We start from the raw sequence: 144179 nt of genomic DNA on the forward strand, positions 1-144179 counted from the left end.
TGTCTAAAATGGTGCAAGGTGTTCGAAATGCTGGGAAAAATAGGGGTAAGCTAATGGGAGAGACGGGTAATACACAACTTGTACAAGAGCCAAGAGGGACTAATAACAGTGGGCGACCAAGGATGAAGTGATCGGATTAAGAAGGCTGTAAGGCAGGGACGTAGTCTTTCCCCCCTGCTCTTCAATCTCTACATCGAGGAAGCAATGATGGAAGTAAAAGAAAGGTTCAGGAGTGAAATAAAAATTCAAATTTAAAGGATACCAACGATACGACTCGCTGACGACGTTGGTACCCTGAGTGAAACTGAAGAAGAATTACAGGATCTGCTGAATAGAATGAACAGTCTAATGAGTACAGAATATGGATTGAGAGTAAATCGAAGCAGAAGTGGCAGAAATGAGAAAAGTGGGAAACATGACATCAGGATTGATGGCCACGAAATAGATGGAGTTAAGGAATTACGCTAGCTAGTCAGCAAAATAACGGAGCAAGAACATCGAAAGCAGACTAGCACTGACAAACAGGGCATTCCTGGCCAAAAGAAGTTTACTAGTATCAAACATAGGCCTTAATTTGAGAAAGAAATTTCTGAGACTGTGCGTTTGGAGCCCAGCGTTGTGCAGTAGTGAAACATGGACTGTGGGAAAACCGGAACAGAAGAGATTCGTAGCATTTGAGATGTGGTGCTACAGACGAATGTAGAAAATTAGGTGGACTGATAACGTAAGGAATGAGGAGGTTCTGCGCAAAATGGGAAAGGAATTTATGGAAACACTGACAAGAAGGAATTTATGGAAACACTGACAAGAAGAAGGGACAGGACAATAGGACATCTGTTAAGACATCAGGAATGACTTCCACTGTAGTAGAGGGAGCTGTAGAGGACAAAAACAGTAGACAGAGATTGAAGTAAATCCTGAAAATAATTGCGGACGTAGGTTCCAAGTGCTGCTCTTTTTATTTCCAACACAATTTTCTTTACTAGTTACAATTGATATAATCGGAAAAATACATGTAATCGGATGAACTTTTATTAAATTTACAGTGTTATTTGGCAGTATACAAATTTTTATTATCACAAATAATATAATATTCATAACTATCGGCTAGTAAAAGACCAAACGCATAAAGTGATACTGAAAATATGTGCTTGTCCGTGTCTTCAAAACTGTATTTAATCGAAAATTGCCTCTTGAAGACGCTATTAAAATACACTGGATACTGCATGATCAATTATCAGCGCCGATATTTGAGGAAATGCTACGTTATGCATGGTTTTCTTCCAAATTCTTGGCTGAAAGAGAGGTTTTTGAAAATTTTAACGAGGTTTGTTTTTCCACGTAAAATCTCAAAAGACCTTGCGTACGCGGAAACAGCATTTATTCAATGCAGCTGGTGCCGTTTAACTTTATGTTTTCCATGTTTTTACGAAAAATACCATTCTGCCATTGTACTCGTAATGTCGAAAGCGACGATTAATTGTACATCTTTCGAAAGCCGTCTGTGCTGGTCAAATCTTGGAGGTAACAAGTAGTTTCGGGCTCCTTCCAGATATAAGTGATTTCTCAAATCACGGACAAGCAGACATTTTCAGTATCACTTTATGCGTTTGGTCGTTTACTAGTCGATAGTTATGAATATTATATTATTTGTCACAATAAAAATTTGTAGACTGCCAAATAACATTGCAAATTTAATAAATGTTCATCCGATTACAAGCATTTTTCCCATTATATCAATTGTAATGTAAATAGTAAAGAAAACGACTGTGTTAGAAATAAAGTGACGAACGGGACTCGATCCAGCGATCAGGGGCTTGAACGCTACCCACTCGGCTGCCGCCGCTTCATGGTAAAAACGGCCACGCACAGATATATACTTAACGACCGAAATTATCTTGCTATTTTCTCAATAACGCTTGAGAAGTATGCGCTACTGCTTACACATTTTGTTGCCCTAATGGAGTACTACGAGTGTGAGAAGTTTGAAGTAAATCCGCGTTCCAAACGTCGTGGCCTCCCCTTGTGAGATGAAGAGGTTGGCACAAGAGATGAGTTCGTGGTGGGTCGCATCAAATGAGTGAGAAGACTGATGACAAAAAAACAAACAAAAAATCAGTGATATATGTAAATACTGCAATCAAAATGTGCCGCGAACACAGATAGTAGTGAAGAAGTAATAAAATAAAGTATTATGGTTTAGGCTCCAGTTTTCCTGAATGAACAACGAAAATTAAGTAAGCGACGAACATCTTTCATCTTTTTGTGGGGGATGTCAGCGAGGAAAAGTTTCGTAAAGGTTTGAAATCACGTGTAAAGTCTGCAAAAAGTCACTAGTGCTCTCATTCACAGATGCTGGATGAATGAAGTATGGCTACTTCCGCTTCATGAGGTACACTTCTTTTCTCCCGCACCCAAAACCCTTTGGTTTTTAGAAATATATAAGACAGCCTGTTTTAATTCAAGGTACAAGCAACCCTCATTGCAAATTTTATCTATACACTTGCAGCCGTTTCAGCGTGAAGGGGTAACAGACATACTACAACGCACAAAAACTTTCATTTTTATAATATATGTAAGATATAGAGTGACAATTATTGAACTATGTGAAAAAAAACCTAAATTAGTTACTAACTACGGCGTACATACACTTTATTCAACATGTAAACGTCACTACCCCTTTTCGGATGTAGGCTGTGACATGTTGGATATGCGTGCCATCATTGGCGATTATGTGACGCAGACGAATAGCGAAATTCTACACTAGCCGGTGAAGTGTCGGAACATGGACGCTGTCGATGACCTCCTGAATGCCTGTTTTCAGCTCAGCATTGGTTTTGGGGTTATTGCTGTACGCATTGTCTTTAATATAGCCTCACAAAGATTAGTCGCATTTCTTCAGATCCAGATATGGCGGCCAATCGAGACCCATTCCAGTGGCCTCTGGGTGCCCCAGAACACGAATGCGGTCCTCAAACTGCTCCTCCAGGGCATCAAACACTCTCCTGCTTCTATGGCGGTCGAGTTCCGCCTTTCATCAAGCACATATTGTCAAAATCAGGATGACTTTGGAAAATGGGGATGAAACCATTTTCCACAACCTTCATGTACCGTTCGGTAGTTACCGTGCCATCAAGGTAAATATCGCACCGATTATTCCGTGATTGGATAATGCAAACCAGACAGTCACCCGTTGAGCGTGAAGAGACTTCTCGGTCGCGAAATGCGGATTTTCAGTCCCCCAAATGCGCCAGTTTTGCTTGTTGACGAGCCCTCCAAATGAAGGTGGGCTTCGTCGCTAAACCAAACTATGCCAGCGCATACTATTTCCCAGAGTGCAGCGTGGCCAGCAGTTTCAACATCCTAACACAAACCGTAATGACGATTTTATTGCACGTATTTTAATAATATTGTCTCCCTGTATAAGATAACAGGTTAGCGTCAATCACAGGGATGAACAAATTTATTGTTACAATTAGCGGAGTTACCTACAACCTCTCTCAGTTGGGGAATCAGTGTTAAAGAAGGTCAAGCCTCGCAATTCTTATGTCGGAAATTAAACCTTCACTTCTGGGTATCACCCGTTTATCCCTTAGTGGCTTTCTCTGTCGTCCTAAAAACGTGTGGCTGATGTACGCGTAAAACGAAGGAATATCTTTCTGAAACGACTGTGTGCTTGCAGGTTGTTACTGTGACAGGAAAAAAGAATAAGCACGGAAGTCGTCGTTCTTCCTGTGGTTTTCCCACCCTGCGGAAAGACTTCCGCTACGAGAATCCTTATAGTGGGCCCGCGGTGCCTGCGATGCCCACTGCGTGTGATTCCCTCTCGGTTTCAACAACAACTAACAATGCATCCATTGGGGGTAGCTGCTCCGTTGCTGGTTTTGCTGGCGGCGAACGGCACTACGGTGCTCGACTGTGTCTGCTTTAAGATCTACACCTCCAACTTCCAGGGCTACGGTGCAGACTGGATATATAACGCCTACTGTGCAGGATCCAGTGAGTACTTTCTCGTATAGCACTGATTCACACTACTTTAATCACCGTCCAGTTTTGAAGTACTGAGACTAGGCTTTGCTCGCATATATCGTTATCAAACAAGATAAAACATTCACAGTCTGACAGCAAATGACTGTGACACTCACCACACATCAATCGACTTTGTCCAGCCTTTCGCGTGTGACCAGATGGTTCGAAGTGCAGTTTGGAAGGCTGAAAATAATCATAGCTGTTGATATACTTTCCGGGATGTGAGGTCGTGGTCCAAGAACTTTTCTGCTCCTTACGTTTCGTCCAGGACTGCGCTGGACTTCCTCAAAGGCGCTGCTCCGCTGACTGAGTCGGCAAGACTCATGGAAAGACATGAGGAAAGTTTCCAACCGATTTCTCATACACAAACAGCAGTTGATCGGCGTTGCCTGGTGAAACGTTGTTGTGATGCCTCGTGTAAGGAGGAGAAATGTGTACCATCACGTTACCGACTTTGATAAAGGTCGGATTGTAGCCTATCGCGATTGCGGCTTATTATACCGCGCCATTGCTGCTCGCGTTGGTCGAGATCTAATGACTGTTACCAAAATATGGAATCGGTGGGTTCAGGAGGGTAACACGGAACGCCGTACTGGATCCCAACGGCCTCGTATCACTAGCAGCCGAGATGACACGCATCCGCATTGCTGTAACGGATCGTGCAGCCACGTCTCGATCCCTGAGTCAACAGACGGGGACGTTTGCAAGACAACAACCATCTGCACGAACAGTTCGACGACGTTTGAAGCAGCATGGACTATCAGCTCGGAGACCATGGCTGCGGTTACCCTTGACGCTGCATCACAGGCAGGAGCGCCTGCGATGGTGTACTCAACGACGAACCTGGGTGCACGAATGACAAAACGTCATTTATTCGGATGAATCCAGGTTCTGTTTACAGCATCATGATAGTCGCACCCGTGTTTGGCGACATCGCGGTGAACGCACATTGGAAGCGTGTATTCGTCATCGCCATACTGGCGTATTATCCGGCGTGATGGTATGGGGTGCCATTGGTTACACGTCTCGGTCACCTCTTGTACGCATTGACGACACTTTGGACAGTGGACGTTACATTTCAGATGTGTTACGACCCGTGGCTCTACCCTTCATTCGATCCCTGCGAAATCCTACATTTCAGCAGGACAATGCACGACCGCATGTTGCAGGTCCTGTACGGGCCTTTCTGGATACAGAAAACGTTTGACTGCTGCCCTGGCCAGCACATTCTCCAGATCTCTCACCAATTGAAAACGGTTGGTCAATGGTGGCCGTGCCGTGCCATTGGTTACACGTCTCGGTCACCTCTTGTACGCATTGACGACACTTTGGACAGTGGACGTTACATTTCAGATGTGTTACGACCCGTGGCTCTACCTTTCATTCGATCCCTGCGAAATCCTACATTTCAGCAGGACAATGCACGACCGCATGTTGCAGGTCCTGTACGGGCCTTTCTGGATACAGAAAACGTTTGACTGCTGCCCTGGCCAGCACATTCTCCAGATCTCTCACCAATTGAAAACGGTTGGTCAATGGTGGCCGTGCAACTGGCTCGTCACAATACGCCAGTCACTACTCTTGATGAACTGTGGTATCGTGTTGAAGCTGCATGGGTAGCTGTACCTGTGCACGGCATCCAATCTCTGCTTGACTCAATGCCTAGTCGTATCAAGGCCGTTATTACGGCCAGAGGTGGTTGTTCTGGGTACTGATTTCTCAGGATCTATGCACCCAAATTTCGTGAAAATATAATGACATGTCAGTTCTAGTATAATATATTTGTCCAATGAATACCCGTTTATCAACTGCATTTCTTCTTGGTGTAGCAATTTTAATGGCCAGTAGTGTACTGTCATACTTAGTCCTGTTACATACAAGTTAAGTTTCCAAATCACTGTATGCAACTTCAATATAGATGACTTTTGCAATACAGATGGTCAACGTTATCCCATTCAGTGAATGATTAGTTTAAGAGTAGCAGTTAAGAAAGGCACGTAGCTAAAGTGTCACACTAACTTTCGTGCCTTGTCACTGCATATCCATTCCTGATACTTCGACGCTTAAGACTTAGAAATTCACCACGACATTTAGTGACGTTCAATACTATGGTTTAATTAATATTCCTTACGGTATATATAGTTCTCGTTCCAACATAACTGACAATATGGTAGACAAATATACCAACGGTGCTGGCACACATTGCCTTTTCTTTCTACCCATATGCATTAAAACTTATGCCCGCCTTTAATTCAAGCTGGCCGATCCTATTTCATGAGATCTTGACGCCAATTTAAGCTAACTTTAATATTTATGAACTACAGTTTAAAGTATTCTTCCCTAGGCAGATAACTTTGACCTTGTTGCTCTAAAGAATCTTTTTTATGAGAACTACAGCGTTGCCCGCTTAGTCACGCTTACCCTTTGAGATATTATTCCTATCAAAGGTTAGTTTGCAGACAATATCCTGTAAGTGCTTGACCTATGTCGGTCAACAGCACGTAAGCGTGATGATGGGGCCGTTGTGGGCCCAGTCACACCCTACTTTAAATACTAGGTTCTGATTTATGCTATTAACATACGTGAGACATTTACACTTTGCTCGCTATTAGACCATATCCGTAATTTACGTTCCCGTTCAATAGGGAAGAATACAGCTTATGTTCATATTATTAGCTTGACCTTTATCGGTCAATAGTACATAAGTGTGTTGGCAGTTGCGTTGTACGTTCTGACACACCCTATGAAACTTCCTGGCAGATTAAAACTGTGTGCCGGACCGAGACTCGAACTCGGGACCTTTGCCTTTCGCGGGCAAGTGGTCTCCTGCGCAGGAGAGCTTCTGTAAAGTTTGGAAGGTAGGAGACGAGGTACTGGCAGAAGTGAAGCTGTGAAGCGGGTGCGTGAGGCGAGCTTGGGTAGCTCAGTTGGTAGAGCACTTCCGCGAAAGCCAAAGGTCCCGGGTTCGAGTCTCGGTCCGGCACACAGTTTTAATCTGCCAGGAAGTTTCATACCAGCGCACACTGCGCTGCAGAGTGAAAAGCTCATTCTGACACACCCTACTTTAAATATTAGGTCCTTATTTCTTGGTAGTCTATGTGAGAATTCCAGGACGCTCACAATAATCTTCATCCTAAATAGTTAATAGCCTTGTAGGCAACATCCTAAATAGGTAATATCTGATACACTAGAGTGTGTATTTCGACAATTAGCGTGGCATAACCTATTTGAATACATAGGGTCTTGAACCCACTGCTAACTAATAATCAATCTTTTCCCTTAAGAGTTTTGTTCCACGTCACCCTTGTGACTACATACAGTGGACGGTCGTACATATTATATTTATAGTTAGTGTATGTTTGGTTAAGTTATTACAGATTTCCTAAACACAACGTTGACCACTTGTGTATAAAGCCATAAATGATGCCCTAAGCTTTACACACCCAGTCAGCCATAAATGCGTAGTAATGTAGTGCCATAATATAACAAGCTTAGTCAAATTTCGCGTTAACAAAGTGACGTATTACTCCATGTATAATGGAAATTATTTTATTTGCACCTTCTCCTAACCCCGAGAAGTTCTCGCGTTACTGACATATAACCTTGTTCATCCCCCGCTTGAGATCGTGCGGAACCATACCAACGTAGAGGTGATCATATGTGGTTTTTAATCTAACAAGCTGAACATAACGTCTAAGTAAATTTCGTATCAGTTAATAAGGTCTCGGTTTACAGTTAACGCTCATCAGGATTCTATCTACTTAGTGCCTTGTTCCCTCACAAATTTCAACGTATACATCTACTTCTACGTGATTACTGTGCTATTGACAATAAAGTGCCTGCCAGAGGGTTCAGTGAACCACCTTCAAGCTGTCTCTCTACCGTTCCACTCTCCTACGGCACGCGGGAAAAACGAGCACTAAAATGTTTCTGTGCGAGCCCTTATTTCTCGTATTTTATCGTGTTGATCATTTCTCCCTATGCAGGTGGGTGGCAACGGAATGTTTTCGCAATCGGAGGAGAAAACTGGTGATTCAAATTTCATGAGAAGATCCCGTCGCAACGAAAAACACCCTAGTTTTAATGATTGCCACTCCAAATCACGTATTATGTCTATGGCACTATCTCCCCTATTTCACGATAATACAAAACGAGCTGCCCTTCTTTGTACTTTTTCGATGTCATCAGTCAGTCCCACCTGATGCAGATCCCACACCGCACAGCAGTACTCCAGAATAGGGCGGACAAGCGTGGTGTAAGCAGTCTCTTTAGTAGACCTGTTGCACCTTCTAAGTGTTCTGCCAATGAATCGCAGTCTTTGGTTTGCTCTACCCATAATATTATCTATGTGATCGTTCCAATTTAGGTATTTGTAATTGTAATCCCAAAGTATTTAGCTGAATTTACAGCGTTCAGATTTGTGTGACTTATCCCGTAATCGAAATTTAGCTGATTTGTTCTAGTACTCATGTGAATAACTTCACACTTTTCTTTATTCAGGGTCGATTGCCACTTTTCGCCCCATACAAATATTTTATCTAAATCATTTTGCAAGTTATTTTGATCATCTCATGACTTTACAAGACGGTAAATGACAGCATCATCGGGAAACAATCTGAGACGGCTACTCAGATTGTCTCCTATGTCGTTAATAGAGATCAGGAACAATAGATCGCCTGTAACACTTCCCTTGGGGAACGCCGGATATCACTTCTGTTTTACTCGATGACTTTCCTTCTATGACTACGAACTGTGAGCTTTCTGACAGGAAATCACGAATCCAGTCGCACAACTGGGGCGATATTCCATAGATAGTTACGTTACAAGACGCTTGTGAGGAACAGTGTCGAAAACCTTCTGGAAATCTAACAATGTGGAATCAATTTGATAGCCCGTGTCGATAGCACGCATCAGTTCATGATTATAAAGAGCTAGTTGTGTTTCGCAAGAATGGTATTTTCTGAATCAGTGCCGACTATGTGTCCATAAATCGTTTTCTTCGATGTACTTTATGATGTTCAAATACAGTATACATTCCAAAACGCTACTGCAAATCGACATTACTGATATGGGCCTGTAATTCAGTTTATTACTCCTCCTTCCCTTTTTGGGTATTGGTGTGACTTGAGCAACTTTTCAGTCTTTAGGTACGGACCTGTCTGTGAGCGAGCGGCTGTATATAATTGCTAAATACGGAGCTATTATATGAGCATACTCTGAGAGGAACCTGACTGGTATACAATCTGGACCGAAGGCCTTTTCTTTATTAAGTGATTTAAGCTGCTTTGTTACACCGAGGATATCTACTTCTATGCTTCTCATCTTGGAAGTTGTTCTTGATTGGAATTAAGGAATATTTAGTTCGTCTTCTTCGGTGAAGTAGTTTCTGGAAACCGTTTTTAATAACTCTGCTTTAGTGGCACTGTTATCAGTGACTTCGCCGTTGTTATCGCGCAGTGAAGGTATTGATTGCGTCTTGCCACCGGTGTGGTTTATGGTTTAAGGTTATAGGTAATTTCTCAGTACATAACATAAAGACAGCCAATGGCAGGCACCTTTGACTTTCCGTGATCCGCCATCTTGCTCGGCACATATCCGCGTGCCACAGTCAGTTCCAACGTAGCGTCCACGGCTAATCGACTGCTTTCCACGAAGGGGCTGTTCCTCAGCTAAGTAACGTAGGTTGACATGGTATCACGGTACTTAAGCTTTTTATGTTTGACCGTGTCTTATTCTGGCATGTATTAGTTTATTTTATGCTTCTGAAGAAGGCTAGGTTAACTGAAACCTGGGTAAAGACCAGTAACATTTCGCAACTGAGGCGGATTTTTGAAATATTAATTTATCACAGTTGCTGACTGGGCTGAAACATGTTAAAAATTCCTAGGTGTCTGTCACCATCGCAAAGATGTCGTGCAAATCTGTCTGATCCCGCGTGTGCGGCCCGCCCGCAATACTGAAACGTGCGAACACTTTCATTCGACGCGTCACACGCACCTCGCTGCTCAACTGTCCGTTTCTTTTGTTAGTGCTGGCACACTCATCTACCTGTAGGGGTACACAGATGTGTGTGCCCACTGGGACCATAAAGATCAACGAAGGACCATCTGTGCGGAACTGTTTGCTTGCTACAGGGCTGATAGTACCATTTCTTATCGAACATCGTCACGGGCGATAAAATGTAGGTTCATCACTTCGCACCGGAAACGGAACTGCAAGCCATGGTGTGGCGTCATATCACATCTCCTCCGTACAAAAAGCTTAAAACCGCAGCCACAGACGATAGAATCATGGTCTTCTGGGCCTCTGAAGGAGTTATTCTCTTTGATACTCTCCCTCATGGTTGCGGGCTTTCAAAGAAATTAATGGTGGCCTTCAGCATAGAGTTGAAATATTAAAATTATAATGAAATGAACACCCTGAGCGTTGACAACCGTCAACAGGGACAGATGAAAATGTGTGATCCGACCGGGACTCGCACCCGGGATCTCCTGCTTACATGGCAGATGCTCTATCCATCTTTTTTTGTCTTTAACCACTTTTCTTTAACCACTTTTTTCCATTTTTTGTTTTTTTCTCTATCCACTTTTTTTATATCCATCCTTTTTTCCAACAATCCAATTTTTATTAACCACTTTTATTTTCTTTTTATTTTATATTTATTTTTATATATTTTTTTGTATTTTTAGGGTGGTCAGGGCGTGGTACACGCCGCACCAGCAGTGGGGTCTCTTCACGGCACTGCCAGTGCGTCGAGGTCCAAACCCCTTCCACACCATTTTCATGTTCCCTGTTGGGACATAGCACTGTGCAGAAATCTTAACACAATATTCCCATTCTCCGATGTAAGAAAGACGAAGGAACCTCTTCTCTGAGTAGAAACTGAACACTGATAAAAACTTAACAATTCTTCTCGAATCACACAAATACGTTGGAAGTCGAACACGAGTAATTTTGAAAAAATGTTTTGAAAAAAGAAAAAAAAAAATGTTCCGGAAGCAAGGTAACAGGAAATAAAAATAAGAAACCAAGTGACTTTTAATTTTCTTCTGTTCGTTCTCGTTCAAGGTGTTGTAGTGGTTCCACATATTTAACCAACACCCATTCTTTCAAAAACGATCTTCAGCATGTTGCCGTAGTGCTTCTTGTGGTTGCGATACGTGCTGATTTTTGCATATTCACACTTCATGTAAACGCGGAATTCTATCTCGTTGTCCGACCCAAGTTTGTGGATGACATAACTAACATATTTTCCCAGTAACCTGGTCTCAGGAGGAGCGATGGCGTTTTATATTCCGTAGAGGATCTGGTGAGAAAGGCAATTTTTTGCCTGATCCAATTCCAGTTATGCACATTGCCACCACAGGTGAATCTGTGGCTGAGTGTATCCACCTGATTGCATTTTCCACAAAGGGGTGTCTGTTTTAAACCGATCCCATATAGTCTCTCGTTGGTGCTGATGACATTATTAACTGTTTTGTACCATGCGGAAATAGCGTCTGTACGTAGCCTGGCATAGTTGATGTTCCGCCATACAGCTTTCCAGTCACAATTTGGGAATTTCGTTTCAGTTTTGTTTCTACCTTCATTTAACTTCCTTTCAAGTATGATGTCACGCGCTGTGATACGTGTGTTGCTTCTGATTTCGTCACTAAGATAACTTGCTTCGAGGAAAAAGTTCCTCACATACTGCAGACGGGCATTAATCCTTAGCACATCAATCGGTGCTTGCAGGCTATGGGGTGTCACAGCCTCAAAGAGCTTTGCGGTTATACGTTGTGGAAGTTCTCTGAGTATATGTAAAGTCCGTTTGAGGAACAGAGCAGACGCTTTATTGCGAATATCCACCAAACCGAGGCCCCCGTTTCTGACATCCAGTATAACGGTAGTCGCACCAACCCTGAATATGTCTCCTCGCCATAAATAATTGGTAACAGTGGACATGATCCCTTTCACTACTAGTTTAGGGATTGGAAATACCTGTGCAGTGAAATACGCTTTAGACAAAACGCAGGAGTTGATGAATCTGACTTTTTGCACCAGGTCCATAGTTCGATGGATGTTCTCCATTACAGCACCATGAACTTTCCTCCTAGTTTCCGTCCAGTTAAAAGCAGCCATCCTCATCGGACATGCCATTAGGGCTATTCCCAAAGCTTCATGTTTGTTGTCTTGTTTTGCCCATGCCAGTCGAAGGTGATCTAGGCCCCGTAGATTCATTTGCTGTCGCTCCCGACGCTAGACAATATCTTTGGATTTCTCTTTCCAGTGTAACTGTCTCCTCCTTATTCCTTATTACAACGCCCACGTCATCAGCATAAGCTCGTATGACAGTTTTCTCACCACTCAATGTTATACCCGTTAATCTTCCGTGGACAGTGCGGAGGAAGGGCCTTAAAGATACGGAAAATAAAAACATAGATAAGGGACTGCCCTGTGGAACCCCTCGCCTTATCTGTATGGGTTTAAATGTTTGGCCATTGATTGCTACCGAGCGAGGTGGCGCAGTGGTTAGACACTGGACTCGCATTCGGGAGGACGACGGTCCAATCCCGCGTCCGGCCATCCTGATTTAGGTTTTCCGTGATTTCCCTAAATCACTCCAGGCAAATGCCGGGATGGTTCCTCTGAAAGGGCACGGCCGACTTCCTTCCCCATCCTTCCCTAATCCGATGAGACCGATGACCACGCTGTCTGGTCTCCTTCCCCAAAACCAACCAACCAACCAACCAACCAACCATTGATTGCTATTTTCGCATTTATACCTGTTGCAATATTCCATAGCATGTTCACAATCTGGGGGTGGAAAGCCATTCTTAACAGCGTCGCAAAGAGGTATCTATGACTAACGCGGTCAAAAGCTTTGCTGAAATCTATAAAGATTAAAGCACATTTTATACTTGTCACTGAGGTAATTGCAATGACGTCTCTGTATGCAGATACACTTTCGAATATCGTTCTGGTCGGAGAACAAGATTGATGACGACTCAATATTTTGTTGGAAAAGGCAGAGAGTCTTTTGTTGATAATACGCGAAATTATTTTGTAATCAGAATTTAGTAGCGAAAGAGGCCGAAAATTGTTTAAGCTGGTTTTGCCTTTACTCTTAGGAATCAGTACTATTTTACTTTCCTTAAACTCTGCAGGGACCGGTTTTCCGGTCAGGACCTCATTCGCCATGGAAGTGATCTTGTCCCCAATTATAGACCAGTAGCGGGCATGAAACTCCACAGGGAGGCCATCAAGTTGTTGGGATGTTTAAGGGGGACTAAACAGCTAAGGTCATCAGTCCCGCCATCAAGTCCCGGAGATTTTTTGAGAGGTGAGTTACGCACTGCCTCATGCACTTCATCTTTAGTAATAGGTGACAGGATGTCAGCGTTGTCTGTTCCCGACAATTGTGGACCTGCTGCATCTTCCACTGTGGTAGGGGCATATAAGGTTTCATAGTACCTGTGGACTTCGTCCAGTATTTCTTTCTGGCATGTGAGCCTCGTACCAGTATGCGTCTGGACTTCATCAATTAAAGTTAGACGTCTGTTTTTAGCATGCCGCACCAAGTGATACAGAGAAGCTGTTTCATCTGCTACGACTGATGTGGCTTTCGATTTAATTTTGAGTCCCTCCATCTGTTGCCGTTTAATGCTTAATAGCTTGGCTTTTATTTTTTGATATCATTCAGACGAATTACGTCATCATGGGCCTGTTGATATAAGTCTCTTAAAACTTTATAATAAAAACTCCATTTTGTATTCCTCAACTCCCTGGCCTCGCTGCACTATACTGCATGACAACTTTCCGCAGCCTTGGTTTAGCCCTCCTAGTCCACCAGTCAATGACTATTGGGTGCTTGTCTACTGTGCGGAGGCACATAGTCCACGCTACTCTTATTTCCTGTTCCAGTTCTTCGTCAGCTAAAACAGAGATATTTAAATTCCATTGGACTCTGAATCGACGGGTTGGCTGTACACTTAAATTAAAGCAAGTTAAAAGTGTACTGTGATCGCTAAAATACACGGGAATAGTTTCAACGTTTAATAAATAATTTTGCAAATTTGGTGACACGTAAATTCTATCTAGTCTGCTGCGGGAGTGGCTGATTATATACGTGAACCCGACTGACGTCGGGTGCTGAAGTTCCCGCACATCCTTAAGGTGTAGATCACTTACTAACTTTTTTTAACTGTGGCGAGTAGTTGAAGTTGGGTTGTTGATCTTTCTGGTTTAAAACTCAGTTAAAATCTCCACCTAGTATAAGAGAACACGGATTTTTCCTCAATAAATAAATCAGTTCATCTTGAAAAAAACTTCGTACGATCCAATTTGTGGGAATTTCCTGATGGGGCGTAAAGCACTGTCACACCAAAAATTTTTATGCTTATGGCTCTTCCTGATTCTGATCGTTAGATTTCAGTCACCGGAATGCCTTCCCTTATAAGAATGGCTGTACCGATATTGGCTTCCGTAGAAACATTAACAATTTCAAAAAAGCCTGGGATCCGAAATTCCGTTACCACAACTTCTTGTAGCAACGCGATATCTGTCCCGGACTGGTACAAGAATTCTTTTAGTGCTGCCAATTTCAAGGGTGACTGTATTTTATTAATGTTAATAGTAGTAATGCTATAAGCTTGCATCACAGACATACCAGAAGAAGCTATTTGGGATGAGGATCGGTAATTACATGTACTAACTTCCTAGAAAAATTTGCACTGCTTTTAAACAAAGAGCTTGCGAAGAAAAGTAGCCTGAAATCCTGACAATGCATTGCTATAAGTCACTGTGGCCCTTCTCTTTCTCCTCTTCAGTGTAGGCCCTGATGACTTCATATTTAATGTTCTTTTTCTTGATGTCTTTCTTCTCTGGTGTGGCTTTCGCTTGATGACGCGTGACAGCAAGACCAGGTGTCGGTCGCAGCCGCCGGCGGTGGCCGTCTGGCTCAACGGCCGAGGCTTGCGAATCGTCGATATTTGGTTCCGGCGTGCTGTCTGTTGTGTTGTCTTGCTGGCGAGGCGGTGATGCTTGTTTATTTCCTCCTTCGGTGCGGCGTTGCGCTTCGGAGTCAGCAGGTTGTTTACTTGGTACTTCCTCGTACTGTTCGCACTGTATGGGCTGTGCACTTGATGCGGTTATTGCAGCTGTGACCTCAGGCTCAGGGTCACATTTCCGTGAAAGGTCACTACCAGCTGCGTCACTATCTGTTCGTGGCGGTATAAGTCCTTGTGCGGAAGTGGGAGCCACATCAACCCGCATTCCATCTCCTTTTTCCACTTGCAACAGATCTTCAGGACTGGGCTTCGGCTTCCTGGCAACGGGTGTTTCACAGGAAGAGTCCTCATCAACATTTTTTTCAGTGTCCTCTAGAGGACGCTTTTTAGCGGGAATCTCGCTGTCACGGGACGGAATTTCAGCAGTCAATGCAGGTTTTAAAGACGGAAAGTCATTAACATTAAGTGCAACATTTTCAGAGGCAGTAACAGGATCCACGACAGCCGCCGGCTCTGTTGTATTACTGGCTGGCAACAAATCGTTGAGTGTTAATTTCCGGCGTTGCGTAAGGTTATTTGTAAGCACAAAAACACGGCGAGGGCAGTCCTGACGGAGGTGACCAGACTCGTTACATACATGACATGTAGGGGTTTGCCCTGAGTACATAACATGCGCCTTGTGCCCGTCAACAAAGATGTGGGAGGGAATGTTTGCCTTCACTTCCATCTCCACGGAGCGAATGCCGTTATAGCACTGCAGCTTGAAATGCGAAGCCCACCTTTCGTTGACTATTTTCCTGACAACCCCATACTTTGAAAGGACATCTTTAATTTTCGAGTTGTCTACCTCTATGGGAATATTCAAAACCTTAACATTCCAAATTACAGACTCGGAATTCCGGAGTTTGACAGTACTTTTAGTACCATCACGGTGTATAAATTCCGTTTCCTAACCAAATTTTGCCAGAAAGCGGTCTACACCATCGCAATCGTTAAACTTTACAAAAATGCAGTATTCATCAGAGTCTAGCTGCATGGTATGAACGGATTCAGAATGAAGGCCAATTACCTCGGTAATCCAGTCGTGTATCTCAAGTGCAGAGGGCTGTACTCGACGGGTGTACTTGTCGAAGGTGAAAATCACGGGGTTTTTTCTCACGGAGTTTGCCATATTGTTCTCGTAAACACTGAACGTTCACGGAGCAAACTTGAGGAGCGTGCGACCGCTGCGACAGCTAAAGCCAGACTGCTGAGCCACCGAGGACACAGAGGATAGCGCGACTGCAGGGATTTATCTCTGGCACGCCTGCCGCGAAACCCACATTCTCAACGTATTCTCCCGCGCTACATTCGTAGTGCCCCCGCCCATTATACTCATTACTCGCGGCGCGTTGCCGATTCCCGTAAGAGTTCGGGCACTGTTTGTGCAGAAGAAGAATATGGTCATGTAGCCGGTGAGCCTCAATCATATATATACTAAGATGGTATCTGTTCTTTCGTACATGTTCCGAAAGAACAGACAACATCTTAGTATATACAGGGTGTTTCAAAAATGACCGGTATATTTGAACGGCAATAAAAACTAAACGAGCAGCGATAGAAATACACCGTTTGTTGCAATATGCTTGGGACAACAGCACATTTTCAGGCGGACAAACTTTCGAAATTACAGTAGTTACAATTTTCAACAACAGATGGCGCTGCAAGTGATGTGAAAGATATAGAAGACAACGCAGTCTGTGGGTGCGCCATTCTGTACGTCGTCTTTCTGCTGTAAGCGTGTGCTGTTCACAACATGCAAGTGTGCTGTAGACAACATGGTTTTTCCTTAGAACAGAGGATTTTTCTGGTGTTGGAATTCCACCGCCTAGAACACAGTGTTGTTGCAACAAGACGAAGTTTTCAACGGAGGTTTAATGTAACCAAAGGACCGAAAAGCGATACAATAAAGGATCTGTTTGAAAAATTTCAACGGACTGGGAACGTGACGGATGAACGTGCTGGAAAGGTAGGGCGACCGCGTACGGCAACCACAGAGGGCAACGCGCAGCTAGTGCAGCAGGTGATCCAACAGCGGCCTCGGGTTTCCGTTCGCCGTGTTGCAGCTGCGGTCCAAATGACGCCAACGTCCACGTATCGTCTCATGCGCCAGAGTTTACACCTCTATCCATACAAAATTCAAACGCGGCAACCCCTCAGCGCCGCTACCATTGCTGCACGAGAGACATTCGCTAACGATATAGTGCACAGGATTGATGACGGCGATATGCATGTGGGCAGCATTTGGTTTACGGACGAAGCTTATTTTTACCTGGACGGCTTCGTCAATAAACAGAACTGGCGCATATGGGGAACCGAAAAGCCCCATGTTGCAGTCCCATCGTCCCTGCATCCTCAAAAAGTACTGGTCTGGGCCGCCATTTCTTCCAAAGGAATCATTGGCCCATTTTTCAGATCCGAAACGATTACTGCATCACGCTATCTGGACATTCTTCGTGAATTTGTGGCGGTACAAACTGCCTTAGACGACACTGCGAACACCTCGTGGTTTATGCAAGATGGTGCCCGGCCACATCGCACGGCCGACGTCTTTAATTTCCTGAATGAATATTTCGATGATCGTGTGATTGATTGCTTTGGGCTATCCGAAACATACAGGAGGCGGCGTGGATTGGCCTCCCTATTCGCCAGACATGAACCCCTGTGACTTCTTTCTGTGGGGACACTTGAAAGACCAGGTGTACCGCCAGAATCCAGAAACAATTGAACAGCTGAAGCAGTACATCTCATCTGCATGTGAAGCCATTCCGCCAGACACGTTGTCAAAGGTTTCGGGTAATTTCATTCAGAAACTACGCCATATTATTGCTACGCATGGTGGATATGTGGAAAATATCGTACTATAGAGTTTCCCAGACCGCAGCGCTATCTGTTGTTGAAAATTGTAACTACTGTAATTTCGAAAGTTTGTCTGCCTGAAAATGTACTGTTGTCCCAAGCATATTGCAACAAACGGTGTATTTCTATCGCTGCTCGTTTAGTTTTTATTGCCGTTTCAAATATACCGGTCATTTTTGAAACACCCTGTATATAGAAATATTAAAAGTTTTGGCTGGTTTCTTTGTCTAGGGGCTGGGATACGTAGTTGCCGCATTACAAGCCAAATACTGCTGAGTCTACAGTATACAATATCAATATACACACGAATCGAATGGTCGAAGGTTCCTATCACTCGGCAATTGTGAATTTTGAATGTAACATAGAAATTTATAAATGAAAGATTGCAGTTAAATAAAATCTGCAGATACTATTTTTAACGACTTTAAGTGATGAGTACGAAAGCAGAAGTACCTTTAAGAATGCCGCTCATTACTGCAAAACACTTATTGGTTATCGATGGTTCAGCAATTAAATAAAATATAATTTGAATAACAGGGAGACAATAGATTCCTACTTCACGTAATTAGTTATGAACAACAGCATAACCTCGTGAGATATTCACTTCTAGATGCATACTACGTCTTCACTGCAGAAGCCATGGAAGTCGCACAAGTGCAGAAGCCGGCACTACGAAATATTTCTATCTCCCGCGACCACGCACAAACTGCTCAATACTCCCCAATCATTTCCTGCGACTGCCCGTCGCGCCTTCCCGTCCAGCACTCCCCTGTGTCCCGTGCGACCCGAAGCTCCTCCCCCACTTCCATCCAATCTCTCCATTGGCTTCGGTAGTCGCCTACTGTAGTAACGAGCGCTGTGATTGGCTAGAGCGCTCCCGCCTTGTCTCCAAGCCAACGCACACTCACAAACATGTTGAAACACATACGAAATACTGGATTTACATTTAAATGACTTGAAATTAAATAAATATTCCTACGGCTGGACCATAAACGCGCTCTAACACACATATTTAATACATAAACAAATTAAATAAACATATATCAAAGGAATAGAAACAAAAGTAGGCCAGTAGCCTAATGACTCAGAGATTCCTAAAACACAGTAAATATTTGACCAATTTCTTCATGAATAGCACATACTGGATATAGACCAAGACGTACATGAATAACTACATTTATAAGCATGGTGCTTTTTTCGTGTAATTGTGGAGTACTTATCGCCTGATACCATCAATAATGACCTCCAATAACTCATCTACTATTAAAGATACATGCCTGTAATTCATACCAATTTAGGTTTACACTAATAGCTTTCTAAAGACACGTCGATCGTCAAAATCGGATGACCCGTTTAGGTTTTGGAAATTCGCTGCTGGGTGTTACTTATATAATTTACAATGAGATACTAAACTTTAACCTAATAAAGATATTGAAAATCTAATTAAACCACCAGAATCGTCGCGCAAATAATGGTAATGCATATGTATCTTTTTGAGGTATCATGATTCCTCCAGCTATTATTCATTTCCACATGAACTGTGAAATGTCTGCCATTATGGTTTCACGAAGTCCGCCATGTTTGGCATTCCCGGCCTACAAATCTCCTTCATCGACACAGCGTCAACATGGAATTCCCAGCCACACGGTTGGCCTGGATCTCGCACTGGGGCTGCCCCTCTTGCTCCGGCTGACGTCCGGCACCACGCAGTTGCTGAGGAGCTCCGGCTTGCCGACCGGCGGTCCGTGCAGCCACGCCAACTCGGAACTTACAATATTTTCATGGCGCCACATCTTGCCCGTTACCTCATATAGTGTAACGATCAACTACCGCGCTACCCTCTGTAAATTGAAATGCAAACGAACTTCTCTATCTCCACAACAGTGCAAGGTCTCACACAAGGCTGCACACCCGAGAGGAGCTTATAAAAACTCACTGGACTCTTCTCCCTTATCCACCCCACAGCCCGGATCTCGCTACTACCGACTTCCATCTGTCTGGCCCAATGAAGGATGCAGTGAGCAGGAAGGAGTACACGGATGATGGGGAGGATACTGATACGACAAGACGTTGGCTGCAACGTCGACCAGTAGATTGGAACCGTATGAACTTAGGGGTGCATGCCACAGCTGAACTCGATGTCTCTCTGGTAGTGCTGGCCAGTTGCGTTTCTCAAAAGGTGTGCACTCGCTGTGTTCCTCGGCGCGTCTGCACATTCCAAGTTCCATCTGTTTGGTTGAATGAAGGATGCACTTCGCGGCATACAGTACGTTTATAATTGGGAGGTTACAGATGCAGCAAGACTTTGGTTACGACCATTAGAGTGGTACCAAGCGATCACACAGGCCTTCCCATTACAGTGGCATATGGTCGTCGCATTGAACTGAGATTACGTTGAAAAATAGGGTTTTGTAGCTAAAAGTGTGGTGAATAATATAGTGTATTGGAATCCTGAATAAATTCGACCTACTTTTAACCCTTTCGGGACGCAAGGCCCGTAAACATGGCCCGACGTGACAGTCGCTATGGGACGCGAGGCCCGTATACGTGGACCGATTGTCACGTCACACACCCAGTGCTGTATCTAGGGACTGACTTTGAGTATCGACACGGGACGGGGCAATCCTGACAAAAGGGTAACCGTTCTGGCTAATATCAGTTGGCGAACGTCAGCGCTTACTTACTGCATGTCATCGTAGCAAAGAAAAGAGGAGAGACACCAGAGAGTCATGTGCAGTTTCGGAAGAGTCTCGTCAAGGAGCTTGTGGGCGAGGTCAGGGCTCGAGGAAGAGGCCACGCTCTGAGCATGGTGACCTACACAGGATGGACGGCCTGTACCAAGCTATCGCAAGAATAGACACCGGAAAACTGTGTGACTGTGTCGTTTGTAGTGATCGCTCCAAGCCAGGAGGGTGAAAACGGTTCCCTTTTTTTTTTTTCTGCGAAACTTGTCTGTCCAACCCTTCTCTTCATCTGCCTGAGTGCTTCAACAGGCATCACAAAGTAGCAAAGTACCGAGAGGACTTGTAAAGTATGGTTGCCTATCGAAAACTCGATATGCAAAAGTTGTAAAGTTTGTTTTAAGCAAATTTTATGAAATTTTGTTGTTTATTGACGTAAATTAAATTTTTCTTCGCTCAAAATGGACTTTTTATTTTTCTTCCCACGCACGTATGTCGTTTTAAAGCTAAAACTTTAAAGACTAAGATACAACTAATTTCAATAGGTATAATTCAATGCTTCACCTCACAACTAAAAAAAAGTAACAAAAAATCAAAATTTTCATTTTTTCTGTTTTAACACCACCGCCAAGTCAAAAATTGCGTTATATGGAATAATGAAAACAGTATGCCGGTAGACAGCGTGTTTTAAGCTACATTTACAAAAAAAAAAAGAAATAAATTACACCCGTAAGTCAAACATAAGCGATGAAAGAAACCAAGGGATATGGAACCCGTACAGCGCCGCCGAATCGCTCCGCTTTGAACAAACGCGCTCCGTCCCGAAAGGGTTAAAAGAAAAAAAATGTGTCGCATTATTTATTGAACGCCCCTCGTAGCAGTTCCGATTATGTGTTGTGTACCAACTGACACAACGCAGTCAGTAACCCCAGGTAATGGGCATGTACGAGGAGAGCGACGAATGTAACATAGTCACGTTCATACTCTTCGGAGTCTCCACACATGAGCATCACGATGCTCTTATCAGAACAAGGACTCGTCTGAGAAATCGATCTGCTGAAACTCCTGTGTAGAGTGTTGTCGTCATGCACGACCACTGTCGCCGCATCTCTCTCTGCTTCCGGACCAATGGAAGCCGCCACTAAGGTCCTCGTACTGACCGTCGCCTGATACGCTACTTACTTCTGTGGCGAAGGACGCAGGACACCTCAAGCCATGACGTGCACTAACTGCCGTCTCAGTGACTACTGCTGACGTAGACACACTGAGGTGATAAAAGCCATATGATACCACCTAGTATGGTGTCGGAATTACTGAGCCATGGTGCTTCCGTAGCCATCCACAATTGCGAAGGTGTTGCCGGTGCAAGGATTTTGTGCACGAGCTGACCTCTGGCGCCTGTCTGATAAATGTTCAATGGGATCGACGTCGGGCGATCTGGCTGGCCAAATCATTCTGTTGATCTGTCCGGGATGTTCTGCAAACCAGTCGCAATCAGCTGTGGCCCCCTGGCATGACTCCGTTGTTTCTAAACATGGAGTTCATGAATGGCTGGCAGTGGTCTCCAAATACACTAACGTAACCATTTCCAGTCAATGACAGGTTCAGTTGGCTCAAAGGAGCCAATCACTCCATACAACACACAGCTCACACCATTATGGAGCGACCCACTAGCTTGCACAGTACCTTGTTGACAACTGCGGTGCTTGAATAATATTGATAACAAAACTGGGGGCTGTATTTAGATCCAAAAGTCATCTTCAGGCCCCAAACGTAAACTGCCATGCACAACCGTTTTCATGAACAATGAACAAAAATGGTTCAAATGGCTTTAAGCACTATGGGACTTAACATCTGAGGTCATCAGGTCCCCTACAACATAGAACTACACTACTGGACAATAAAATTGCAATACCAAGAAGAATGCAGATGATAACCGTGTATTCATTGGACAAATGTATTATACTAGAATTGACATGTGCTTACATTTCCACGCCGTTTGGGTGCATAGATCCTGAGATATCAGTACCCAGAACAACCACCTCTGGCCGTAATAACGGCCTTGGTACGCCTGGGCATTGAGCCAAACAGAGCTTGGATGGCGTGTACAGGTACAGCTGCCCATCCAGCTTCACGCGATACATCAGTTCATCAAGAGTAGTGACTGTCGTATTGTGACGAGCCAGTTGCTCGGCCACCATTGACCAGACTTTTCAATTGGTGAGAGATCTGGAGAATGTGCTGGCCAGGGCAGCAGTTGAACATTTTCTGTACCCAGAAAGGCCCGTACAGGACATGCAACATGCGGTCGTGCATTATCCTGTTGAAATGTAGGGTTTCGCAGGGATCGAATGAAGGGTAGAGCCACGGGTCGTAACACATCTGAAATGTAACGTTCTCTGTGGTGAAAGGTAGTGATTGATATCTGGCATTCTCAGCACACGGTCACTGTTGATCTCTAAATACTGAATTCCCCAGCGATATCCGAAACGGGATGTCCCATACTTGAAGCCCAAACTAACATTCTACGTTCAAAGTCTGTTAATCCCCATCATGTGGGCATAATCACGTCGGAAAGCTTCTCACGTGAGTACAAATGACAGCTCCATCAACGCACTCGCCTTTTATACCTTGTGCAAGGGGATACTCATTTAATCTGTATACAGGGTGGTCCACTGATAGTGACCAGGCCTAATATCTCACGAAATAAGCATCAAACGAAAAAGCTACAAAGAACGAAACTCGTTTCAGTGCGGACGGTATTTGCTTCGTGATACATTACCCATGTTAAAATGGACAGTTTACCAATTGCGGAAAAGGTCGATATCGTGTTGATGTATGGCTACTGTGATCAAGATGCCCGACAGGCGTGTGCTATGTTTGCTGCTCGGTATCCTGGACGACATCATCCAAGTATCCGGACCGTTCGCCGGATAGTAACGTTATTTAAGGAAACAGGAAGTGTGCAGCCACATGTGAAGCGTCAATCACTATGTGCAACAAATGACGATCCCCAAGTAGGTGTTTTAGCTGCTTTCGCGGCTAACCCGCGCGTCAGTAGCAGACAAATTGCGCGAGAATCGGGAATCTCAGAAACGTCGGTGTTGAGAATGCTACATCAACATCGATTGCACCCGTACCATATTTCTATGCACCAGGAATTGCTTGACGACGACTTTGAACGTCGTGTACAGTTCCGCCACTGGGCACAAGAGAAATTACGGGACGATGACAGATTTTTTGCATGCGTTCTATTTAGCGACGAAGCGTCATTCACCAACAACGGTAACGTAAACCGGCATAATTTGCACTATTGGGCAACCGGAAAATTCACGATGGCTGCGATAAGTGGAACATCACCGACCTTGGCGGGTTAATGTATGGTGCGGCATTATGGGAGCAAGGATTATTTCCCTCATTTTATCGATGGCAAACTAAATGGTGCAATGTATGCTGATTTCCTACGTACTGTTCTACTGATGTTAATACAAGAAGTTTCACTGCATGACAGAATGGCGATGTACTTCCAACATGATGGATGTCCGGCATACAGGTCGCGTGCGGTTGAAGCGGTATTGAATACCAAATTTCATGACAGGTGGATTGGTCGTCAAAGCACCATACCGGATCTGACGTCCCCGGATTTCTTTCTGTGGAGAAAGTTGATATTTGCTATCGTGATCCACCGACAACGCTTGACAACATGCGTCAGCGCATTGTCAATGCATGTGCGAACATTACGGAAGGCGAACTACTCGCTGTTGAGAGGAATGTCGTTACATATACTGCCAAATGCATTGAGGTTGACGGACATCATTATGAGCATTTATTGCATTAACGTGGTATTTACAAGTAATCACGCTGTAATAGCTTGCGTTCTCAGAAATGATAAGTTCAAAAAGGTACATGTGTCACATTGGAGGAAGTGAAATAAAATGTTCAAACGTACCTACGTTCTGTATTGTAATTTAAGAAACCTACCTGTTACCAACTGTTCGTCTAAAATTGTGAGTCACGTGTTTGTGAGTATTACAGCGCCATCTATCACAAAGCGGAAAAAGTGGTCCAACTAAAACATTCATATTTGTTTACATACTACACGAATATGTAATAAAAATGGCGGTTCCTATTTTAAAAAAACGCAGTTGATATCCGTTTGAGCTATGGCAGCGCCATCTAGCGGGCCAAAAATAGCGCCATCTGGTTTCCCCCTTCAAGCTAGAGAAGTTTCGTTCTTTGTAGTTTTTTCGTTTGACGCTTATTTCGTGAGATATTTGGCCCGGTCACTGTCAATGGACCACCCTGTATATGCATATCGCCATCACCTCTGTGTAGTACTAGCTAATAAAATCTTGCCTAAATTGTGTACATGCATGAAGATGAGTGAAAACATTGAAACATCTCTGTGAAGTCGTTTCATAAGTCGCCTGTCGAATTCTGTGCAACCTATTCATTTTACTACCTGATTTTAGCTCAATTCATGAACTCTTCCAGAAAGACTGAGCACTCAAACAAGGCCTATTGATTATTATATGTGTGTTTTAATGTGGGTTTCGGTTTTGTTTTGTGGGAATCGCTGAGTTGGTCATCGTCTGCTGGGAGCAGACGATGTTGTTTCTCGTTCAAAGTAGAGCACAGGATGACCAACTTAGGTCTCCAATTCATGAACAGAGAGGTTTCCCCTTCTTAGTCGACGGCTGTGTCGAAAGCTGTATTTGTGTGTGAGGTTGGAGGGCTACCCTTCTGCTAGCTTCCGCTGCACGAGGAGCTAGGTAAGAGGAAGGGGCACTCTTCGGTGGACGCTTGGTGAGCACGGATCGTAGCTGTTAAGGGGGGTTTCAAGTGATAGGAATCAGGTTGAGTTAGGACTTCGTTATGTTTAACTGGGGAAATACTTAAGAACTTTAGCTAAACTGAAGCGTGTGAAGCGAGTTATTTTTTAAAATGATTTTTAGTCTTATATATTGTGGAAATTGCTTTTGTCTGCGTGTGCCGATTTTGTGCCACGTGTTTGGCAATCAATGACCCTTCTGGTTCACCACGACACCACAATAGGCTTTGTTTGAACAGTTTGCTTGTTTAATGAGCTACAATTTCTGCAAGAATATCTGTTCTTTCGTGCGCTTTCTACAAAGCAGCACAACAGTTTGAGTCAGAATGCACCACGTGCTCTAGTTCGGCCGTTTGCAAGCAGCAGACGCAGTTAATATGTTAAATAATGATCGCACAGCCTTGTGCATTGGTTAAATCTCTGTCCAGAATAGAGCATGCGTATAATCGTAATGCAGATCTCACTTAGATATTGTTACGGTATTAACGCAAAGGAGATGATAGTATAATTGTCTCCCGCACCCGTCTGCTGTGTTTCTTCTTGCTCTAGTTAAATTGTGCTGTGTTTCATTCTCACGTAATTCTTACTTAAATATTTCGAGTCACGCATCAGTTATGTGTACTTAGGATGTGCAAGCCAATATTTAGTTACAATAAATAATCTACGTTAAAGATAAATTCTTTGGCGTCGATCTTACCCCCTTACTCTGATTTCCAATCCTGTATTAATCAAGTTGCTTCATGAAACTTCCTGGCAGATTAAAACTGTGTGCCCGACCGAGACTCGAACTCGGGACCTTTGCCTTTCGCGGGCAAGCGCTCTACCATCTTTTTTGTTTTTTATTGAACAAACGGAGAGTACATATATACATACACCAAGCAACAGTTCTTCAAGGTACCAGTTAAACATATACAAATGAGTGTTAGGTGAACAAATTATTAGAATAACATTAAATACAACAAAATATAACACATCCTGTTTTCTTTGTTTTTTTTAATAATTTGTATTGAACAAACTAAAAGTACATATATATTCACTATGCAAGAGTTCTTCAAGGTACCATTTAAAAAATACAAACGACTGTTAGTTAAACAAAAAAAATATTAAAAAGAAAAACATTAAATACAACAAAATATAACATATTCTGTCTCCTTCCTTTTTTTTTTTTTTTGGTCGATGCATGAGAACGAGGATAAGGGTGTTGTATCATGTGACAGGTAGGCATGGTACACCCCAACTTTGAGGGCGGTCAAGGAAGACGCTGCGGAGATAACCGGCAAAAGTTTGTCGGTAAGATGGTTTTCGGGTGAGGGTGCTATGCGCGGTCACAACTTTATACCAGAAGTCAAGGACTGTATGTGGACCACTCTGAAAGAGGTATTCTAAAGCCTGTCCCCGAAACCAGATGAGGGCATGGTGCTTAGCAAGAGGGTAGTGAAATGTCTGGGGCAACAACAGGAAATCCGGGGTTACCGTCGTTGGCGGGGCACGGAGGTAAAAGCCCACGATTCGTTGGATGAGGAGCCATACGTTTCGTTTCAGGGGGCACGTAAGACGATGCTCGTCGGTGTCTTCGAGCTGACAGTCAGGGCAGAGTGGGGAGGTGGCCAGTCCTATGCGATAAAGTTGACTATTAGTCGGGAATTTTCCATAGACTAAAATATACCAGAGTGCAGACACAGACGACGGTAAAAAGGGTGCATGCACACACCCCCAAACCGTGCGCCAGTTAATGTCAGGATGCTGTAGCACCATGGGGTCGCAAGGGTTGGACAGCATAAACAAACGATAATAATCTTTTGTACGGGGACGACGGGTGACTGGAAGATCGGCCCGAACGTAGCTGAGTTCTATGAAACAATTGGCGACGTGGTACAATAATGGAGAAATAGGTGCCACATTGATCGGTGGATCGAGAGAAGCTGGTCGGAGGATATCTAAGAGACTGCGTGTTAAGGACGGGACCGGCCCCTGTCAGTGCCGCAACAGAGTGTGGACAAAGAGTGCAGAAGATCGTGCCCGCACGTTGACGAGTCCGAGGCCACCTTTTGCGGGAGGCAGTGTTAGAGTGTTGTAGCGGACTTTGAAAAGTGCCCCTGCTGACACGAAATATCCAAAGGCTGATTGGATGCGGCGGCCAAGGAGTGACGGCATTGGGAGGATCTGGGCGACGTGTACCAGTTTAGGGGCGACATACATGTTGACATAGGACACACGTTGGAGTTGGTTTAAGTTACGGTGCACCTGACCGCGGACATGGTGCCGAATCGACTGCAAAAGCCGCCGGTAAGCCAGGGCCACTGTGCGGTGTGTGGAGCTCGTAAATTCGATACCCAAGTAACGAAGGGTGGCACTGACTGGGAGTGGGGTCGGCACCATAGCCGGGAGGCCGCGCCCAATGTGCATCATAGTCGATTTACGGACGTTAAGAATGCTACCAGAAAGACGTCCATACTGGTGGATCCATTGGATGGCGTCATTGAGTTCCGTGGAGGAGCGAGTGAGAAAGAGGAGATCGTCCGCATAAGCCCTACGGTGAAAGGTGTAGTCACGCAAAGTGAGCCCCTGCAGTCTAGAGGTAAGTCCAGTGATGAGGGGCTCAAGTGCAATGGCATATAATAAAGTAGACATAGGGCATCCTTGAGGCACAGAGCGGCGTATAGGAATCGGTCCTACAAGCCTCCCATTGACTTGTACCATCGAGACCGCGGGAAGTAGTAACCGGCGAATGGCATCGACAAAAGGCAATGGGAACCCCATACGTGTCGCCACCATGAGGAGGAATGGGTGCCGAACGCGATCAAAGGCACTCGTGAAATCGACGGATACCAGTGCTGCACGAAGGCGACAAACCGACGCCAGTGCAATGAGGTCACGGCATTCTCCTAGGGCTGTTTGTAGGGTGGCCCCACAACCACGTGCAGTCTGGTCAGGTGAAAGGACCGTAGGTAAGACGGTACGTAAGCGCGCTGCTAAGAGCCGTGCATAGATTTTATAGTCTGCATTCAGTAGTGTAAGGGGGCGATATGCAGAGACATGAGACCCTCCCTTCGGTTTAGGCACAGGTAGAAGAATGCCAGTGACGAATTCAGGTAGAATTGAGAAGGACGGAGTAAAGAGTTCCTGAATCATTTCCGTCCAGCGAGGAAGCATTAACGTGGTGAACGCCCGGTAAAACTCCACTGGGAGACCATCTGGTCCGGGTGATTTGTTCTTGGCCCCTTTGTTGATCGCATCTACCACCTCTTCTGCGGTGATTGCAGACATCACGGACGTTGACTCCGCTACGGTGAGGGTCCGATCAGGGGAAGGACGGAGATCATCAGGAATGGGCGTCGCCATCGGTTCATCATCATAAAATTGGCGATAATGTTCAGCAAAGGCAAACACCACTGCCGCCTGTGTTGTGTGGTGAACACCATCGGAGGTCGTGATGTTGGGGACGAAAAGTCGACGTCGACGACTATGGTCGGATGCGGCATGGATTGTGGATGGGGTTTCGTCGTGGAGGAGGTCTTGTCGTCGGGAACGCACCACGACATCATGCAGTCGTGCACGTTGAAGAGAGAGGAGACGAGCTTTAGTACGCTGTCGTTCCCTATGGGTGTCAGGTGATGGAGGGAGCGCATCGAGCTCACGGAGGACGGCGTAGTGAAAATTTGTGGTGTCTCGATGCCATGCTGCTGCTTCCTTGCTACATTGTATGAAGGCCTTTCTGATTGCAGGTTTGGCACATTTGAGCCACCAATGGAACGTGGATGTGTACTGCGGAAGGCGTCTTTCGCAAGACGCCCATGTAGTGGCAATACATTGTCGGCAGTGTGGATCATTAAGGAGGGAGGTATTAAGCTTCCAGTAACCTCTGCTGCGCCACACTGACTGAGGTGGCAGAGCCAGGGAACAAATGACGGAGCAGTGGTCCGAAAATGCAAGGGGCCATCGTTCAGCTTGGGCGACTTCATTGCCAAGGTGGGCAGAGACATAAAACCGGTCCAGTCTGCTGCTCGCAGAATGTGCTGTATAATGGGTAAAACCGGGGGTATTGCCATGAATTTTCTCCCAAACGTCCACTAGATGAAAATCTTCGATTAAGGTGAGCAGCGCCGGGCATGGCGAATAACCAGGCATTTGGTCCTGCGGATGGAGGACACAGTTGAAATCGCCTCCCATGATAAGGTGATCATAGCGTCCAGAAAACAGGGGCGCCACGTCATGTCCGAAGAAAGTGGACCGCTGCCGACGGTTCGTGGAGCCAGACGGAGCGCAGATATTGATGAAGCGCGTGTCGAAGATGGTAACAGCCATGCCTCTTCCACAGGGAAGGATTGTCGTGTCCTTGAGTGGGATTCCTTCGCGTATGTAGAAAGCCACTCCACGCCCTGATTGATCACATGTGGACGTGTATGAGTCGTAGACGTAGACTGGTGGTAGTGTGGCAACGCGTACTTCCTGAAGAAGGGCGACGTCGTCGTCAGAGGCCCGAAGCATGTCACATAGGAGTTGCAGCTTGGGTGCAGTGCCGATCATGTTGATGTTCAGTGTGGCAAACCGGTACGTTTGTTTCAGTGGTGGTGGACGCGCATCTACCATCACCAAGGGAAGTATGAGGAGGGCACCGACAGGAAGTCCCGTCCCATCAGCTGCAATGCCTCGCTTTTGATGTTAACAGGCAGCCTTGTCCGGCGGAGGCAACTCATCCGGAGGAGGGGGCGTATCTTCGTCAATGTCGTCGGCCCATTCTCCTGTGCCGTGGGTCTGTCCAATGTCCATGGGAATTGCGTCGTGGTGAGAGAGATCTGGAGTTGTCGGCGGGGAGACAGGCGTCTCAACCGGCGCACCGATCGTTACATTGTGCGTGGCGACCTCCATGGTGGTCCCGTCCTGCGAAACGTCTTGTTCATCTTGAAAGTTGTCCGCCGACCTCTGTGTGGAAATGTCGGCTGGTTGGGTGTCGTCTTCGTCGTCGCGGGTGGCGACGCTTTGAGAGCCCGTGGGTGAATGGCGACGTGTTTGCGCCTACGTGGCGAGCGTTGTTTGCGCACGTGTTCCTCAGTGTCGGACGACGGCAAGGAGGAGCGTCGACCTGGTTCGAAGGCGTCGGTGGGTACAATGAAATGGTCAAACAGGTGTGAAAAAGTACTGTTCTCCTCAGCGTTCGGTGCGGGAGCCTGTTCGGCGGCAAGGTTGTCAGGTGGGACGTCCGCACTGGGACGGTGGGACGTGCCGATTGGAAGGACCGGGCGACGGACTGGACGAAACTGTAGACGTGGCGAGAGCCGCTGCGTAAGTGACCGGCAGGGTGGTCATCGTGGGTGTGACGGACGCTTCCGACAACGGGAGCTGCGCGACACGTCGTTGAATGCATTCAGACCGTAGGTGACCTTCTTTCCCGCAACCGGAACAGGTCCAAGGTTGGCCGTCGTACATTATAATGGCACGGCAGCCTCCGATACGTAGATAGGAAGGCACGTGTTTCTGCAACTCGATGCGGACCTGTCTAACACCGTTTAAAACTGGATAGCTTTGAAATTGTACCCATCGTTCTGCAACATGTTCCAGAACGTTGCCATAGGGACGGAGCGCCTCGATGACGACGTCTGGAGGTAGTTCGAACGGCAGTTCGAAGATCCTTATCGTCCGTGTGCCGAGACCTGCGTGATCGACGGTAACGGATCCGACGTTGCCGTCGGAATGACAGAAGCGCAGTCCACGTTTTGCCTCTTGAAGCACCTTGTCGCACGCCGCATCGTTGATCATTTTGACGTAGACGGTACTGCTAACTATGGACGAGTGGATACCAATTAGATCCGTTGGTGATATTTTAACTTCATCGCGAATAAATCGTTCTACCTCCAGGGCCTTGGGTCGGGCGAAGTCGGAACAAAAGTTGAAACGTAATGTCTTCTTCCGATAGTTGTGCGCCATGGTGGTCTAGAAGGGAAAACGGCACTGACAGCGGCCGAAGTAAACACAAACACACCGTGCGCGCCTCGCCCGCAGCGCTCTGGCGCGTGACCGCCTCGCAGCATTGCCGGCGGCAGACTATCCATCTGAGCTACCGAAGCACGACTCACGCCTTGTCCTCACAGCTTTACTTCTGCCAGTACCTCGTCTCCTACCTTCCAAACTTTACAGCAGCTCTCCTGCGAATCTTGCAGAACCAGCACTCCTGAAAGAAAGGATACTGCGGAGACATGGCTTAGCCACAGCCTGGGGGATGTTTCCAGAATGAGATTTTCACTCTGCAGCGGAGTGTGCGCCGATATGAAATTTCCTGGCACGTTAAAACTGTGAGTTCGAGTCTCGGTCGGGCACACAGTTTTAAGCTGCCAGGAAGTTTCATATCAGCGCACACTCCGCTGCAGAGCGAAAATCTCATTTTGGAAGTTGCTTCTTGCACGACACGGAGTGCTATTTATCTGGCTGCTTGAAGAAATTTGCGTACTTGTAATTAAATTATTAAAGTAATTACACTAATATTTTCCAGCTCCGTTTTATTTTGTAAATGGTTAGGAAGGGCTTGGGCTGGTGGCGACCCTGAATTTCTCAATTTTTATCATTATTTGTGTGAGAAAAGCAGCTAGAAATGCAAGTAACGCATATGGCTCGACGAGAAACGTCGTAAAGATAGTAATACGTTACAACGTTTTGCAGGCCGCACTGACGTGTTGATAGCCTACAAGACCCTCCAGTATCGGTCCATCGGGGCGCGTGCCATGCTTCGCCTGATAACGACCTGGATGCTGGGAGGCCGGAGCCTCGGGTACGAGGGATGCGACGACGGCCTGGCTGCTCTCGCCGGCCTCACTGACACCACGGCCAACAACCAGCTCGCTATGGACCTCCCGTGCTTCATCGCTGCCGACTGCATAGACTCCTGCTCTGCGTCGGGGTACGTACGCCACTGAAAGCCCCAACCACCAATCTTACATCTGCTACTCTTGTACTCTTCTTACATTTGTTCTTACACTGCCATTCACTTTTCCTATACCTCGAGACAACATTCCATTAGAACTACTGACGGCCTTGGGAGAGCCAGTCATGACAAAACTCTACCATCTGGTGAGCAAGATGTATGAGACAGGCGAAGTACCCTCAAACATCCAGAAGAATATAATAATATCAATCCCAAAGAAAGCAGGTGTTGACAGATGTGAAAATTACCGAACTATCAGTTTAATAAGTCACAGCTGCAAAATGCTAACGTGAATTCTTTACAGACGAATGGAAAAACTGGTAGAAGTGGACCTCGGGGAAGATCAGTTTGGATTCCGTAGAAATGTTGGAACACGTGAAGCAATACTGACCTCACGACTTATCTTAGAAGAAAGATTAAGGAAAGGCAAACATACGTTTCTAGCATTTGTAGTCTTAGAGAAAGCTTTTGACAATGTTGACTGGAATACTCTCATTCTTTTTTTTATTTTTTTATTTTTTTTTAATTTCATTTTGTTCGTTTTCTTTCGTTGTATATGATCGGGGCGGACGACGTAAGACACCCTTTTAAGTTCGTTGTTGATCTATTAACTCAGTTTTTTTATTACAGAGGGCGGCTAACCCTGTGACCGATTCAAATTCTAAAGGTGGCAGGGGTAAAATACGGGGAGCGAAAAGGCTATTTACAATTTGTACAGAAACCAGATGGCAATTGTAAGAGTCTAGGGACACGAAAGGGAAATAGTGGTTGGGAAGGGAGTGAGACAGGGTTGTAGCCTCTCCCCAATGTTGTTCAATCTGTATATTGAGCAAACAGTAAAGGAAACAAAAGAAAAGTTCGGAGTAGGCATTAAAATCCACGGAGAAGAAATAAAAACTTTGAGGTTAGCCGATGACATTGTAATTCTGTCAGAGACAGCAAAGGACTTGGAAGAGCAGTTGAACGGAATGGACAGTGTCTTGAAAGGGGGATATAAAATGAACATCAACAAAAGCAAAACGAGGATAATGGAATGTAGTCGAATTAAGTCGGGTGATGCTGAGGGAATTAGATTAGGAAATGAGACACTTAAAGTAGTAAAGGAGTTTTGCTATTTGGGGAGCAAAATAACTGATACTGGTGGAAGTAGAGAGGATATAAAACGTAGACTGGCAATGGCAAGAAAAGCGTTTCTGAAGAAGAGAAGTTTGTTAACATCGAGTATAGATTTAAGTGTCAGGAAGTCATTTATGAAAGTATTTGTATGGAGTGTAGCCATGTATGGAAGTGAAACATGGACGATAAATACTTTGGACAAGAAGAGAATAGAAGCTTTCGAAATGTGGTGCTACAGAAGAATGCTGAAGATTAGATGGGTAGATCACATAACTAATGAGGAAGTATTGAACAGGATTGGGGAGAAGAGAAGTTTGTGGCACTACTTGACTAGAAGAAGGGATCGGTTGGTAGGACATGTTCTGAGGCATCAGGGAATCACCAATTTAGTATTGGAGGGCAGTGTAGAGGGTAAAAATCGTAGAGGGAGACCAAGAGATGAATGCACTAAACAGATACAGAAGGATGTAGGTTGCAGTAGGTACTGGGAGATGAAGAAGCTTGCACAGGATATAGCATTGAGAGCTGCATCAAACCAGTCTCAGGACTGAAGACCACAACAACAACAACAACAACATTGTTTGTTCTCTATCAATATCTTTCATTTGCCAACTATGCCTATCAGTAGTTAGTGACTTCAGTAGTTAGAATCTTTTATTTAGTTGGCAGTATTGGAGCTCGCTGTATTGCAGTAGTTCGAGTAACGAAGATTTTTGTGAGGTAAGTGATTCATGAAAGGTATAGGTTATTGTTAGTAAGGGCAATTCTTTTGTAGGTATTATTGAAAGTCAGATTGCGTTGCGCTAAAAATATTGTGTGTCATATTAGTGTTGATCAGAATAAGTAAAGAGTAAAATGTCTGAGTACATTTACTTCTGCTCAGCTGTTTGAAAATCAGATAACGTATGGGGGTTTATCAGCACAATCATTCATAAATTTTTCTAAGGGGAGGTTTCATGTGAAAGATGATTTGGGGCTTAGGAAACCTGGTGTGTACAAAATTCCGTGTCAATGTGGGAAGGCTTACATTGGCCGTTCGACTCACGCAGTGCATGACAGGTGTGTGGAACATCGCCGTCATACGAGGCAGTAAAATCGGTAGTAGCAGAACACTGCCTAAATGAGGGACACAGTGTGAAATTTGATGAAACTGTCGTAGTTGCCAACATTTCCGGTTTTTGGAACAGTGACTATAAAGAGGCGATTGAAATTAGGTTGGCGGATAATTTAAGGGGGGTAGGACGTCAAACGGGCCGACTTGGAGCAGGAGAGGCACCACAGAACATTTTAATTTACACTGTCTATACTTTTACAAATAAATTCATAAAACTTTGTTAGCATGACCAGGAAGGATACAGGTTTCACACTCACAGCAGAGGAAGTTCCAAAACATAACAAAACAATTTTTTTTTACATGTGAAATTTCATCATTTTTTTCAATTGGTATTGGCTGCATTTGTTGCTGTAGGTACACTTTCCTTTGTAAGTAAGAGAGATTCTTCGATGAATTTTGCACATAATACAAACCATACTTACAGGTGTATGAAACTCTAGAATTTCCCAAATCTGTTAAAAACTGTGGTAAAAATTGAGATAATTAAGTATGAAATTCGATTTTTCTCTAAACACAAAGTTTAAAATGTAACAGCCCATTCATTTTTCCATAAATTCAAGAGTTTCATACACCTGTCAGTACGGTTTGCAAGCTGTGCAAAATTCATCGAAGAATCTCCCTTACTTATGAAGAAAAGTGTACCTATAGCAACAAATGAAGCCAACAGTAAGTGAAAAAAAGTATGAAATTTCACATTTAAAAAACATTATTTTTTCGTGTTTTTGAACTTTCACTGCTATGAGTGTGAATTCTGAATCCTTCCTGGTCATGCTGACATAGTTTTATGAATTTATTTGTAAAAGTATAGACAGTGCAAATTAAAATGTCCTGTGTTGCCTCTCCTTCTCGAAGTCGGTCCGTTTGACGTCCTCCCCCCTTAATCAAAAGAGACAATGGGCTCCCTCTTAGCAAGACGTGGAATCCTATTGTCTCGCATCGAAATTGAACGTTGTTCGGTGCGACCCTGAGTGCGATATATCGCTGCCAGCAGTGTTCAACCAAGGGCGGCGCCACCTCCCTGTCTTGGAGGGCAGCAACCGTGATGGGTGGCGCATGCGCCGTCTACTGAACGGTGGCCTATATAGGACGTCGATTTGCAGCCTGGCGTCAGTTCTCAGCGGGGCTCATCAGCAGAAGCAACATTCTCCTGAAGATGGCGACCAGTTGAACCGCCGAAATAATGAGTCAAGTTGATTTTGGGATCCGGCAGCAAACACGAAGAGACATTCTAGAGACAGTTCTACAAGATTTTGGCATGCTCTCGCCTAGGGTGCTTGTTTGATGTCAGATATTAGTCTCGAGGTATGTTGTTGTTGTTGTGGTCTTCAGTCCTGAGACTGGTTTGATGCAGCTCTCCATTCTACTCTATTCTGTGCAAGCTTCTTCATCTCCCAGTACCTACTGCAACCTACATCCTTCTGAATCTGCTTAATGTATTCATCTCTTGGTCTTCCTATACGATTTTTACCCTCCACACTGCCCTCCAATGCTAAATTTGTGATCTCTTGATGCCTCAGAAGATGCCCTACCAACCGGTCCCTTCTTCTTGTCAAGTTGTGCCACAAACTCCTCTTCTCCCCTATTGTATTCAATACCTCCTCATTAGTAACGTGATCTACCCATCTAATCTTCAGCATTCTTCTGTAGCACCACATTTCGAAAGCTTCTATTCTCTCCCTGTCCAAACTATTTATCGTCCATGTTTCTCTACTTCGATCATCATCAGTTATTTTGCTCCCCAAATAGCAAAACTCCTTTACTACTTTAAGTGTCTCATTTCCTAATCTAATTCCCTCAGCATCACTCGACTTAATTCGACTACATTCCATTATCCTCGTTTTGCTTTTGTTAATGTTCATCTTATATCCTCCTTTCAAGACACTGTCCATTCCATTCAACTGCTCTTCCAAGTCCTTTGCTGTCTCTGACAGAATTACAATGTCATCGGCGAACCTCAAAGTTTTTATTTCTTCTCCATGGATTTTAATACCTACTCCGAATTTTTCTTTTGTTTCCTTTACTGCTTGCTCAATATACAGATTGAATAACATCTGGGAGAGGCTAAAACCCTGTCTTACTCCCTTCTCAACCACTGCTTCCCTTTCATGTCCCTCGACTCTTATAACTGCCATCTGGTTTCTGTACAAATTGTAAATAGCCTTTCGCTCCCCGTATTTTACCCCTGCCACCTTTAGAATTTGAAAGAGAGTATTCCAGTCAACACTGTCAAAAGCTTTCTCTATGTCTACAAATGCTAGAAACGTAGGTTGGCCTGTCCTTAATCTTTCTTCTAAGATAAGTCGTAAGGTCAGTATTGCCTCCCGTGTTCCAGTGCTTCTACGGAATCCAAACTGATCTTCCCTGAGGTCGGCTTCTACTAATTTTTGCATTCGTCTGTAAATAATTCGTGTTAGTATTTTGCAGCTGTGGCTTATTAAACTGATAGTTCGGTAATTTTCACATCTGTCAACACCTCCTTTCGTTGGGATTGGAATTATTATATTCTTCTTGAAGTCTGAGGGTATTTCGCCTGTTTCATACATATTGCTCACCGGATGGTAGAGTTTTGTCAGTACTGGCTCTCCCAAGGCCTTCAGTAGTTCCAAAGGAATATTGTCTACTCCGGGGGCCTTGTTTCGACTCAGGTCTTTCAGTGCTCTGTCAAACTCTTCACGCAGTATCGCATCTCCCATTTCATCTTCATCTACATCCTTTCCCATTTCCATAATATTGTCCTCAAGTACATCGCCCTTGTATAGACCCTCTATATACTCATTCCACCTTTCTGCTTCCCTTCTTTGCTTAGAACTGGGTTTCCATCTGAGCTCTTGATGTTCATACAAGTGGTTCTTTTATCTCCAAAGGTCTCTTTAATTTTCCTGTAGGCAGTATCTATCTTACCCCTAGTGAGATAAGCCTCTACATCCTTACATTTGTCCTCTAGCCATCCCTGCTCAGCCATTTTGCACTTCCTGTCGATCTCATTTTTGAGACGTTTGTATTCCTTTTTGCCTGCTTCATTTACCGCATTTTTATATTTTCTCCTTTCATCAATTAAATTCAATATTTCTTCTGTTACCCAAGGATTTCTACTAGCCCTCGTCTTTTTACCTACTTGATCCTCTGCTGCCTTCACTACTGCATCTCTCAAAGCTACCCATTCTTCTTCTACTGTATTTCTTTCCCCCATTCCTGTAATTGTTCCCTAATGCTCTCCCTGAAACTCTGTACAACCTCTGGTTCTTTCGGTTTATCCAGGTCCCATCTCCTTAAATTCCCACCTTTTTGCAGTTCCTTCAGTTTTAATCTACAGGTCATAACCAATAGATTGTGGTCAGAGTCCACATCTGCCCCTGGAAATGTCTTACAATAAAACTTGGTTCCTAAATCTCTGTCTTACCATTATATAATCTATCTGATACCTTTTAGTATCTCCAGGGTTCTTCCATGTATTCAACCTTCTTTTGTGATTCTCAAACCAAGTGTTAGCTATGATTATGTTGTGCTCTGTGCAAAATTCTACCAGGCGGCTTCCTCTTTCATTTCTTAGCCCCAATCCATATTCACCTACATGTATTTACCTTGTATTCACCTTAATAGTGTCATAATATATATATATCAGTTCATGACATCCAGTCTTGCAAATTTACTGTCTCTGATGGACACACGTCCATATTGTCTGCTCTCAAAATACCAGCCACAGACTGCACACAGCACAGCCAGTGATTTTCATACAGAGCGCTACGTGGCGTTGCCAATATAATAACTTAAACAGCCTACTGACACCTAAACAGCCTACTTACACACAGAGCCGAGTAGTGCCCTAATCTTAGAAGCTGGACGGAACACACTCTAATGTGTGTGCTTAAATGAGGGACACAGTATGAAATTTGATGAAACTGTCGTAGTTGTCAACATTTCCAGGTTTTGGAACAGTGTCTATAAAGAGGCGATTAAAAATAAGGTTGGCGGATAATTTAATCAAATGGTTCAAATGGCTCTGAGCACTATGGGACTTAACATCTATGGTCATCAGTCCCCTAGAACTTAGAACTACTTAAACCTAACTAACCTAAGGACAGCACACAACACCCAGCCATCACGAGGCAGAGAAAATCCCTGACCCCGCCGGGAATCGAACCCGGGAACCCGGGCGTGGGAAGCGAGAACGCTACCGCACGACCACGAGACGCGGGCGATAATTTAATCAACAGTGACAATGGGTTCCCTCTTAGCAAGACGTGGAATCCTGTATTGTCTCGCATCAACAGTGAACGTTCTTCGGTGCAGCCCTGAGTGCGATATATTGCTGCCAGCAGTGTTCCACTAAGGGAGGCGCCACCTCCCTGTCTTGGAGGGTAACAACCGTGATGGGCGGCGCATGCGCCGTCTACTGAACGGTGGCCTATATAGGACGTCGATTTGCAGCCTGGCGTCAGTTCTCAGCGGGACTCATCAGCAGAAGCAGCATTCTCCTGAAGATGGCGATCAGTTAGATGGCCGAAACATCGAGTCAAGTTGGTTTTAGGATCCGGCAGCAAACCCGAAGAGACTTTCAAGACTTATTGCGCCGGGAAAGCCTACATAATCAGAACTGACTCTAGCCGTAATGATATCATCAATTCGCGCGAGGAAGAGCATCCAACAGGTTTCAGATACGCTACAGCCAGCTGAGGCCGTTCCTTGATGTTTTGAACCCTTAGAGGCACCGAACTGCAGGGGCGTTGAGTGGTAGGTTTCAGCCGCTTTTCCAATTAGTCCCAGAGATCGTCGATGGCATTAGATCAGGTGATATTGTATGTCAGTCGAGGTGAGATAGTGTACTTGAGTGTTTGTCAAACCAGCAACGTAGTCCGCTTTTCTCATCTTGCAAAATGGGACGCCATATCTCCCACGGGAATGTGCTTGAGAAGCAACAATTGTGACCTGGTAGTCGAGGGAGGGCAGGATTCGGTTACGATTGTGGACGGGGCCATATTCAGTCATTATTGGTTGCCCTTTACAGTAACACAAAATCAGTTTTAAATCAGCAATTCCGGAGTCAACAATAAATTAAAAAAAAACACGCGTTATTAATGAAAGAATAAGCAACAGTGTAAATAATAGTGTTTTCAGTGAGTTACAATTTATCAAATCACCATTAAATACAGATACAACAGATAATGATTTAAAAGCAAGCCCCTGTGATCTGTACAGAAGGCCTTACTCGCCAGGAATGGTAATAAATGAAGAATTGTTTAAAACTCGCTGCAACTTGCAAATTAGAGGTATTGAAATATTAAAGGCAAGTGTCCACAAAAACAGCAGACGGCATCAGACGCCAAGAATGGCAGTAAATAAGTTTTTAAAGGCTTACTGCGTAAATACAAATACCAAATTAGAATTTTAAAGCAAATCACCGCAATCACGGCTGAATGCTTTACACGCTAGGAACGGCAATAATACAAAAAAATTGAAACCTGCTGTAAAACAGCAAATAGCAAAAGTTAATTAAAAAAAACAAGCAACTGATCCAGACGGTGCTCCAGGAATCAACCTCTGAGGAGGTCCGGCAACAAACACTTTCGCGAGCGATAAGATAGCCAGACAAGAGTTGCATGCACTTTACAAGATGGTAACTCACACTAGTGGCAGTCTAACGAATGACTAATGATTATCTTGCTGAAGCTACCTGACGTCCGATAAATCAAATGCAACGATGGAACAATACGCAAAAGCCGGAACCGGCGGTCTGCACTACCACAGGAGTAGAAGAATCACCAACCGGCCTACAATAAAGAAAGCTGTCAAAACTACACGCCTTACCGGACAGCAGCTGCAAGGCGAGGAAATGTACGCTGCCGTTACATACACTAACCCCCAGGGCAGGTAACTAGGGCGTTAGCGGCCACCACGCAAGAAATATTGCCGTTGGTTGAACGTAACAAATTGTAAGAGGTTGAACGCAGTAAATAGTAATAAGAAGTCGAGGAAAGTTAATCATATCCGCCTTCCCCAAGCACTCCACTCGCTGCTCTTCGTCTCGCCGACGCTAAGAGCAGCAACACGAATCCAAGTCACTGGAGAATCGCGAGATGTCACAATGGTGGAGGTTTCTCTACTTGGAATGAAATGCACTCATCTTAAAGGTTGCTGGATCCGGTTTACGACGAAGTCGAGCACTCTGGTGACCACAACCCTTCCATCCGGCAGTCTACATCTACATCTGCATTTATACTCCGCAAGCCACCCAACGGTGCGTGGCGGAGGGCACTCCACGTGCCACTGTCATTACCTCCCTTTCCTGTTCCAGTCGCGTATGGTTCGCGGGAAGAACGACTGCTCGAATCTAATTTTACATTCGTGGTCTCCTCGGCAGGTATAAGTAGGGGGAAGCAATATATTCGATACCTCATCCAGAAACGCACTCTCTCGAAACCTGGACAGAAAGCTACACCGCGATGCAGAGCGCCTCTCTTGCAGAGTCTGCCACTTGAGTTTGCTAAACATCTCCGTAACGCTATCACGCTCATCAAATAACCCTGTGACGAAACGCGCCGCTCTTCTTTGGATCTTGTCTATCTCCTCTGTCAACCCGACCGGGTACGGATCCCACACTGATGAGCAATACTCAAGTATAGGTCGAACGAGTGTTTTGTAAGCCACCACCTTTGTTGATGGGCTACATTTTCTAAGGACTCTCCCAATGAATCTAAACCTGGCACCCGCCTTACCAACATATAATTTTATATGATCATTCCACTTCAAATCGTTCCGCACGCATACTCCCAGATGTTTTACAGAAGTAACGGCTACCAGTGTTTGTTCCGCTATCATATAATCATAAAATAAAGGATCCTTCTTTCTATGTATTCGCAATACATTACATTTGTCTATGTTAAGGGTCAGTTGCCACTCCCTGCACCAAGTACCTATCCGCTGCAGATCTTCCTGCATTTCGCTGCAATTTTCTAATGCTGCAACTTGTCTGTATACTACAGCATCATCCGCGAAAAGCCGCATGGAACTTCCGACACTATCTACTAGGTCATTTATATATATATTGTGAAATGTCCATGCGTGCCGCCAGCGGCCACAGCGTGTTCTGGCACTGCACGGACCTGGCTCCTCCTGAGTACCAAACTCGCTCACTCACACGACCCGGGAAAACAACGACGTCGCCCCAAAGATAGGGCTCAATAATAAAACGGAGGTATTCAAGAACAGGTGTTTATTCGGACCACAGTAGAGAAATTTAATAACCAAGGAAAAATTCTCTTCAACAAAAAACTGTTACAACTTCTGATACAGGCCTGGAACATTGCATAAACGTAGAGAGACATGAAGACTGTGTCACTGATAGTCGCTAAAGACAGAGCTGAGCGTTCGGCATTGTTGGCCGACAGGTACGTCTTGCGGTGTCGATGGAAAGTCGTTGGTCCCACTGTGACGGCTTCCGACCGGGCTCTGACTGATGGGCTGCTAAGAACCGGCGCAGTAACTGGCCCAGAGCTCCGGTGCAGCCGACTGCCGACTTGTTGGCTTGCGCCGGGCTATATACCTGGGACACAGAAGATCCAGTTCCGCACACGTGACATGCCCGAGGAAATAGGTCCCTGGCTCGGAGGACCTCTGGCGACGATTTTCTTGCCGCCTGTCGTCCTTGTTCGACGCTGGCCGGGGAGGCTACGCCTTGCACGTATGCAACCCCGTAATGCTTCAGTGTCTAAGGGGTTGTCGATCTCTTTAGGCGACCGTAGGGTACATGGCAGCATATCCGTCATTAACATGTAGGAGGTAGAACGCCTTCCGTAGAATGTGTAAGTAGCGTGAAGCGCACTTTGAATGTATCCCGATGGCTGAAAGAGCCACGCGCACTTTTAATAAGAAAATGCTATCAGACATTGAAATCAGTGTAAAAGATTTGGTCGCCACCAACGCTAGCCACACAACATATAAGAGGTTGCGCTGAGTTGGATAATTACTTAATTTATTTATAAGAAAACTCACAAAAGTACATTCATTGTGAAGTAAGTGATAAAAATGGAATGTAATTGTTAATATGATCCACGCAGTGTTCTGGTCAATCAAATATTGAATAATGTAAAGAGAGCACGAACACTGTGCATATGTGCAGCTTGCAGCAACATTGCTGAAAACAAGATCTATTCCAGAGCATTTGTTTTAAATAAGAAAAGGACACTAATTATTGGACCTGTGCACATGGCAACACTATGGATGGGCTAACAAGGAAAACAACACGGTAAATGGCGTAGTTAACTGAGACGTAGCATCGGTACACTGGATAAGATTGGAGGCAAAATTATTTATTCCTTAAAACATTGATGTAATGCTTCTATACACTGCTGTTGCCTGGTAACTAAGTACAATTGCTTGTGAAACGCTATACGTTTCACAACAGACTCGTGTGCCCACGTGGTTCGTGGAGACACAATTTCTACGTACAGTCGCCATCTTTTAGTAACATCAAACCATGCAGTCGCGAACAATTAACATCTTACACAGGACACATTTGAACAGACAAAGAATAATGGCAGAGGGCCAACAAACTCCAATAGTAACCCATGTGGATGGTTTCCACCGGGCATAAAGTAATTAGACAAAGAAAATTCACAAAGAAGCAAAAATTTCCAAGATTCGGAAAAGATTAGAATGCATACACACGCAGTTGCAGGCACACAAACATTCACACTGAACCGCGGGGGCTTCAACGTATGCAACACCTTTGTGCTATGTTCTTCTTACGCATCAAAGTCAAGTCTAGGAATCAAACTGAAAGTCTGCAAAAGACTTGCATTCCTTGCTGGGACCCAGCAAATCAATCTTTATAAGATGAAACGCGAGACCAAAATCTAAAGTCTCCCCTCTTGCTATGAGACAAAGGGCCACGCGGTTAAGTCAGCTCACCCTTCTTCGAAGAGACTTCGGCTGCAGACCCTCGGCGAGCTGGAAGCAGACTGACTGTCCACACACTCCAACGTCTCCCACGCGACCCCGTGGCCAGGAAAACCCAGAGATGAGGCTTCCGCCACCAACCTAACACCGGTAACATTCACACAATGGGGGCAAACCTCTTTGCCTACCTGAAAACTACACTACTGGGCATTAAAATTGCTACACCAAGAAGAAACGCAGATGATAAACAGGTATTCTTTGGACAAATATACTAGAACTGACATGTGATTACATTTTCACGCAATTTGCGTGTATAGATCCTGAGAAATCAGTATCCAGAACAACCACCTCTGGCCGTAATAACGGCCTTGATACGCCTGGGCATTGAGACAGACAGAGCTTGGATAGGGTGTACAGGTACAGCTGTCCAGGTTCGTCGTTAAGTACACCATCGCAAGCGCTCCTGTCGGTGATGCAGCGTCAAGGGTAACCGCAGCCACGGTCTCCGAGCTGATAGTCCATGCTGCTACATACGCCGTCGAACTGTTCGTGCAGATGGTTGTTGTCTTGCAAACGTCCCCATCACTCAGGGATCGAGACGTGGCTGCACGATCCGTTACAGCCATGCCGATAAAATGGCTGTCATCTCGACTGCTAGTGATGCGAGGCCGTTGGGATCCAGCACGGCGTTCCGTATTACCCTCCTGAACCCACCGATTCTATATTCCGCTAACAGTCATTGGATCTCGACCAACGCGAGCAGCAATGTCTCGATACGATAAACCGCAATCGCGATAGGCTACAATCCGACCTTTAATAAAGTCGGAAACGTGATGGTACGCATTTCTCCTCCTTACACGAGGCATCACAACAACGTTTCACCAGGCACCGCCGGTCAACTGCCGTTTGTGTATGAGAAATCGGTTGTAAACTTCACTCATGTCAGCACGATGTAGGTGTCGCCACCGGCGCCAACTTTGTGTGAATGCTCTGAAAAGATAAGCATTTGCATAGCACAGCATCTTCATCCAGTTGGTTAAATTTCGCGTCTGTAGCACGTCATCTTCGTGGTGTAGCAATTTTTAATGGCCAATAGTGTACAAGGGTTACCATTCTGTACGACTACCTTTGATTCTCTGCAGCAGACTAAATTACCGTATAGCAAAATGAAACACACCCACATTCATTCACTCGCGCGCATGCCGGAGAGTTCTGTATCACTGGAAAGCAAATAAAATGATAATGAAAGGGGACCACAGGACCCTTTCACATCCATTGCTCTTCAATCCGAATCCCCGAATCGTTTGATGTGGAGGTGTTACTCTAATAGAGTTCGAGAGCCTCTGCAATGCTGTTTCAGTTTAGAGTGAATACCAAGTTGGCTGAGGCGTGAATGGGAAGGAGGCAGATGCGCTAAGGTAAGTCTGAGCAGTTTTCCAAAGTCGTTATGCCAGGGTGGCGTAGTGGCCAGCGCATCTGCCTAGTCAGCAGGAGACCCCGGTTTGAATCCCTGACAAGTTTCCATTGGTCGCTTCAGACTGCATCAGTATACAGGGTGGTCCATTGATCATGACGGCGCCAAATATCTCACGAAATAAGTGACAACCGAAAAAGCTACAAAGAACGAAACTCGTCTAGCTGGAAGGAGGAAACCAGATGGCGTTATGGTTGGCCCGCTAGATGGCGCTGCCATAGGTCAAACGGAACCCCTATTTTTTATTATATATTTGTGTACTACGTAAAGAAATATGAATGTTTTAGTTGGACCACTTTTCTCGCATTGTGATAGATGGCTTGTAATAGACACAAATATATCGCTCACAATTTTAGACGAACAGTTGCTAACAGGTAGGTTTTTAAAGTAAAATAGAGAACGTAGGTACGTTTGAACATTTTATTTCTGTTATTTCCATGTGATACATGTACCTTTGTGAACTTATCATTTCTGAGAACGCATGCTGTTACAGCGTGATTACCTGTAAATACCACATTAATGCAATATATGCTCAAAATGATGTCCGTCAACCTCAATGCTTTTGGCAATACGTGTAACGACATGCATTGACAATGCGCTGACGCATGTTGTCAGGCGTTGTCGGTGGATCACGATAGCAAATATCCTTCAACTTATCCCACGGACAGAAATCCGGGGACGTCAGATCCGTTGAACGTGCAGGCCATGGTATGGTGCTTCGACGTCCAGTCCACCTGTCATGAAATATGCTATTCAATACCGCTTCAACCGCACGCGAGCTATGTTCCGGACATCCATCATGTTGGAAGTACATCGCCATTCTGTCATGCGGTGAAACATCTTGTAGTAACATCGGTAGAACATTACGTAGAAATAAGCATACATTGCACCATTTAGACTGCCATCGATAAAATGGGGGTCAATTATCCTTCCTCCATAATGCCGCACCATACATTAACCCACCAAGGTCGGTGATGTTCCACTTATCGCAGCCATCGTGAACTTTCCGGTTGCCCAATAGTGCAAATTATGCCAGTTTACGTTACCGCTGTTGCTGAATGACGCTTCGTCGCTAAATAGAACACGTGCAAAAAATCTGTCATCGTCCTGTAATTTTTCTTGTGCCCAGTGGCAGAACTGTACACGACGTTAAAAGTCGTCGCCATGCAATTCCTGGTGAATAGAAATATGTTACGGGTGCAATCGATGTTGATGTAGCATTCTCAACACCGACGTTTTTGAGATTCCCGATTTTCGCGCAATTTCTCTTCTACTGATGTGTGGATTGGCCGCGACACCAGCTAAAACACCTGCTTGGGCATCATCATTTGTTGCAGGTCGTGGCTGACGTTTCACATGATGCTGAACACTTCCTGTTTCTTTAAATAACTTAACTATCCGGCGAACGGTCCGGACACTTGGATGATGTCGTCCAGGATACCGAGCAGCATACATTGCACACGCCCGTTAGGCATTTTGATGACAATAGCCATACATGAACACGATATCGACCTTTTCCGCAATAGGTAAACGGTTGATTTTAACACGGGTAATGTATCACGAAGCAAATACCGTCCGCTGTGTTGGAATGTTACGTGATACCACATACTTATGGATTTGTGACTATTACAGCGCCGTCTATCACAAAGCGAAGAAAGTGGTCCAACTAAAACATTCATATTTCTTTACGTACTACAAAAATATGTAATTAAAACTGGGGGTTCCTATTTTTAAAAGAAACACAGTTGATATCCGTTTGACCTATGGCAGCGCCATCTATCGGGCCAGCCATAGCGCCATCCAGTTTCCCCCTTCAAGCTAGACGAGTTTCGTTCTTTGTAGTTTTTTGTTTGACGCTTACTTCGTGAGATATTTGGCCCGGTCACTATCAATGGACCACCCTGTGTAAGCATGAAGAACAAAAATGTTTCATTGTACATACCTTTGTTATACCGTAACAGAGTCTCTTTCGACCACACCACATTCAACAGTCGAGTGGTAGAGACGAAGAGAGAAGAACGCTGATTGTTGTGATGACGTGGGTGACACTACCCACGGTTCGGTCACTATGCTCTTCGTATCGTGTGAACCACAGAAAGGCTGTGATTAATACTGAGTAAACTACGAACTGCTCGGTCTGATAGATTGTCGTGTGTGCAATGGACGACAATCGGTGCGTCATTGGTGAAAGAATGCATGTGCGCGATATGAGGTTTGAATATTTTCAGGACTGTGCTTAGATGGGAGTAAATCCTGAAAAGTATCGCATCACTCATTGACCTTAAACTATTGGCGATGAAGATGCTGACAGTATAATAGGACCCCTAGATAAGGCTCTCGTAACAATAGCAGAGGCGAGGTTAGACTAGTGACAGCTCGCATAGACGAGAATGAAACATGAGGACAACCCAGTACGTGGTAGTGGTTCAAATGGCTCTGAGCACTATGGGACTCAACATCTTAGGTCATAAGTCCCCTAGAACTTAGAACTACTTAAACCTAACTAACCTAAGGACATCACACACACCCATGCCCGAGGCAGGATTCGAACCTGCGACCGTAGCAGTCCCGCGGTTCCGGACTGCAGCGCCAGAACCGCTAGACGTGGTAGTGGAACAAGTACCCTCTGCCATTTACTTATCAGTGGTTTGCAGAGTATGGACGAACAAGTAGATTTAGATGTTATTAAACGTTTCATAAGTGGCCTCAAAGATATGCACCGTTATTCTCGCGCAACGAAATTATTACTTCAGTTTCTCTAGTATTTGCACCCATCATCTTTATGTTCTGTTACTCCCTTCAAGTAATAGTACAAGATGCGTCTGAAAATGTCGGTGCATGGTCTCCGAAAATTAATGAAACGTTAGTTACGAACAGAATAGCTTCAGAGTAGTCATCATTAGGTGCAACACACCTCTGACATCGTTTGTGAAGCTGTTGAAAATTGTCAGTCAACGCTTCTTACGGAATCTCCCGAAGTAGCGTGGTCACGCCTTGTTGTATACCCGAAATGCCTGTGAAGCGTAAGCCATTCAGCATTAAGTTAAAGCGAGGAAACAAAAAGAAGTCATATGTAAGTCTGCAGGCTTTCGTGGACGTTGTCACTGAAGTTAAAATGTTCTGGGTTATTAGGCCGCGTCATACTTTTAAAAGGATCAATGTTTCGACCCTTCTGCTGGGATCCTTCTCAGGATCTTCCGGTGTCCAGTACTGCTAGGAAGAAGTCAAATGGCGCCAAATCTGGAGAATAAGTAGGTATTGAAGAACGGTCACATTGCGTTGAGCGAGAAAGTTGAGCCTGCGGATATCCAACAAGACGGGACCACTGTGCTTCGATCGAGTCCACAAGAAGTGTTTGCTGACAGTATTCAACAGCTCTACAGGCGTTGTCAGGAGTGTGATATAACCAGTGCAGGTTACTATGAAGACTGTAAACATATTTTATTTGTAACTCTTGTTTCCTTTGTTTTTTGAGACCCCTCACCAAACTTTTCAGACGCGCCTGGTATTTTGAGAAATCTGAATAGTTGACGTTGTGCAAGAGATTAAATTTATCTACCACGTACAGTAGTTTATTATTTAAGCTTTTACATATTAACAACGTCTTCATCGTACCACATCAGTGAACTACTTGCTTCCCAGAGCCTGTCATCATTATATCCCAACGTGCTTTGATCTTGCTCTGAGATTTGTATGTCCTACTCCCATAGTTGATAGTATAAACTTCTCTAATAATATTTCGTATGGTATTAAATTAAATTCTGTTATAGCCTATTACTAATGGCTCTTAATCGTACTGTAATCTTTGATAACATTTCTTCTCTTACTGCATGTTATTCTGATGCCTTGTGTCGTGCACCCTGCCTGTTTTTCGCTAGTTTTTGTTAATCTTACTTCTTGTATGAATCTGTAGTCTGCATTTTACATGTTTACCTTTTCTGAATGAATTGTAAGACATTTTATAATCTTACATTCATCTGTTAATTTACATTTTATTTTATTGGCGTTTTTATGTAATCTCAATCAAGTTTTATTAGCCTATTGTCACATAATTATTTAATGGCAACTTGTTAGGTTTTATCAAGACTGTCATCTTTGACCTAGAAATTCTTTGATTTGTATTGCTGTACTTGTGTCAATGTGCCATCATATTTTTGTCTTGTTACAATTTTTGATTTTATATTATCTTGTTAATTATGGTTTCTGTGGTAACTTCTGTTAAACCATGTATGACATCTGATACATTTGTGACAATTTTCGTGGGTATTTTGATCGATTTTAGGTTTTTTCTTTTTTTCGTCTTCCGTTTGGCATTCTCACATTGTCCACTTTTGTATGCTGTCCAGCTGCCTTGCCTTTGATGATGGCTCAAAACCGAAACCGGTAGAAAAATGAAACATTATTACAGACAGCAGGGCGTTATGCATTTTTCAATATTAGTTTTGTACCTTAGTGGACATTAGTTTCTTTGAAAATACAAAAGATTATTATTTATTCAGGGGTTTGTTACCGTTGCGTGCTATTTCTTGGTAGTGACTAATTTCGAACTTTAACGTTGATTCTCAAACCACTGCCGGCATTTGAGGTGTTCTTTACAGCATAATTCCACTAATATACTTACTTGACATCAACGCAATAAGGATGCATATGAAAAAGGCGTACAATCATAATACAGAAGTTGTACATTCAGCAGAGTGTTCAAATCTATGTGAATTCCTAAGGGACCAAACTGCTGACGTCATCGGTCACTAGACTAACACACTACTTAAACTAACTTATGCTAAGAACAACACACACACCCATGCCCGAGGGAGGACTCGAACCTTCGGCGGGAGGGATCGCTCAGTCCGTGTCATGGCGCCTCAAACCGCGCGGCCACTCCGCGCGGTCAGCAGAGTGTAATCTAGCCAGCTGAATGTACTTCCGTGCTATGGTCATACCACATTTTATATGCATCTGTATTATGTAGATGTTATGCAAGTACAGTGACGGAATAAACGCAAAAGCCAGAAGAGCGGTGCGTTGTACACGAAAGATGGTAGACGTGTTTGTACATCTGAAAAACCACGTCTATCCAAATTCCGCGCCAGTCGCATAGGAGTGGTCCCACTAGCGCCATTTTGAGGATGCACATCAGTTTACTTTAGATACACACTGTCGTCAGCGAGTAATATTATTGGGATTTCCGTCGTGTGAAAGCTGTGAGTACCCTTGAAAAGGCATTCACCTATCTGTATATTAAATTATCAACTTATGAGACGATACCTATTCTTTGAAAGACGTTTTATATAATTTACGTAACTGTAAAGATGCGCATCTACCGCGGACGCTAATAAATCGTTTGTGCAGTCAAATAAACATTTTACAGAAGCTGAACTGAACGTTCCGCTTTGATCGAAATAAAAGATGACTGTAAAAACCTTTGTAGAGCTTCCGATTTTATCGTACTTCTGCTTGTAATGTGAAAGCGTCTTTAAGCCATAAAAGTGAGCGGTCTTGCCAGCATGCAGACAACATTATTAATTAATAAAATTCAAGTAATTTATGTTAGATACTGTAAACCGGCAAGTTATTGTTATGAAGGTGTTGATTGGTGCAAGAATTGTCTCGAAGGAAGGAGAAAAGTAATGACTGTAATTTGTGACAAAAAACGTGAACCAATAAGCTAACGCAGGACAGGCTGAAATCTGATCGCACCATACAGTTCGAAAATTACTTATGTAAGCTATACTGTTTATAAATAAGCCCTAATTGCGTGTGAGGGTTATTTGAATATATTTAGTGTTTACCAGATTTCTTATTCTATTCTTTTCCTTTATTTTTTTTCTACCTCCACGTCATGTTTTTTTTACAAATGTCAAACAGCCTTTACTACAGCAGAGATTACTGCGGCATCCTGGTCGTAGACAGAAGGCCGCTCCTTGTCTTCTATACAACTCATAGCTGCCCCATTTATTAATGATATCATTTGCAAATGCAAATTTTTTTTATTATTCATTGTTAAAGGTCCCTTAGGTAATTATAAAATTCATACTGATTGTTGGGTTGGCAGGAGAGCCAACACCGTGTTACTAGAGGAGGCCGAAATGCACGCCGATTTAACTCACGCAGGCGGGCGTGAGGAGGGAAGAACTATACTGACGTGAGGTTTGGAACATGACAAGGAATGAGAATTCAGAAAGCGGACGTAATTAGTTTCATACTTTACTCCATTAATGATGAACGTCGCTCTTGACGGTACATGATTCACAATATTATCTGTTCAGATTATAATAACTGAATATGGCGCCTTGCTAGGTCGTAACAAATGACGTAGCTGAAGGCTATGCTAAACTGTCGGCTCTGCAAATGAGAGCGTCTGTATACAGTGAACCATCGCTAGCAAAGTCGGCTGTACAACTGGGGCGAGTGCTAGGAAGTCTCTCTAGACCTGCCTTGTGGCGGCGCTCGGTCTGCAATCACTGATAGTGGCGACAGGCGTGTCCGACGTATACTAACGGACCGCGGCCGATTTAAAGGCTACCACCTAGCAAGTGTGGTGTCTGGCGGTGACACCACGCTGATTACGTAAGTATATCCGGCTTGTCCTTTTCCGAATAATAGAAGCCTTTGCGTAATCGAAAACTAGCCTCCTTCTGACAACGATCAGGAGCCGACCAGATGACAGACGTCTTCGACAGCTTTCGTGTTTCCTGTGTCAAAGCTGTTCCAAACTGGGAACACGACATTCTGGTATGAAAGACAATATATATATAATTATCAGACTAAAATTGAAAAAAATGAAATATATTTAACTTATTTCTTTTCTTTTATCACACTAGAAGCGTTAGTTACATCTGAGACACGTCATGGTGACTTGACGTTAGTGAAGCCTGCCTTTAGGGTGACTAAGGCCTGTTATCAACACCTCACTGAGTTTGAACGAAGTTGTTTAATAGGGATATGAGAAGCCGAATGTTCCTTCAGGATTTTGCAGAAAGACTTGGCAGGAACATAGCCACTGTACATGGCTGCTGGCAGCTGTGATGACGAGAATGTACGGTTGCAAGAGGACCGGACTCGAGAAGGTGACGTGCCACTACCGAGACGGAAGACAATCGTGTTCGGTGTATGGCTCTGGCGCAACGTACTGCATCCGGGGCGACAATCTCAGTAGCCCTTGTCATGACACTGACACAACGAACACTTACAGATTAGTTACTTCAAGGGCAGCTCAGAGCCAGGCGCTCCGTATCGTACATTCCACTGACCCCAAAAATACCGTCATTTGCGGCTTAAGTGGTGACAACTCAGACAGAGCCCCACTTTCCTGTGCAAGTCTTATACAAATGAAACGCGGCAGGTTCCCTGGAGGTCGCCCGTTAACGACTGTTAATCATCAAAGATAACTATACAGCATTACTCACTTCCTTATATGATTAGTGGTTCCTAATTTGTAAGTTTGTTAGTTATTAGCTGCAGCTAATTACAATTTAGTTGATTGTGAGCTACTGATATACTCTAATTACAATGGGCAGCTAATTCTTACAAGTATTGGTATTTAATTTCTAAGATCTTAACTAACTCTACTGCCTGCATCGTCGCAGTTGTGTCATATATATATATATATATATATATATATATATATATATATATATATATATATATATATATATATGGTGAGGTGACGTTAGTGAATCCTGCCTTTAGGGTGACAAAGGCACCGTTATCAACACCTCACTGGGTTTGAACGAGGTATATACACTCCTGGAAATTTAAATAAGAACACCGTGAATTCATTGTCCCAGGAAGGGGAAACTTTATTGACACATTCCTGGGGTCAGATACATCACATGATCACACTGACAGAACCACAGGCACATAGACACAGGCAACAGAGCATGCACAATGTCGGCACTAGTACAGTGTATATCCACCTTTCGCAGCAATGCAGGCTGCTATTCTCCCATGGAGACGATCGTAGAGATACTGGATGTAGTCCTGTGGAACGGCTTGCCATGCCATTTCCACCTGGCGCCTCAGTTGGACCAGCGTTCGTGCTGGACGTGCAGACCGCGTGAGACGACGCTTCATCCAGTCCCAAACATGCTCAATGGGGGACAGATCCGGAGATCTTGCTGGCCAGGGTAGTTGACTTACACCTTCTAGAGCACGTTGGGTGGCACGGGATACATGCGGACGTGCATTGTCCTGTTGGAACAGCAAGTTCCCTTGCCGGTCTAGGAATGGTAGAACGATGGGTTCGATGACTGTTTGGATGTACCGTGCACTATTCAGTGTCCCCTTGACGATCACCAGTGGTGTACGGCCAGTGTAGGAGATCGCTCCCCACACCATGATGCCGGGTGTTGGCCCTGTGTGCCTCGGTCGTATGCAGTCCTGATTGTGGCGCTCACCTGCACGGCGCCAAACACGCATACGACCATCATTGGCACCAAGGCAGAAGCGACTCTCATCACTGAAGACGACACGTCTCCATTCGTCCCTCCATTCACGCCTGTCGCGACACCACTGGAGGCGGGCTGCACGATGTTGGGGCGTGAGCGGAAAACGGCCTAACGGTGTGCGGGACCGTAGCCCAGCTTCATGGAGACGGTTGCGAATGGTCCTCGCCGATACCCCAGGAGCAACAGTGTCCCTAATTTGCTGGGAAGTGGCGGTGCGGTCCCCTACGGCACTGCGTAGGATCCTACGGTCTTGGCGTGCATCCGTGCGTCGCTGCGGTCCGGTCCCAGGTCGACGGGCACGTGCACCTTCCGCCGACCACTGGCGACAACATCGATGTACTGTGGAGACCTCACGCCCCACGTGTTGAGCAATTCGGCTGTACGTCCACCCGGCCTCCCGCATGCCCACTATACGCCCTCGCTCAAAGTCCGTCAACTGCACATACGGTTCACGTCCACGCTGTCGCGGCATGCTACCAGTGTTAAAGACTGCGATGGAGCTCCATATGCCACGGCAAACTGTCTGACACTGACGGCGGCGGTGCACAAATGCTGCGCAGCTAGCGCCATTCGACGGCCAACACCGCGGTTCCTGGTGTGTCCGCTGTGCCGTGCGTGTGATCATTGCTTGTACAGCCCTCTCGCAGTGTCCGGAGCAAGTATGGTGGGTCTGACACACCGGTGTCAATGTGTTCTTTTTTCCATTTCCAGGAGTGTATATACAGGGTGAGTCACCTAACATTACCGCTGGATGTATTTCGTAAACCACATCAAATACTGACGAATCGATTCCACAGACCGAACGTGAGGAGAGGGGCTAGTGTAATTGGTTAATACAAACCATACAAAAATGCACGGAAGTATGTTTTTTAACAGAATCCTACGTTTTTTTAAAATGGAACCGCGTTAGTTTTGTTAGCACATCTGAACATATAAACAAATACGTAATCAGTGCCGTTTGTTGCATTGTAAAATGTTAATTACATCCGGAGATATTGTAACCTAAAGTTGACGCTTGAGTACCACTCCTCCGCTGTTCGATCGTGTGTATCGGAGAGCACCGGATTACGTAGGGATCCAAAGCGAACGGTGATGGACCTTAGGTACAGAAGAGACTGGAACAGCACATTACGTCCACATGCTAACACCTTTTTATTGGTCTTCTTCACTGACGCACATGTACATTGCCATGAGGGGTGAGGTACACGTACACACGGGGTTTCCGTTTTCAATTACGGAGTGGAATAGAGTGTGTCTCGACATGTCAGGCCAATAGATGTTCAATGTGGTGGCCATCATTTGCTGCACACAATTGCAATCTCTGGCGTAATGAATGTCGTACACGCCGCAGTACATCTGGTGTAATGTCGCCGCAGGCTGCCACAATACGTTGTTTCATATCCTCTGGGGTTGTAGGCACATCACGGTACACATTCTCCTTTAACGTACCCCACAGAAAGAAGTCCAGACGTGTAAGATCAGGAGAACGGGCTGGCCAATTTATGCGTCCTCCACGTCCTTTGAAACGCCCGTCGAACATCTTGTCAAGGGTCAGCCTAGTGTTAATTGCGGAATGTGCAGATGCACCATCATGCTGATATCACATACGTCGACGCGTTTCCAGTGGGACATTTTCGAGCAACGTTGGCAGATCATTCTGTAGAAACGCGATGTATGTTGCAGCTGTTTGGGCCCCTGCAATGAAGTGAGGACCAATGAGGTGGTCGCCGATGATTCCGCACCATACATTTACAGTTCACAGTCGCTGTCGCTCTACCTGTCTGAGCCAGCGAGGATTGTTCACGGACCAGTAATGCATGTTCCGTAGATTCACTGCCCAGTGGTTTGTGAAACCCGCTTCATCGTTAAACAGGTAGAACTGCAACGCATTCTCTGTTAATGCCCATTGACAGAATTGCACTCGATGATTAAAGTCATCACCATGTAATTGCTGATGTAGCGACACATGAAACGGGTGAAAGCGGTGACGATGCAGTATGCGCATGACACTACTTTGACTCAGTCCACCGGCTCTCGCAATGTCCCGTGTACTCATGTGTGGGTTTATGGCAACAGCAGCTAACACACCAACTGCACCCGCTTCTGCTGTGACGGGCCTGTTACGGACCCGTGCTTTGTGCACTGTGCCTTCTCCTGATTGGTTAACATGGCTTCTTGGGCACTTCCCCTCATCCACTACCTACGTGCTGCGATCCTAAAATAGAAAAAAAAACTTTGATAGTTGTAAACAATTCGACACAAGTTTCATATTTGTTTCTTACTTCTAGCCTGAATTTATGTAATCAGCGAAAGACTTTTCGGACACCCTGTATTTCAACAGAGACCAGTCAGTTTTCGGAAATGTGTCAGCAGACCCGCATACCACCCTTAATTAACGCTGGAGGATGATGGTTCAGATGGCTCTGAGCACTATGGGACTTAATTGCTCTGGTCATCAGTCCCCTAGAACTTAGGACTACTTAAACCTAACTAACCTAAGGACATCACACACATCCATGCCCGAGGCAGGATTCGAACCTGCGACCGTAGCGGTCGCGCGGTTCCAGACTGTAGCGCCTAGAACCGCTCGGCCACTCTGGCCGGCTGCGCTGGAGGAGCTCACTCTCAGTCATCTCTTATGACCTGGGCACCTGTAAAAGGAAAACATTAAAATTTGTGAAAGGATAAGTTGGGTTTAGCTTTAACAATTCTGTTCCACAAAATACTGGGATGTGCTGAAAAACAGTGTCTCCGAATTTTTTATGTGAAAATTCTTGTAGCTTTTTGAATAAAAGAAAATTTAGTAACATTCTACAACTTTATTCTTCATGTCTGTATATTTATTTCTCTACGTACTCGCCTTGGCAAAGGCCTTGCCGCAGTGGATACACCGGTTCCCATGAGATCCCCGAAGTTAAGCGCTGTCGGGCGTGGTCGGCTCTTGGATGGGTGACCATCCAGGCCGCCATGCGCTGTTGCCATTTTTCGGGGTGCACTCAGCCTCGTGATGCCAACTGAGGAGCTACTCGACCGAATAGTAGCGGCTTCGGTCAAGAATAGCACCCTAATGACCGGGAGAGCAGTGTGCTGACCCCACGTCCCTCCTATCCGCATCTTTCACTGAGGATGACATGGCGGTCGGATGGTCCCGGTAGGCCACTCGCGGCCTGAAGACGGAGTGCTTTTTTTATTACGTACTCGCCTTGGGAACGAGCACATTTCTCTCCACGAGAGACCAGTTTGGTGTTACCGTCGCGCCTTAATCACCACAAAGTGAAGTCTGCGAAAGTGTTCTTCAACTTTTTGAAACAGATGAATATACGAGGCGTGTTTTTTAAGTAAGTACCGTTTTGAAATTAAAAAAAAAGACGTTCTAAGATATCTCAATAATTTTATTTTTACGTCAAAGCCTGTACCTTAATCTACGCACTGACGCCATTACAGTCTGATTCTTCCTTGTTTACGTTGTGCACTGAGTGTTTAAGATGCCTCCGATAATCGTGAGTCCCGCCGACTGTGAAGTACGGGCTGTTATAAGATTTCTTAGTGCTAAAGGCCTAAAAGCGATCTATATTCATCGTGAGATCTGCGCAGTTTACGGAGAAAACATTATGAGTGATGGAATGGTAAAAAAGTGGGTGATAGCATTTAAAGATGGCGGCACAAATGTGCAATATGAACAACGGAGTGGGCGTCCTTCGGTCGTTAATGAAAGTTTAGTGCAGGAAGTGGACTATAAGGTGAGAGAAAACAGGCGCTTTAGGCCTACGATTTCGTCGTTGCGGGATGACTTTCCTAATGTTTCTCGTAGTGTTTCGTATAGCACTGTGACCGAGCACTTCAATTGCCGAAAATTGTACGCACGTTGCGTACCGAAAATGTTGACGGATGTGCACAAAACCAAACGTTTAGACAGTGCATTGACTTTCCTTGAGCGGTACCACAACGACGGTGATGATTTCTTAAGCCAAATTGCTACGGGCGATGGAACGTGGGTGGCCTACGTCACACCAGAATCAAAGCAACAGTCCATGGAAGTTGAGCAAGGGCATCGTTTTGCTGCAAGACAATGCCCGTCCGCACCTGGAGAATCAGACCAAAGATCACATCTTTTCGATGGGAAACTCTAGATCATCCTCCGTACAGCCCCGATCTTGCGCCCAGTGACTACCATCTGTTCCTGCACTTGAAGAAACACCTGGGCAGTCAGCGTCTTCAAGACGATGACGAAGTCAAAACAGTGGTGATGCAGTGCTTAACAAGTCGGGGGGAGACTTCTATGAGGAGGGTATTCAAAAACTGGTACAACGTTGTGAGAAGTCTCTCAATATTGACGGAAATTATGTAAAAAGGTAGATTAAGGTACAGGCTTTCATGTAGAAATAAAATTATTGAGATATCTTAGCACGTCTTTTTTTAATTTCAAAACGGTATTTACATAAAAAACACGCCTCGTAGGATGGCGCAAAGTCCGGACTATATGGAGGCTGATCGACGAGAGCGAACTCGAGGCGCTGGATCGCTTCAGCGTTCATGTGTGGTCTGTCAGGAGAGGTTGCCCTGTGTCTGGACGATCTCTTAGAATTCGAAACACGATTACAGCACTCTGTTTCTCACGGACTGATAAAGTTACGACACACACCGCCGTCTTACACCCTACAGTTGTGAGCCCTCTAGCGTCAGAGGGCTGCAAATATGTGGACGTGAAGCGTAAAGATGAAGAATGTTTTATTTTCAAAGCGTTGAGAGTTTCACACTAACAATCCGGAGGCATCACTTTTAAGCATGCTGCAACGTCGTGTTTACGTGAAAACCGGTGACAAGTGAAATAATAAGTACAGAGGGTTTGCAAGATATTACTGATCAACAGTTTAACCCAAAGGGCACAGTATTTAAACAAAAATTTTGTACAAGTGTATCATATTCACAAGTCAGAAAATACATTACACAATACCTTTCTAATTGAATTAGGTGCAAACAAGAATTTCTTATAACTTCTATACTAACTGTAAGCTCTTCAATAATAAAAGGTAAAATCAGTTTCATTTAACGAGGACACTTAAAAAATAAAGGTGAAATAAGTTTCTTTTGAACAGGATACACAAGTAAAAAAAATATATTACGCAAATCCTTTCTGACTGAATTACTTGCAAACAAGAACTTCTCATAACTTCTATACTAACTGTAACAACTTCAATAATAAAAGGTAAAATCAGTTTCATTTGACAAAGAGCACTTGAATAATAAAGGTGAAGTAAGTTTCTTTTAAATAGGTCACCTGGGCAATCGCAATAGGGCAATTCACATAATTTCCGATTTCCGCTTCCCATCAAGTATTTATCTTTAACATGTACATAGGTTCAACTCCCGCTGCACATAAGGTATAATTCAGAAAACTAGTCTCCTTCCTTTATGGTTTCGAAGGTAAATACACTACTGGCCATTAAAATTGCTACACCAAGAAGTAATGCAGATGATAAACGGGCATACATAGGACCAATATATTATACTAAAACTGACATGTGATTACATTTTCACGCAATTTGGTTGCATAGATCCTGAGAAATCAGTACCCAGAACAACCACCTCTGGCCGTAATAACGGCCTTGATACGTCTGGACATTGAGTCAAACAGAGTTTGGATGGCGTGTACAGGTACAGCTGCCCATGCAGTTTCAACACGGTACCACAGTTCATCAAGAGTAGTGACTGACGTTTTCTGACGAGCCAGTTGCTAGGCCTCCATTGACCAACCGTTTTCAATTGGTGAGAGATCTGGAGAATGTGCTGGCCAGGGCAGCAGTCGAACATTTTCTGTATCCAGAAAGGCCCTTACAGGACATGCAACATGCGGTCGTGCATTATCCTGCTGAAATGTAGGGTTCCACAGGATCGAATGAAGGGTAGAGCCACGGGTCGTAACACATCTGAAATGTAACGTCCACTGTTCAAAGTGCCGTCAATGCGAACAAGAGGTGAGCGAGAAGTGTAACCAATGGCACCCTATACCATCACGCCGGGTGATACGCCAGTATGGCGATGGCGAATACACGCTTCCAATGTGCGTTCACCGCGATGTCGCCAAACACGGATCCGACCATCATGATTCCGTAAACAGAACCTGGATTCATCCGAAAAAATGACGTTTTGCCATTCGTGCACCCAGGTTCGTCGTTAAGTACACCATCGCAGGCGCTCCTGTCTGTGATGCAGCGTCCAGGTTAGTCGCAGCAATGGTCTCCGAGCTGAGAGTCCAGGCTGCTGCAAACATCGTCGAACTTTCGTGAAGATGGTTGTTTTCTTGCCAACGTCCCCATCTGTTGACTCAGGGATCGAGACGTGGCTGCACGATCCGTTACAGCAATGCGGATAAGATGCGTGTCATCTCGGCTGCTAGTGATACGAGGCCGTTGGGATCCAGTACGGCGTTCCGTATTACCCTCCTGAACCCACCGATTCCATATTTTGGTAAAAGTCATTCGATCTCGACCAATGCGAGCAGAAATGTCGCGATATGATAAATCGCAATCGTGATAGGCTACTATCAGTCCTTTATCAAAGTCGGAAACGTGATGGTACGCATTTCTCCTCCTTACACGAGACATCACAACGACGTTTCACCAGGCAACGCCGGTCAACTGCTGTTTGTGTATGAGAAGTCGGTTGGAAACTTTTCTCATGGCAGCACGTTATAGGTGTCGCCACCGGCACCAACCTTGTGTGAATACTCTGAAAAGTTAATCGTTTGCATATCACAGCATCTTCTCCTGCCGGTTAAATTTCGCGTCTGTAGCACGTCATCTTCTTGGTGTAGCAATTTTAATGGCCAGTAGTGTATATAAGGAGTATAGCAAACGGAACAGGTGCCTTGGCGTCCCAATGCAGAGGAAACTTAACTGAATGCAAGATCCCCACTCACCGCAACCCGAAGAACTCAGTGGCCGCCGTATCGGTTGCCATATTCCCCGCGGCCAAAAGAACCTCCCGTTCCCTCTGGTATTGGTCGGCCAAGGCGTCGTACTCCGGACATCGATTTAGACATGGACTAGGTGGCCGCTGCAGTGCTGAAACAGAATAGCACAAACACACAGCCACAGCGAAAAGAAACAATGTTAACAGCCCCCAGAATATATTAAGATAAAATTCTGCAAAGAGAGATCACATCAAGACAAAGGCAAATTTCAAAATACGTAAAACTGTCTCAGCACAAACAGGCTAGTTTTAAAAGGGCAACGATGAGACAAAGCATAATATTATTACACCAGTACGTCGCAGTTCCAATACAATATTGACACTCATAAGAAAGAAGCTAGTGAAAACACGGGTAAGTCTGATTGTAAAACTAGAAAGCTTGAATGTCTACTTCTTCAATAGACAGCTGCGTGGTACATAATTCAACCCCAATAGCCAAAAAGAATAACACATTGCTCAGCGTCCTGTGTAGAAGACCATAACCCAGTCACGCCTCAAGAACTTGCAATAACAGGCCCGCTTCCGCATTCCGAGCCACATACACCGGTCAAATCCAGCTAACTCCACGCAAACACTAGTTTCACTCTCTGAGCAGCGACACGTACCGGCCGTTCCGAAGGCAAAACCCAGGCTGCCCGCCACCCCACCAGCACCACCACCGGCCAAAAAGGCAAAGATAAGCAACGCCAGAGCGAAACAATCGATCCGGGTGAATCGAACGGAGAAAGCAACTGGCTCCGGCGTATCACATCCCCTCTTACAATCAAATTTCAGGATTTCATTTGTTACACCAGCTGATTGCGTTTTGTTTTTAAAGGTCTAACATCACGGAGTGGAACGTGGAAACGCTGACCTCGGATGATCAGAGGTGTCCTGTCCTCTCCAAATTACTGCGCACCCTTCGGCACATCACAAAAGCCATACGCCTAGGCAGAAAATGCGCCGGGCGCCAAAAATGGAATTTTCTCCAGCGGAACTTGAACAAAACAGGTGAGATACATGCGATTGCAGTCTTTCTCGGCGTATTCCACTGATGAATTATTCTCGGGTTATCAGCCGAGTGGTGGCGTCGTCTTGTGGCAACGTTTCAATGAGTTTCGTACCCATCATCTTCTGGCAAAGATGGGAGGGAGTTGACGCACTTCGCCAGAAGATGATGGGTACGAAACTCATTGAAACGTTGCCACAAGACGACGCCACCACTCGGCTGAAAACACGAGGAGAATTCATCAGCAAAACAGGTGAGTCTTTATTTGTAAGTAAGTTCTTTGGGAATGCAGGTTTTCTCGGTGAATTTCAGTGGCGAAACCTTTCGAGGTATCAACCGAATCGCGGCGCCTTCGCTGGAAGATGACGAGTTAGGAATTCGCAATGTGCGAAAATTTCATCTAATATGGTATCCATGGCCCGCCCGGTTGGCCGTGCGGTATAACGCACGACTTTCTGGGCAGCAAGGAGCGCCTGGTCCCGGCACGAATCCGCCCGGAGGATTTGTGTTGAAGTCCGGTGAACCGGCCAGTCTGTGGATAGTTTTTAGGCGGTTTTCCATCTGCCTCGGAGAATGCGGGCTGGTTCCCCTTATTCCGCGATTGCTGCGCAAACAAGTTCTCCGCGTACGTTTACACCACCAATACTCTACCACGGAAACATAGGGGTTACACTCGTCTGGTGTGAGACGTTCCCTGGGGGATCCACCGGGGGCCGAATCGCACCATAACTCTGGGTTCGGTGTGGGGCGGCGGAGGGGGGAAGTGGTCTGCGGTAGACGTCGTGGGGTTGTGGACCACTGCGGTTGCGGCGGGGACGGAGCCTCACCGTCATTTCTAGGTCCCCGGTTAACATACAATACAATACATACAATGGTATCCATACATATTATAAAAAACTATGTGTAACTGTACGCTTGTACACTGATCAGGCAGAACATTATGACCAAATACTTAATAGCCAGTGTGTCCACATTAGCACGGATAAAAGCCGCAACGCGTCGTGACATGGAAGCAATGATGCCTTGGTAGGTCTCTGGAGGGAGTTGACACACATCTGCACACACAAGTCACCTAATTCCCGTAATTTTCGGGAAAATGGGGGGGGGGGGGTGCGATGAAATCTGACGCCACATTCAGTCATATCCCAGATGTGTTCCATTGGGTTGAGATCTGGTGAGCTGGGGGACAGCACATCAATTATAACTCGCCACTGTATTCCTCAAACCACTCCATCACACTCCTCGTCTTGTGACATGGCGCATTGTCTTGTTAAAAAATATCACTGGCGTCATGAAGGGGTGTACATGGTATTTGTTGTATTCTCCAACAGTTTATTGAACGTAACTTCTTCTACAATACAATAGTTGGCTGTACAATAGATGTAGGCGTCCGTCGATCTAGCCGGAGATGTGGTTCCTCTCGGTCGGCTGATACTTCGATCGGCGGTGCAGTACAGCGGCTTCGGTGATATCTTCTCGGAGACTCCGCTATAGCGGTTGCCATTAGCAGCGGACGAAGACTGGTCTGCCTTCGACCGGCCGGGCCTATATAGTGAGCTGGAGCCACTAGAAACCCAGTTTAGAAATCCGTGGCCGGATATGTCGCGTCGACCTCTGCAACTAAAGGTTCCTATTAATCGACTGGAATCTTCGGCGTGTTTCCTGATGTCTTCGCCTGTTTGGCTATTGGTTTGTTTCCCTCATAGCGTGGCTGTTATGCGGTGCTGCCTGCCATATAGGGGAACCCGATGGCAGACAGTACAGTATTGAACCAGTCTACGATACTTCTTGGCCACCATGGTGCCTTGCACGAGCACCATTGGAATCATGGATGCCCATGTCAATGTTCCCGAGAGCATAATGGAATGGCCACCAACTTGTCTCTGCCCAGCAGTACAGGTGTCAGGGAGCTGTTCCCCTGGAAGACGACGAATTCGCGCCCTCCTGTCGACATGATGAAGGAGGTATGCCGGCCGGAGTGGCCGTGCGGTTCTAGGCGCTACAGTCTGGAACCGAGCGACCGCTACGGTCGCAGGTTCGAATCCTGCCTCGGGCATGGATGTGTGTGATGTCCTTAGTTAGGTTTAATTAGTTCTAAGTTCTAGGTGACTGATGACCTCAGAAGTTAAGTCACATAGTGCTCCTTGAACCATTTGAAGGAGGTATCGGGGTTCATCAGCCCATGCAAAGCTCTGCCACTGTGCTAACGAACAGTGCCGATGGTCACGAGCCCATTTCAGTCGTAGTTGTCTACGTTGTGTTGTTAACACTGGCACATGCATGGGTCGCCGTCTGCGGACGGCCATCGATGGAAGTGGTCGCTGCACTGTACTCTGCCCAGCATGAAAGTCTGATGTTAGTTCCGTCACAGTTCGCTGACTGTTCTGTTTTACCAGTCCGCCCAGCCTACGACAGTCGACATCTGTAATGAGGGGTGGCAGCCCAACCCGACGACGTCTGGACGTGGTTTCATGTTGGTTTCGACACGTATTGAAGACACTCCCCACAGAACTGCTCGAAAAGCATACAACTCGTGCATTTTACGAAATGCTCCTACAGAGACTCCTGCACATCACCACGTGGCCTCGGTCAAACTGAAATAGGTCGGGCACCTTCCCCATTCAACACACAGACTGCAGGCTCACTGATACTACATACACCAAGCGTCTGTCTAACTAGCAGTCATTCCTCGTCAGGTGTCACTGATACACTACTGGCCATTAAAATTGCTATACCAAGAAAAAATGCAGATGATAAACGGGTATTCATTGGACAAATATATTATACAAGAACTGACATGTGATTACATTTTCACGCAATTTGGGTGCATAGATCCTGAGAAGTCAGTACCCAGACCAACCACCTCTGGCCGTAATAACGGCCTTGATACGGCTGGGCATTGAGTCAAACAGAGCTTGGATGGCGTGTACAGACAGGTACAGCTGCCCATGCAGCTTCAACATGATACCACAGTTCATCAAGAGTAGTGACTGGCGTATTGTGACGAGCCAGTTGCTCGGCCACTGCCGGTCAACTGCTGTTTGTGTCTGAAAAATCGGTTGGAAACTTTCCTCATGTCGGTACGTTGTAAGTGTCGCCACCGGCGCCAAACTTGTGGGAATACTCTGAGTAGCTAATCATTTGCATATCACAGCATATTCTTCCTGTCGGTTAAATTTCGCGTCTGTAGCACGTCATCTTCGTGGTGTAGCAATTTTAATGGTCAGCAGTGTATATTATTGAAGGGAATGGCGGACCCATTTTCGAACAGGCGATGAATTCGTTTGAACCAAGGGTAATTCCTTTCTTATAATGCGGTTGCGTTCTTTATTTTTGTTAGGGTTTGAGCTTTTTACCCTATATTAATTTTAGTTCCCGTTCTTTTGGCTGTGAGGTGGAATTTGGGTCCATACTGAGGAAAAAACCTCCCTAAAAACTTCAGTAGGGTTATTTGTATGTTAAACTAATCTATATTAATCCTCTTGCAAATTTTGATCCTGTAATTCGTGCGGCATAACTTGTACTTGCTGGATTCTGTCATAGTTGTTCAGTAGCACTTGGTGAGAACGAGTATTTATGGTTCAAATGGTTCAAATGGCTCTGAGCACTATGGGACTCAACTGCTGAGGTCATTAGTCCCCTAGAACTTAGAACTAGTTAAACCTAACTAACCTAAGGACATCACAAACATCCATGCCCGAGGCAGGATTCGAACCTGCGACCGTAGCGGTCTTGCGGTTCCAGACTGCAGCGCCTTTAACCGCACGGCCACTTCGGCCGGCGAGTATTTATGTTTTGGAAAATTAAGCTGCATCGGTGGTTGTTTTAACGAGTGCGTTGTTTTTGATTCTGTTGTTAATCTAGATTCTCCGTATTTTGCTGTCACTTATATCAGTTTCTGCTCTAGTAGCTGTACATGTGCTACATGGTATAGATATCTTCTATTGGCTCTTGGACTAGTATTTATCGCTGTTCGTATCATTATGTTAAATACTTTTGGTGTGTGAACGTTTGAAAAAAAAGGGCTCCAAGCACTATGGGACTTAAAATCTGAGGTCATCAGTCCCCTAGAACTTAGAACTACTTAAACCTAACTAACCTAAGGACATCACACAGATCCATGCCCGAGGCAGCATTCGAACCTGCGACAGCAGCAGCAGCGCGGTTCCAGATTGAAGCGCCTAGAACCGCTCGGCCACAGCGGCCGATTTGATCGTTTCATATCATCCATATTAGTGCAGTATGTTCCAGGGTTGGTATTATAAAACTGCGGTAGACATAAAGTAGATGTGGGGCTGTTGCTCCATAACTTTTTTTTTATCAATTTTAAAAGTCCTAATCGTTTTCTTTCTTTCATTATTGGTTCTGTAATAGCTTGTCATCACGGTGGAACCAAATGTTAGTCCAAGATATTTTACGTCTTTTTTCGGTTCTATGGATACTTTACAGCTTATTTCTCTGTGGTTCGTCACTTTATAAACTACATTTTCAGCTTTAACCGGATTTTAAGTGCATATTTGACACGTACATGAGAGGTAACTATGAACCTCAGTATCTCGTAAACGGATAAAGAAATCAGTAAAATTTTTGGAGATCGGGAATACATCGTAAGAATTTCAGCCATTTACTTGGAATCCGCGGCTCGGTTTTGGTACGAAGGAATGGGATAGGAAAAGGTTTATTTCGGGGGATGGGGGGTGGTTCCTAAGGGAACGCCCATGAAGTAATTGTGTTTCCAAAAGGCACTTAAGACTCACCGTAGGCATCAAATGCAAAAAGACAACTGAGTCGCTCCGATTGCCTAAGCAGGAGGAAATTTGTAACATTGATACTTTGGCCCCATACTGTTGGATAGCGACACTAAGAAGAGCCTTCTGTGGGATATACAAATGGTCCCCAACCCAAGGACTGTCCAAAACACTTGACCCTACATTTCTGTCACCAATAGAACCCGAGGTATAAGCCCCGGAAGGATCTCGTTTTTATGTGCGACGTTTTGTAATATATCAGATAGCGCATGCTTCCGGCACGCATTCGGATATGGGCGACGGCGTTGCTGCAGCGTGTACGCAACGTAGCGAGACTCCTATGCAGGTATATAAGCACCGACATGTAGGCAAGGGATTAGTATGGCATTCGCGTCTTCCCTCCGTGCGTGTACTATGGAGACGTTATTACCAACTGTGTCCGAGCAGTACCAACGTGCTGTTATTCTTCTCTTGGATGCCGAAGGACGAATACCGGGAGGCATCCGTTGGAGAATGAAGAATGTGTGCGGTTAATGCGAAACGGCCGGGGAAACTTCGACAGAGGACCCTACTGCTTCATGACAGCGCACGTCCCCATATCGCGAATGTCGTAGCGCAGAAGTTACGCCAGCTCAAGTGGCGTCGGTGGAATGACAGCATCATTGCTCACGGCGATTTTTGTGACTGGCATACCGATTCTCAACAGTACGGCCGTCCGACTGCCCCCCCCCCTTATATCTTATGGTGAGGACAGTAATAAATGGTCACTGCTACGTTAGCAAGTTTGAGTAGAGTAACTGTAATTTATCGTTAAGGATCCTGTGAGTGGTGTTTTTGACAGACAGATTTCAAGTAACGTTAGTTTTATACCTTTACTCGCTCTATAGAGGAGATCACTTTTATTGTGTCTCACTGTTTAGAGGCACAAAACGCGTGGGTGTTTTCAGCTCGTTACTAAATGCAAATAAGTAGGAGGCCTAGTTGATAAGAGCTGAAGGAGTCCAGGTTGCAATAATATGCGGTTCGGCACACTGTTAGAGAGAAGGATTACTATTCAGGAAACACGTAGTACAATGAAATTACTTGTCTTCAGTAGTTTGTAGGACTGCAGCTGCGGCTACGATCTGACAGTCTTATAACATGGAATACCATGAACTAATACAACATATTCCCAGGGACTAAGCCTGATAGGCCCTCCTCAGAGAATCAATGCAAACATTACAGAACTGGCTGAGGGCCGATTATGAAAGTGCGTCTGCCTAGGCTGAAGTCTAGCTAAGAAGTGAACGAGGCACACTCCAGTTCCGCCGATCTACACAGCCCGCTAGAGTGCGCTGTGCTCGGCAGACGAGGGGCTGCCAACCTTGCGTTGGCGCGGCGTTGTAGTAGTATGTGTGGCAATGATACTACAACTTTCAATATCACCAGAACGATATTCATTCAGAGCATGTTCACCAAAGTTGGAATCTCTCTTTTTCAGTCTCCATATGTTTTCGTGTTAAGTCAGTCTAGCAGTTCTATCCTTTTCTGATTGGTCTTCATATACATTGTCACAAAAAAAGTAACATGAAGCAGTATACATTCCACTTTTTTCTAAAGATGGAATCTCGTCTTTAATTCTTGGATGTGAGGTCCGTCAGTTATGCAAAACACCGTTTTTTCTCAGTATCCAAACACGTTGCTGCACCACTGTGCCATCATCAGTGGCTTTTCGTTTTTATTTATTCTGCAATGTGAGCATTTTTGTTAAATGATTATAAAATTATGTGCATCTTTAGTTCAAACAACATATCGTTTCTTTTTGTAAATACCTTTACGTTTGGTGTGCATGAATTTCCTGGATCAATTGTGTGTTAATTACTAGAGGTAGCTTGCAATCTGCAACCAAACGATGTTAATGAGAAATTTTTCTGCTGGAAGTTAACCTACCTTCTAGAACGTAATTTAGTTTGTCGCAATGTTTCCGCGCCTATATTCGCTTTTACTTACGTTTTCGTGTGCCAAGCACTTCTATTCTCCGCATCATGCTGAGGTGTTGTGATGCACACGTAACTATAACAAGTATTTTCCACAAATAACGTAGTAAAACACTCTTCACTTCAGCAAAACACAGTGTGATTGTGGTTTGTTGTGTGTCCCAGCGCAGTCACTGTTCATTTGTTCACCAGAGAGTTCGGCGCCAAATTTGAATTTTGTTTGCATTTTATCTTTGTGTGTGTGCGTGTGCGTGTGTGTGTGTGTTTTCTGTGCGCTTCTTAGCTGTGTGTGTTCTCTTTTATATGGTATTCATTTTGTGTGTAAATGGTGCGTCTTTGCAGAATTTAGTGTATCATTTTTTAGCGCGCGCGCGCGCGTGTGTGTGTGTGTGTGTGTGTGTGTGTATGTGTGCCTGTGTGCGTGTGTGTGCGTGTGTGCGCCTGTGAGTATTTACAAAAAGAAACGATCTGTTGTTTGAACTAAAGATGCACATAATTTTATAATCATTTAACAAAAATGTTCACATTGAAGAATTAAAAAAACGAAAAGCCACTGATGGTGGCACAGTGGTCCCGTAACATGTTTGGGTACTGAGATGGTTCAAATGGCTCTGAGCAATATGGGACTTACCCTCTGAGGTCATCAGTCTCCTAGAACTTAGAACTACTTAAACCTAACCAACCTAAGGACATCACACACATCCATGCCCGAGGCAGGATTCGAACCTGCGACCGTAGCAGTCGCGCGGTTCCAGACTGTAGCGCCTAGAACCGCTCGGCTACTCTGGCCGGCGGGTACTGAGAGAAAATGGTGTTTTGCATAACTGAAGGACCTCACTTCCAACAATTTTAACTACTAACACGGCCAATACATGGAGCTGTAAATCAAAATGATGAATATCTGGTCTTTAACGTTGAACACAATGCTGAAAAGAGTATACTGGGGCTCACTTGTATGTGGCACCAGAATAAGATAAGAATATTAATAAATTAAAATGAAGCTAGTATACTGTAAACGACGAATGTCTCTGATAGGCTCGACAATGTGGATTGCTGACTGTGCGCGACCGTAGAGCCAGAGATACTGTTTCTGGTTTGAGAATGTAGTGATGGAGAGAGCTGGGCGCACACTTGTAGGTAGCTGTGTGTGAGGGAAAGACGATGGGGTGGTCAGCTTCTGTGGTGTGCTGTGTGAAGTCACCAAGAGTTAGATTAATGCAGGTACGTCGATATTGTTGAACATGGAAGCAGAAGTCTTCATGTATGCGAGGTAAAGATTCTCAATAATTACGATTTCTGTTTTTGCCAGAGCGTTAGCATAGGTGAGTTGGCTGACAATTTGTTATTGTTGAGTAACCCCACGATGTACGTAAACGGTTTTCACAGAAAGTCTAGTTAGGTATTTCATTTTTGTAATGCTTTTAAGATTTGTTAACAGAGCTATGTGTAATTTGATGATTTGCATTTACGTTGGATTGATGAAGTGAGATAAAACTTGCTGTTTAAATCTCATTGTTTGTGAATCAATTGTGAGTAATGTGACTTCAATTGCCAGATGTTTTTGAAAAGACAAACTTAATTTGCAATATAATTTTGCTGTATACAGTGAGTACTAGTAATCCATTATTATCAGCAACGCCTCCCGGTCCAGGTCATATATTTTTCAAAGAATTTGGAATTTCTTAAATGTTCTAGTTTATCAGCCAAATGAATTTCATGTGCATTTCAAGTATTATGGCCAGCATTGCACACTGCTGAGCCTGTAGTTAGTATATTTATATTTTTTTATGAGAGACCAGAATAGACGCGTTCCACCGTTGCTGCTTTAGACGTAAGACCATTTAATTTAATTGTTACGTGTACAGGCACCAAACTTATTGGTTTTTTAACAGGGCTTTAGCATTCAGTGGTAAAGGGGGTGAATGTATTTTGCAGTGACTGTTTCTTTATTGGTATTGAGAGTTGCATTACCCAACCGATTCGTGTTAAGTTTTGCTAACAATTACACAGACTAAGAACACTACTTGCACTTACAACACGCCACACGACTATTCGAGTTCAGTAGTCATTCCACAGATCAGACATTCATTCAATTTAATCGTCAAGTCTATTATACCACTTTTTAAGGAACGTTACAATGTGGACATCTACATCTACACCTGCGTGATTACCCTGATACTCACAATAAAGTGCCTGGAAGAGGGTTGAGTGAACCACCTTCAAACTGTCTCTCTACCGTTCCACTCTCCAACGGCGCGCGGGAAAAACGAGCACTTCAGTTTTTCTGTGCGAGCCCTGATTTCTCTTGTAATTTTATTATTAATTGTAACCCCTAAGTATTTAGTCGAATTTACCGCCCTCAGATTTGTGTGACAACGCGTAATCGAAATTTAGCTGATTTCTTTTAGTACTCATGTGAATAACTTCAGGTTCAATTGCCACTTTTCGCACCATGTAGCTATCTTATCTAAATAATTTTGCAATTCGTTTTGGTCTTCTGATGACTTTAAAAGACGCTAAATGACAGCATCCCCTGCAAACAATCTAAGACGGCTACTCAGATTGTCTCCTATATCGTTGATCTAGATCACGGACAATAGAGGGCCTATAACACTTTCTTGTGGAACGCTGGATATTACTTCTGTTTTTCTCGATGACTTTCCTTCTAGAACTACGAACTGTGACCTTTGTGACAGGAAATTACGAATCCAGTCGCACAACTGAGGCGATAGTCCGTCGGCACGCAGTTTGGTTAGAAGACGCTTGTGAGGAACGGTATCGAAAGTTCTTCTGGTAATCTAAAAATATGGAATCAGTCTGACATCCCCTGTCGATAGCACTCATTACTTCATGGGTATAAAGAGCTAGTTGTGTTTCACAAGAACGATATTTTCTGAATCCGTTCTATGTGTCAATAAATCGTTTTCTTCGAGGTACTTCATAATGTTCGAATACAGTGTACGTTCCAAAACCATACTGCAAATCGACATTAGTGACATGGGCCTGTAATTCAGCCGATTACTCCTAAATCCCTGTTTGGGTATTGGTGTGACTTGAGAAATTTTTCAGTCTTTAGGTACGGATCTTTCTGTGAGCGAGTGGTTGTTTATAATTGCTAAATATGGAGCTATTGTATTCTAAGTTTTTTTTAATAAATTTGGTGTATATTTCCTGGATTTTGCTTTGCTGACAAGTACCACTGCAGTTTTGCCTACATGTAGCATATTAACAGATGAAGCCAGGAAGTGAAAGCTGTGTTTCTGACAGAAATCTGGTCAGTTGTGTAGTTCATTAGAATGTCGTCTGTCTTGTCCAGAACTGGAGGCCGAGGTGCCCGTCTACCTGGAACACGTCTCCAACTACTCACGGAATGTTGCCCAGTTGCTCTCACATGGTGTGAGGCATATATCAGCAGCTTTGGTTCCGTTCGCATACGACATCATGGTAAGTGACGTTTCCATAACTCAGTTTGTTACACGTAAGATGGGTGAGAAAATTACACACACAACCGCGTAAGTGGTTAGTTCTGAGAGTCTGCTTCCTATGTCTGATTCACACTGTCGTTATCTTTGCGTGTCCGATTGTGACGTTAATCATCTGTAAGAGTTCTGACTCTCCCGTACGTCTACGATACTTGTAGCGTTGTTAGAGAGAGAGAATGCAAGCTGAAAACGGATAAGGACGGTGAAAAAATTCGACCCTTTCGTCTTCCTCGTAATGTGTTAGCAGTCTGCTGAGTCAGAAATTGAATTACTAGTGCAGACGTCACGAAGAATATAATAATTCCAATCCCAAAGAAAGCAGGTGTTGACAGATGTGAAAATTACCGAACTATCAGTTTAATAAGCCACGGCTACAAAATCATAACACGAATTTATTACAGGCGAACGGAAAAACTGGTAGAAGCCGACCTCGGGGAAGATCAGTTTGGATTCCATAGAAATGTTGGAACACGTGAGGCTATACTGACCCTACGACTTATCTTAGAAAATAGATTAGGCAAAGGCAAACCTACGTTTCTAGCATTTGTAGACTTAGAGAAGGCTTTTGACAATGTTGACTGGAATACTCTCTTTCAAATTGTGAACGTGGCAGGGGTAAAATACAGGGAGCGAAAGGCTATTTACAATTTGTACAGAAAGCAGATGACAGTTATAAGAGTCGAGGGGCATTAAAGGGAAGCAGGGGTTGGGAAGGGAGTGAAACAGGGTTGTAGCCTATCCCCGATGTTATTCAATCTGTTTATTGAGCAAGCAGAAAAGGAAACAAAAGAAAAATTCAGAGTAGGAATTAAAATCCATGGAAAAGAAATAAAAACTTTGAGGTTCGCCGACGACATTGTAATTCTGTCAGACACAGCAAACGACCCGGAGGAGCAGCTGAACGGAATGGACTGTGTCTTGAAAGGAGGATATGAGATGAACATCAGCAAAAGCTAAACGAGGATAATGGAATGTAGTCAAATTAAATCGGGTGATCCTGAGGGAATTAGATTAGGAAATGAGACACTTAAAGTAGTAAAGGAGTTTTGCTATTTAGGGAGTAAAATAACTGATGATGGTCGAAGTAGAGAGGATATAAAATGTAGACTGGCAATGGCAAGGAAAGCGCTTCTGAAGAAGAGAAATTTGTTAACATCGAGTATAGATTTAAGTGTCAGGAAGTCTTTTCTGAAAGTATTTGTATGGAGTGTAGCCTCGTATGGAAGTGAAACGTGGACGATAAACAGTTCGGACAAGAAGAGAAGAGAAGCTTTCGAAATGTGGTGCTACAGAAGAGTGCTGAAGATTAGATGGGTAGATCCCATAACTGACGACGAGGTATTGAATAGAATTGGAGAGAAGAGAAATTTGTGGCACAACTTGACTAGAAGAAGGGATCGGTTGGTAGGGCATATTCTGAGGCATCAAGGGATCACCAATTTAGTATTGGAGGGCAGTGTGGGGAGGGTAAAAGTCGTAGAGGGAGACCAAGAGATGAATACACTAAACAGATTCAGAAGGATGTAGGCTGCAGTAGGAACTGGGAGATGAAGAAACTTGGACAGGATAGAGTAGCATGGAGAGCTGCATCAAACCAGGCTCTGGACTGAAGACCACACACACATATAAAAAAAAAGAAGCAATAGGTAGGCCTGAAGCCTAATGTCTCTGTTCTTTCTAAAACACAGTAAATAGTTCACCAGTTTCTTTATGAATAGCATATGTCGGATATGAACAAAGACATAGATGAATAAATATACTTATAAGCGCGCTGCAACTGTTTTTTCGTGTAACTGTGAAGTACTTACGGTCTGACGCCATCGATAGTAATGAGTCACTTTGACCTCCAATAACTCATGTACTATTTACGTTACATGCCTGTAATTCGTACCAATTTAGGTTTACACTAATAGCTTTCTAAAGACATGGCGATCGAGAAAATCGGATGAAGCTTTTATACTTTGGAAATTCGTTGCTGGGTGTTACTTGTATAATTGAGCGTCAGATACTTAACTTTAAACTAACAAAGATATTGAAAAACTGATTACAAAATCAGAATCTTAGCGCAAGTAATGGTAATCTACATGTTTCTTTTTGAGAAATCATAGTTCATCTGGCTACTATTAATTTCTGTACGAACTGTGAAATGTCTGCCATTAAGGTTTCACAAAGTCCGCCATCTTTGGCACTCGAGGGCACCACAACTCGCCCGTTACCTCACTACTTCTCGAGCATGGACCGTTCACAGTTTCTATTTTGCTTTTTATTTCACTGTACAGTACACCTTCTTTCTGTTTTAGTGCTTGATCTATGTTCAGCTTTTGACAGTCTGTACACTGGGCCCCATTACCACTAAATCTGAGGGGGATGCGATGGGGAGTTTCCCATGTAAGAAGCAACGCGAACCATATGCTAATTACTTGCTCTTCCGCGGTGCACGTAATACTGAGGGAAACAATTGTTTCACACCGACCACGGCACGCAGTACACCCTCATCCCCGTGGCACGACAAACACACTCTCGTTCTCAGTCCAGACTCTTTGTTGATGTTTTTTCTCTGTCGATCTATCGGTATGTTTCTACAGCTCAACATATCTCGCTTAAAATTACACTTTCAAAACTTTACGAATACATCGATTTATATTGTAACGCAAAATTGCAACCTTACATTATTCTGTTCAAGGGAAAATTTTTAAATAACGTGTTAATAACGTTGGAAGACTCGTGTTTTCCCTTCAGTTTTATGTTGCGAGTAGGGTTGTTGGCAGAATATTGATAAGCCCAAATATCGATATACCTCCCAAAATGTTTCGATATATATCGGTGACATATCTGTCCCAGCTGTATCGATATCGCTATGACAATATGGAGTGGTGATATTTATATCTATACACTACTGGCCATTAAAATAGCTACACTAAGAAGAAATGCAGATGATAAACGGGTATTCATTGGACAAATATGTGATACTTACATTTTCACGCAGTTTGGGTGCATAGATCCTGAGAAATCAGTACCCAGAAAAACCACCTCCGGCCGTAATAACGGCCTTGATACGCCTGGGCATTGAGTCAAACAGAGCTTGGATGGCGTGTACAGGTACAGGTGCCCATGCAGCTTCAACACGATACCACAGTTCATCAAGAGTAGTGACTGGCGTATTATGACGACACAGTTGCTCGTCCAACATTGACCAGACTTTTCAATTGGTGAGACATCAGGAGAATGTGCTGGCCAGGGCAGCAGTCGAACATTTTCTGTATCCAGAAAGACTCGTACAGGACCTGAAACTTGCGGTCGTGCATTATCCTGCTGAAATGTAGGGTTTCGCAGCGATCGAATGAAGCGTAGAGCCACGGGTCGTAACATTATCTGAAATGTAACGCCCACTGTTCAAAGTGCCGCCAATACGAACAAGAGGTGAGCGAGACGTGTAACCAATGGAACTCCATACCATCACGCCGGGTGATACGCCAGTATGGTGATGACGAATACTCGCTTCCAATGTACGTTCACCGCAATGTCGCCAAACACGGATCCGACCATCGTGATGCTGTAAACAGAACCTGGATTCATCCGAAAAAATGACGTTTTACCATTCGTGCACCCAGGTTCGTCGCTGAGTACACCACCGCAGGCGCTCCTGCCTGTGATGCAGCGTCAAGGGTAACCGCAGCCATGGTCTCCGAGCTGATAGTCTATGCTGCTGAAAACGTCGTCGAACTGTTCGTGCAGATGGTTGTTGTCTTGCAAACGTCCCCATCTGTTGACTGAGGGGTCGAGACGTGGCTGCACGATCCGTTACAGCCATGCCGATAAGATGGCTGTCATCTCGACTGCTAGTGATACTAGGCCGTTGGGATGCAGCACGGCGTTCCGTATTACCCTCCTGAACCCACCGATTCCATATTTTGGTAACAGTCATTTGATCTCGACCAACGAGAGCAGCAATGTCGCGATATGATAAATCGCAATCGCGATAGTCTACAATCCGACCTTTATCACAGTCGGGAACGTGATGGTACGCATTTCTCCTCCTTACACGAGACATCACAACAACGTTTCACCAGGCAACGCCGGTCATCTGTTGTTTGTGTATGAGAAATCGGTTGGAAACTTTCCTCATGTCAGCACGTTGTAGGTGCCGCCACCGCTGCCAACCTTGTGCGAATGGTCTGAAAAGCTAATCATTTGCATATCACAGCATCTTCTTCCTGTCGGTTAAATTTCGCGTGCGTAGCACGTCATCTTCGTGGTGTAGCAATTTTAATGGCCAGTACTGTATGAAGCTGTTGTTTCCAAATTGTAGTAAAACATAATTTTACTTTCACTGTATGAAGGAGTCTTACTACTTTTCGAGCTCCCATCACCTGCAGTATTTCTCTTTGACTCCCTTCACCGAAGTATAGGTGGCACAAAGAGGAAGTCCGAATGCACTAGGTGATGGTTGGGTCAATTAAACAACAAGATTTCCGATGTTGAGAGATAGCACACCAGCTGTGTGCTATTTCTTCACATCGGCATTATTAAAAACAGTTTGAAATACATGACCACAATGTAAATGAGGCGATTGGGCGGAGACGTGTGTGTTTGGGGTGGTGGTGGGGGTGGGGGGGGGGAGGGGTATGCTGACGTAATCGGCGCTCGGCGCTACCAACAGAAACTGCAACGTTTAACTTCATCACGCAAATTTGACTCTACAGCTGCTAGGGCGCTGGCGATTGTAGAAATGGGAAAAACCAGGGAAGTCGACAAGGAGTGTTCTGGGCAAATCCGATATGCGACGAAACCCAACGACGGAGCCATCGGTCACCTTTTATTGTGCCTCTTACGTACAGTTATAAAAGTTGTTATCACCAAGCGTGAACGTGCATCGTTTTCTTTTTAACTGTCGCTATAAGGGTGATAAGCTGATAGCTAGCTTCTCGATGTACACAGTATCAAATTATAAATCAATACTTAAATATATAGATCTAAAACCAGCAGTATTTTTACAATATGCACCCGATATATTTACAGGCTCGTACGTATCCACGTTTTACGTCGATATATCGACACATTTTTCGATAAGTCGGTGGCCTGTAACGATATGTTTTTAATATCAATATATCGGCTTTCCGATATTTTTGAAAATATCAACACTCCTAGTTGCGAGAAACGCACTCTTAAAGCGAGAGACTAATAGCGCATCGAAGCGTTTGAGCTTTGGTGTTGGCGCACGCTGCTGCACATAAACAGACCGAAAGAAGAACAAATGAGTACATTATAGACCAGCTCAATATCTCCAGGCGCCTTTTTCTCGTGTCAACCAAAAAATTCTTCTATGGCCATTGTGAGAAGAGATGGAGAAAGTCTCGAGAAAATAATCATGAAAGGTCTAGGGCACAAGACTGGAGGGAAGAGCAACGACCAGGTGGAGAGATCAAATCAAGGACATCTCTGGTCTGCCTCCCCAGAAGGTTCTGAGAGAAGCTGGTTGCTGGCCAGGGTGGAGACGTATGGGTAGTCGGGTCACGATGCTCAGCAATCAGCACAACGATTTGTGATGGTGATGACATGAGGCAAACAGGAACATAGCTGTAGGAAAAAATAAATTTACAGTACTCATCCTGAAATAACTTTTTCGATTTATAAAGAAAGTGGAAAACAAGGAAAAAGAAAGCACAGCAAAGAGGAAAAAAAAATCTAGATCGTGTTATCTTCATACTGTTGCTACCTAGAAATAATTGGAACTCTCTTATCTGTTGTTATAGGTTGAAAATTGTCTGTATTTAATAAGACATCACTAGACACTTATTTTGGATTCATGTTGCAATGGCTGTAGAAATCTGAGTGTTAGTCCATATGCTGGCCACAATTTCAATGTTACGTAATAGCGCTACCTATAAGTGTAAGTTAAGACTGGCTGCTGGTTGCGAATATTATGCCACTAATTTGCATTATTCTCTGTTTCTCAGGATACTCACCCGAATGATGAGCTACTCAGTACCTGGATTAATCACGTGGAGCATATGAGGGACATGCTACACACGAAATTAAGGGGTTGGATACAGGATATGCAATACGTCAGCGAGCAGACAGCGAATTACAAGGTGGAAGAAGACAAGAAGTCGCCTGGGAAGTATATAATAAGGTATAAACCAGTGTACATTGAAACCTATGTTAGACTCAATGTTGTGTTGTGCTGGCCGGGGTGGCCGAGAGGTTTTAGGCGCTACAGTCTGGAACCGCGCGACCGCTACGGTCGCTGGTTTGAATCCTGCCTCGGGCATGGTTGTGTGTGTTGTCCTTAGGTTAGTTAGGTTTAAGTAGTTCTAAGTTCTAGGCGACTGATTACCTCAGAAGTTAAGTCTCATAGTGCTCAGAGCCACTTTCTTTCTTTTTTTTTTTTTGTTGTTGTTGTTGTTGTGTGGTCTTCAGTCCAGAGACTGGTTTGATGCACCTCTCCAAGCTACTCAATCCTGTGCAAGCTTCTTCATCTCCGAATAACTAATGCAACCTATATCCCTTTGAATCTGCTTAGTGTATTCATCCCTTGGTCTCCCTCTATGAATTTTACCCTCCGCGCTTCCCTGCAATACTAAATTGGAGATCCCTTGATGACTCAGAACGTGTCCTACCAACCGATTCCTTCCAGTCAAGTTGTGCCACAATTCTATTCAGTACCTCCTCATTAATTACGTGATCTACCCATCTGATCTTCAGCATTCTTCCTTAGCGCCATATTTCGAATGCTTCTATTCTCTTCACGTCTAAACTACTTATCTAAACTATTTTATCAAACTATCTAAACTATTTTATCATACTCATTATGACTCTTGAATCAATTTTTGCTTAACTGTTACACAAACTGCTGAGATTATTTAATTCAGGATACAGCAAACAAACGTTAGTAATGGACGATAATGAAGGAGATGGTTACAGCAACTGGTCATTACGGGATTCCGTTTGGTCTTCAATTTTTGATATTGTATTTTGTCTTCAAATGGGTCACATGATACGCAAAAGATGAGCAGAGCAAACTACACTCCTGGAAATTGAAATAAGAACACCGTGAATTCATTGTCCCAGGAAGGGGAAACTTTATTGACACATTCCTGGGGTCAGATACATCACATGATCACACTGACAGAACCACAGGCACATAGACATAGGCAACAGAGCATGCACAATGTCGGCACTAGTACAGTGTATATCCACCTTTCGCAGCAATGCAGGCTGCTATTCTCCCATGGAGACGATCGTAGAGATGCTGGATGTAGTCCTGTGGAACGGCTTGCCATGCCATTTCCACCTGGCGCCTCAGTTGGACCAGCGTTCGTGCTGGACGTGCAGACCGCGTGAGACGACGCTTCATCCAGTCCCAAACATGCTCAATGGGGGACAGATCCGGAGATCTTGCTGGCCAGGGTACTTGACTTACACCTTCTAGAGCACGTTGGGTGGCACGGGATACATGCGGACGTGCATTGTCCTGTTGGAACAGCAAGTTCCCTTGCCGGTCTAGGAATGGTAGAACGATGGGTTCGATGACGGTTTGGATGTACCGTGCACTATTCAGTGTCCCCTCGACGATCACCAGTGGTGTACGGCCAGTGTAGGAGATCGCTCCCCACACCATGATGCCGGGTGTTGGCCCTGTGCGCCTCGGTCGTATGCAGTCCTGATTGTGGCGCTCACCTGCACAGCGCCAAACACGCATACGACCATCATTGGCACCAAGGCAGAAGCGACTCTCATCGCTGAAGACGACAACCAAGGCAGAAGCGACTCTCATCGCTGAAGACGACACGTCTCCATTCGTCCCTCCATTCACGCCTGTCGCGACACCACTTGAGGCGGGCTGCACGATGTTGGGGCGTGAGCGGAAGACGGCCTAACGGTGTGCGGGACCGTAGCCCAGCTTCATGGAGATGGTTGCGAATGGTCCTCGCCGATACCCCAGGAGCAACAGTGTCCCTAATTTGCTGGGAAGTGGCGGTGCGGTCCCCTACGGCACTGCGTAGGATCCTACGGTCTTGGCGTGCATCCGTGCGTCGCTGCGGTCCGGTCCCAGGTCGACGGGCACGTGCACCTTCCGCCGACCACTGGCGACAACATCGATGTACTGTGGAGACCTCACGCCCCACGTGTTGAGCAATTCGGCGGTACGTCCACCTGGCCTCCCGCATGCCCACTATACGCCCTCGCTCAAAGTCCGTCAACTGCACATACGGTTCACGTCCACGCTGTCGCGGCATGCTACCAGTGTTAAAGACTGCGATTGAGCTCCGTATGCCACGGCAAACTGGCTGATACTGACGGCGGCGGTGCACAAATGCTGCGCAGCTAGCGCCATTCGACGGCCAACACCGCGGTTCCTGGTGTGTCCGCTGTGCCGTGCGTGTGATCATTGCTTGTACAGCCCTCTCGCAGTGTCCGGAGCAAGTATGGTGGGTCTGACACACCGGTGTCAATGTGTTCTTTTTTCCATTTCCAGGAGTGTATTATAATGAACGGTGTTACTACTTTTACTAGAGGGAGTACTGTAGCTTTCGTGTACTACCTATGTTTTTATAATTCATCTAAACAATGATATTTTGGGCAAACCTCTGGCTACACTGGCAGTCGAAGTTAGGTCAACAGTAGAGAGGAATCGACGTTGCTTGGCTGCTAATGGGGGTCATTTTAAACACATAAAATAACCCTCCACTCGTGCAAAAATTGTAACGGAATGTCATTTTGTTTTGTTAATACTGACTATCGACGAGTGTCTACATTTTTCTGGACCACTCTGTATACATTTAAAATCAGTTCAGACTATATAGTGAGCCACTAACTGTTGCCACCAAGAATAACTCCGAAAGTATGATACGAGCTGGAAACTTTGTGGGACAAATGTTGCATGGGACAACGGGGGCCATACTATGACATTAGTTTTTTGTTGCTAGGTGCGGCTGCTATGGAGGTATGAAGATCCACTGTGTTTTTTTTTCTTTTTTAATGGGATGCCATAGTCAGGTACTTATTTTCTGACAGCGGCTATCGAGACGAATCCAGTGATGTGTAACAGTAAGGTTCTTGAAAGTCAACGAGGGTCACAAAGGGGGCATGATCCTCCATTTACAGAAGGTGTTCGAAGTGATGACCATTGGAATCAGTGCAGTGCTGCAATCTTCTTTTCATGGATTGAGTGGTATTCCTTATCACATCGGGACTTACCGAAGCACATGCTCTGACAATTCTCTCTCGCATATCTTCATCTGTAGTTGGAACGTATTTATAAACAATGTGTTTTACGATTCCCCACAAGAAAAAATCCAGAGGCGTCAAGTATGGCGAACAAGCTGGCCACGACACATCTCCTCCGCGTGCAATCCAAAAGTTTCGGAATTCTCTCTGCAAATCATTTCTAGCCATCAGCGAAAATGTGCCGGACACCCATCGTCTTGATACAACTTTCTGTTCTTAAAGGTATTTCTTCCAATAACAGACGTAACACTTCTAGCAGGAATGTGGTGTACTTCCTACCATTAAGATTGCCTTCGTTGAAATAAGTCTGTCGTCCAGAATCCCACGCCATGCATTCACCGACCATGGTTTTTGGTGTGCAGCTTGTCGCAGCCAACATGGATTTTCAGTTTCCCAATAAGGCATGTTATGCAAATTATCATTTCTAAGGTTCGTGAATGTAGCCTCGCGAGTAAATAAAAGCAGTTTAATAAATGTGTCATCCCTCTGAATCTGAAGTTGAGTCCATCGGTAGAATTCAATGTGACGCATACAATCTGTAGCAGTTAATTCTTGGTGGAGACTGATATGGTAAGGTTGATATTTATCGCGATGCAGAACGTGAACAACACTACTCTGGCTCATGCCATATTCCCTTGCGATTTGACGCGAACTAACACAAGGATCTCGAAACCACAGTTGCAAGAGTACCAATTTCCGTTCCCTCGTTAGTAACTACCCTTTGCCGGATATGTTCCTGATGCGTTGAAGAACCAGTTGCATGTGGCCGAGCGATTCTAGGCGCTTCAGTCTGGAACCGCGCCACAGCTACGGTCGCAGGTTCGAATCCTGACTCGGGCATGGATGTGTGTGATGTCCTTAGGTTAGTTAGGTTTAAGTAGTTGTAAGTTCTAGGGGACTGACGTCCTCAGATGTTAAGTCCCATAGTGCTCAGATCCATTTTTGATCCAGTTGTTCTCAATTCATCATACACACGTGTAGGGTGAGTACGTTGTGGATATCTTTCAGCGAATAACTCTCTAGATCTCACTGAATTTAGTTGGCAGTCTCTGTAAATGAGAAGCATATCGACGTATTCTTCGAAGGAATACGTCTTTCACATTCGCTTGATTCGACGATACTAGTCATGTCGTTCCCATTAGTGATGTATTGCGAAACCGTCGAATGGTGTTTACATATCGATGGCACGTTAGATGGATAGGCCGTATTCGGCGAATATTTACTATTTGCATGATATACGAGAGAGAATTGTCAGAGCATGTGCTTCGATAAGTGCCGAAGTGATAAGGAATATCGCCCAATACATGATAAGAAGATTGCAGCACTGCATAGTTACCAATGGTCATCACTTCGAACATCTTCTGTAAATGGTCGCTCATACCACATACACGCGAGGCAATACTGACCCTACGACTTATCTTAGAAGAAAGATTAAGGAAAGGCAAACCTACGTTTCTAGCATTTTTAGACATAGAGAAAGCTTTTGACAATGTTGACTGGAATACTCTCTTTCAAATTGTGAACGTGGCAGGGTTAAAATACAGGGAGCGAAAGGCTATTTACAATTTGTACAGAAACCAGAAGCCAGTTATAAGAGTCGAGGGACATGAAAGGGAAGCAGTGGTTGAGAAGGGAGTAAGACAGGGTTGTAGCCTCTCCCCGATGTTATTCAATCTGTATACTGAACAAGCAGTAAAGGAAACAAAAGAAAAGTTCGGATAGGTATTAAAATCCATGGAGAAGAAATAAAAACGTTGAGGTTCGCCGATGACATTGTAATGCTGCCAGAGACAGCAAAGGACTTGAAAGAGCAGTTGAACGGAATGGACAGTGTCTTGAAAGGAGGATATAAGATGAACATCAACAAAAGCAAAACGAGGATCATGGAATGTAGTCGAATTAAATCGGGTGATGCTGACGTAATTAGATTAGGAAAGGAGATTTACTATTTGGGGAGCAAAATACCTGATGATGGTCGAAGTAGAGAGGATATAAAATGTAGATAGCAATGGCAAGGAAAGCGTTTCTGAAGAAGAGAAATTTGTTAACATCGAATATAGATTTAAGTGTCAGGAAGTCGTTTCTGAAAGTATTTGTTTGGAGTGTTGCCATGTATGGAGGTGAAACATGGACGATAAATAGTTTAGACATGCAGAGAATAGAAGCTTTCGAAATGTGGTGCTACAGAAGAATGATGAAGATTAGATGGGTAGATCACATAGCTAATGAGGAGGTATTGAATAGAATTGGGGAGAAGAGGAGTTTGTGGCACAAATTGACAAGAAGAAGGGACCGGTTGGTAGGACATGTTCTGAGGCATCAAGGGATCACCAATTTAGTACTGGACGGCAGCGGAGAGGGTAAAAATCTTAGAGGGAGACCAAGAGATGAATACACTAAGCAGATTCAGAAGGATGTAGGCTGCAGTAGGTACTGGGAGATGAAGAAGCTTGCGCAGGATAGAGTAGCATGGAGAGCTGCATCAATCCAGTCTCAGGACTGAAGACCGCAACAACAACAACCACATTTTTGATCTTCGTTGACCTTCAAAGACCTTACTGTTACATATCATTGGATTCGTCTTGATAGCCGCCGTCAAAAACAAGTGCCAAACTATAGTATCCCATTTAAAAAACGAAGGTGAGCTTCATATCTCTAAAGCGACCCCACCGAGCAACAAAAAACCAACGTCATATTGTGACCCCTGTTTTCCCATGCAACATATGTCCCACAAACTTTTCAGCTACTATCATACATTCGGTTTTATTCTAGCTGGCAGCACTTAGTGACTCACCCTGTACACAGGGTGGTCAGGAAAAGTCTGAAAAGCGTCTAAGGGTGTTACAGGGCAGGTTGCACTCAGAAATAAATGTCACAAAGAAAATTAGACACATTGCGCTGTTTCTGAGTTAATTAACACTGAAGTTATCCAGTCAAGTTACTGAGTGTGCAGCTTCAAGAAACGGGGTTGCCGATCGTGTTCTTGGTTTGCTTTCCCGAAAACCAAAAAAATGATATAAAAATGGGACATGTGATGGTGGTAAGCATCCAACCGACTCAAAGATTGAGCAGTTTCGTGTGCTACCATCAACGCTGACACCAACTGACGATAATTATATCTGGCGGCGAGCTTGAAATTTCATCACGTAACTGTCTGACTGTTTAAATTCAGTGCTATTATCTCGGAAACGGCGCTAGGTATCGAATTTTTTTTTAAGAATTATTTCTCACGACAATATACCTTGCAACACCATCACAAACTTTTCAGACTATTTCTGACCACCCTGTGTAATAACACAGAAGGAATAGACATAATTTACATAATGGCGGGTAATAAAACAGTAGCCACATAAATACAAAACCACGGAGCCGTTCACACTCGACGATAATCCACACTACAAACTGTTGTCACGACGCACTAACACTGGTGATGTCGATGGCACATGTGAACGATGGAGTGTTACGGTGAACACTAAACACAAAACACGACGGCACACACGAGAAACGGATGGCGATGATCTCAGGCGCGCGAATGTTCACGTAACGTGTGCGAGTCCAGGGACCTGCCAAGAGGGTGAGAAGGGTGAGGGGGAGGGAGATGGGAGAGCAAGGATGCCAATGGCAGAGGAGATGGGACGAGGAGTAGAGGGACGGGGGTAGGGGAAGCCCGGGGGAGGAGTGGGGAGAAAGGGAGGAGGGAGGGAAGGAGAAGGGAAGGAGGGTGCCCAAAAGGAACAAACACCGGAAGAGGGGGGAGGATCAAATTTGGTAGGAGGGGGAGCTGGCGGAAGCCACCTTGGGAGAGGGTAAGGAGGGTGGAGAGATGGAGAGCAGGTGGGACGTGGGAATACAGGCGCAGCAGCGGACAGGGGTGGGAGAGGATAGGTGAGACAAGCGGGTGAGGAGGATCGAGTTTATGGGAGGTGTGGAGGATCCGTATCTGTTCGAGGAAAAGTAGGAGATGGGGGAACGGAATTAGGTCGTACAGGATCCGCGTGGTGGAGGGGAGACGAGTGCGATAGGTGAGGCAGAGGGCATGGCGTTCAAGGATCTCAAGGTAGGGGGGGGGGGCGGAGATGCAGGCCGGATGGGCGTAACAGAGGATAGGGCGGATGAGGGATTTATAGGTGTGGAGTATGGTGGAGGGGTCCAGACCCCACGTACTGCGGAAAGGAGCTTGAGGAGACGGAGTCGGGAGTGTGGCTTGGCTTGGATTGTCCGGAGATGGGGGGAATAACACAGAACATAGACATTCGTGTACGTCTTCTGCGGATGAAAAATGTATGCTGCTATTGTTGTTCGTTAAAGTTCCATGCTTTATGTAGATAAATAGCAGAACCTGTTGGCAAAGATAAAAAATTACATCAACATTTGTTTAACGTTGTACAGGGTGCTCCATTGATAATGACTGGGCCAAATATCTCACGAAATAAGCGTCAAACGAAAAAACTACAAAGAACGAAACTCGTCGCTTGAAGGGAGAAAGCCGGCCGGAGTGGCTGAGCGGTTCTAGGCGCTATAGTCTAGAACCGCGCGACCTCTACGGTCGCAGGTTCGAATCCTGCCTCGAGCGTGGATGTGTGTGATGTCTTTAGGTTAGTTAGGTTTAACTATTTCTAAGTTCTAGGGGACTGATGACCCGAGAAGTTAAGTCCCATAGTGCTCAGAGCCATTTGAACCATTTTTTTTGAAGGGGGAATCCAGATGGCGCTATGGTTGGCCCGCTAGATGGCGCTGCCATAGGTCCATCGGATATCAACTGCATTTCTTAAAACAGGAACCCCCATTTATTATTACATATTCGTGTAGTACGTAAAGAAATATGAATGTTTTAGTTGCACCACTGTTTTCGCTTTGTGATAGATGGCGCTGTAATAGTCACAAACGTATAAGTACGTGGTATCACGTAACATTCCGCCAGTGCGGAAGGCATTGGCTTCGTGATACATTACCCGTGTTAAAATGGACCGTTTACCAACTGCGGAAAAGGTTGATACCGTGTTGATGTATGGCTATTGTAATCAAAATGCCCCACGGGCGTGTGCTATGTATGCTGCTCGGTACCCTGGACGACAACATCGAAGTTCAAATGGCTCTGAGCACTATGGGACTCAACTGCTGAGGTCATTAGTCCCCTAGAACTTAGAACTAGTTAAACCTAACTAACCTAAGGACATCACAAACATCCATGCCCGGGGCAGGATGCGAACCTGCGACCGTAGCGGTCTTGCGGTTCCAGACTGCAGCGCCTTTAACCGCACGGCCATCATCGAAGTGTCCGGATAGTTACGATATTTAAGGAAACAGGAAGCGTTCCGTCACATGTGAAACGTCAACCACGACCTGTAACAAACGATAATGCCCAAGCTGCAGTCGCGGCTAATCCGCACATCAGTAGCAGTCAAATTGCGCGCGAATCGGGAATCAAAACGTCGGTGTTGAGAATGCAACATCAACATCGATTGCACCCGTACCATATTTCTATGCACCAGGATTTGCATGGCGACGACTTTGAACGTCGTGTACAATTCTGCCACTGGGAACAAGAGAAATTACGGGACCATTACAGATTTTTTGCACGCCTTCTATTTAGCGACGAAGCATCATTCACCAACAGCGGTAACGTAAACAGGCATAATATGCACTATTGGGCAACCGGAAAATCCACGATGGCCCCGACAAGTGAAATATCAGGGACCTTGGTGGGTTAATGTATGGTGCGGCATTATTAGAGCAAGGATAATTGGCCCCCATTTAATCGATGGTAATCTAAATGGTGCAATGTATGCTGATTTCCTACGTAATGTTCTACCGATGTTGCTACAGGATGTTTCACTGCATGACAGAATCCCGATGTACCTCCAACATGATGGATGTCCGGCACATAGCTCGCGTGCGGTTGAAGCGGTATTGAATAGCACATTTCATAACAGGTGGATTGGTCGTCGAAGCACCATAGCATGGCCCGCACGTTCACCGGATCTGACGTCCACGGATTTCTTTCTGTGGGGAAAGTTGAAGGATATTTGCTATCGTGATCCACCGACAACGCCTGACAGCATGCCTCAGCGCATTGACAATGAATGTGCGAACATTACGGAAGGCGAACTACTCGTTGTTGAGAGGAATGGCGTTACACGTAGTGCCAAATGCAGTGAGGTTGGCTGACATAATTTTGAGCATTGATTGCATTAATGTGGTATTTACAGGTAATCACGTTGTAACAGCATGCGTTCTCAGAAATGATAAGTTCACAAAGGTACATGTATCACATTGGAACAACCGAAATAAAATGTTCAAACGTACGTACGTTCTGTATTTTAATTTAAAAAACCGAACTGTTACCAACTGTTCGTCTAAAATTGTGAGCCATATGCTTGTGACTACTACAGCGCCATCTATCACAAATCGAAAAGAGTGGTCCATCTAAAACATTCATATTTCTTTACGTACTACGCGAATATGTAATAAAAAGTGGGGATTGCTACTTTAAAAAACGCAGTTGATACCCGTTTGACCTATGGCAGCGCGATCTAGCGGGCCAACCATAGCGCCATCTGGTTTCCCCCTTCAATCTAGACAAATTTCGTTCTTTGTAGTTTTTTTCGTTTGACGCTTATATTGTGAGATATTTGGTCCGGTCACGATGAATGGACCACCATGTTTATCACTGTAGCTCATTACAAGGAAATACCTTTACTTAAAAAAAAAAAATACACGACGGTTCTAGTCGCAGTCCAGTAAGCAGTTTTAATCTGCCAGGGAGTTTCAAATAAGCGCACACATTCCGCTGCAGAGCGAAAATTCCATCATGCACATTTTTACGTTCTTGCTTGCACTGTACATGATTTGGCGTGTTTGTTTTATTTGCTTTTAACGTTCAACCTCGCCGCTCGTGCGTCAACAGGCTGCCGCTGTTGAATGATCGCCTGCTGTCGTATCACGGGCCGTACCTCGCCTTTCGCGACGACTTCAGCGCGCAGTGTGAGAAGCAACAGCCAGAGGCGTCGTCAATGTTCGCTCTCGCCGACGTGCTCCACAGCTTCTACTACCACGTCTGGTTCAACGAAGCTCGAAGTTTCCTGCCGCTTTACGAAGTTCATTACCGTATGACCGCCAAGCCTGGAGTACCAAACGAACGTCCTATCTACATCAAAGGTAAGTTTGATTCTGGGATACACGCGCTTCACGTTTATGCACCGAAGGCTGTTGACTCTACTGTCATTCGAGGAATCAGATACAAAAAACACCTGTAGATATTCACTTTTAGATCTTCCGTGATTTTCTACACCACGTAAGATAATTGCGATAGTTGCTCGTGTACTTTCCATCTTCGATCTTTCGACTGGCTGGCAGCTCTCCATCTCTATTTGTCTCTAGCTTACACTTCATTTCGACGTGATGTAGGTTAGAAAATTTAAAAAGGGAAATGGATAGGTTAAAGTTGGATATAGTGCGAATTAGTGAAGTTAGGTGGCAGGAGGAACAAGACTTTTGGTCAGGTGAGTACAGGGTTATAAATACAGAATGAAATAGGGGTAATGCAGGAGCAGGTTTAATAATGAATAAAAAAAAATAGGAGTGCGGGTAAGCTACTACAAACAGCACAGTGAACGCATTATTGTGGCCAAGATAGACACGAAGCTCACGCCTACTGCAGTAGTACAAGTTTATATGCCAACTAGCTCTGCAGATGATGAAGAAATTGATGAAATGTATGATGAGATAAAAGAAATTATTCAGGTAGTGAAGGGAGACGAAAATTTAATAGTCATGGGTGACTGTAATTCGAGAGTAGGAAAAGGGAGAGAAGGAAACATAGTAGGTGAATATGGATTGGGGGTAAGAAATGAAAGAGGAAGCCGTCTGGTAGAATTTTTCACAGAGCATAACTTAATCATAGTCAACACTTGGTTCAAGAATCATAAAAGAGGGTTGTATACATGGAAGAATCCTGGAGATACTAGAAGGTATCAGATAGATTATATAATGGTAAGACAGAGATTTAGGAACCAGGTTTTCAACTGTAAGACATTTCCAGAGGCAGATGTGGACTCTGATCACAATCTATTGGTTATGAACTGTAGATTAAAACGGAAGAAACTGAAAAAAGGTGGGAATTTAAGGAGATGGGACCTGGATTAACTGACTAAACCAGAGGTTTAACATTAACAGTAGAAATCCATTATTCTTTCGGAAAATATCATGTAAGTGTAAAAAAGTTGTGGAATGTTTTCAAAGAGATAGTATCGACAGCATTTGAGAGATATATACCACATAAATTAATAAGTGATGGTACCGACCCCCCACGGTACACAAAACGGGTCAGATCGTTGTTGCAGTAGCAACGAATAAAGCATGCCAAATTTAAAAGAACGCAAAATCCCCAAGATTGGCCAAGTTCTACAGAAGTTCGAAATACGTCGCGTATTTCAATGCGAGATGCTTTTAATAATTTCCACAACGAAATTCTGTCTCGAAATCTTGTAGAAAACCCAAAGAGATTCTGGTCATATGTAAAGCACACCAGTGGCAAGACACAATGAATACCTTCACTGCTCGATAACAACGGTGAAGTCATTGATGACAGTGCCACCAAAGCAGAGTTATTAAACACGGTTTTCCGAAACTCTTTCACCAAAGAAGGCGAAGTAAATATTCCCGAATTCCAATCAAGAACAACTGCCAAGATGAGAAACATAGAAGTAGATATCCTCGGTGTAACAAAGCAGCTTAAATCACTCAATAAAGGCAAGGCCTCCGGTCCACATTGTATACCAGTCAGGTTCCTCTCAGAGTATGCTCATATAATAGCTCCGTATTTAGCAATTATGTACAACCACTCGCTCACAGAAATATCCGTACCTAAAGACGGGAAAATTGCTCAAGTCACACCAATACCCAAAAAGGGAAGTAGGAGTAATCCGCTCAATTACAGGCCTATATCACTAACGTCGATTTTCAGCAGGGTTTTGGAACATATACTGTATACGAACATTATGAAGTACCTCGAAGAACACGATTTATTGACATATAGTCAACACGGATTCTGAAAATATCGTTCTTGTGAAACACAACTAGCTCTTTGTACTCATGAAGTAATAAGTGCTATCGACAGGGGATGTCAAATTGATTCCATATTTTTAGATTTCCAGAAGGCTTTCGACACCGTTTCTCACAAGCGTCTTCTAATCACACTGCATGCCTATGGAGTATCACCCCAGTTGTGCGACTGGATTCATGATTTCCTGTCAAAAAGGTCACAGTTCGTAGTAATGGACAGAAAGTCATGGAGTAAAACAGAAGTAATATCCGGCGTTCCCCAAGGAAGTGTTACAGGCCCTCTATTGTTCCTGATCTCTATTAACGACATAGGAGACAATCTGAGTAGCCGTCTTAGATTGTTTGCAGATGATGCTGTCATTTGCCGTCTTGTTAAGTCATCTTATGATCAAAACGACTTGCAAAATGATTTAGATAAGATATCTGTATGGTGCGAAAAGTGGCAATTGACCCTGACTAATGAAAAGTGCGAAGTTATTCACATGAGTACTAGAAGAAATCAGCTAAATTTCGATAACGCGATAAGTCACACAAATCTGAGGGCTGTAAATTCAACTAAATACTTAGGGATTATAATTACAAATAACCTAAATTGGAACGATCACATAGATAATATTGTGGTAGAACAAACCAAAGACTGCGATTCATTGGCAGAACACTTAGAAGGTGCAACAGGTCTACTAAAGAGCCTGCTTACACTACGCTTGTCCGCCCTATTCTGGAGTACTGCTGTGCGGTGTGGGATCTGCATCAGGTGGGACTGACGGATGACACCGAAAAAGTACAAAGAAGGGCAGCTCGTTTTGTATTATCGTGGAATAGGGGAGATAGTGCAACAGACATGATACGTGAATGGGAGTGGCAATCATTAAAACAAAGGCGCTTTTCGTTGCGACGGGATCTTCTCATGAAATTTCAATCACCAGTTTTCTCCTCCGATTGCGAAAACATTGTGTTTGCACCCACCTATATAGGGAGAAATGGTAATCACGATAAAATAAGAGAAATGAGGGCTCGCACAGAAAAAATTTAGTGCTCGTTTTTCCCGCGTGCCGTTGGAGAGTGGAACGGTAGAGAGACAGCTTGAAGGTGTTTCATTGAACCCTCTGCCAGGCACTTTATTGTGAATAGCAGAGTAATCACGTAGATGTAGAAATACAGGGTGTCCCACTCAAATCTCTCTGATTTCAAAGACCCAGGAAGAGAAGACACATTAGATACAATGAAAAATGCACCACATTGTAGAGCATCTCAAATAATTTATTTGTTTATCATGAATACACCTCTACATGTGAACCACTTGTAGCACGAAGAATCTCGAGTCTACATTCAATTTCTTGCCGAGTTCTTTGTAACATTTCGTCTGTTACTGTTGCAATCGCATTAGTGATACGATGTCGCAACGCAGGAATGTCGTCCGCTTTGGTCGCATACACACGGTCCTTCACGAACCCTCACATGAACAAACCAAGTGGCGTAATGTCGGATGGACGTAGTGGCCAGGCAATGGGTCCTCCATGTCCGATCCAACGATTGGGAAATTTATTATCCAGGAACTTGTGAACATCCGTTGACCTATGCGGCAGAGCTCCTTCGTGTTGAAAAATGATGTTGAGTTGCAAGTCTTGTATCAGAGGGTACACAAACTGCTCTAGCATGTCCATATACAGTGACTCATTCAGTGTTTGTTCCGCAAAGAACAACGGTCCAACAATGCTGTGGTGCATTGGCCAGCACCAGACGTTTAGTTTAGGGCTATCACGAACATGTTCAATGACAATGTGCGAATTTGCAAACCCCAAATCCGAACATTATGCCTATTAACCCTTCTTGATAGATGAAAGGTTGCCTCATCTGAGAATAAACATTCTTCCAGGAAGCTGGCATCCATATCAATAAGCTGCAGTATATCCACAGCAAATTGTTATCGGCATGATTTGTCGTTCGGCGTCAGATGTTGCAGAATTTGCACTCAGTAAGCACACATACGAAGACGCTGGTGAACTACACGATGCAATGTTGATCGAGGTACATCAAGTTGCCTAGATGCTTGACGAATTGACTTATGTGGGCTTCTGAGAAACGTTTGTCTGATGTCCTCCGCCGTCTCTTCTGAAACTCCGTAACGTGCACCGCCAGGATGTTTCCGAATACCTCCTGTTTCCAGAAACTTCCTGTACCATTCCTTAACTGTTTTCACATCAGGTGTATCACATTCATACGCACGACGATAATTTCTTTACACAGTAATCGGCGATTTTGTTTCTGCAAACCACACTACTGCTTCCGCGCGCTGCTGTGGAGTCGCCATTTTCACTTCATGCGACCATGCTGCACTCTGGCGACGATACTTTGCACTTCTGACGCGGGAATACAAATTCTTTGAGATGCTGTACAATGTGGTGCATTTTCCACTGTCGTATCTACTGTGGTTTATCTCCCCTGGGGCCTTGAAGTCAGGGAGGTTTGAGTAGGACACCCTGTGCATCAAATAAATTAGCAAAAATTTAAATTACAGTTTCTGTAACAGGACACAAAATTCCATTTGTCTTTTAACTAAAACCAAACAAATTCTTTGAACTCTATAAGCATTATAAATCACCCCAGAGGCACTTACTGGATTCGACAGTAGTTTTGTCTACCCAGAAATCGGTATTACAATAAGAATAGCACTTCAAGCGTCAAAAGTCTTTCTATATACACTGAGGCGATGAAAGTCATGGGGTGCCTCCTAATATCTTAGTGCAGCAACTCGATGCGCCATGAACACAACTATTCTTTGGGAGTCCCCTGCATAAATATTGAGCCATTCTGCCTCTGTAGCCGTCCATAATTGCTAAATTATGTGCAGAATTTGCAGAATTTTGTGAAAGAACTGATCTCAAGGTTACGCCCCACAAATGTGCGATGTGATTCATGCTGGGTAATCTGGGAGCCCATATATGCACTCGAATTGTCTTGAAAGTTCTTTAAACCAAGGGCCAACAGTTGTAGTCTGGCGACATGGCACATTGTCATCCATAAAAACTGCATCTTTGTTTGGGAACATGATGTCCATAAGTAGCTGCAAATGGTCTCCAACTAGCCGAGCATAACCAGGACCTAGTGCATTCCATGTAAACACAGCCCACACAATTATGTAGCCACCACCAGATTTCACAGTGCTTTCATCTATTTCATCTACATCTACATCCATACTCCGCAAGCCACCTGACGGTGTGTAGCGGAGGGTACCCTGAGTACCTCTATCGGTTCTCCCTTCTATTCCAGTCTCGTATTGTTCGCGGAAAGAAGGATTGTCGGTATGCCTCTGTGTGGACTGTAATCTCTCTGATTTTATCCTCATGGTCTCTTCGCGAGATATACGTAGGAGGGAGCAATATACTGCTTGACTCCTCGGTGAAGGTATGTTCTCGAAACTTCAACAAAAGCCAGTAGCTTGCTACTGATCGTCTCTCGTGCAGAGTCTTCCACTGGAGTTTGTCTATCATCTCCGTAACACTTTCGCGATATCTAAATGATCCTGTAACAAAGCGCGCTGCTCTCCGTTGGATCTTCTCTATCTCTTCTATCAACGCTATCTGGTACGGATCCCACACCGGTAGCTTTGTAAGTAACATATCAGATTGCCGCAGCGGTAACACCGGTTCCCGTCAGATCACCAAAGTTAAGCGCTGTCGGGCTGGGCTAGCACGTGGACGGGTGACCAACCGGTCTGCGAGTGGGGTGCACTCAGCCCTTGTGAGGCAAACTGAGGTGCTACTTGATTGAGAAGTAGCGGCTCCGGTCTCGTAAACTGACATACGGCCGGGAGAGCGGTGTGCTGACCAGATGCCCCTCCATATCCGCATCCAGTGACGCCTGTGAGCTGAGGACGACACGGCAGCCGGTCGGTACCGTTGGATCTTCCAAGGCCTGTTCTGACGGAGTTTACTTTAGTTTTTTTAGTTTGTTGGCAACATGTGTGCACGGTATTGTTGGGTCAGCGCCAGACTCGAACTCCAGCTCTTATCTACTGAAATCGGCACTCATCTGACCAGGTCACGGTTTTACAGTCGACCAGGATCGAACTTATATGGTCAAAATACCAGTAGAGGAGCTGAAAGCGATGTCCTGCCCTTAGAAAAAGTACTCGCGACGGTCGTCTGCTGCCATAGCCCATTACCGCCACATTTCCCTGCACTGCTCTAACGGACCGTTCGTCGTAAGTCCCACAATGATTTCTGTGTGTTGCTTGTCTGTTAGCACTGACAACTCCACGCAAACGCCGCTGCTCTCGGTCGTTAAGTGAAGGTAGTCGACCACTGCGTTGTCTGTGGTGAAGGGCAATGTCTGAAATTCGGTATTCTTGGCACACTTTTGGTACTGTGTATCCAGGAACACTGAATTCACTAAATCTGTATGTCTGCATATCAATATTTCGGGACTGTTTGTTAACTAAGTGTAAAGCATATCCTCAGCACTCAGTTAACTGATAATGACAAATATTAAATATGCGCAAACGTAGAAAATACACACACCATTTACACAAATCTCTCACAAACGGAAATACACAAAATTCTGTCCCAATTATTACTGAGTTTATTTCTAACTCAACAACGTTCTTATTACTGGAAAAAAGAAGATTAGGTTTTAATGCCTCGTCGACATCGAGATCATTAGAACCAGAGTACGAGGTTGGGCAGTGTCAAGATGTGGAGACAAATCGGCCGTGCCCTTTCAAGGGAGCCAACCCGGCAGTTGCCTGGAGTGATTTGGAGAACCTAAGCCGGGATGTTCGTATGTGGATTTGAATGAGAGTACAATTTGCGCCGAGCGGTGAGGCCGAATGGTTCTAGGCGCTTCAGTCTGGAACCGCGCGACCGCTACGGTCGCAGGATCGAATCCTGCCTCGGACATGGATGTGTGTGATGTCCTTAGGTTAGTTAGGTTTCAGTAGTTCCAAGTTCTAGGGGACTGATGACTTCAGATGTTAAGTCCCATAGTGCTCAGATCCATATATATAGTTCAATGTGCCAACCACTATACTGCCTGGCTAACTTCGTATTACTGCGATGCTGATCAACTTAAAGGGTTTCGACGAATAGCAAGCAGCAGTATAAACTAGGCTATCTTATGGAAAGAGCGCTAAGGGAACTCAATAGCAAAACTGAAATGTTTCAAACGGCTCTAAGCACTATGGGACTTAACATCTGAGGTCGTCAGTCCCCTAGACTTAGAACTACGTAAACCTAACTAACCTAAGGACATCTTACACATCATGCCCGAGGCGGGATTCGAACCTGCGACCGTAGCAGCAGCGCGGTTCCAGACTGAAGCGCCTAGAGCCGCTCGGCCACAACGGCCAGCTCAATAGCAAAACACAGGGGTTTTCACGAACCGTGGTGGACACTTTGGTAACGCTCTCAAGAAATAACGCCCCGTTTATTTTTGCCACGACCACCAACCGAGGTAGCAGGAAACAGGCCTAGCCAAACTCCATAGTGTTTGGGCGACTCTCCAGTAACTGCAGACATGCTTTCCAAAGTAAACATCCGCCATCCATATGTGGCGAGTAGACCTCCACAGCTGTAGCTGAGACAGTGTAAGGGAATAGCTGGCAGCTCTAGCGCCCGTTGCCAGCTTTCAGCTGCGAAGCGCCATTGGCTGCTTGAGAAAACAGAAGACGTCTACACAGCTGTGTCAACAGTGAGGCGTTCCCATAGAGACGTTTAGAAAATTGCATTACGTTATTGGCTGAGGCCAGCCAGCAGCCCACTGATGCTATCAGGGATCGATTCATGCCGACTCCACCATAGCGAGCTCAGGCTCAGATCCAGAGACTCTGCGTCCCAGACAGACAACCCCCAGAAAAACACATGCGTCAGCTGCACACGCAGATAAATCCCCGGTCGTGGCAAACTGAGCGTGCCACCTACCGACAGGCCAGGAAAAAAAAATTGTAGCTTTATGTCGTTGTTGTTGCTGTTGTGGTCTTCAGTCCAGAGACTGGTTTGATGCAGCTCTCCATGCTACTCTACCCTGCGTAAGTTTCTTCATCTCCCAGTACCTACTGTATAAGGAAACCCAAAGGCGTTCTGCAAGCAGAGGTATTAATATGAGCATATTCACAACTCACAAAATTTTAGTGTTTTTATAGTAGCAAAGAAACACTTTTTCTATGTGACAAAAATGTCGCAGTTGCACCGTTTGACGGCTAGGGGTCCATGAAGGTTTTACTAACGACTGTCTAACATACTCAGAACAACCACATGCTCCATGCATAATGGTTGTAGCCTCAGCCAAACTAGTAACCAGCTCTTCTGGAATGCTTATTCCAGTCTTGTATTCCAAATGCTTTATCTACCCCTACCAAGACAAATCCATAGGAGTTCGGCAGCATCTATAAAACTATTTTCATCACACAGCAGTATGAACACCATCTGTGAACATCATTAGTGTTTCAGTGGTTGTCAACCCGATCTCCACTGCCCACGACCATGTGTTCCAGGTTTCATTATGGACGGTAGGCAGGAAGGATTTTAAAAATATTTTAACTAACTTTTGGTGCAACCGGTAGCCGCGTGGTCTAGGGCGTCTTGTCATGATCCGCGAGGCTCCCCCCGTCGGAGATTGGAGTCCTCCCTCGGGCATGGGTGTGTGTGTCGTCCTCAGCATAAGTTAGTTTAAGTTCGATTAAGTAGTGTGTAAGCTTAGGGACCGATGACCTTAGCAGTTTGGTCCCATAAGACTTTAACACAACTTTTTAAAAAAAGGAAAAAAAAATAACTTTTCATAAAACTTTGACATGAAGTACACTGTATGATCAAAAGAATCCGGACATCCCCAAAAACATAAGTTTATCATATTAGGTGCATTGTGCTGCCACCTACTGTCAGGTACTCCATATCAGCGACTTCAGTAATCATTAGACATCGTGAGGGAGCAGAATGGTGTGCTCCACGGGACTCACGGACTTTGAACGTGGTCAGGTGATCGGGTGTCACTTGTGTCATACGTCTGTACGCGAGATTTCCACACTCCTAAACATCCCTAGGTCCGCTGTTTCCGATATGATAGTGAAGTGGAAAGCGTATAGGCCGACCTCGTCTGTTGACTGACAGAGACTGCCGACAGTTGAAGAGGGTCGTAACGTGTAATAGGCAGACATCTATCCACATACAAATTCCAAACTGCATCAGGGACCACTGCAAGTACTATGACCGTTAGGTGGGAGGTGAAATGGTTCAAATGGCTCTGAGCACTATGGGACTTAACATCTGAGGACATCAGTCCCCTAGAACTTATAACTACTTAAACCTAACTAACCTAAGGACATCACACAACACCCAGTCATCACGAGGCAGACAAAATCCCTGACCCCGCCGGGAATCGAACCCGGGAACCCGGGCGTGGGAAGCGAGTGGGAGGTGAGAAAACTTGGATTTCATGGTCGGGCGGCTGCTCATAAGCCACACATCACGTTGGTAAATGCCAAACGACGCCTCGCTTGGTGTAAGGAGCGTAAACACTGACGATTGAACAGTGGAAAAGCGTGTGGAGTGACGAATCACGGTACACAATGCGGCGATTCGGTGGCAGGGTGTGGGTATGGCGAACGCCCGGTGAACGTCATCTGGCAGCATGTGTAGTGCCAACAGGAAAAGTCGGAAGCGGTGGTGTTATGGTGTGGTCGAGTTTTTGATGAAAGGGCTTGCACCCCTTTTTGTTTTGCGTGGCACCATTACAGCAAAGGCCTACACTTATGTTTCGAGCATCTTCTTCGTTCCCATTGTTGAAGAGCAATTCGAGGATGGCGATTACATCTTTCAACACGATCGAACACCTGTTCATAATGCATGAACTGTGACGGAGTGGTTACAAGGCAATAAGATCCCTGTAATAGACTGGCCTGCACAGAGTCGTGACCTGATTGCTATGGAACACCTTTGGAATGGTTTGGAACGCCGACTTCGTTCAAAATGGTTCAAATGGCTCTGAGCACTATGGGACTGAACATCTGAGGTCATCAGTCCCCTAGAACTTAGAACTACTTAAACCTAACTAACCTAAGGACATCACACATATCTATGCCCGAGGCAGGATTCGAACCTGCGACCGTAGCGGTCGCGCGGTTCCAGACTGAAGCGCCTGGAACAGCTCTGCCGCACCGGCCGGCGCCGACTTCGTGCCAGGCCTCACCGACGGACTTCGATACCCCTCCTCAGTGTAGCATTCCGTGAAGAATTGTTGTCATTCCCCAAGAAACCTTGCAGCAACTGATTGAACGTATGCCTGCGAGAGCGGAAGCTATCATTAAGACTAAGGGTGGGCCAACACCATATTGAATTCCAGCATTACCGACGGAGGGCACCACGAACTTGTAAGTCATTTTCAGCCTGGTGTCCGGATACTTTTGATCGCATTGTGTATTTGGTAATTAGTTATTTTATATGCTTTAAGTTCCTGTAACTATGCTTTATAAATTTTACGAAGTAGAGTTATTTTCCTAATTCATATGTAATCGTTACTATGGAACAGGTGGGTGGCTAGAAAATGTTACGGCTAACAGAGATACGAAAGTGGCCAGTAGGTGAAAATGTTGACTACCCCTGGAATAAATCTTCATGGACAGCTATCAGGCAAATGGTCCACCTGTGACATTTATGTCATACAAGGAAGTGTTTCTATCTCTTCTAAGCGCAATAAAATTTTGTGTAGATAGTTTTTTTTGTGCCATATATACAAACGGCTTCTTCTAATTAGTGTTGTTTTGTAAATTTCTCATACATGAACTGTATATAATATATCCCATAGATTCCATTTTTATTTAATGAATAAAATTTCGATCTCTAATTTAACAGTTAATTAATTTTCGACATTTCAGCCCCTAATTGAACAGTTTGTAGAACCGACGCTTGCAACTGACTGCGCAACGATCCCACTGCCGTCAGCATACATTTCGCGTAGGGACCACGGAGACAAGATATGAGAAATTAGGCCTGATACGGAGGCACATACATAGTCGTTTTTTTCTCGTTCTATTTGCGAGTAGAACGACTAGCTCCGGTAAAGCGTCCTTACGCATCGCACCGTACTGTGGCTTGAGGAGTAAGCATGTAGATGTAGACAGCTAATTGCACAAGACAACTTGCCAATATTTTTGATATAAATGTCATTACTCTGAACTACAGTAAATCTGAGAAATATCTGTGTGGATGTGTGTTAACAAGTGCGGATCGTTCTCAACGACTCTCATGTGACAGCATGGAGTTGAGAAAGAGGGCTCTGTCCACCGAAACACAGTGTACTAGGCTGCCTCAGTAATCAGTCACGATTTATGATATACTACATTTAGCCCTGTGCAACCAGGTACTTGAAAATACATAGAAGAGCTAAAGTACTGGTCTAGGCATGTGTATTCAATTACAGAGATATGTAAACAGGCAGAGTACGGTGCTGCGGTCGGCTTCGCCAATAAAAGACAACAAGTGTCTGGCGCAGTTGTTAGAGCGGTGGTAGGTTATCAAAATTTAAGTGAGTCTGAACGTAGTGTTACAGTCGGCGCACGAGCGACAGCACACGTCATCTCCGAGGTAGCGACGAACTGTGGATTTTGTGGATTTTCTAGTATGGCCATTTCACGAGTGTGACTTGTGTGGTGTCACCGCCAGACACCACACTTGCTAGGTGGTAGCCTTTAAATCGGCCGCGGTCCGTTAGTAGACGTCGGACCCGCGTGTCACCACTATCAGTGATTGCAGACCGAGCACCGCCACACGGCAGGTCTAGTCTAGAGAGACTCCCTAGCACTCGCCCCAGTTGTACAGCCGACTTTGCTAGCGATGTTTCACTGTATACGGACGCTCTCATTTGCAGAGACGACAGTTTAGCATAGCCTTCGGATACGTCATTTGCTACGACCTAGCAAGGCGCCATATTCAGTTACTATGTCTTCTGAACAGATAATATTGTGACTCATGTACCGTCAAGAGCGACGTTCATCATTAATGGATTAAGGTTAAGTATCAAACTAATTACGTCCGCTTTCTGAATTCTAATTCCTCGTCATGTTCCAGACCTCACGTCAGTATAGTTCTTCCCTCGTCACGCCAGCCTGCGTGAGCTAAAACGCGTGCATTTCGGCCTCCACTACTAACATGGTGTTGGCTCTTCTGCCAGCACAACAACTTGAATATCAGGAATCCGGTAAAACATCAAATCTCTGACTTCGCTGCGGCCGGAAAAAGATCCTCCAAGGACGGGACCAACGACGACTGAAGAGAATCGTTCAACGTGACAGAAGTGCAACCCTTTCGCAAATTGCTGCAAATTTCGATGCTGCACCATCAACAAGTGTCAATGTGTGAACCATTCAACGAATCATCATCGATATGGACTTTAGGAGCCGAAGGCCCACTCGTGTACCCTTGATGGATACACGACACAAAGCTTTACTCCTAGCCTGGGACCGTCAACAACGATATTGGACTGTTGATGACTGGAAACATGTTGCCTGGTCGGGCGAGTCTCGTTTCAAATTGTATCGAGCGGATGCACGTGTACAGGCATGGAGACAACCTCATGAATTCAAGCTGGTGTAGGCTTTGTAATGCAGTTGGAGTGATATGGGACCCCTGATACGTTTAGATTCGACTCTGACAGGTGACATGTACGTAAGCATCCTGTCTGATCACCTGCATCCATTCATGTCCATTGTGCATTCCGACAGACTTGGGCATTTCCAGCAGGGCACTGCGACACCCCACATAACCCGAATTGCTACCCAGTGACTCCAAGAACACTTCTGAGTTTAAACACTTCCGCTGGCCACCAAATTTCCCACACGTGAACATTATTCAGCATTTCTGGGAAGCTGATAAGAAGAGATCTCTACCCCCTCGTACTCTTACAGATTTAGGGACAGCTCTGCAGGATTCATGGTGTCAGTTCCTTCGAGCACTACTGCAGACATTAGTCGAGTCCATTCCGCGTCGTGCTGCTGCACTTCTGCATTCACGTGGGTGTGTTACCCAATATTAGGCAGGTACACCAGTTTATTTGGCTCTTCAGTGTAGCTTCTAACTGAAATAATATACGTATAAGCACTGTTAAAGTTGACGCATCTGACTGTCTTGCTATCATAAGGGATTCCCTAATTCTTAAGTAATTCTCACATGTATGCGTGAATTTCAAAGTATGGGAAAATGTATCCCGAAGCGCTCGCGTTAGAGAAACGTGTGGGTAAAATGAACTCTAGCTGGATGGAATTATTTGCACCGATATACAAAACTTATAACCATTTAAAGCTGATTGCACTGTGAATTATCTATCGTATACTTTCATAAATAAATCGTGCTGTCTACATAGGCTAATTTCCTTTAAATTTAACAATGGATTCTATACTGAAAATAAAACTTTTCGCTCTACGGTCGTGTGTCAGTTCCAACAGTAAATTTACTTAAGGAAACTTGTTTCGTAAAGAAAGTTAGATCCAGCGAAAACTACTATCTTCTGTTGTATCTGTTCGATACTGTATCACGATTACGTTACAACTAAGACCACCGATGTAATTTACCACCTTTACTGGCTTTCTTCTATTTTTCTGTTGCGATCAAAAAAAGTAACTTTTTACACTTTTGTGTATCTTTCCGTTTAAGAGAACTTTTTGTAATAAACGAATTATTCGAATAGAACATCCGAAGTATGCTTCTCATTTAGTTTCAATTAAGAATAACAGTTTTCCTCTTGACAACTAGACAGTCGTAACTTCATTAATCTCTTTATGACAACTTCATTGCAGTTACAATTATATGGAAAATGTTGATTATCTTTGCCTTCCTTAGGACGACTTTTTCCAACTACTATATACTTAACGCCTTTCCTCTTTGTTTCAAATATAAGCCGTAGAACCGAAATCGGAGTAGCGTACGGGTACAAGCAAAGAATTTACAATACCACTGACGGACAGCACTAAAAAACAAAACAAAAAAGAAGGAAAAAAGGAGCTAGGTGCCACCATCACTTTTAACCACACAATTTTACATTTGTTCAAAGTTCACACGTTCTGCAGGTTTTGACGTTAGCCGTCCCATTACAGTCCCTAGGTTGAGTGGTCACTCGACACGACGAACAACAATACGCTAGGGCGTATTATCGCTGTAGGAACAAGCGAATCTGGCGTGGATATATACTAGGATCTAACACAATAAAGTAACACTCTTGGGTTACTACGTTCAAGACCCAAAACACGAATTCTCGATCAACAAAACAGCCACAACAACAGGCCCCTCCAACCATCTCGGAATTTTGACGATCTAACGCGCCAATCAGACAAAATTTGCCACGATATCCCTCAGGAGCAGTCCAACAACTCTAACAGTCAGTGCAGTGCCAAGACGAATAAATGCTTACATAAGTAGCAAAGATTGTTATTGATTTGCTCAATTTGTGAAGCTATTGCTCTTGAATAAATAGCCCAATTTTCCTGATCTTTACATGTATATCACATCTACCGATTTCTGTCCCATTCGGATAATTCCTTCGTGGTGCGTGTTTTTTTTCTCATACGTGTAATCGTTTAATGTATTGATGCAGTTGCCTTATATGGCTTTTAAAAATTATTTTGGCAATACAGAATCAGTCAAAGTCCATGTGTTGATCCTTGGACTCAGAAATCCCTTCCAACGTCATATCAAAGTTCATCTTCTGCAGCAGGTCACTTCCAGCTCATATAGCACTTACCCAATACATTAACTTACGATCTGTTTTTCTCGATACATGCAACCGCACCGAGGTATAGTTCACCGTAGTTGATAAATAATCATCCCTATTAACAAAATGGTTCAAATGGCTCTAAGCAATATGGGACTCAACTGCTGAGGTCATTAGTCCCCTAGAACTTAGAACTAGTTAAACCTAACTAACCTAAGGACATCAGAAACATCCATGCCCGAGGCAGGATTCGAACCTGCGACCGTAGCGGTCTTGCGGTTCCAGACTGCAGCGCCTTTAACCGCACGGCCACTTCGGCCGGCCCCCTATTAACAATTTTTAGATCACACACCTTTGTTTCTTTAGCCAACCTGGTCGATAGCGAGTTGCTGACGACACAATAGTGACTCTCGTTTCGTCATCGAGTACCATTTTTAAACCGAAATCGCTAAGGTATAATTCATCGTAGTTGACAAATAATCACCTCTATTAACATTTGTTTAGATCATGAACTTTTGTTTCTGTGCAGGCTGATCGACTTCCAGTCCCTGACGACACAATAATGACTTTGGTTTCGTCACCTAGTACTATTTTAATATCGACATCGCTATATGATGTCACTTCTGGGTTGTTAATTGCTCTGACCTCTTTTCAAATGGTTCAAATGGCTCCGAGCACTATGGGACTTAACATCTGAGGTCATCACTCCCCTTGAATTTAGAACTACTTAAACCTAACTAACCTAAGGACACCACACACATCCATGTCCGAGGCAAAATTCGAACCTGCGACCGTAGCTGTAGCGCGGTTCCAGACTGAAGCGCCTAGAACCGCTCTGATCTCTTTTGCCAGTTTCATTTGTTACTTCTGTTTCTGCCGTCTCTCTTGATGGTCATTTATTTTCTCAGTCGAAATTTTCCGGCTTTAATTGAGAGTTTTGTGTTTCTGCCACGATCCCTTGCAGTAGAAGTAATTACCTCAATTCTCAGATTACCTTCCATTCGGAAAGTGGATGCACTCAGCGACTGTATGTGAGTTATAAAGTCTCTCTCACTCATACACACACACACGGTATAAACATCGTAAATAGAAGTTAGTCTCGAACACATACTTCGTTAGGTTGGCTACAAATAGGTAATCATACCAAAGAAGATGAAACACGTAATGGAATCGCAATATTTACGTTGTGAAAAACAGTGTACGACGAAATAGTTGTATCGAGTGGCAAAAGAACAATATTCCACCACGAAAAAGAGTGAGAAACATGGTGAACAGTTTGTGGAAGGCGAGAACACAAAGATGTGATTATACGGCAGTGATAAAAGTGGTAGTGCGACCTCCATACTAGATGTGAGGAAATGCAGATCAGCAAATCGCAGGTAATTACCTTTTTTACAATAAATCACGAAGTTATCTGTTTAATAATCTGAAACTAACAAAACTGTGTCGTCATAGATCCCACAGAAGACGCCTTAGGAGACGGCGAAATGCGTCTGGGATAAATAAAGTAACTAGCAGCAGGAAAAGGCAGTTTTATTTACAAAACAAGTATTTATATGCTTGCTACGCAGGATGTACAAACAAACAAACTTGTTAAATGTTTCAAAGCTTTACGGTCCTTCAGAGTAGTCACCAGAATTGTGTGTAACCAGTTGTCAGTGATGTGGAACTTGAAGGATAGTTTTAGCAGCGCCAGTTGTGTTGATAGATCGAGAGGAGCGGTCTATTTCCCGAATCTCTGTAACAGGTCTGAAACGATTGCCAAGTAGTGCTTCCTTCATGTTAGGAATCAAGTGGAAATCACAAGGGCTTAAGGCTTGGACTGTGGTGGATTGCAGGCTGTGTTTCAAAAATTAACAGCTTAGACAAAGAAGCGGCTACACTTTCTGCACAGATCCGCCCATCATTTTGCAGGAGAATGTCCGGTCTCGTGTGGCACAGCTTGCGACTGATTTGGTCGATCGATGGGGCTTGATTCCTGAGATGAAGGAACCTCTTTATGGCATTCGTTTCAGAAGTGTCACAGAGATTCGTCAGGAAGTAGACCGCTCCACTCGGTGTATCAACACATCTGGCGCTGCTGCATGTGCCCTACGACTTCCACATTGCTGGCAAGGGGTTATACACAAGGACAGTAAAACTTGGAAACATGTGTCTGCTTTGTGTAAGTTGTAAATAAATATTTGCCTCTATTAAAGTTCCAACCCTCGTAGTTCTTAAGAATGGACCTCAAATCATATATCGATAGGAAATGCGAAATGGCTGACAGCTTCAGTGTGGTGTAAAAACGCAAGCTCATCTTGTACTGAGGACACTGTAGGGCGACCATACTTTTTCGTGTGCAGCGCTTTTACGAATAATTTATAATTTAACCTGTGCCCTATTAGACCACTCTGTGCATTTACAAGTCCCTATGGGATTCTGGAGTAACAGAACTCTACCATCTAGTGAAGAAGACGTATGAGACAGGCGAAATACCCTCAGACTTCACGAAGAATATAATAATTCCAATCCCAAAGAAAGCAGGTGTTGACAGATGTGAAAATTACCGAACTATCAGTTTCAAAAGCCACAGCTGCAAAATACTAACACGAATTCTTTACAGATGAATGGAAAAACTGGTAGAAGTCGACCTCGGGGAAGATCAGTTTGGATTCCGTTAAATTGTTGGAACACGTGAGGCAATACTGACCATACGACTTATAAAATAGATTAAGAAAAGGCAAACCTACGTTTCTAGCATTTGTAGACTTAGAGAAAGCTTTTGACAATGTTGACTGGAATACTCTCTTTCAAAATCTGAATATGTCAGGGGTCAAATACATTGAGCGAAAGGCTATTTACAATTTGTACAGAAATCAGATGGCAGTTAAAAGGGTCGAGGGGCATGAAAGGGAAGCAGTGGTTGGGTAGGGAGTGAGAGAGGGTTGTAGCCTATCCCCGACTGTATTCAATCTGTTTATTGAGCAAGCAGTAAAGGAAACAAAAGAAAAATTCGGAGTAGGAATTAAAATCCATGGAGAAGAAATAAAAACATTGAGGTTGGCCGACGACATTGTAATTCTGTCAGAGACAGCAAAGGACCGGGAAGAGCAGTTGAACTGAACAGTGTCTTGAAAGGAGGATATAAGATGAACATCAACAAAAGGAAAACGAGGATAATGGAATGTAGTCAAATTAAATCGGGTGATGCTGAGGGAATTACATTAGGAAATGAGACACTTAAAGGAGTAAATGAGTTTTGCTATTTGGGGATGGTGGTCGAAATAGAGAGAATATAAAATGTAGACTGGCAATGGCAAGGAAAGCGTTTCTGAAGAAGAGAAATTTGTTAACATCGAGTATAGATTTGTCAGGAAGTCTTTTCTGAAAATATTTGTATTTAGTGTAGCCATGTATGGAAGTGAAACGTGGACGATAAATAGTTTAGACAATAAGAGAATAGAAGCTTTCGAAATGTGGTGCTACAGAAGAATGCTGAAGATTCGATGGGTAGATCACATAACTAATGAGGAGGTACTGAATAGAATTGGAGAGAAGAGGAGATTGTGGCACAACATGACTAGAAGAAGGGATCGGTTGGTAGGACATATTCTGAGACATCAAGGGATGACCAATTTAGTATTGGAGGGAAGTGTGGAGGGTAAAAATCGTAGAGGGAGACCAAGAGATGAATACGCTAAACAGATTCAGAAGGATGTAAGTTGCAGTAGGTACTGGGAGATGAAGAAGCTTGCACAGGATAGAGTAGCATGGAGAGCTGCATCAAACCAGTCTCTGGACTGAAGACCACAAAAACAACAACACGTGATTTCGACAGCCCTTATCAGTTCAAGAGTTTCTGCAAGCTTTTCTGTGATAGTATTTGAATATGAACGTGCACCAATTGTGCTTGTAATTTTCTTACCAGCTACAGTTTTTGAGGCCATTTACGAAACAAAGGATGTTGCTTATTACTACAAAACATGAATAATTAATTATGATTTATTCCAAACATTAAATGACATGTTAACAAATATTAATATTGAAAGAGTACGAATTAATAAGTGCTGCAAAGTTTAGAAGAGGACTGCAGCGTAATTAGAATTGATTGTTGAAACTAGCAGTTGCAGCTGTGAAGAATGGAGCAAAAATGGCGGTAGAAAATTATAGCTCATAGTATGTGGACGATTAGTTTCCTTCTTTCTAGTGATTGAATGATTACCCTTCATTATTTTAAGCAAGTTGATTCTTTAGTCTACATATATATAACCACACTGTAACTAAAATTAATTTAAAAATGGTCACCTTTTCACTGTCAGCATAGAAAGTTACATGATAGTAACAACATACAACAAACAACAACTTCAACCCAAGTGAATTGACAATTAAATCGAAACCCTTAGCTGCCGACAGGTGTTGTTGATATACATCAATGGGGACAGCTGAAAATGTGTGGCCTGACCAGCATTCGAACCCGTGAGCTCCTACTTACATGGCAGACGCTCTGTCCATCTGAGCCACCGAGGGCACAGGGGAGAGTGCGACTGCAGGGACTTATCCCTTGCAACGCTTCCTGTGAGACCCACAGTCCCAACAGTCCACAACCTACATTCGTAGTGTTCCTAATAGGTATGTGCCCATTCACTCATTACTCGCGCCAGCCTAAGCTGACGAGTCCCGAAAGAGTTCGGCCAAAGTGTGCGCATTCGCACAGAAGGAGGTCAGTGGCCGGGTAGCCTTTAACTGTATGAAGATGGTATCTGTTCCCGAAAGAACAGATACCACTGAATGGGCAAATATCTACGAGGGTCACTCCAAAAGAAATGCACACTATTTTTGTAAAAATACAGTTATCATTCTGCATGTGTGAAAGTTTTACAGTGTGTAGATACATCCTTCCCTCTTGTTTTCAAACTTAGTTCAACCTGTTCCCGTGAGTGGCGCCGTCACAGCATGTCTTCAAGATGGCTGCTACATTTGCCGTTCGTCAGAAGCGACGTACTGCCATAGAACTCCTGTGCTGTGAAAACGAGACAGTGGGAAACATCCACAAGAGGTTGGAAAAGGTGTATGGAGATGCTGCTGTCGATCGCAGTACAGTTAGTCGGTGGGCAAACAGGTTAGGTGATGAAAGCCGGCACGGCAACATTGAGGATTGTCCTCGCAGCGGCAGGCCTCGTACTGCACACACTCCAGACAATGTGCAGAGAGTTAACGAATTGGTGACTGCTGACAGACGCATCACAGTGAACGAATTGTCACGCTACGTTGGGATAAGGGAAGGAAGTGTTTACACAATACTGAAAGTGTTGCCGTTAAAAAAGATTTGTGCCACGTGGGTACCCAGGATATTGATAGTGGCTCACAAAGAAACAAGAAAAACACTATGCAGCGAACTTTTGGAACAGTACAAGAGTGGTGGAGATGAATTTCTTGGAAGAATTGTGACAGGTGATGAAAAATGGCTCCCTCATTTTTCACCAGAGACAAAGAGGCAATCATTGGAGTGGCATGATGTAAATTCGCACAAGAAATATAAATTTAAAACCACACCTTCTTGTAGAAAATTTTGGCTACGGTGTTTTTCGATTCCGAAGGACTCTTGCTTGTGGACATCATGCAAAGAGGAACCACCATAAATTCTGATGCATGTGACGACACAGCAGAAACTTCAAGCTCGACTGAGTCGTGTTCGACCACATCTGAAAAAGCAGTATGTTTTGCTGTTACACGACAATGCACGGCCACATATCAGTCAAAAAACCGTGGAGGCGATCACAAACCTCGGATGGACAACACTGAAACACCCGCCCTGCAGTCCTGACCTGGCTCCATGTGACTATCATCTCTTTGGGAAACTGAAAGACTCTCTTCGTAGAACAAGGTTTGAAGATGATGACTCCCTTGTGCACGCTGTCAAACAGTGGCTCCAACAGGTTGGTCCAGAATTTTACCGTGCAGGTAGATAGGCGCTGGTTCCAAAATGACGTAAGGCAGTTGAGAGGGATGTAAATTATGTAGAGAAATGAAAATATTGTTCCTAAAGAATGTATCTACACACTGTGAAACTTTCAGCCATGTAGAATAAAAGATGGATTTTAAAAAAAGTAGTGTGCATTTCATTTGGAGTGACCCTCATATTAGGAACACTACGAATGTAGGTTGTGGACAGTTGGGAATATGGGTCTCATGGGAAGCGTGCAAGGGATACGTCCCTGCATTCGCACTATCCTCTGTGCCCTCGGTGACTCAAACGGATAGAGCATCTGCAATGTAAGCTGGACATCCCGGGTTTGACTCCTGGTCGGAGCACATATCTTCAGGTGTCCCCATTGATGTATATCAACAACACCTATCAACAGCTAAGGGTTTCGATTTAATAATCATTTTATTCTAGAGAAGCTGCACGGTCATCAGTGGTAACTGTTCTTTCGGGAACAGATACCAGCTTCATATAATCATCGTAAGTATCTGAGAATACTGAAGAACACTTATTCAATTCACACCAGCTGGCAGTGTAAGAATGACGTGCTTTGTTGAGATACTCATATATGGGATTGTTTGGTAGCGACATGCATAATACGATAACCGTTTATGGTGGAAAGTTGTCCGCATTTGTGGCACATTCAGCGTACGACGAGAACCACCACCCAACTGCTGTCATTGATCTTGCAGGCGAGGAGTGGCAGCTGGAGGACAAAAGCAACGCTACGCTGTCCGTGGACACTGGCTGCATGCAGCTGTTGGCCAACGCTCTGGACCACCCCACGTGCCCACTGGAAGACCTGCCTCCGGAAACCATTAAGCGGCGCGAGCAGTGCCGCGTGCAGCTGTGGCACGACCTGTCGCAGGGGTCGCCCCACATACCCGTCACCAGCTACCTGGCCTACACGCAGAGGGCCAACGTCAACCTCTGCCTCTTCGCCTGGATGACTGTCAACTCGATCAGCATTTGTCAGGATGTCCCCTTCAGTACGATTCAGTCTGTGCGCGATGCCCGCTGCGTTCTCGGTGGTCCTGACGACCAACCCTGTCCGCAACTCAACGAAACCGACGCCGTCTGCTCTGTTTGCAGGGCTATTCTCCTGCTCAAGTGTCGCGATTTTGCTTCCACAAGTTATCTCGAGGCATGTCGCTCCCCCATGGACCACCGTGGTTGGTACTCACCATACTGTGGATATTATATACAGGGCAAAGACAAGCCGACAAACAGAATACTGAGCTACAAAGACAGTCTAAACAGTGGCACCTTGAAGTACAAGGATTTTAAAATCGAGGGCTTAGAACCTTTAGAAATAACATTTGTAGCAGTGAATATTCTGTTCCGATTTTTGACTGCCGCTGTGTACGTGTACCTTCCCAATTTACGTAACTTGCCCGGAAAGATATTCTTGTCCTTTCAGATAACAGGTATGGTCCAGATCTTGTTTTCTGAGGTCTTGTATCGTATGGCAGGTGTCCCTGACTTATCTACGACGGTGCAGATTGATAGCGCACTAACTCTTCTGAACTGTATCTGGCTCAACTCATTCTGTTACCAAATGTACGCATGCGTTCGTCACCTCAGGCTTCCTAGCGACCTAGAACGTGCTGAAGTAAGGAAGGTATTCCGCCGTCAGCTGTTGTGTTCGCTAATACCCTGGAGCGTAGTACTGGTGGCAACCATTGCTTTGGAAAGAACGAGCGAATATTACCTGTTTCACAGTCGTGTAATATTCATCGTCGCAATTTCTCTGTCAGTAGCTTACAATATTGTTTGTCTTGGACTGGTGGGATACATGTACCGACGTACTCGTAATTCCATGCGGCAGCTCAAAATTTATAGTAAAGAGGCGTTTGGCTCAAAGACACTAATTCTTTATATGTCAGCTAAGACTGTCACTTTAAGTGGCATAGGCACGATTATTAGAATTGGCTTCCACCAGGCACAAGGCATAGCGCAGTACGTTTACTATGTCCATATAGCTACGATGGTGCAGGGTCCACTGCTTTTCGTTTTATTCATTTGCAACAGTGCAACTCTCCCTCTGCTCAGGGAGAGACTACTAGCACGGTGGAACCCCGATGTCATCGGTCCAGGGCAAGAATTGTGTTCATCTGCCGAGAGAAATCTGGCAAAGAGAGTCAATGTACAGGCTGCGGCTGCGGAATCCACATTGTAATCTCCAAGAGTGTTTTTTTTCCAAGGATTGTCTTCGTTGTGCTAAACCGTGTCATAAGTTATCAATGTAGAAGCTAGCTGGTTTGACAAAATTACTGTGATTCATGTAAAACTGCTTCCCTATTTTCTAATATGATCTTCATTTCTGCAATGACATTAAATAATTAATAAATAAGATTATGTGAAAATAAGATGTAAGTCTCTATTTCTTCTACCCAACAGGTGAAAGACTTAGACATATATACCTTATTAACGTGCACTCCACAAATAAAACAAGAAAAATTTTGTGATATTAGACTATGTCAAAGACGAAGATAGTACAAGAACTTAATGTTAACCGCGAATTACTTTAAGTGCCGTTCTATAAAGTGAAGGCAACAGAATCTACGCTTAGTATACACTTACAAGAACTTCGTCCTTTCTGCAGATTCTTGCGAAGCTTTTAACGCACGCCTATGTTTATCTTACGTTTAAAATTTCATTGAGGCTTTGTAAATAACTGATTGCCCAGTTATGGCTCATCTGCTTTCTCTCACTGTATATGGAGAGACCTGAGATTCTGTCTTCGACTGTCTAGAAATTACCCTTTTCTGGCAGTTTCTTATAAATGTTGTGTGACATGAAAATCCAACTTGAAACGAAATTATTCTTTGCGTGCCTGGTTGCACTGATATGAAAAAAATCATGGGATACCTTGTAACACCGTATCGGGCCTCCTTTTTCTCGATATAATGCAGCCACACGACCTGGCATGGACTCAACAAGTCGTTTGAAGTCCCCGCAGGAATACTGAGCCATACCGCCATAGGTCTACCGATGACATTGCAATTCTGTTGGAGAGAGCAAAGGACCTGGAAGAGCAGTTGAACTGAACAGTGTCTTGAAAGGAGGATATAAGATGAACATCAACAAAAGCAAATCGAGGATAATGAAATGTAGTTGAATTAAATCAGGTGATGATGAGGGAATTACATTAGGAAATGTGAGTACATGAGTTTTGCTATTTGGGAAGCAAAATAACCGCTGATGATGGTCGACGTTGAGAGAATATAAAATGTAGACTGGCAATGACAAGGAATGCGTTTCTGAAGAAAAGACGTTTCTTAACATCGAGTACAGTTTTAAGTGTGAGGAAGTCTTTTCTGGTAGTATTTGTATGGAGTGCAGCCATGAAAATGAGACATGGATGATAAATAGTTTAGACAAGAAGAGAATAGAAGCTTTCCAAATGTGGTACTATAGAAGAATGTTGAAGATTAAAGGAGTGGATCACGTAATTAATGAGGAAGTGCTGAACGGAATTGGGGAGAGGAATTTGTGGCACAACTTGACTAGATGAAAGGATCGGTAGGTAGGACATGCTCTGAGGCATCAAGGGATCACCAGTTAGTATTGGACGGCAGCGTGGAGGGAGACCTAGAGATGAATACGCCAGGCAGATTCATAAGGATGATGGAAGATGGTTGCACAGGATAGAGTAGCATGGAGAGCTGAATCAAACCAGTTTCTGGACTGAAGACCAAAACAACAACAACTGTCTCTATAACAGTCCATATTTGCAAGTGTATTACCGCTGCAGGATTTTGTGTACGCACTGACCTTTCAATTATGTCCAACAAATGTTCAATGGGATTCGTGTCGGGCGATCTAGGTGGCCAAATCATAGGCTCGAATTGTCCAGAATGTTCTTCAAACCAATCGCGAACAGTTGCGGCCCGGTGACACTGTGCATCATTGTTTGGGGACATGAGGTCCAAGTATGGTTGTAAGTGGCCTCCAAGTAGCCGAACATGACCATTTCCAGTTAATGATGGGTTCAGTTAGACTAGAGGACCCAGTTCATTCCTTGTAAACATAGCCCACACCATTTTGGGGGCACCACCACCTTGTCTAGTGCCTTGTTGACAACGTGTGTCCATGGGTTCGTGAGAATTGGGCCACATTGTCATCCCACCATCAGCTCTTCCCAACTGAAACCGGGACTCATCTGACCAGGCCACAGTTTTCTAGTCGTCTAGGATCCAACTGATATACCCAAAAGCCCAGGAGAAGCGTGCTTTTACCAAAGGCAAGTGGGTCGGCCGTCTGCTGCCATAGCCCATTAACACTTTTAGCCACGCTATCGTGACTGGTCCATTCGTCGTAGATCTCACATTGATTTCTGAGGTTATGTCACGCAGCCCTGGTTGTGTGTTAGTAGTGACAACTCTACACAATCGCCGCTGCTCTAGGTCGTTAAGTGAAGACATTCGGCTTTCAGAGTCTGTTAATAACCGTCGCGCCCCCTAATCACGTCGGAAACCACACGAATCGCCTGAGTACAAATGACAGCTCCGCCAGTACACTGTCCTTTTATACCTCGTGAACGCTATACTACAGCCAAATGTATATGTGCATATTTCTACCGCATGACGTTTGTCACCTTAGTGTACGTAAGTATTTTTTTAATTTAATTTACTGATGTTATCTGAAAAGAGCAATGGCCTTGCCGCAGTGGATACACCGGTTCCCGTGAGATCATCGAAGTTAAGCGCTGTTGGGCGTGGACGGCACTTGGATGGGTGACCGTCTGGCCACCATGCGCTGTTTCCATTTTTCGCGGTGCACTCAGACTCGTGATGCCAATTGAGGAGCTACTCGACCGAATAGTAGCGGCTTCGGTCAAGAATACCAACATAACGATCGGGAGAGCGGTGTGCTGACCCCACGCCCCTCCTATCCGCATCCTCCTTGGCGGATGACACGGCGGTCGGATGGTCCCGGTAGGCCACCCGTGGTCTGAAGGGGGAGTGTTTTTTCTTTTTTCTGAAACAGGGGCATTTTACACATGTCTGAAGAAGTTGTACCTGTGGATGTTTCTCATTTTAAAAGCTGAGTCCGGAGAAATTAATATCATTGCAAAATGAGAGGTACAGGGAAGCGGAGACAATTAGTCAGTAGTGTGTTGAGGAAGGTGTAAAAGCCTGACCTGCTTGAGCTGGTTAGTGGTTCGATTCGAAAAGCAGACGCACTTCGTCCCTTCCTCTCTCATTTAAAAATAAATTGTGTGAAACCTTTTACGTTTTTATGTTGTGTACGACATTCCAGCAACTTGGCAAGCGCCATTCTTATCTTTTGAAGAATCAAGATACGTCGGAAATATTAAAGAAAGAAAAATCTGCTGCTAATTTCAAGGCAGTGCTTGAAATAACCTAGGAACAACCTTAAGATAAGAATGACAAACAGGAATTTTAAATAAAACGGAAACTACGTTGATAATTTTAAGTCAGTGTTTGAGATACGATAACTTGATGGAAAAACTGTTCGCTATAATTCAGTTTAAAGTCGTATATCGAATATATAGCATCCTAGCATCAAAACGTTTTTCTAAGAAAGAGAGGGATACTTACCTTGCACACTCAACACACACTTGATCGTACACACTGACACATCACAGGGACTGTTGGGGTTATTATGACAGAAGATGCCGCCAATTATGGATGTGGAGAATGGCGTTGGGTGGGCCATTGAATGATGTGCAGCAGATGATAAGTCAGTAGCATGCAAAGACCATGCAAAACCGAATCGTATGACAGTCCGTCAGCCAACGACTAAAGGTTACGAGAGTAATCGCAAAAGTAAGGTCTCCTATTTTTTTCATAGACCTGTTTATTTCTACAATGGTTTACATCTGTTTACTGCTTGAACATTTAGCTATTTTTCGACATAGTCACCATTTCTGTCGATGCTTTTTTGTAGACGCTGTTCAGAAAGTTATGGACCTCTTCCTTCACCTCGTCGTCGGAGCTGAATCACTGGGACCACATTTAATGCTGAAAGGTACTGTGAGACTCTGAAAAAAACTCAAACGGGCAATTCAGAACCGGAGAAGAGGAATGTTCAGCAAGGGTGTACACATTCTCCATGACTACGGCCTCCCACACATCACTCGGCAAACCGGTGCTCTCCTGCAACAGTTTCAGTGAAATATAATCACCCACCCACCATATAGTCCTGACTTGGCGCCCAGTGACTATCACCTGTTCCCTAGGTTAAACGAATATTTGGCCGGAAAGCCATTCAACTCCGACGACAAGGTGAAAGAACGGGTTCATAACTTTCTGAATAGGATGGCGGCGAGCTGGTATGACATGGGCATACAAAAACTGCCACAGCATCTACAAAAATGCATCGACAGAAATGGTGATTATGTCTAAAAATAGCTAAATGGTCAATCTGTAATCAGATGTCATTCCTCGATCTGTCGGGAAGAAAACAATCATTGAGCTCAGAGCATACATAAAAAAGTCACCACCTGTAAGAGAGTGTCAAGCGATAGAAGAGTACCATAGTACTCGCTGGGTATGTCAACAAAATGTGTTCTTAGTAACAAAATAATTTATATCACAACACCACACATAGGTGACGCATGTATCATCTATATTTTGATAGCCATAGAAATCAAACTACACAGCTAAAAAGAAAAAAATTATTACTTACACATAAACATACAAAATTATAGCATTATCATTTCAATACACCCAATTCTTATACAGCTGGTAAATGGAGGAACGCAATTTGACATGTGCGACTGCTGGTTGGTACAGCTTTTATAAAAATTCAGATCACCGTGAAAATAAGTACCAGGAAAATAATCAAGGTCTGGAAAATATCTATCATCACCTTTCATTTCAAATCATTAATTAAACACTCGAAATTTCAGTAATCTATCTCATATTCAACGAAGAAGCAAACTTGGTCCGAGCAATTTACCACAATACTGCAGTCATTAAAACATTGAAAACCTTCACTTGTCTTCTATCTACATGTTGGTATTTTTAAGTGGTGGCTCACAGTGGGTGATCATTTATCTAAGTGACAGAGGAAGGAACCTTTACAATTTATACATTTTCTCAGTGCTCCAGCTTCTGCCTTTTCCCTGTCTTCAAACACAATACTGATCACTAATATTCTCGCTAGCCTCGCTTCATCTCAACTAATTCATGTGCCTTACAACTTCAAAACAATCAATTCATAGTGCAGCTCCTAACATTTTGAAATTAAAATAATGTTTCCACTCATACTGGGTTACATCTCATCATGATCAGTATTAGGTAATGTATTTTGTTTATCATTATTAGGCTATCAGTGTCTTTCCTTTTACTGATCTCAATTAACCAAATATGGGCCTACTCTCACCCATCATCAAATCACAATCACTCATCTAATGGCTCAGTGCTCTTCTTCTAGCAGCTGGAAAATCGCAATATCCTCATAACCATCGCCAATGACTCCATTTCATTGTCTTCCATACAAACAAGTCCTCAGGTAACATGATGCTCCCTCACATCAAACAACCCCATACTATTTGAAGAAGGATGTTATTTCCACCACTAGTTCCGGGACTGCCCATTGTCAAGTGCATCTAAAAATACAACAACACACCATACTAAGGTAAGAGAGCTACATGAACGTACTACAACGACATCAGATGCAGTGTTAAGCAAACACAGTAGTTAGCTAAGTTACAAGCACGGATACGTCATCATTGCTGCATCAAAAATCGCATGCTATGCATATTTGTGCACAGCACCGTCGTCAGTGGTCATCTCTAATATAAGGTACATGACATGAAAGTTATTTCGAGTCAACAGCGTTACTGCGTTATTAAAATGTCACATATGGGCAAAACACCGAAGAAGAAGAATGCCTTACTAATCAGAATAAATTTAAATGTTGGTCAACCTTTCCTTTGACAAGTCCCCCACTTCATCTATTACAACCATAAGAAGAAAATAACTCTGTAACAGCAGTCACCTGGAGAGAAACAAAGTATCAGAGAGCTCACTTGTAAACAGTTTACAAGTAATTAGTCACTACAGCCTGGAGAATTGAATTATGATGAGTAAACATAAGAACTTCACGGGATCTGTGTGAGAAAACATTGGTTCCATGATATTCATTAACATGAATCACCCATTATAGTTCATAGCCAATCTTCATATCATTTAACCATTTAACCAAGCACTGACAGTTGAATGGATGTGGCAAAGTTGTTCAACAGCTCAAGCAACCACCAATAGCCGGTACTGAAATCGCCAAAAAATATGAGATAGCAGTAGTAGGAAATTCAAAAATACTTAGTGGCATTATGGGAAATTCAATAAAACTGCAATATGGCATGGCAGGTAATTAAAAAACACAAAATAGCGAGACGGGATTTCAAAAATTGCAATATGCAGAACTAGCTCAATTGTGCTTGTGGGAAATTACAAGAAAATCTAAGGCGGTGAAAACAACTTCTCTGCCAGTCATTATGATTCCATGTTCAAAAGTATACAAACGATCTGAATTTTGCACCCTGTTCAAAAGTGCCCAAACGATAAGACTTATTTACTGAAAACGTGTAAAGGGTGTTACTTAATAGTAAGTATTTCGACATCCAAATTATGTATCTAAAACGTGTAAATTTCATCTGAATTATGTACAATGGGACCATGCTGAAAATTCATTGGAACAGCTTTAATGCAATGCTCAGAAGTATCCAAATAAGTTGAATTTTGTCTCATGATCAAAAGCATTCGATTAATTATCAGAAAGAATGTAAAGATATTGACAATACATCTTCATCTTGGCGCTAGTGATCTAACGTTAAGGTTACTCACCATTTGTCAACAAACTTAGTTCAGTCTTTTGTACCACACTTGATGTAAGGCGTTATGGAGTCCTCAAATGAAATATATTCACATCAAATTGTACCTATTATTTATCAAAAATACGTAAGCACACACGAGCATGCACACACACACACACACACACACACACACACACACACACACACACACACACACAGTGAATGCGTTAGTCAGGTCTCACAATGTTTTTTCCACATTTAAAATACATAAAGGGCGTAACTTACAGTAATTCCACATCTAACACATATGTGAAGAATCCATCAGCAATACCATATTTATGTCATAGACACAATGTGTAACTTTTATGTCTAAAATATCTCTGAAAACATGTAGTCTCCAACTTACATAATTTCCACCTGTACATGTATGTATAACTCTACAAAACACATGTGCTCTACTTAAATAAGATGCTAAGCAAGCTGCTGATGTTTCGTCTTATGCCTAAATGGCACTATGCACAGAAATAAACATGACCAAGAATAATTTTAGCAGTAAAGAAGATAAAAACACACACTGTGCCTATGTCAAGAGTCAAAATGATATTTTCACATTTAAAACGTCCATCAAAAATGTTAAGAGTGTAACTAACAGTATTTGCATGCCTAAAATATGTATTAAAAACTACATCAATAACGCAAACAGTATTTATGCCAAGTTTGCAATCTGTTTGTCATGTTAGTTTGTTAAGTGTTCCAGTGATCAATTTCACAGTCACTGTTACGATGCATAATGTGTCAAGTGCATAAGAAATGCACACAAGAAAGAAGTTTCTTTCCTTTAAGCTTAAAATATTTATTACCTAGCTCATTCCCATAAATGGAACAAAGTGCTCATATTATACCTATAGATTTATTTATTCCTGTTCAAGAATTCATCTATGGTACAGGAGGAGTGGTGAAAGAGACAAGATGTCAGTTTATTTTTGAAACCGTTACTGCTGTCTGTCAGACACTTTATCTCATTTGGTAATTTATCGAAAAGTTTTACAGCAGCATATATTTACGTTTTTCTGTGTAAAAGGTAGATTAAGTAGAGGACAGTGTAAATCTTTCTTTCTTATGGTATTGTAATCATGAATGTCACTGTTGTTTTGAAACTGGTCCAAGTTGTTCAGATCGAGTTTCGTTACTGATTTAATGTATTGTGAGACTATTGCAAGAATTCCTAATCTTTTAAACAGATGCCTAGAAGATGTGCAACTATGAGCCCCATATATTATTCAAAGCATTTTCTACTGAGCAGTCAATACTTTTTGCCTACATGTTGAGTTTCTCCAAAATATTATTCCATATGACATCACAGAGTGAAAGTATGCAAAATATGTTAGCTTACTAATTAGCAATTATTCTGATTGCAAAAGTTGCTGAACCTAGTCGTTTTAGGAGACCCAAAATATGAATTTTCCATTTAAGGCTCTCATCTATATGTACACCAAAAAACTTAGTATGCTCTACCCTGGCTACTGACTTCTGTTGATATATTATATTTATTGAAGAAACTGTACTCCTTGCAGAAGAAAATTGGATGTGCTATCTTTTTCGATGTTCAGACCAAGCCCATTCACAGAAAACCAATTAATAACTTTTCCAAAGACATTATTTGTATCATTTCCTTTTGCAGTTTCTTTTACTGGATTCATAATGATGCATGAATCATCAGCAAACAATGACAGTTTAGTTTCTTGTTTCAGATACGAAGGGAGGTGATTCACGTATATCAAGAACAGATGGAGACCCATGATCGAACTGTGTGGCACATCTAATATAATTTCACTCCAGTTAGATGAAGTGGGAAACTTCCTTAAATCACTTAAGCCATATAAAGAAACGTTTTGGTTCCTGCTCTTTGGATATGACTTAAAACACTCATTTGCTGTTCCATTTATACCATAGAATTGTAATTTCTGTAACATAATCTCATGGTTTGCATAATCAAAATATTTGGATAAGTCACAGAAATTTGCTATTGGTGACATTTTATTATTTAAAGACTCTACTATGTGGGCAGTGAAATTGTATGTTTCTGTCTCAGTAGAACAGCATTTTTGAAATCCGAACTGTGATTTACTAAGTATCCCATTTCTGTTGAGATGCCTAACCACTCTTGAGTACATTACTTTCTGAACAATTTTTGAAAATGCTGTAAGCAAGGAGACTGGCCAGTAATTACTGACATCTGTGGTGTCCCATTTTTTGTAGAGAGGCTTTAGTTAGTCTCTAAAATATTTGACCCGGTATGTAAAATGTGCTGGCATTTCGATGATTGACTTACTTGAGACTGTATTTTACTGCATGTACATTGATAGAACTATCGTCACCTGATGTTCTTAGAAGTTTTTCAGTAATGTTTCACCTCACCAAGTACTATTTTATGAGGGAAGAAGAAAACATATCATGTTTTACTCTAGAAAAACATACTAACCAGATAATATAGGTTCTTTAATTACGTTCTGATCTTGAACACAATAGTTCTTAGGTACCACATGTGATCTGCACACCGATGCCACATTTTCAAACTCTTTATAACAATAACCCACACTAAAAGAACTGTTTTGATGAAATGTTTAATGTATTGTGGCACTTCGAGTACATAGTTTCATAATATGCAAGGATAACTTCATAATACATGAAACATGATTGTAAACACAGTACAACATGGCCAAAAACAATAATGGAACAAGCTTCCTCACAGATAGGAACGTTGGATATCTTGAAAATGTTATCTTTGCACCAAAATAGAATTATTTATCAAAATACATAAAGATAAGTACAAAACACATACAGTTTGTGTATTGTAGTACGTAGGTATAATTACAGAGTTCTTGTTACAAATTACACTTTTGTCTTTACATCAAAATGAGATTACTTATCAGAAATTAGTTATCAAAATATACAAAGATTTCGAATGTAAAACACATGGCACACATTCACTACTGCTGTAAGTTACTGTTCTGTAACACTAAAATTCCATATGGCAAGGATAGTGGCACTTTTAATCTCAATAAGGGCTTAAGTAGCACCTGAACATATCCATGAGCTAGTTTGATTTTCATATCACACATTAAAGAAACCAAAGTTGTCTGTATTATTCATCAAAATATGTAATGATTTGTTCTATACCACTGCAAAATACATGTAGCACTATTGTTAAACTAACTTATACTTACACTTATCAACAGGAAAAGGTTTATCTTTGTGCCGAAGTAAACAATGTTATTCTCAGGTCTAAACTGTATGCATTATTGGTCAAAAACTCGTCTTAGGATGCCTATAACTGATGCCATATTCCCCTATACTTTATGGTGACCATATCTTGGGGTACTGACATTACCTTGCAGTACACAATGTTTCATCTTCTGCTGATAATGCAGTGTAGACTACATGTACGTCGCCATGTCACAGCAAAATTCTAAAAAAGTGCTCCATACATCGAAATGTTACGGCCAAACCATAACAAATCATCTCATACGTCACCATGTCCCAGAAAAATTGTAACAAATTGCTCCATACATCACCATATTACAACAAAATCGTAAGAAGTTACTGCATGCATCACCATGTTAAAGCAAAATACGAGGGCTGGAACATAAATAGCGGCAACTATTTTTTCACAACTGATGCAAAAGAGTTACATGTTTGCATCTGTCAGTATCCTTCAAAGTAGTCACCAGCGTTGTGTAGAACCCGTTGCCAGCGATGTAGAGCAGCCACAGCTTGCGCTGTATGCGCCGCGCATTGTCGTGCAAAATGATGGGTGGGTTGCGCAGAGAGTGTCCCTGTAACAATCGTCGGATAGTTCCAGACCAAAGGAGGGAGCATTATGGTCTGTGGAATGTTATCTTGGAATTCCCTGGGTGATTTCGTCATTCCGGAAGGCACGCTGGATCAACATAAGTATGCGTGAGTCCTTACGTCCACCCCTATATGCAGTTTGTTTCTTTCTCACCTCGATGGCAGCTACCAGCAGGACAATGCCATGTGATAAACGGCTTGCCAGTGTACATGTGTGGTTCTAAGAGCAACACGATAAGTTTACTGCCCTAGACATCGAACTGCCCAAAGTTAAACCAAATCGAGAATCAACGGGACCGACTCGATTGGGATGTTTGTGCCATAGATCCTTAACCCAGCAGCCTATTACAGCTGGCCACAGCACTGGAACTGGTATGGTTCCACATCCATATCGGTATGTTCCAGAACCGCCGTAACCCTCTTCCTGCACGTCCGTGCTGCACGAAGTTGTTATTCAGGCTTTTGACAGGTGGTCACATTAATGTGATCGGATCACGTAAAATAATAATGTTTTTTTTTCTATTCGAGCATAAAATATTGATCAGCAACGCGCACATGTGAATAAACGAAGTTATTACTCGGAGTATTTATAAACGTGAAACGCACGTGGCTCTGGTGGTATGCCTGGTGTGGTATAGTTTAGTTCAATGAGTATTCCTTGGTCTGTTACATCACATACACTATGTGATCAAAAGTGTCCGAACACCCTCAAAAACATACGTTTTTCATATTAGGTGCATTGTGCTGCCACGTACTGCCACGTACTCCATATCTGCGACCTCAGTAGTCATTAGACATCGTCATAGAGCAGAATAGGGCGCTCCGCGGATCTCACGGACTTCGAACGTGGTCAGGTGACTGGGTATCACTTGTGTCATAGGTCTGTACGCGAGATCTCCACAGTCCTAAACGTCCCTAGGTCCACTGTTTCCGATGTGATAGTGAAGTGGTAACGTGAAGGGGCACGTACAGCACAAAAGCGTAGAGGTCGACCTCGTCTGTTGACTGACAGAGACCGCCGACGGTTGAAGAGGGTCGTAATGAAGAATAGGCAGACATCTATCCAGACCGTCACACAGGAATTCCAAACTGCATCAGATCCACAATTAGGCGGGAGATGAGAAAACCTGAGTTTCATGGTCGAGCGGATGCTGATAAGCCACACATAACACCTTACGCTTGGTGTAAGAAGATTAGTGGAAAAACGTTGTGTGGAGTGACGAATAACGGTACACAATGTGGCGATCCGAGGGCAGGGTGTGAACATCGCGAATACCCGGTGAACGTCATGTGCCATGTTTTTCATGGAGGGGGCTTGCCCCCCTTGTTGTTTGGCGTGGCACCATCACAGCACAGGCCTACACTGATGTTTTAAGCACCATCTTGCTTCCCACTGTTGAAGAGAAATTCGGGGATGGCGATTGCATCTGTCAACAAATCAAGCACCTGACAAACTGCTGATTGGCTTCTGCCTCGGGTTCTTCGGCCGACGTTCATCTAATGATTTTACTGTCGTTTCGCCAGCACGAGTGGCTGGCATTGTCAAAGCTTCACCCCCCATTGCCGGTGGTGAATTGCATACTGGCATACTGCATACAGGCACTCGTGCTGGCGAAACGACAGTAAAATCGTTAGATGAACGTCGGCCGAAGAACCCGAGACAGAAGCCTATAGGCAGTTTGTCAACAAGTGGCCACGAAAGCCTTAACAATTTTGAATCAAGCATCTGCTCATAATGCGCAGCCTGTGGCTGAGTGGTTACGCGACAATAACATCTCTGGAATTGACTGGCCTGCACAGAGTCCTGACCTGAATCTACCGAACACCTTTGGGATGTTTTGGTTCGCCGACTTCGTGCCAGCGAACTTTGCAGTCACCTTACCGGGTAATGGAAAACTGAAACTCTCTTGTAAATGGTGCAAAATAATTGATGACGCACTGTGCGCCTGTAATGGAGGAAACAACCAAAATATTGACCACATGCTTTTAGACTGCAGTAATTTTACGACAGAGAAGACACTATCAGAAAGTAAATAACTGAAAAGCGTGAACGACGGCCGATCAATAAACCAGACTTAGTTCGTAAATTCATACTTTCACAACTTTTGTAATTCAATAAGATTCTCAGTGGTATTGATGCTCTTTGGTACCAATTGTAATTTCATACATTAAAACCCTGAATTTATGCTAGATGGCTAACAGATTTGGAGTCATAAGATGAAGATCTGTACAAGCAAATATAATTTGACATTTCAGTAAACTGATAGCCGGCCATGGGCTTTTCGCTATCAGCATAGAAAGTTTCAGGATAGTAACAAAGTACGACAGCCGCCCGAAGTGGCTCAGCGGTTCTAGGCGCTACAGTCCGGAACCGCGCGACCGCTACGGTCGCAGGCTCGAATGCTGCCTCGGGCATGGATGTGTGTGATGTCCTTAGGTTAGTTAGGTTTAAGTAGTTCTAAGTTCCAGGAGACTGATGACCTCAGATGTTAAGTCACATAGTACTCAGAGCCATTTGAACCAAGTAAACTGATAAGTCTTGATGTAATCTTATTTTGTATTTGCATGAGCTGAGTTGTCTTATTTTTGTTAATCTAACATTCACAAATGTGGTATTACAATGTAATGTAACATGTGAAATAAATAAATAAGATGATAAGATGAAAAGATAAGCGTTTCATAGCAAGAGCTTAAAAAAGGGCCACAGAATCTACAGTTTAAAACACAAGTGTCCCAGGAGGAATGGTCATAATTCACATACTTTCCTCAGGGTGTTGGGCTGCGAACTCAGTGCGAGGTATTGTGTTATACTGCTGGAATATGGCATGCAATTCAAAAGGCGTTGTGGTGTGCACTGCAGTGTGGGCTATTATGTTATACTGCTGGAATTTTACACACATTCTACAAGATGGTATGGTGCGAACTGCATTGTGGGTAACTGCATTATACTGCTGGATTATGCCACACATTCCATGAGGGGGCGTGGTGCGAACCGCAGTTTGGGCTATTGCGTTATAGTGCTGGAATATTCCCCATATTCCACAAGGCAGTGTGTTACGAACTGCAGTGTGAGTTACTGCATTATAGTGCTGGATTATGCTGTATATTCAACAAGGCGATGTGGTGCCAACTGCAGTGTACATTACTGCGATATGCTTCTATAATGAGCCATATATTCGTCGAGGTGCTGTGGCGGAAACTAAAGTGTGAGGTAATGTATTGTATTCCTGGAATATGCCATACATCCCTCAAGGAGTTATGAAGTGAACTGCAGTATGGAATATCGTGTTATACATTCCTCAAGGCGTTACAGTGCGAACTGCTGTGTGAGGTATGTATCAGTTATGGATTTGAAAATAAAGTTCATCCATTATAAAGACTGTTGTCCTAGACAAGAAAAGAAGTGGAATATGCGTAATGTGAACATAGTTTTTCTTGTAGCATTGTGGATACAATTCAGCCATGTTTCATGTTGCACAATGTCTAATGAGTTTTACATCACAAGTTGACCTGTGATATAATTAAAGCTACATGACTGCTCTGCAAGTCGCACTTGCTTGCAGGTGATGGAATTATACCGTTCCATTGTCGAAAATCACGTGGAAGGAGTGACCACCTAAATCATTCTTGCGAACCCTGATTTCTCTTATTACACTATTATTGTCCCTCCTTGCTGCATAAGTGTTTGTCGGAAAAATATTTTGACATTTGGAAAAGAAAGTCGTTGACTGAAATTTGGTACAAAGATTTATAGGCAAAGAAACACGCCTTCACTTTTGTGACTATCATGCCAGTACTCTTACCATATCTGTGACTCTCTCTTCCCTATGTAGTGGTAGCACAAAACTACCAAATTATGCAATAAATTGGAGAGGGTCTTCGAAGTTACAGTATTAGTTTTCTTTATTACTTGGTAACTAGTTACGAGCCTAAGCTCATTAGTGAATCATCCACTAAGCTACGCAATAACAACCATTAATACAGCCACATGACTCTTTATTCTAGTTAAACACATTTTGTAAAGTAGTGTAGGAAAGAAATTCATTCAGCCCATACGTTTTTTCGCACCACTGACTGAAAACGTGATTTCTTGTCAGAAGGGTAACACTATTTATTTGCAAATGGAATCTTATCAAGCAGAATATAAGTTACATTTGACGTTCCCCAATGACATTTGACTGACTCTTTCCTATTTTTGATATTTATAAATAATTTAGGAACATCTGAGCAACGCTCTTAGATTTCTTACATTAAACTCCTTCTTTCAAAATTTGTTTAAGTCTACACACGATCAAAACGAACTGCAAAATATTGACAGCATATCCAAAGGTGTGAGGAAACAAGGATTCTAAAATGCATACCCTAAGAGCTATGAACACTTGTTCAGTAGAAGATGAACGATATAGCTCCTCAGGTATATATTTCAGAGCCCATGTTTAACAAACTTATTTTCATGTTTTGGTCCATACTACCACCACTGAAAACTGTCTACCCTACAATTCTCCCCAAAAAAGTCATTATACACAAATGTGGAATTTATTTATATTTTATTATGACCGGTTTCGGCCATAAACCATGTTCATGGTCCTGTATGAAATACGAAACAAAAATCGTTTCAATTGCAGGAAGGAAATGACCTACAAGGTCACGAGATTATTTCGAGTGTAACAACAGAAAAATTACTTACATCGAAAAATTAATCTGCAGCTAACATTACATGTAAATACTAAAAGTATCGTTCACTTCCAACATTACAAGTATGATATCACTGTGAAGAGCAACAAAGTGAAGAGAACGAAAACGGGACAGTACAGGGCCAAAACTTATAGTAAACAACACGAAGATTAAGGACTACAAAGATAATACATTAGTAGCCAGGATGAAGATAACACTAATCATACATCTCGCAACAAAACTGTATTCTAGGCAAAAATCTTCAATAAAAGAAAGTAATAAAAATTGAAATTATATTACGTAAGTGTTTTTTTACACACGATATCAACATTCTTTATCGTAAAGACTAAAGGGCCACATCTTTACAATAAAATATAAACTTCTCAGAATTAGGTAGCCGGCCGGTGTGGCTGAGCGGTTCTAGGCGCTTCAGTCTGGAACCGCGCGATCGCTACGGTCGCAGGTTCGAATCCTGCCTCGGGTATAGATGTGTGTGATGTCCTTAGTTAGGTTTAAGTAGTTCTAAGTTCTGGGGGACTGATGACCTCAGTCCCATAGTGCTCAGGGCCATTTGAACCATTTAGAATTAGGTAAATAACATACTGCAAATATCCAATCCGTGCCCACATATATATCTAAAAGGTATTATTTCAGTTTACGTATTTTTATGGAAAAAAGTACCATCCAGCAACACAGAAATTATTAAATCCAATATCTGCTACATTTACAGAAAGGTTATCAGAAACTGGCATTGTCAAATTCATGAAAAACTATGAGAACAGATGGGAACCGGTAGTGGGATATCCCATGGCATAATTAGGACCAAATCCTTCAGAAGTGATATACTAATAGCATACCAAATCAACAGTATAAGTTCACAAAATCATAAGTGAGAACTTTCAAGGATACAAAGAATTGTCATAATGTTTCTGTCAAGAGTGCCTTAATAACAATGCCTTTATCACAAAAAAATTACGAAAATGAAGCACAAATACAATTTGCTAAGTGTAAAATATAAAAATAATAGCTTAGGATAACATAGAGTGTAATTAATTATTTCATGCTGACATGCAACGCTAGAAATTAGCAAACCTACACATAGAGCAATAAAATTTAAGTACCCTCAATCACCATATTTGTCACTTAAACAAAAGTCAACATACCTACATCTAAGGCAATCAGAGAATATTACGTTCATTAATTTATGAGGATCAATAGTAAGGTATGACCATTTAAGGGGTTAACCGAGTGAGAACCAGCTTCACAAGCATATTAGCTGTGGTATACTTCATAACACATCATCAACTAAAATGCTGTTACATTCGAAATAATCTTGTGAGCTCTTAGGCCTTTTCCTTCGTATGTTTGACACGATTTTTCTTTTGTGTTTCGTACAGTGCTGTGAACACAGTTTATGTCAGAAATCTGTCAGAATAAAATATAAATAAAACGAGAATTGGTGTGTCATGGATTTTATAAAGTATTTACGAGCTGATAAGTACCTTAAAAAGATATTTAGGCTAAAATCTTTGTTACAATAGTAAAGGTATATGTATTCCACTATCAGAGGTACCAGAAAGATTTTCACTTATAACTCTTGACCCAATCGTTTTGGGACCAGGGTCTGTTACCTCAAAGACTGAAACATGTCCTCTTCTCCATCATTCCTGGAAGTCACTAAAATCATCACAGAATGTCCTTGAATACTATGTTTTCGACAAACAAGTGGTGGCAACAGCTCGTGATATTAAGGCAGTTTCACAGGATATTAACACGGTCGCTCTTTGTGAACTGCCATGTCTTTATAAAAATGTTGCTCGATTCTGTAAGTTACTGAAGGAATTATTCCGGTGCACTAAGTCAAAAACATTCACTAGTTGGGGTGAACAGACAGTTGCGTTTCACCTGAATGCTTTTGGCTGGCCGGAGTGGCCGAGCGGTTCTAGACGCTACAGTCTGGAACCGCGCGACCGCTATGGTCGCAGGTTCGAATCGTGCCTCGGTCATGTGTGTGGTATCCTTAGGTTAGTTAGGTTTAAGTAGTTCTAAGTTCTAGGGGACTGATGACCTCAGAAGTTAAGTTCCATAGTGCTCAGAGCCATTTGAACCATTTGAAGAACGCCTTTTCTTAATTCTTGTCAGATGTGTGTCAACAGACTTTTCTTCAAGGTATCTATGGCCATACGTTCCAAAATCCTACAATAAATAGATTTTAATGGCATAGGTTTATAATTTTGTGGATTGCTTGTTTGTTAAAGTTTTCTACATAACTTTTCGATCTTAACATATGTGTCTTTCGTTGAGAGGAAGTTCTTATACGACTGCTAAAAATTGAGACATTTCGTCATATTATTTCGGAAAGCAACCTAATTGTTGTACAGTCTAGAGCAAAAGACAGTCCTGTATAAAATAATCGAAGGGGATCTGCTTTTAAATTACTAGTATTCATCTTCGCAGTTGCTCTTGATTCAATTTGTGGATTATTTACTTTAACATCTTCGATCGAAGAAATATATAAATATGTGATACCTAGACGACACTAACGGAGTCAAAACCTTGCGACGTGAATGCCAGAAATTATTTAGCTTTGTTGCTCAGCTGTAATTCTACTACGCTTGCCACATTTTCTAGCATGCGAGGAATGGTTCACGTAATGCACCAATACCAACTTTTACCACGGGCTGATATGACTGAAAAGAACGTTTAGAACCAATTACTGGACACATGAATCTCACAATTTTTAGTGCTTAAGAAAACTTTTTGCTCATACTTGTGAGTCTACATCGACACGGATACTCTGCTAATCACATTTAAGTGCCTGGCAGAGGGTTCATCGAACCACCTTCACAATTCTCTATTATTCCAATCTCGTATAGTGCGCGGAAAGAATGAGCACCTATATCTTTCCGTACGAGCTCTGATTTCCCTTATTTTATCGTGGTGATCCTTCCTCCCTATGTAGGTCGGTGTCAAAAATATATTTTCGCGTTCTTAGGTGAAAGTTGGTGATTGGAATTTCGTGAGAAGATTCCGTCGCAACGAAAAACGCCTTTCTTTTAATGATGTCCAGCCCAAATCTTGTATCATTTCTGTGACACTTTCTCCCATATTTCGCGATAATACAAAACATGCTGCCTTTCTTTGAACTTTTTCGACGTATTCCGTCAGTCGTATCTGGTAAGGACTCTATACCGCGCAGCAGTATTCTAAAAAAGGACGGACAAGCGTAGGGTATGCAGTCTCCTTAGTAGGTCTGTTACATTTTCTAAGTGTCCTGCCAATAAAACGCAGTCTTTGGTTAGCCTTCCCCACAATTTTCTATGTGTTCCTTCCAATTTACGTTTTTATCCTGCTTCCGGCCATCCTGATTTAGGCTTACCGTGATTTCCCTAAATCGCTCCAGGCAAATGCCGGGATGGTTCCTTTGAAAAGGCACGCTCGACTTCCTTCCCCGTCCTTCCCTAATCCAATCCATCCAATTTAAGCTGTTGGTAATTGTAATACCTAGGTACTTAGTTGAATTTACGGCTTTTAGATTAGACTGATTTATCGTGTAACCGAAGTTTAACGAGTTTCATCTAGTACTCATGTGGATGACCTCACACTTTTCGTTATTTAAGGTCAACTGCCACTTTTCGCAGCATTTCGATATTTCTTCTAAATCGTTTTGCAGTTTGTTTTTATCTTCTGATGATTTTATTAGTCGATAAACGACAGCGTCATCTGCAAAGAACCGAAGGCGGCTGCTCAGATTGTTTCCCAAATCGTTTAGTATAGATAAGGAAGAGGAAAGAGCTTATAACACTGCCCTGGGGAACGCCAGAAATCACTTCTGTTCTACTCGATGACTTTCCGTCAATTACTACAAACTGTGACCTCTCTGACAGGAAACCATAAATCCAGTCACATAACTGAGACGATATTCCATAAGCACGCAATTTCACTAAGATGCCATGATATTGTCCTAGTGGGGAAGCACCGTTCCAGATCCTGACAGCGTAACGCAGCTGATACACTCGGAACATTTTCCTCTGACACATTAAGCACGACCCTGCCATTACTCAGTAAGTGATAAGCTTTGAAGGTTTGCAGATCGGATTGTTTCTTCGAAGCGACTCTGCCTCCTAGTGGTTGTGCGATTTATTTCCTCTTCGGTGTCTCCTCTTTTGTTTCTCGAAAGGTCCGACAGTCTCAAACACGCTTACGCTTTTTCGCCCAACAACATTAACAGGAGGACATGAAACGTACTCCCACCTGTATAATGGAATGACGACTGTAAAAATTTGTGTCGGCCCGGCACTCGAACCTGGATTTTCCGCTTATCGCGAGCGGTCGCCTCACCATTAGGCTACCCGCGCACTGCACAGTGCCAGACCCCGAACTTCCGTATGTCATATGCATTAACAGAAAGGGTGGAAGACGCCTGCAGTTACTTCGGCCGAGATAACGTGCTGCGCCCTACCTACCGAAATACCCTTAGTACAAACTTAATTTGAAAGAACTATGATAGCACTTTAGTTAATTAGCTTTTTCTAGAGATTACATAACAAATGTTTGAAGCGAAGATGACCTATCTAAAGCTCATCGTCATCTTAAGATCTTCTGCCCATTGGAAGGTTCCTAACACCGCTGCTGCCCGTTCCAAGCCAACTGCTTCGTTTCATGGTATCTCCCTCTTTTCGCTTCATCCTTCCTCATCCTTCGTCCTTCTTCAACCTTCTTCCTATTTTCTCCTGTCCTACCACTGTACGTTTGACAGGCTGTTTCCTTACAGTATGTCCTACCCGTTCAGCTTTCCTTTTCTTAACTGTATTTAAGAGAGTTCTTGACTCCTTTGCCATTTCCAGTACTTTCGTGTTCTACAATTTATCCACGCATTTTATTTTCTCTCTTCTACTCCAAAATCGCGTCTCAAATGCTTCAGTTTTTACTTTATTTATCGTTTTCGATGTCCAACAGCCATACACAAAAGCACTCCACATGAAGCATTTAATTAACAAATTTCTTTACCACTAATTTCAGTTTGCTGCAATAACAAGCATAACTTTTGTTTCCAATCTTGCCTTGCCACTACAATGGAAATGATGCTCTTACACACAGCTGGTTTGATTCATACTTAACAAATAGAGTGCAAAATGTTGTGCAGAATAATTCAGTGTTGGAAGGATAGAAAATTTTAGTGATTGGGGAACAGCACAAAGGGAATCCCACAGGGTTCAATTTTGGATGCAGTCCTACTTCTTATATATGTGAATGACCTTCCACTTAACATTTACCAAATGCAATGGGTACTCTTTGTAGACTTTTCTTTACCCCTAAACCCAGTTTGATGCATAATAAACATACTTTTTTCTTCAAACCTTGCCTTGCCACTACAATGGAACTGATGTTTTTATACATAGTTGGTTTGAATCGTACTTAACAAACAGAAAACGAAATGTTGTGCACAATAATACCAACAATGTTGAAACAATAGAAAATTTTAGTGATTGAGGAGCCAGCACAAAGGGAATCCCACAGGGTTCAATTTTGGATACACTCCTATTTTTTATAAATGTGAATGACTTTCCACTTAACATTCAACAGACAGAATTGACACTATTTGCAGACGATACTAGTGTTATAATAAGTGTCATTGGAGAGAAAGCAACAGAAGTGGTGTAAGTGATATTTTGCAAGGAATTATCAAGTGTTTCTCCATAAAGTTTCAAGAAAAGAAAAAGACGCACATTGCATTAAGTTCTGCACAGCGAATAGCTTTATATAAAAAATTGTAGAACAGTTAATAGCTTAGAATGCTCCAAGTTCTTTGGTGAAAACTTGAACTGGAAGAAGCGTATTATTGAGCTTCTCAAATAACTAAGTTCAGCTACTTTTCCTCATCGTATGCTTGTTAATCTTGGAAACAAATGAGGTAAGCTCCTGACATATTTTGCATTTTCCCACTGAGTGATGCGTTATGGAACAATTTTCTGCGCTAGCCCATCACTTATAGATAAAGCATTGATTTTACAACAGCAAACGGTAAGAATAATATGCGGTGTTATTCTACCTACATTATTTAGGTACCTCTTCAAGATGGAAGGCATTTTAACTGCGCAATCACAGTACATATATTCGCTAAAATATATTCGCTATTCGTCAAAAATAATCCACCACAATTTGAGAAGGTGATTGATGTCGATACCTACAGCACTAGAGGGTGAAACAGCTTTTATTATACATTTTTAAAGCCGTCAGTGGCTCAGAACGGAATTCAAGATGCAGCAATAAAATTTTTTTGTCCCTAACCCAGTATCATAAAATGTCTTTCTGGAAACAAAGCAGGTTTTAAATCTAACTTAAAATCATTTCTGTTGGTCAACTCCTTCTATTCAACTGACGAATTTATACTTAAAAACTGGTAGCCAGTTAAAAAATAAATAAAATAAAACGTGTTTTATGTGTAGTTGAATGAGATGTACTGAAAAAATAAAGTGTTCATTAATGTTAACACTAATCATGTATATATAGCCCGTAAAGTGACTCGTTCTACATGATTTCGATAAGAGTTTCGTTCAAATGATGTATGGAAGATGTAACTGACTAAACCTTGAAATTGTTCATTCTTCACTCATCCGGTTATCAGATGGCATGCTCCTGTAATATCTGTACTGTAAAAGCAGTTTAATTTGACTTTCTGTTGCTTTAAGTTTTATGCCTTCTTCCTCGTGTACTCTCTTCTCCCTTAATCACACATGTTTCCACATTGTGGTAACATAAGTTAATATTCGAAAGCTTGAAAGTAGTTAGAAAATGAATAAATTAACGTAACTGCTTGATGAAAAAAATCTCCTGCAGATAATGTAATAATCCTGTATTGTATTACGTAACTGGGGATGATTTGTTAAGCGTAGATATGAAGCTCGATAACCATTTCTCGCTCTGTAAGCCATGAAGTATTACAGGAAAATGTCAAAGTCTTGTGTTTAGAGAGTATTATCAGATGACATAACTTCGACGTGTCATAATGTTCCGACATAAGTAATTCCCACACCAGTAAAATGTCAGTATTTCAATTACATACGTGATGATATTTGCCAAAGTTTAATCAGCGTCCGGGAGTTTCCCGATTCCCACTGAAATTGCAGGTCATAATGCCGCTGATATCGTTGCAAGAGAAAATTTTGAGTTGGACGCTTTTTTTGTGGTGCAATATAGATTACGAGCAACAGCCAATAAATAATTGATGTGTGATGGCTTACGTGTATGGTAGGTTCATATTAGCTTTACAGGGCCGCACGTAGCAGGTTCCTTACAAACAAGCAAAAGAGTAAATGCAATTCTAGGAAGCTGGACTAGTTTTAACAACACAATTTGCTGCCATCGGTTGTCATAGTGATGTAAAACACGCAGTGTGGTTACAAGAGTGGTCATACTGATGTAGCGAAGCTTATCTCTTATTTTTTAATAAAAACTTAAACACCTAGATGGTAAATTAGCATTTCTGCTAGCTAATCAGCCACAGATTGAGCGGTAACCTACGTTGCAGTACGTAATTTTAGCAACAAAATTTAAGGAAAAGTCTTATAGACTTTGCCAAAATCGTTAACCGAATTCCTAATTTTTCTCTTCTGTAGATTATTCTTTTTCATGTTACTAACCAAACATCTTAGAGGCAAATTACGTAGCGTGAAAGAAAAGTCGCATTGAGTATACAGTGATCTAAGGTTTGAAATTTTTAAAATTCAAAACAGTCTTTTAAAGCAATATTTTTGCTTTACTTTATGACCGGCTTAGATTTGTGAGAGTATCATCAGATGCGTCTGTCTTTTTAAACTAGAAAACAAAACATAAAATAACTTTTAGCCAAGTCGGTAGCGTCAAAAGACTTAAAAAAGTCACGAAACTAAAAGATACACAAATGATTCATAGTGTATGATCAACGTCAGTACACCTGTCACTGTCAAACTCTTAACGCCATCTTTGTCAAGGCGAATACTCCTTGAGTAACCAATGGTGAAAACAGTTACAAACAGAAATTATGAATGGGGAAAGAACTGCAAAAGCAGCCGATTAATCTGCAGCTCTCTGGATGGAAAATATCTTTTCATTACCGTACTCGATTGAAGGAAACATAAAATAGCTTCTTCTCATCGAATTACATTCTACTGAAGCACCACATCTCAGAAGCTTCTATTCTCTTCTTGTCTGATGACCTATTTCTCATTCATGTTCCAATTCCCTACAGGCCTACACTCCAAGCAAATACTTTCAGAAAATAGTCCATGACATCGAAATTTATGTTGCATGGTAACGTATTTACAATAAGAAAGGTTTTTAATTGATATTGGCAGTTTGCAATTTATATCCTCTCTACTTCAGCCATCATTAGTTATTTTGCTGTCCAAAGAGCAAAACCCATCTCCTATTTTTAGTGTCTCATTTCTTAATCTAATTTCTATTTCTCTCACCATCACTTGATTTCATCCAATTGCGGTTCATTTCCCTTGTCTTACTTTGGTGATATTCACAACGTCTACGCAATACGCTATCCATTCCATTCAACTTATATTTCAAATCCTTTGCCATCTCCGAGAATTGGGAGGTGCCCCGTCGGTAGAGAAAATTCTGCAGTGGAACAATCCTCAGCGACATTACATTACGAAATGCGAATGAATCAAAGTCGCGTCAAGAAGGCTCATTCCAATGGCGATGAGATTTTCTTAGTGTCCTATAATCGGCATTAACACCGCCTGCAATCAACTCGTCGTACTCTGAAAATAATAAAACGTACCTTTAATAGTGGCCATCGGTGAAAGAAACATATGATAAAGTTTCACGCCCACATCTTTTGGCTGTTTGCCGTCATTGTTTAGTGACACTCGACCATAAAGGTTTAACAAACTTCCTACACCTAAACAGTGTAGGAATTAAGGTAGCCAGAATTCCAGAGATTAATTAACAAAATAGCACAAGTAAAGCTCGAATCGTTTGGTGAATGAACAGTACCTCTCCAACCTTTTGAAAAGGGTCTCTATAAAGATTAATAAATTTATGAATAGTGCCCATCGGTGAAAGAAACATATGATAAAGTTTCACGCCCACATCTTTTGGATGTTTGCCGTCATTGTTTAGTGACACTTGACCATGAAAGTTTAACAAACTTCCTGCACCTAAACAGTGTAGGAATTAAGGTAGCCAGAATTCCAGAGATTAATTAACAAAATACCACACATAAAGCTCGAATCGTTTGGTGAATGAACAGTTCCTCTCCAACCTTTTGAAAAGGGTCTAAGTGAAGATAAATAATAAATCTACTGCAGGAAATATTATTTCATATAAGGTACAGGGTATGTCATCTGATCACAAATTATTTCGTAAGGGATAGTACAAGAAACTTACATATTTCCTCTGGAAAGGCCCGGAAAAAAAAGAGAAGTGAGTGGCGAAGAAATAATTAAAGGTAAAACATTAGCTTTAAAAAACAAGATAACGTGGAAGATGGGAAACTTCTCACGTTAGAGGTATTAATAATATACATTCCTGCTTTGTAAACGTTGGACTACGGTATTTTTATTTTTTTTGACTTTGAATATCGTGTTTTCAGAAAAAAGAAAATTTTGTCACATAATATCGTTTTGTGATAAAAAGTAAAGAATTACAGTATCATCGGCAAATCTCGAAGATTTTATTTCTGCCCCGTGAATTTTAATTTCTTTCTAAATTTGTTTTTGGTTTCATTGACTGCTTCCACAACGTTCAGATTGAATGACATTGCAAATGGTTCAAATGGCTCTGAGCACTATGGGACTCAACATCTTAGGTCATAAGTCCCCTAGAACTTAGAACTACTTAAACCTAACTAACCTAAGGACATCACACACACCCATGCCCGAGGCAGGATTCGAACCTGCGACCGTAGCAGTCCCGCGGTTCCGGACTGCAGCGCCAGAAGAATGACATTGCGGACAGTCTGCACACCTATCTCACTCCATTCTCTACCAGTGCCCCCTTTTCACGTGTTCGAAATGTTTATAACTGTACAAGTTGTAGATAGCGTTTGGCTCGCTGAAAACCTTAGAATTATTAGTATCACATTTCGGATGAAAGAAGACAAATAATCAATTACATTAACTGTAAGATAAGGAAAGTTTACAATCAATGCAAGTCAGCAGTCTTCACTTTGGACAGTTAATGTTAAGGTCGTAAAAAAGCTAAGGTTTGTGCAGCCAGCAATGGAGAGATGCATGTCAGTTATTATTGGGATTTACAAGGAAGCAAACGAATGAACAGGGAACGGATCGGTGAGGAAAACGTAATTGTGAGGGTAATGAAAGTGATACGGAAGTGGATGGATGTCATGATATGGGGGCCTCTAAGGCACTTCTACTAAATGAGACTTCAGTTTATAATGCAATCACAACGCAAATCTTGTCTAATACTTTACATGTTGCGTAAAATGTGCTTCTGGTAGAGAAAGTCACAAATAACGTACGCCGTCGATGATTCAATTAGCAGATTAGACGTCGTACGAACTGCTGTATCTGACGTAGCACCTGTATTGCCTTCTATACCTCTGCTGTCCTCACTTTTTCGTAATTATGGAGGTTTGCTCATCCGAGCGTACGTAAGGCAGTACTGCATTAAGCTTTGCTTCAACATGATAAACGTTTGTAACAGGATACGAACACAGTAGTATGCACTAGAAAAGCTGAGAAGTATAAGTTAACCTACTTCCTGGCAAATACTAGCAATAAACTACTTTACTCTAGCGTATAGTTAATTACTTTAATCAGTAATGAAACGTGTTTATTACAGTATGTAGTGCATTAATCAGTATGACATGAGGTGGCCCTAAACCGTAGTTATGTTCAACAATACTTTCAAAATCGTTATTGCATATTTCTTGTAACTGTCAGTAACGGCAGTTTTATTCACTGTATAATGATGAAGCTCTGCATTGCGCTGATCATGGCTTGCATACAGGGACCGCGACTCTGTCATTGCTTAGATAAGGTACTTCAAACCAAACTTTTGAGGTTGCATAAATCTGAAAAGCAGATTGCTTAAGTTTTACACAAACTATCACTGGTGATCAATAAATACCCTCCAAGTGATTCACAATTCATGTTACACATCTGTAGAGGTTGTAGAGGGGACTTAGTAAATGAAGCTTTACACAGTAAACCATATCCTGAAAAGTCATCCAACGACGCTACAGTGCGTCAAAGTTATAGGCAACGGCGCCTGTAAATGTATGTCTGCACAGGGTTACAAACATTATTATATTTTGTTATCTACATACATAATTAAGCTTATGTGGAACCCTCAAAGCGTGACTTCTACTCGCACTTGCCTGGTATTTTCCTTAATGATTTGTTTTGTTTCAGGTGCTCAGTCATACTCTAGAACTGACTACACCTCAGGAAAAAGCCAAATGCGTGGCGCGGTAAGCGGAAACGAAATCACCCACTGATGTCCAAAGAAATTTCTTACGTAAATTTCAAAGGGAGTTAAGACGATTAGGCCTGAACATGATGGTGTAAACCGTCAGATTAGGCAGAAAACGCACATGAAATGGTAGAAGAGATCAGAGAGACCTTCAAAAGAAGCCCATCAACATCAATTCGTCGAGAATCTCGAGTGCTAAATATCCCTCACACAACAGTTCGCAAGGTGCTGCACGAACGATTTCGTATGCAAACTTACGAAGTTCAAATTGTACAAATATTGAAGCGGAACGAATTGCACCTTCGCCATGAATTTGCTACTGATTTGTTGGACTGGATGGGCCAAAACCGCAGCTATCTAGGAAACGTCGTCTTCTCTGAGGAAGTGAGGAGGTTAATTGGCACATCATTCGCATCACGGGTTCGTAAAACGCCGGCTGTTTTCGGGTACATGTCAGAGACAGTGAAGAGATGAGTGTGGGGTGTATGCTGATGAAATGCAGCACTACTGGACCATTTTTGTTCATCGAGTAAGCAGGAACAGTAATCGTTTATCAGGACAAGCTCGAGCACTTTGCTGTCCCTCAGTTTCTTCCCCTTCAGCCGAACGTCATCTTTCGGTAGGACAGTCCACCACCGGAATGTAATTTATATGGTCGTGACTTCCAGAACCGAACATTTCCACTCTGATGGATGTAAGGAGTTGTGGTGTGTCGTGGTAGATTGGTATTGTACAATTTTGGGCAAGACTAAAAAAAAAAAAAAAACAGTTACTTATCATTAGCGTAACATGAGGTTCTATTTAATCGCTGCTTCTCCCGGCTAATAATCTTTATTTTGTTAAAGAAATCTCGACCTGGGATCGTGTAGGAATGTTGTCAGTCAAGCAGTGTAAATGGCACTAAGTTCACGCACAAAAGTGATCTTATAGAACCAGCAAACAAGCTACATGCACATTAAATAATCTCAACAATACAAGAGTAAGGATTTTTAGCAATCTTTGGTGCTGTTTGCGTGCTTTCAAACAATAAGAAAATGAATGATGGTGTGGCCCCTAACTACGTACCCTCCAACTCAATGTTGAAATACTAAAAGTTTTGGCTGGTTTCGTTGTCCAGGGGCTGCGATACCTAGCTGCCGCATTACAGGCCAAATACTGCTGAGTCGACAGTATACGATAAGAACACACACATGAATCGAATGGTCGAAGGTTTCTATCACTCGGCAGTTGCGAATTATGAATGTAACATATAAATTTACAAATGAGAGATTGCAATTAAATAAAATCTGCAGGTACTATCTTAACGACTGTAAATGATGAGTACGATAGTAGAAGTACTTTTGAGAATGTGGCATATTTCTGAAAAACACTTGTAGGTGTCGATGGTCCAGCAATTAAATAAAATATAAGTTGAATAACAGGGAAAGGACCAACTATCGTAATGCAAGAAGTAAAGTCTGCCAGAGCTGCAATGAAAAATGGCAAAACGGTAGGTACAGATACGATACCGGGAGAAATATTGAGGTTATGTAATAAAATATATGACATTCGTGAATGGCCTGAGGACTTTCTGACCACAGTAATGATTCCATTACCGAAAAAACAAGGTACCAAGAAATGCAGCGAGCACAGGACAGTCAGCCTCATTTCACATGCAACCAAAGTGATGTTAAGAATAATTAATAAAATACTTAGTAATGGAGGAGAATCTTGGCGAGGAGCAGTTTGGCTTTAGACGGAATACGGGCACCAGAGATGCAATAGGGCTCCTACTAATCTTGGGAGAAAGGTTTATTGAAAAAGGAAGAGACCTATATATGTTCTTCATCGATCTAGAAAAGGCATTTGAAAATGTGGTTTGGGACAAGCTGGCGACTATAATGCGGGAAAAGAGAGTGGACTGGAAAACCAGATGACTTATAAAATCATTATATCTTATTCAAAAAGTTTCAGTTAAATTGAGAGGAGAACGTACAAACTAGATCAGACTAGGAAAAGGAGTAAGACGAGCATTCTGTCTATCACATACTCTTTTCAAACTCTACTTGGAAAATATGATTGACCAATCCTCATTAGATGACAAAGGAGTAGAAATTGCTGGAAGAAGAGTAGGGTGTTTGACATGGTCCTTCTAGCCACAGGGGAAAAAGAATTACAAGATTTGGTGGACACCATTGCAACTAACGGAAAAAAATATGGAATAAAAATTAAGATAAAGAAAACAAAAGTATTGGCACTAGGAGGAAATAAGGAAATAAAAATTATGCTGAATGGAGAAATACTGGAACAGGTGCAAAATTTTAAGTATCTTGGAAGCAGGATAGACACCGACTGGAAGTGCACCACAGAAATTAAAACAAGGATAGCGATTGCAAAAAAGGCGTTTTATAAGAAAAGAGAAATTTCTGCAGCGTCTGGACAGAGAACTCGAAAGAGACTCATAAAATGTCTTGTATGGAGTGTTCTTCTATATGGCGCTGAAACATGGACTGTGAGGAAAAAAGACAGAGAAAGGCTGGAGGCTTTTGAGAACTGGACATGGTGGAGGATTGAAAAAATAAGTTGGACGGACAAAGTAAAAAATGAAGAGGTACTGAGAAGAGTGGGAGAGAAAAGACAGATGTAATAAAGAGAAGAAAAAGAAATTTGATTAGGCATATATTAAGAAAGAATGACGGAATGATAAAAACAGTTTTAGAAGGTTATGTAGAAGGGAAAAGGAAGCGAGGAAGGAAGAGATTCCAGATACTGGATGACATGATGGACGGTACAACATACAGCAGCCTTAAGAAGGAAGCAATGGATCGCAGAAAATGGAGAGGCAAAGGAGCTGCTAATATAGCAGATAACTGATGATGATGAACAGGGAAACAATAGATTCCTACAGCACGTAGTTAGTTATGATCAACAACACAGCTCGCGAGATATTCACTTCTAAACGCACACTACGTAGACTACTGTAGAAGCCACGGAAATCTCACATGAGCACAAGTCGACACCCCAAAGTATTTCTATCTGCGGTGACCACGCGCAAACCGCTCCACTCTCTCCAAGTCTCTCTTGCGACCGTGCGTCCAGCACTCTTCGTGTCCTCTGCCGTACTGTTCCGAACTCCACCGTGTCCTCTCCGGAAACGATGCTCCTCCCAAGCCTACATGCGTCTCTCTTAGTAACGAGCGCTGTGATTGGATAGTACGCTCCCTCCATGTCTCCAAGCCAACGTACACTCATAAACATAACGAAACATATTCGAAATACTGAAGTTACATTTAAATAACTTTAAATTAAATAAATATTCCTACAGCTGGACAATAAACATGCTCTAACACACATTATTATAAACATAAACAAATTAAATAAACATATATCAAAGGAATAGAAACAAAAGTAGGCCAGTAGCCTAATGTTACTGTGCTTTCTAAACACAGTAAATATTTAACCAATTTTTTCATAAATAGTATATATCGGATATAAACAAAGACATAGATGAATAAATATATTTACAGGCATGCTGCTACCGCTTTTTTCGTGTAACTGGGGAGTACATATGGCCTGACGCGATCGACAGTAATCGACCATTTTGTCCTCCAATAACTCAAGTACTATTTAAGCTACCTGCCTGTAATTCATACCAACTTAGGTTTACACTAATAGCGTCCTACAGACACAGCGATTGACAAAATCGGATGAAGCGTTTATTCACTCTGGAAATTGAAATAAGAACACCGTGAATTCATTGTCCCAGGAAGGGGAAACATTATTGACACATTCCTGGGGTCAGATACATGACATGATCACACTGACAGAACCACAGGCACATGGACACAGGCAACAGAGCATGCACAATGTCGGCACTAGTACAGTGTATATCCACCTTTCGCAGCAATGCAGGCTGCTATTCTCCCATGGACACGATCGTAGAGATGCTGGATGTAGTCCTGTGGAACGGCTTGCCATGCCATTTCCACCTGGCGCCTCAGTTGGACCAGCGTTCGTGCTGGACGTGCAGACTGCGTGAGACGACGCTTCATCCAGTCCCAAACATGCTCAATGGGGGACAGATCCGGAGATCTTGCTGGCTAGGGTAGTTGACTTACACCTTCTAGAGCTCGTTGGGTGGCACGGGATGCATGCGGACGTGCATTGTCCTGTTGGAACAGCAAGTTCCCTTGCCGGTCTAGGAATGGTAGAACGATGGGTTCGATGACGGTTTGGATGTACCGTGCACTATTCAGTGTCCCCTCGACGATCACCAGTGGTGTACGGCCAGTGTAGGAGATCGCTCCCCACACCATGATGCCGGGTGTTGGCCCTGTGTGCCTCGGTCGTATGCAGTCCTGATTGTGGCGCTCACCTGCACGGCGCCAAACACGCATACGACCATCATTGGCACCAAGGCAGAAGCGACTCTCATCGCTGAAGACGACACGTCTCCATTCGTCCCTCCATTCACGCCTGTCGCGAAACCACTGGAGGCGGGCTGCACGATGTTGGGGCGTGAGCGGAAGACGGCCTAACGGTGTGCGGGACCGTAGCCCAGCTTCATGGAGACGGTTGCGAATGGTCCTCGCCGATACCCCAGGAGCAACAGTGTCCCTAATTTGCTGGGAAGTGGCGGTGCGGTCCCCTACGGCACTGCGTAGGATCCTACGGTCTTGGCGTGCATCCGTGCGTCGCTGCGGTCCGGTCCCAGGTCGACGGGCACGTGCATCTTCCGCCGACCACTGGCGACAACATCGATGTACTGTGGAGACCTCACGCTCCACGTGTTGAGCAATTCGGCGGTACGTCCACCCGGCCTCCCGCATGCCCACTATACGCCCTCGCTCAAAGTCCGTCAACTGCACATACGGTTCACGTCCACGCTGTCGCGGCATGCTACCAGTGTTAAGGACTGCGATGGAGCTCCGTATGCCACGGCAAACTGGCTGACACTGACGGCGGCGGTGCACAAATGCTGCGCAGCTAGCGCCATTCGACGGCCAACACCGCGGTTCCTGGTGTGTCTGCTGTGCCGTGCGTGTGGTCATTGCTTGTACAGCCCTCTCGCAGTGTCCGGAGCAAGTATGGTGGGTCTGACACACCGGTGTCAATGTGTTCTTTTTTCCATTTCCAGGAGTGTATTTTGGAAATTCGTTGCTCTGTGTTACTTGTATAATTTACCGCCAGATACTAAACTTTAAACTAATAAATGAGTGGAAAATCTGATTACACCATCAGAATCGTCGTGCAAATAATAGTAATGTACATGTTTCTTGTTGATGTATCATAATTCATCTGGTTACTATTAATTTCCATACGAACTGTGAAACGTCTGCCATTAAGGTATCACAAAGTCCGCCATCTTTGGCCCTCCCGGCGCACAGCGTCACCGAGGAACTCCCAGCCACGTGCTGGATGGACCACGTGGTCCGGCCGTTGTGAGCCAGCACGTGGATGCAAACGATCTCGGGCCTGCCGAGCGGCCAGAGGGGATGCCGCCCACTCTGAACTCAGAATATTTCCAGGGCGCCACGACTCCCCCGTTACCTCACACGTTGCATAATAGTCTCATTACTAGTTGCAGCTCGTCTGTCCAATTTACCGCTACTCTTAATTGAGGTGGCAACACTTTTCTTTAAGCGGAATGAACAGTTTTGACACACAATACCACATGCGCACAACACTAACGTATTATTTCCTCAGAAAAGCATTTCATGAAAGTTGTTACGAAATAACCTGGCTTCATACATAAGCATAGAACAATTTTTATCACGTAAGATACTGTTTGCACTATAGTTAAAGATTATTCACAATCTAAGTGAAATTTATTACCTCTGAGTGGGTTCTGGGTCACCAATACAGAATTATTATCGCAATAACGTCGATCAAGATTTATGTCTGTTTAAAAATTCAGTTTGAAACTGCCGCTGCAATATTTCACTAAGATGGCGGCTAACATAAGACAATCGCCGGCCGGAGAGGCTGAGTGCTTCTAGGCGCTACAGTTTGGAGCCGCGCGACCACTACGGTCGCAGGTTCGAATCCTGCCTCGGGCGTGGATGTGTGTGATGTCCTTAGGTTAATTAGGTTTAAGTAGTTCTAAGTTCTAGGGGACTGATTACCTCAGATGATAAGTCCCATAGTGCTCAGAGCCATTTATTTGAATATAAGACACATCGAATCTCCTTCAGGCACTGTATTACTACTAACATATATATATATATATATATATATATATATATATATATATATATATATATATATATATATATATGTAGAGTGTTCAGATGAAAAGGTACGAAACGTCGCAACATCAAAAACCCATTGACGTTTGCATATGCTGCTTTGGGGTAATTTAGTGAGACATCGAGGGACGCAAATGTAGTGCCCTTAGCTCCCCCTAAAAAATTCAAAGCCGAGCCCTCACCACGCAAGGTGATGCTCACCATCTGTTTCGACGTCCGAGGTTCGACAGTCATCGACTTCCGTGATCACGGGAAAACCTGCTGCTCGCGTAGAGAGTGTTTCTGCTTCACGATAATACACGTCCACATGGCTCCAAGGCCAGACAAATTTCACCGGTTAATGTGGGGGAGGCGACCAAATACCGAGATCATCGGTTTCATCGGGTTAGGTACGGATGGGGGAAGGAAATCGGCTGTGCACTTTCAAAGGAACTACCCCGGCATTTTCATTAAGCGACTTAGCGAAATCACAGAAACTTAAATAAGGATGGCCGGACGCGGACTTGAACCGTCGTCCTCCCGAATGCGAGTCCAGTGTGCTAGTCACTGCGACACCTCGCTAGGTGTCACACAAAGCGTAATGTACAAGTTCAAGTAGGAGCAGCCCTAAAGCCCGGACATTTCGCACTACGACTTTCATGTCTTTAATGAAATGATAATTAAATCAATACTCTAAGCTGTCGACAGGCGTTGAT

The 144179-nt window shown here is 43.5% G+C and overlaps 1 protein-coding gene across 1 annotated transcript; it reads left to right on the forward strand.

The window, feature by feature from the left end:
* The first annotated feature begins 3823 nt into the window (after positions 1 to 3823).
* On the forward strand, positions 3824 to 110834 carry LOC126210220 (uncharacterized). The gene is made up of 7 exons (XM_049939401.1): positions 3824 to 3999; positions 32082 to 32319; positions 61179 to 61351; positions 71390 to 71517; positions 77513 to 77688; positions 87694 to 87944; positions 109200 to 110834. Exons 1-7 carry the CDS (start codon positions 3849 to 3851, stop codon positions 110684 to 110686), a joined length of 2604 nt encoding a protein of 867 aa, XP_049795358.1. The 5' UTR covers positions 3824 to 3848; the 3' UTR covers positions 110687 to 110834.
* Positions 110835 to 144179: the final 33345 nt, after the last annotated feature.

Source organism: Schistocerca nitens, chromosome 10 (genome assembly GCF_023898315.1).
Source record: "Schistocerca nitens isolate TAMUIC-IGC-003100 chromosome 10, iqSchNite1.1, whole genome shotgun sequence".
NCBI lineage: Eukaryota > Metazoa > Arthropoda > Insecta > Orthoptera > Acrididae > Schistocerca > Schistocerca nitens.

Bases quoted from the DNA above. Each gene is read 5' to 3' on its own strand.
- LOC126210220 (XM_049939401.1), top strand. From the start codon at position 3,849: ATGCATCCATTGGGGGTAGCTGCTCCGTTGCTGGTTTTGCTGGCGGCG. The intron at 32,320-61,178 runs GTACGTACGCCA...TTGTTTTTAAAG, and splicing joins GACTCCTGCTCTGCGTCGGG to GTCTAACATCACGGAGTGGA. The intron at 87,945-109,199 runs GTAAGTTTGATT...TTGATCTTGCAG, and splicing joins ACGTCCTATCTACATCAAAG to GCGAGGAGTGGCAGCTGGAG.